Source organism: Oncorhynchus masou, chromosome 28 (assembly GCF_036934945.1).
Source record: "Oncorhynchus masou masou isolate Uvic2021 chromosome 28, UVic_Omas_1.1, whole genome shotgun sequence".
In the NCBI taxonomy this organism is placed as follows: domain Eukaryota; kingdom Metazoa; phylum Chordata; class Actinopteri; order Salmoniformes; family Salmonidae; genus Oncorhynchus; species Oncorhynchus masou.
Window position 1 is genome coordinate 41,406,870 of NC_088239.1, and position 117,054 is coordinate 41,523,923.

Below are 117,054 nucleotides of genomic sequence, written 5' to 3' on the forward strand. Positions count from 1 at the left end.
TCTTCAGCAGGGACAGGGAAGATGGTTAAAATTGATGGGAAGATGGATGGAGCCAAATACAGGACCATTCTGGAAGAAAACCTGATGGAGTCTGCAAAAGACCTGAGACTGGGACGGAGATTTGTCTTCCGACAAGACAATGATCCAAAACATAAAGCAACATCTACAATGGAATGGTTCAAAAATAAACATATCCAGGTGTTAGAATGGCCAAGTCAAAGTCCAGACCTGAATCCAATCGAGAATCTGTGGAAAGAACTGAAAACTGCTGTTCACAAATGCTCTCCATCCAACCTCACTGAGCTCGAGCTGTTTTGCATGGAGGAATGGGAAAAAAGTTCAGTCTCTCGATGTGCAAAACTGACAGAGACATACCCCAAGCGACTTACAGATGTAATCGCAGCAAAAGGTGGCGCTACAAAGTATTAACTTAAGGGGGCTGAATAATTTTGCACGCCCAATTTTTCAGTTTTTGATTTGTTAAAAAAGTTTGAAATATCCAATAAATGTCGTTCCACTTCATGATTGTGTCCCACTTGTTGTTGATTCTTCACAAAAAAATACAGTTTTATATCTTTATGTTTGAAGCCTGAAATGTGGCAAAAGGTCGCAAAGTTCAAGGGGGCCGAATACTTTCGCAAGGCACTGTATATGTGAATTGATCGCCCCCCATCTATCCTCAGAGTTTGTACTGTTAAGTGACCTAAACTGGGATATTCTTAACACCCCGACCATCCTACAATCTAAGCTAGATGCCCTCAATCTCACACAAATTATCAAGGAACCTACCAGGTACAACCCCAAATCCGTAAACATGGATATGTGGATATTTTAGATATGATCCTGACCAACTTTCCCTCTAAATACACCTCTGCTCTTTTCAACCAGGATCTCAGCAATCACTGCCTCATAGCCTGCGTCCGTTGTGGGACCGAGGTCAAATGACCACCTCTCATCACTGTCAAACGCTCCATAAAACACTTCTGCCAGCAGGCCTTTCTAATAGCACTGGCCCGGGTATCCTGGAAGGATATTGACTCCATCCCGTCAGTAGAGGATGCCTGGTTGTTCTTCAAAAGTGCCTTCCTCATCATCTTAAATAAGCATGCCCCTTTCAAAAGAATTGTAGAACTAAGAACAGATATAGCCCTTGGTTCACTCCAGACCTGACTGCCCTTGACCAGCACAAAAACATCCTGTGGCACACTGCACTAGCTTCGAATAGTCCCAGTGATATGCAACTTTTCAGGGAAGTCAGGAACCAATACACACAGTCAGTTAGGAAAGCAAAGACTAGCTTTTTAAAACAGAAATTTGCATCCTGCAGCACGAATTCCAAAAAGTTTTGGGACACTAAAGTCCATGGAGAATAAGAGCACCTCATCTCAGCTGCCCACTGTACTGAGGCTAGGAAACAGTGTCACCACCGATAAAGCCACGATAATCGAGAATTTCAATAAGCATATCTCTACGGCTGGTCGCGCTTTCCACCTGGCTACCCCAACCAACAGCTCTGCACCACCAGCAGCATCTGGCCAGAGCCCCCCCCTGCTTCTCCTTCACCCAAATCCAGACGGCTGATGTCCTGAAAGAGCAGCAGAATCTGGATCCCTACAAATAAGCTGTGCTAGACAATGTGGACCCTCTCTTCCTAATATTATCCGCCGCCATTGCCGCAAGCCCTATTACTAGTCTGTTCAACCTTTCTTTCGTATTGTCTGAGATTCCTAAAGATTGGAAAACGGCCGCGATCATCGCCCTCTTCAAAGGAGGTGACACTCTAGACCCAAACTGTTACAGATATATCCATCCTGCCCTGCCTTTCTAAAGTCTTCGAAAGCCAAGTGAACAAACAGATCACCGACCATCTCGAATCCCACCGTACCTTCTCTGCTATGCAATCCGGTTTCCGAGCTGGTCACGGGTGCACCTTAGCCACGTTCAAGGTTCTAAAAGATATCATAACCGCCATTGATAAAAAAACAGCATTGTGTCGCCGTCTTCATCGACTTGGCCAAGGCTCTCGACTCTGTCAATCATCGTATTCTTATCTGCAGACTCAACAGCCTTGGTTTCTCTAATGACTGCCTCGCCTGGTTCACTAACTACTTCTCAGATAGAGTTCAGTGTGTCAAATCGGAGAGCCTGTTGTCCGGACCTCTGGCAGTCTATGGGGGTGCCACAGGGTTCAAATCTCGTACCGACTCTTTCGTCTGTATATATCAATGATATCGCTCTTGCTCCCGGTGATTCTTTGAACCACCTCTATGCAGACGACACCATTCTGTATACATCTGGCCCTTCTTTGGACACTGTGTTAACAAACCTCCAAACGAGCTTCAATGCCATACAACACTCCTTCCGTGGCCTCCAACTTCTCATAAAACGCTAGTAACACTAAATGCATGCTCTTCAACCGAGAGCTGCCCGCACCCGCACCCGCCCTCGCGCCTAGCATCACTACTCTGGACGGTCCTGACTTAGAATATGTGGACAACTATAAATACCAAGGTGTCTGGCTAGACTGTAAACTCTCCTTCCAGACTCATATTAAGCATCTCCAATCCAAAATTAAATCTAGAATTGGCTACCTATTTCGCCACAAAGCCTCCTTCACTCATGCTGCCAAACATACCCTCGTGAAACTGACTATCCTGCCGATCCTTGACTTCGGAGATGTCATTTACAAAATAGCCTCCAACACTCTACTCAGCAAATTGGATGCAGTCTATCACAGTGCTATGCATTTTGTCACCAAAGCCCCATATACTACCCACCATTGCAACCTGTATGCTCTTGTTGGCTGGTCCTCGTTGCCGCCAAACCCACTGGCTCCAGGTCATCTATAAGTCTTTGCTAGGTAAAGCTCCGCCTTAGCTCACTGGTCACCATAGCAACACACACCCGTAGCACACGCTCCAGCAGGTATATTTCACTGGTCATCCCCAAAGCCAACACCTCCTTTGGCTGCTTTTCCTTCCAGTTCTCTGCTGCCAATGACTAGAACGAATTGCAAAAAAAATCACTGAAGTTGGAGACTTATATCTCCCTCACTAACTTCAAGCATCGGCTGTCAGAGCAGCTTACCGATCGGTGTAGCTGTACACAGCGCATCTGTAAATAGCCCATCCAACCTACTACCTACCTCATCCCCATATTTGTTTTTTTTCTGCTCTTTTGCACAGCACCATTTCTTCTTGCACATCCTCATCTGCACATCTATCACTCCAGTGTTAATTTCTAAATTGTAATTACTTTGCCACTATGGCCTATTTATTGCCTTACCTCCTTAATTTGCACACACTGTATACACATTTTCTATTGTGTTATTGACTGTACGTTTTGTTTATCCCATGTGTAACTTGTTGTTTTTGTCATTGTTTTTGTCGCACTGCTTTGCTTTATCTTGGCCAGGTCGCAGTTGTAAATGAGAACTTGTTCTCAACTGGCCTACCTGGTTAAATAAAGGTGAAAAAATACAAATACCTAACCACTGTGACCGACCCAAAATTAAGGAAATCTTTGACTAACCGAATGATCGGTTATGAAAAGCCAACTGACATTCACTCCGGAGGTGCTGACTTGTTGCACCTTCTACAACCACTGTGATTATTATTATTTGACCCTGCTGGTCATCTATGAACGTTTGAACATCTTGGCCATGTACTGTTATACTCTCCACCTGGCACAGCCAGAAAAGGACTGGCCACCCACCAGAGCCTAGTTCCTCTCTAGGATTCTTCCTCGCTTCCTGCCTTTCAAGGGAGTTTTTCCTAGCCACCATGCTTCTACATCTCCATTGCTTGGGGTTTTAGGCTGGGTTTCTGTATAGTCCTTTGTGACATCGGCTGATGTAAGAAGGGCTTTATAAATATATTTGATTGATAAGAGACTCAGTTAGCATAGCCTTGCTATTGAGAAAGGCCGCCGATGACAGACCTGGCTCTCAAGAGAAGACAGGTTATATGCACACTGCCCACAAAATGTGGTGGAAACTGAGCTGAAAACTGAGCTGCACATTCCAACATCCTGCCAAATATGTATGACCATATTAGAGAGACATAGATTACACAGACCCACAAAGAATTGGAAAACAAATCCAATTTTGATAAACTCTCATATCAATTGGGTGAAAAACCACAGTGCACAATCACACCAGCAAGATTTGTGACCTGTTGCCACAAGAAAAGGGCAACAAGTGAAGAACAGTTACCATTGTAAATACAACCTATATTTATGTTTATTTATTTCCTTTTTGGACTTTTAACTATTTGCACATCATTACAATAATGTATATTGACATTATATGAAACTTTTGTGAGTGTAATGTTAACTGTATATTTTTGATTGTTTATTTCACTTTAGTTAATTATCGATCTCACTTGCTTGGCAATGAGGGGGGGGGGGGGTGAAGAACCCCTTGGACATTGAGGGAGGGAGAAAGTCACTGCAAACAGTCACCCAGGAGAGGGGGCGGGGGGGAGAAGGGGATGGTGAAGGCTGTAGACTGGGAGGCAGGAAAGCAAGAGATGGAAAGAGGAGAACAGTGGTCTAGCCAGTCTCCTATCACCAGTAAAAGGCCAAAGGTAGATCCACTATCTCCGAGGCCTCCTATCCGAACACCATCTACTACTAACAAAGAGAGAGAAGGAGAGAAAGAGAGATGGTGTGTCCTAGAGAATTACAGTGACAGAGGACTGGGGAGAGTGATAAATGGGGTGGGAGAGAAAATAAGGGTGAGATGGAGTGAGAGAGCAGTGAATGAGGGGGGTGGTGGTGGCTGGAGTGGAACGAAGGACTAGGGGCGATTGTAGGGGAAGAAGTAAAGTCAACCCCCCCATCACCCTCGCTTTCGCCCCTTCTCACCCGGCACGCACGCTCTGGAGTCAACTTTAATTACTGCCACGTGCCACCTCATCCCTTTCATCCCCCCGCCTCTCTACATTTTCCTCCTCCCCTCTCCCACAGCTAGCTCCCTCCTCAGCCTTCCCTCTTAGCCTCTCCCTTACCCATTTCTACCCTCTCCCATGAGACCAAGGCCTGCTCACTCCTCACCCATCTCACCCCTTCACCCCCCCCCGTCAGCCTTTCTCTTCTCCCCCCTCTACCCTCTGTAAATCGTGTCTGAGCTTGTGGCTCTGCGTCACGGCAGATCAGTCACGAGGCCTGAAGGCAAAGTGGGGCCTGTCACTCTGCCTTTGTCCTGCCTAGTCTCCCCTCATGTCCCAACCTCCCCCCTGCAACGCAGCACACTACACCACAACACGACTCACACAGCCTGCCTGGCTCTACAGACAACAACACCGCTGTGTGCATATCAGCGTCACATTTTCATAGCTGCTTGTTGTATATATGCATAATGTGTATTTATTGCAGTACAAATAGTTGTTATTATTAGGAGCTTTGGTGAGTAATTTCCAATGTATTTGTTTCACAAGGAAAATCAACTTTAAAAAAAAAGTTTTTAAATGTGTGTGCCAAATATGAAGGTGTGTGTATTTGTGTGTTTGCATCCAACGTGTTATGATGTTTGTAGTGACTGATTGAGAAGCTGACTGATTGAGAAGTGCAAACAAATTAAGTAATTGTAGGTTGTTGACTGGATGTTATGATAACCACCTTTATGTTCAAACTGCAGGATTTCCTTCTACCTAGCGACTAAATAAAAACCTCTTAACAACATTACTTAGTAACAGAACAAAACTTTGAGGTCTAGACTGGACATGAGATACGAACACAGAACAAGATCCCTGAGACCTGGTTGGAATCTAGTCACAACTTCTTCCATTGAGACCAGGGTCATATTTATTAGACACCAAACATAAACAGGAGGCGGTACTACCTGAACTGGTCCAATAAGAAATGTCTTGTTTTTGTTTTCTGTTGCAAAACTTACTTTACTGTTTTGCTATGGTGTGCCCTAATGAAAATGACCCCGACCAGCTTATTGTTGGAGCTTGGAGGAGACATTCCATGATATAATTCACACAGACATATAGCAAACATGATATAATTGATAAAGACGTATTCAAAACACAATGTGACGAGGGAGGGTAATGTTTGGGTGAAGTGATATCATTGGCCAGAAGTTCATTCAGCATCAACGTCTCTAGACATAGCAATGGTATTATCAAGTATATGGGTGTGTATATGTGTGTGTGTTTTGGAAGGAAAAAGGGCTATTAAGGAGACATCCAAACAAAAGAGAGTGGGGGTGAAGGGTGCTTCCCTTCTGCCTGTGTGTGGGAGGAGCCTAATCACTGACACGCACACACCTCCAGCCACTTCTGGGTCTGTGCGTCTGGGTGTCTAGGTTTGCGTATGGCCTCTGTCTCTTACTGGGTTTGCATCTGCATTCATGTCACCTGTGTCTTTGTTCCTGTGTGTTTAGGGGGGGTTGTCAGGCATCAAGCCCCCCCCCAGCCCCAGGCCTGCTCCCTCCCTGCAGACAGAGGAGGCTGTGGTGTGTGTGGCTGATTGCAGTTGACGTGGCTGGAGGTCCAGGGGACCAGGGAAGTAGGGGAACTGTACTCACATAGTCTGCCCGCCGCAGGCCCCGTAGAGACTAGGTAGCCTGCTCCAAAATCTTGTTGTGCTTCTTGGACAGCAGTGCAAACAGGCTGAGGGGGTGAAGAGGGAGAGAGAGGGATGAGAGAGGGAGCGAGACAGGGGAGGAGGGGGTGAAGACAGAGAGGGGAGGAGGGGGTGTGAGAGAGAAGCAACAGCATGAATCAGACTAGCAACAACATCCTCCTCACATCTCACTCAAGAAAGACAGACAGAGACAGCGTTACAGAGGAGATCTAACACACAAACACTGTCACTAACACACATGATGCTGATTGAGGTACGCACTACACATGGGTATTTATAAACTAGGGTACCATTGAGGATTTCCTGCGGTGGACAACTTATTTGCTGTTGATAAATTGATAATAATCAGCCAATTTTTAAAATGTCATTACATTAAGATATAACAGGGGAACATAGCTACATTCAATACAATTCACGAGTTGATTTAAAAACAGTCTAAAACCCTTTCTCGTGGTTGGAGTCTTGACAGACATGTCCAACATCGCTTGACATAAAAAACTTTTCTTTCCTTTCATTTCATTTATGGCAGGTGTTGTTAGTTATAATATGTTTTAAATCAAATCAAATTGTATTTGTCACATGTGCCAAATACAACAGTGAAATGCTTACTAACAATCCATTAACCAACAATGCAGTTTTAAGAAAAATAATTGTTCAGTAAAAAATAAATTAAAGAGCAGCAGTAAAATAACAGTAGCGAGGCTATATACAGGGGGTACCGGTACAAGAGTCAATGTGAGGGGGCACAGGTTAGTCGAGGTAATTGTGGTAAAATGTACATGTAGGTAGAGTTAAAGTGACTATGCATAGAGTAGCAGGAGCTTAAAAGGGGGGGGGTCAATGCAAATAGTCTGGGTAACCAGCTGTTCAAGAGTCTTATGGCTTGGGGGTAGAAGCTGTTAACCTCTTACACTTATGGTGGCGCTATTTCATTTTTGGAAGAAAAACGTTCCCGTTTTAAACAAGATATTTTGTCACAAAAAGATGCTCGACTATGCATATAATTGCTACTGTTCGAAAGAAAACACTCTGACGTGTCCAGAAATACAAATATCTTCTCTGTGCGTGCCCTAGAACGTGAGCTTCAGGCAAAACCAAGATGACTTGGCATCCAGGAAATGACAAGGATTTTTGAGGCTCTGTCTTTCATGATCTCCTTATATGGCTGTGAACGCAAGAGGAATGAGTCTGCCCTTTCTGTCGTTTCCCCAAGGTGTCTGCAGCATTGTGACGTATTTGTAGGCAGATCGTTGGAAGATTGACCATAAGAGACCACATTTACCACGTGTCCGCCCGGTGTCCTGCGCCGAAATTGGTGCGCAAAAGTCACCTGCCAGTATTTTTCCATGGGAGAAAAGAGAGAGAAGCAAGCTTCCACGAACTGCATGTCAATGAAGAGATATGTGAAAAAACACCTTGAGGACTGATTCCAAACAACGTTTGCCATGTTTCGGTCGATATTATGTAGTTAATCCGGAAAAAGTTTCACGTTGTAGGTGACTGCATTTTCGGTTCGTTTCGGTAGCCAGGCGCAATGTAGAAAACGGAACGATTTCTCCTACACACAGACGCTTTCAGGAAACACTGCGCATTTGGTATGTGGCTGGGAGTCTCCTCATTGAAAACATCAGAAGCTCTTCAAAGGTAAATGATTTTATTTATTTGGTTATCTGGCTTTTGTGAAAATGTTGCGTGCTACATGCTACACAAAATGCTATGCTAGCTTTGCATACTCTTACACAAATTAGTCAATTTCTATGGTTCAAAAGCATATTTTGAAAATCTGAGATGACAGTGTTGTTAAGAAAAGGCTAAGCTTGAGAGCAAACGCATTATTTTAATTTTATTTGCGATTTTCAGAAATCGTTAACGTTGCGTTATGCTAATGAGCCTGAGGCTTAGTCACAATCCCGGATCCGGGATGGGGAGTTTCAAGAGGTTAAGAAGGCTTTTGGACCTAGACTTGGCACTCCGGTACCGCTTGCCGTGTGGTAGTAGAGAGAACAGTCTATGACTAGGGTGGCTGGAGTCTTTGACAATTTTTAGGGCCTTCCTCTGACACCGCCTGGTATAGAGATTGGAAAATGAAATGTTTCTAACCGGAAGAGTCACCTTAACTTGATACTTAAAATAAATTACATAGTCATGACAAATTCCATAGTAGCCTAATGGGCATATTCACAATGGGGCCGATTCAGACTTAGTAAATGTATGCCTTTTTTACGCATTTTGATTTAAGTACTTCTCAATATTTGGTATTCAGACTTGTGCACGTGCGACCCTATGCACGTGCGAAATGAGATTTGCGGGTGTGGCTCCCTTGTGAGCACTTTTTTTTTTATTCAAACCCAGAAAACACACCCACTGGGTGGACTACCAATTTGATCAGGGATAGTTTCTTCAATTCATATTTTCTGTTCAATTATCTAAAGAAATCACTTGAAATACTGTGCAAATGTATTTTGGTCAGCACAACATTAGAATGTAACAACAAGTAACTCAGAAAATCAAATAGGCCTACTGGAATATCTTGCAAATCAGACATTTCCTCAATTTGGTTCTTGAAAAGTCTTTGAATTTATTGTAGCTGAAATTATTATAAACTCTCCTGATCAAATGTAAATATCCAATATTTTCATTTCTAATCAGTTTTTGTGACAGATGTAGACTTCTGACACTTTTTGCATACTTTTTGGGGAGAGTTTTTGTTCTATAGGCTATAAAAACAATACAATATAAAATGTACATCCTTGAAAATGATGATTGTGCTTGAAAAAGTAATTAAAAAGTCCATGAATTTGACTTTCCAATGTCTGTACGAACCCTGCATTTTGGTTTATGGGCCAATTGGCATATATTAACCATTTTGAAATGTTGATCCATCCCAAAGTCACACTTTGGACCCATTATTTATAGAAAGACCCACATATATCTTAGAAAATATATTTTTAGAAAACACAAATTCCTAATGAGAGAAAATACAGCAATTTCTCAGTAACATTACTTAGAAACTATAGATCACAGATCACTATCTGTGATGGTTTTGTTTGTCTTGTTTATTTATTTTTTTAAATCATTGTACCTAAACTGTATGTGTAAACATGTACATGCAGGGCCCATCTGTAAATGAGACCTTGGTCTCAGTCTGTGTTCCTTGTTGAAATAAAGGTATAATAATAAGGTGAATCCCAAATGGCACCCCATAGTGCAGTACTTTTGACCAGAGCCCTAAGGTCTACTAAATACGGGATAGGGGGCCATTTGGGATGCAGACAGAAGCTCCAGCTACGTACATCTATGGATTCTTTAGAAAAGGCTGTATGACTCATTCAACTGCAGATTTGGTGGTTTGGCATATGCTTTTCATCCGTCTATCTACACATTAGCTGTCTTGACAAATCATTCCAAACAGAGGCATCATCATCACAAGGCATGATAACACTAACAACAACGCAACCAGGGGAATGAAAGCAAGGCAAACAAGCCTCAGAGATAAAAGTGCAGAAAAATATAATATAAAATAATAGAACAAAGAAAGAGTTTGTTGTGTGAAAGATGTAGAGGATCCTGATGGATTGACGTACATAAAAGACATATGCATCCCAAATGGCAACCTATTCCCTATACAGCATACTACTTTTGATGAGAGCCCATAGAGTTAGTTAGAGGACTCATGGATATAATTGAGGGCTTCCACCATTTTAAAGTAGTCAACTGGGTGGGGATTCCTATGGGTTGGGCCAATGATCAGAGCCTTCTCTTCTTCAACTTGTGTTAAATATGGTTTGTAAATGTCTAAGTTATATCACTACCATCTAATGGCCACAATAACAATGACATGACATTGCAGGTTGTGGTAAATCACAAATATTTGCTTTATGCTTTTTTCAATCTACAAAATAAGAAGAAAATTGACCACTTCAAAATGGATAAGGCTTCAATGGTGCTGACTATGCTGTCACAGACACCATAACGGGATAGATACAGATGTGAGTCCTCTAACTCTATGCGAGAGCTGTATAGGCCTTGGTCAAAAGAAGTGCACTATAAAGGGAATAGGGTGACAGTTGGGACACACTCGGAGACTGGTAGTACTAAGAAGTAAATGGCATGATAACAAGGCTGCGCAAGGGATGCTTGAATCTTTAGTATGCAGGCTGGCAAGGCAAGGTCGAAACAAACAAACAGGTGAAAATCTTATCTATTCTGAAACAAATCGTTCAATAATATTCTTTAGAGTTGCAGACCATGTTCGTTGTTGACGGAGACTGACTACACATGCAGCTTATACATGTTTGGTACCCAATATCATTCAGACATCAGACTAACGTTACTATTCACATCCGTTTTCTCCAAAATCATCAAATAGATTCTGTGTAACAGAATATGGACGTCAACCAATCCTTGTTCTATTGGTAAACTTATAACAGGGGTGAGTAAACTTTTGGGCTTGATGGCCACATTCAGAAATTCAACAGAGGCCCGCAAAGATTTTTTTTTTTACTGATTTGTTTGTTAAAATTTATTTGAGGGCTAGAAAAAGGGCAGTTTAAAAAAAAAATATATATATAGGTCCATTATAACTTCTACATACTTTCTGTGTAGTTTCAGAGTGACCTGGAGTGTTTATTTTTTGTCTTTACCAAGCACAGATTCAACTACAAAGACCAGGGAGATTTTCAAGTGCCTCAAAAGGGAAGTGATTGGTATATTGATGGGTAACAATAGCAAATCAGTCACTGAATCTCTCTTTAAGCATAGTCAAGTTAATAATTGTGCTGTGGATGATGTATTAAACCACCCAGACACAAAGATAGTCATCCTTCTGAACTGAGCTGCAGGACAGGAAGTAAACTGCTCTGGGATTTTACCATGAGGCAATTAGTGACATTAAAGCAGTTAGAGTTCAATGGCTGTGATGGCAGAAAACTAAAGATGGATCAACAACATTGTAGTGACTCCACAATAATGACTTAAATGACAAAGTGAAACAAATACACAAATATACAGAATACAAATATTCCAAAACATGCATCTTGTATGCAACAAGGCACTAAAGTAATACTGCAAAAAAAACATGGCAAAGGAATACACTTTTTGGCCTAAAAGCAAAGCCTTATGTTCGGGGCAAATCCAACACAACACTCCTTATTTTCAAGCATGGTGGTGCAGCATCATGGTATGGGTATACTTGACATCGGCAAACACTGGGGAGTTTTTCAAGATAAATAGAAACGGGATGGAGCTAGGCATAGGCAAAATCCTACAGAAAAACCTGCTTCAGTCTGCTTTACGCCAGACACTGGGAAAGGAATTCACCTTTCGGCAAGACAAGAACCTACAACACAAGGCCAAATCTATGCTGGAGTTGCTTACCAAGAAGACTTGAAAGTGGCTGTCTAGCCATGATCCCGAACATCTTGACAGAGCTTGGAGAACTTTGAAAATAATAATGGTCTAATATTGCACAATCCAGTGTCTAAAGCTCTTAAAGCTGCAATATGTAACTTTTTTGGGGCGACCCGACCAAATTCACATAGAAATGTGAGTTAAAGATCTCTCATTTTCATTGACAGCAAATCTTAGAAGCGGTAGATCGGTTCTATGTGCGCTATTTCTATATTTCCTGTTCTTAAGTTTTTGGGTCTTGTACTTTCGGTTTTGTACACCAGCTACAAACAGCTGAAAATACAATATATTTGCTTATTGGAAAGATATTACACAGCAGTTTAGATAGTAGAATGATTCTCAACACTATACATTGCTTGTTTTGCACAAACTTAAAATAGGCAAACCGTGAGAATGTATGCAACTAGGAATTCTGCATAGTGCACCTTTAAAGAATTACCCAAGAAGACTCAAAGCTGTAATCGCTGCCAAAAGTGTTTCTAACATGTATTGACTCCGGCAACGGAATATTTCTACAACGACTATATTTCATTTAATATACAGTGCCTTGCGAAAGTATTCAGCCCCCTTGAACTTTGCAACCTTTTGCCACATTTCAGGCTTCAAACATAAAGATATAAAACTGTATTTTTTTGTGAAGAATCAACAACAAGTGGGACACAATCATGAAGTGGAACGACATTTATTGCATATTTAAAACCTTTTTAACAAATCAAAAACTGAAAAATTGGGCGTGCAAAATTATTCAGCCCCCTTAGGTTAATACTTTGTAGCTGTGATTACAGCTGTAAGTCGCTTGGGGTATGTCTCTATCAGTTTTGCACATCGACAGACTGAAATTTTTTCCCACTCCTCCTTGCAAAACAGCTCGAGCTCAGTGAGGTTGGATGGAGAGCATTTGTGAACAGCAGTTTTCAGTTCTTTCCACAGATTCTCGATTGGATTCAGGTCTGGACTTTGACTTGGCCATTCTAACACCTGGATATGTTTATTTTTGAACCATTCCATTGTAGATTTTGCTTTATGTTTTGGATCATTGTCTTGTTGGAAGACAAATCTCCGTCCCAGTCTCAGGTCTTTTGCAGACTCCATCAGGTTTTCTTCCAGAATGGTCCTGTATTTGGCTCCATCCATCTTCCCATCAATTTTAACCATCTTCCCTGTCCCTGCTGAAGAAAAGCAGGCCCAAACCATGATGCTGCCACCACCATGTTTGACAGTGAGGATGGTGTGTTCAAGGTGATGAGCTGTGTTGCTTTTACGCCAAACATAACGTTTTGCATTGTTGCCAAAAAGTTCAATTTTGGTTTCATCTGACTAGAGCACCTTCTTCCACATGTTTGGTGTGTCTCCCAGGTGGCTTGTGGAAAACTTTAAACGACACTTTTTATGGATATCTTTAAGAAATGGCTTTCTTCTTGCCACTCTTCCATAAAGGCCAGATTTGTGCAATATATGACTGATTGTTGTCCTATGGACAGAGTCTCCCACCTCAGCTGTAGATCTCTGCAGTTCATCCAGAGTGATCATGGGCCTCTTTGGCCTCATCTCTGATCAGTCTTCTCCTTGTATGAGCTGAAAGTTTAGAGGGACGGCCAGGTCTTGGTAGATTTGCAGTGGTCTGATACTCCTTCCATTTCAATATTATCGCTTGCACAGTGCTCCTTGGGATGTTTAAAGCTTGGGAAATCTTTTTGTATCCAAATCCGGCTTTAAACTTCTTCACAACAGTATCTCGGACCTGCCTGGTGTGTTCCTTGTTCTTCATGTTGCTCTCTGCGCTTTTAACGGACCTCTGAGACTATCACAGTGCAGGTGCATTTATACGGAGACTTGATTACACACAGGTGGATTGTATTTATCATCATTAGTCATTTAGGTCAACATTGGATCATTCAGAGATCCTCACTGAACTTCTGGAGAGAGTTTGCTGCACTGAAAGTAAAGGGGCTGAATAATTTTGCACGCCAAATTTTTCAGTTTTTGATTTGTTAAAAAAGTTTGAAATATCCAATAAATGTCGTTCCACTTCATGATTGTGTCCCACTTGTTGTTGATATTCTTCACAAAAAAATACAGTTTTATATCTTTATGTTTGAAGCCTGAAATGTGGCAAAAGGTCGCAAAGTTCAAGGGGGCCGAATACTTTCGCAAGGCACTGTATATTGTTCAAAAACATAATAATCTTCCTCTGGCAGAGTATTTTGGGAAGATTGTTGACAAATGTTTTAAATGCCACTTTGTAACAAAACGTGAAGAAATCCAAGAGGTATGAATACTTTTGCAAGGCACTGTACATCATTAAGTCTCTCAGGGTCGGCCTCCATAGTGGCGCAGCAGTCTAAGGCACTGCATTGTAGTGCTTGAAGCATCACTACAGACCCGGGTGCGATCACGGCTGTGTGACCTGGGTCGCGACCGGGAGACCCATGAGGCGGCGCACAATTGGCCCAGCTTCATCCGGCTTAGGGGAGGGTTTGCCGTCCGGGATGTCCTTGTCTCCTCGCGCTCTAGAGACTCCTGTGGCGGGCTGGGCACATGCATGCTGACACGTCGCCAGATGTACAGTGTTTCCTCTGACACATTGGTGCGGCTGGCTTCCGGGTTAAGTGAGCAACGTGTCAAGAAGCAGTGAGGCTTGGCAGAATCGTGTTTCAGAGGACGCATGGCTCTCGACCATCCGTATGGGAGTTGAAGTGATGGGACAAAACTAACTACCAATTGGATATCACGAAATTGGGGAGAAAAAGAGGTAAAAAGTAGAAAAATTATAATAATACAAAAAGTATTTCATGGTCTGCTCCACTGACCTTGAGTACAGGCCACCATGGATCAACACACATCAATATACACAAACACTTGACAACATAGGCTACATGCCAACACACACAGACCGAGACACATCCTCTTTCTCTATCGTCTTTATAAACCAAGTGGGAACAATATGAGAGATTTTTTAAATGATCTGGCCAAAAATTTGTAGAAAATATTATATAGATACACCTCAGACTTGAGAAAAAATCTGTACAGCTACAGTCATTACTGCATGCAATTTCTAAGCAACCAGCTTCAACTGGAATACCATCGGCACCCAGTCCACCATTGAATCAAACAACCATTTTTTCTAGTAACATTCCTGTAATCTTTCTCTTCTATCTCAGAGTACTCAGCATGGACCACAGAACATAAATAATTAAATCAATTCAGCCTAGGCTCCTCATGCAGTACTGAGCTGTCCATCACCACATGCCCCTACCCATGAAAAATAGACAGTGTACCCCCCCCTCCCAAATGGCTCCCTATTCCCTATATAGTGCACTACATAAGGCATAGGGTGCCATTTGGGATGCAGAGACAGCCTAGCTCAGTCTCTCTCTCTATCCCCACTAGAAACAGCAGAGCAGATGGTGGCTGATGCTCAATAATAACAAATAGAGACGAGTAAACAGCCGTGTGGGAATACACAGGGGAGCTCACCGCCTAATAACACACAGGAGCAGGGAGCAGGGGAAGGAGCAGGGCAGGCACACACACAGACACACATGGAAAACACACATACAGTGCATTCGGAAACTATTTAGACACGTTCACTTTTTCCACGTGGTTACGTTACAGCCATATTTTAAAATGGATGAAATTACACACAATACCTCATATTGACAAAGTAAAACAGGTTTTTAGAAATATTTGCAAATGTATATACAGTACCAGTCACAAGTTTGGACACACCTACTCATTCAAGGGTTTTTCTTTATTTTTTACTATTTTCTACATTGTAGAATAATAGTGAAGACATACAAACTATGAAATAACACATATGGAATCATGTAGTAACCAGAAAAGTGTTAAATCAAAATATATTTGGATTTTAGATATTTCAAAGTAGTCACACTTTGCCTTGATGACAGCTTTGCACACTCTTGGCATTCTCTCAACAGCTTCATGAGGTAGTCACCTGGAACACATTTCAATTAACAGGTGTACCTTGTTAAAAGTGAATTTGTAGAATTTGTTTCCTTTTTAATGGATTTGAGTCAATCAGTTGTGTTGTGACAAGGTAGGGGTGGTATACAGAAGATTGCCTTATTTGGTAAAAGACCAAGTCCATAGTATGGCAAGAACAGCTCAAATAAGCAAAGAGACACGACAGTCCATCATTACTTTAAGACATGAAGGTCAGTCAGTGAAGAGTGCTTTCTGAAATGGCTGTCAGAAAAGGGGATAAACATCAATCTGGCAACTGTTTCAAAACAGGAGAAGGGTAATATTCTCCCGAGTTTTTATGCCACCGCAAGGACTGCTAAAGGAGACTGATATAGAATCAGCAGCATTGCTGGACTGCAGGCAGGCCTACACTGCCACTTAAATGAGCCTCCACTGAGCCGGCCTTAGTGCCTGATGAGAGAAACTGAGTTCCTGAAAGCAAACAATGTCTTTGCTGGTATCATAAAACAGCTGAGAAGGGAGGGCAGGGACAGAACCAGCCAACACCCAGCTATAACACAGCAGGACCTAAATCCGAATCCTTGAGCCCCACCACCCCTAGAGGATTACTGAATAAGGTGTGGTTTGATTTGCAGTTGCTTTTGGCCGAAGAGGCAACAAAGGAAATCGCAAACTGAAGCCAGACTCATTCGTAATAAAAGAGGACAAAAATGGATCGAGATAGGCAACACTGAGTTTCAATGAAGAAACCAAGAACCACAAAAATCCAATGGAAAGAGACCGAGAGAATAGTTATGGCTGCATGTATGAAAACCTAGGGAAAGAGCTTTGCTTGATCGCTAGAAAAATCACGAAATTACCTGAACATGCCCCAGCCTTTTATCTACATCCCAGGCAAAATCTCTCTGATGACGACAAAATGTGGTATACCATAGAGTCAATGGGACTCAACACTCTTTCATCAATGCTGCGCCGTCTGTGCAAGGTATAACATTTTGTTCAAATAGCTAGGCTGCTATACAGTATATGAATATAATAAACATGAATAGAATCATTGTCATATTGTCATTATTAATTGCTCGCTCTCTCTCTGAGGCTGGCACATCCCATAGGTATACCAAACACTGCATCAGGACAACTGCCATCCAGCAGCTCTCCGATGCAGGTCTGGAGGCCAGAGAATGTGTACGGGCGCAGGGCTGAAAGCTCTCTTAGGAGCTATTGGAAGCCGTCCACGGATAACAGAAGGAGATGGAGTAACATCCTAACAGCTACGTGCGACAACAAGGCAGTTGTTCCTGAGAAAAGGTGGCCAGCTGCGCTTGAGTCCCCGGCATTAGACAAGTACTGAATGGAAATATGCATTTCAATGTGTATCACGAATAAATAGCTGTCGATGCTGTGAACATCTGAAAAAAAGTGTCATTGTGGATTCTATTCTGATATGCTGTATCAATGTCTTTGCTACAATGTTTCAGCGCCGTTTTCAGCTCCATGGACAGCGCCCCTTTCCATCTGACATAACATTTTCCTATGCATAGACCAGATGTGCACTGTTTTCAGAACCATGGACAGCGTCCCTAGAAACCAATGTTTTGGAACTATCAACCAGCATTTGGGAAATTTTGCTTTACATGGCAGTCAATACGAAAATAACTAACAACTAGAGACCACCTAAAATGTCACTTGACAACCAGTGTTAGTGAATGTAGCATCATGTTTTTGTTTCAAAATTGATAGTTTGGGAAATAATCTTGATTTTTAATGCAGGTAACCCGTTGTATAAAAGCAATAGTACACTCGAGGCCATGTGTTATGACATTTTTATCATGGCTGTGGTGGACTACACCAATCGGCTTCGCCTCGCGGATATGACCACATCACAGCCATGATAAAAATGTCATAACACATAGCCTCGTGTACTATTGCTTAATTGTTGATTCTAAAACATACACACTTGGGTATGTCATGTAAAAAAATATAGTATTTAATTGGGGCTTTTACATGGCGTGTGTGTTTTTGTTGATTCCAAAACATAACAGACACACTTGGTAAAATGAATGAGATATGGGCATGCTCAGTTTTGTTTTCGTTGTTTCCAAATCATAGACACACTATGCTGGCTTTGACTGAGATCTGGGATTGTTTATTCAGTTAATTTAACGTCTGGGCATGCTCTGAAGCTTTGTCCTCTTTGAAAGCCTAAGGGGAAAAACTGAAGGGGAACAAACATCCTTTGTTATGAGGTCTCTGTGTTTTTTAAAATGGGAGTGGTTGCAGATACGGCTTCTCCCGGACCTGTTTTTTCCTGGACTAAATGCCTTGAAGTTTCTGCACATGTGCAGATCACGTTCTGGCCAAGTGTTTATTTACCAAATTCTTCAGGTTTTACCGGTGAAATGTCCATGCAGCATCTGCATACCAACCATTTAATCTCAATCAGTTTCATGAGTTGAATGATCTTGTAAAGTGAGCAAATTTTAGAGCAAATGGTGTTAAAACTATAGCATAGTCTACCTGTGTATCTTGCCTAGTGGCGCACATTGTTGAATTTGGCCACAAGAGAGAAATTATGTGGTGTTTTTGTCTTGAAGTACTATGCTACTATATTCGGTTTGTTATGTAGAATACTATCATTATGTGATCAGACATTGATTCAGCTTTGATCTAACTTCATTAAACGAGCCTGAGTAGCCTGTTCTCTACGAGTAGAGCAGAGATTGTGTAAAGTAGAGAATAAACAAATGCCGAGAACGTGATCAGCACACGAGCAGAAGCTTCGGGTCCTTAGGTCTGAGGGGAAAAAAAGATCAGGGAAAAGTCTGATCCACAGCCATGGCCTTTTTATAAAAGTGGTGAGATGGAGGGGGCACACTTTGTTACTAATTGATTGACAGGGCGCTAGCTGCCATACACTATTGTTTTGGCATCAGTGGCATGGCAACCTGTTCAATTGTTCATGTCTAGTCTAGACACAGTGCCTGGAAGCTGTGTCAGATTGACCTACTGAGAGAGAGCCAAATTGCCTGGCCACCGGTGAGCAGCTCTCTCTCTCTCTCTCTCTCTGTCTCTCTCTCTCTCACACACACACACACACACACACACATCAGCAGACTAGGCCCCCCAAAAAAACATATAGCTAGACCAAATGGGAGAGAATCTCCCAAATTGTTGCACAAAGAACCTAGCCAGATACATGCAGTACTGAGCTGAGATATACACATGTCAGCACCATTCATCTGATGCAGGTCACGGAGTCCATTTATCATTGGCTTTATGTGGGGTGATTGAGGTACTGAAAAGTGTATTGAGATATGATTACCAGTGCTGGCTAAGAGGCCTGGGTCTGAGTCTGTCTGTAGGGTAACTAAGGTTCTATGGCGTCTTTTGTAGCCATGGTATTAATAAGACTGAGAGGCACACCTGGTGATCCCCACCAGCACAAAGACTCTGCCACACTGACTGACTGCAAAACCCTAGTCTACAGCACAGGCAGCAGTGGAGGCTCATCAGAGGAGAAAGGGGAGGACCATCCTCAGTGAATTTCATTAAATTAAAAATAGTTGCATTTTTTTTTAACTGATCCTTTTTAGATAAAACTATACTAAATATTTTCACGTCACCAAATAATTGATTAAAACACACTGTTTTGCAATTAAGGTCTACAGTAGTCTCAGCAGCACTCTGTAGGGTAGCTACATGTTGTAGCCTGAGGACAGCTAGGTTCTGGGTACATTTACTTCCATACATAACCTATGAGGCTCATGGTTCTCACCACCTTCCATAGACTTAACACGGTAATTATAAAAACTTCCAGAGGACGTCCCCCAGCTTATTATAGCTCTTGAAGCATGAACTGATATTTTGTCCACCCAATCAAAGGATCAGAGAATTAATCTAGCACTGAAAACATAAGCTACAGCTAGCTAGCACTGCAGTGCATAAAATGTGGTGAGTAGTTGACTCAAAAGAGAGAGAAAGAAAATAGTTGAACAGTTTTGAACAAATACATTTCTTCCAAAATGGAGATGCAAGATAGACAGAGATGGTCATTTTTTCCCCTCACTTTTAGTTTCACTTACTTAGCTAGCAAATGCAGCTAGCTAGTTGAGCCACCTCAAACACCAAACAGAGGGATGCTATGTTAGCTAGCTGCCTAAGACTATCCAACACAACACTGGAACTCTTCCAAGTCAAGGTAAGGTTTTGAATTTTACAAATGTATTGCCACCGGGGCCCACCAGTTTAAGTGCTAAATTGTACACTAACGTTACTGCATGATTGTAGCGGGTTTACTAACACGTTAGTTCTATTAGCTATGTTGACTATGACATTAATTGATATAATATGGTGACAACGATGTAGGTTGTGTGTAGTGGTTATGATATGGATTGGCTTGGAAAGGTTTTTTCGCCTGGTTACACAGCTGATGTGTTGTGCATTGAAGTCCACAAGTGAAGGGAAAAAAGGTGAGAGGAGAAAATCGCATCGATGCGAGAAGGAATACAACGTGGTTGGTATGAAAGTGAACTGTGTTTATGTGTTATCAAGGGTGTATTCACACCACCGATTCTGTTGAAAAACGATTCTTAAATGGAAGCAAATGGAATTAAATGGCGATAAACATAGCAAAATTTGTCAAACAGAAACTCTTGTTTGCAACTGTTCGACTAATAGTTACACCCTAGATCAGCTAGATGCAGGCAAGAGTGTGCAAGGCGGGATAGAATGACACCAACATTTTCTCTCGACCTGTATGCACCTATGTTGTAAACTTTCATTCATAGGCATGGTTGTAGCAACCTCGTGATAAGCATAGGAAAATTTGAGCATCGTGTAGTAGCCTAAAAATATTGCTGTTACATTGAACTGGGTGAATGGAATATGAAATGACAGTCATCCAATATGCTGTAATACAGTATAATTTTTTTCCTCACTCATCTCAAATGGCACTGACCGCCACCGACTGACAGACACGGCTTTACAAAGAACATGCATGTGTAGAATGTATCTTTGTCAAAGGTAGGGCACTAGAGAATAGGGGGTCATTTTGGATCCATTCAGCGAGTCCACTATCCGTGAATCATTCCAGATGCAATACAAATGATGCTGTGCTCATGCAGCAATCAGTAGGACAGAAAGATAATAAAAAAATGTAAAAGAAGCAGGAAGAGAGGGCAGCAAAAGACTAGTAGTCTTAGAGTCTGGTTATAACCCGGAAGCATAGGACTTGAGAATGAGCGAGTAAGTAAAGTGCACAAGCTCCTGTCCTAGTGCGTCGCACGCGGTGAACCAGCCAGTGTTTGTGGCGACTTCAACTGGAGTGGGGGAAATACATATTGTCCAGAACATACAAGTATCTCCGCATGTGGCGGCAGGGTAGCCTAGTGGTTAGAGCATAGAACCTTGCGAGTTCAAACCCCCGAGCTGACAAGGTACAAATCTGTCGTTCTGCCCCTGAACAGGCAGTTAACCCAATGTTCCCAGGCCATCATTGAAAATAAGAATTTGTTCTTAACTGACTTGCCTGGTTAAATAAAGGTAAAATATAAAAAATAAAAAACATGTGGAGGCTGGTGCAGCTGAAAGAAAAGGGGAGGAGGAAAAAAAGGACAAAAAAATACATAAAATAATTTGTTTTCTCCAATTTCGTAAAAAAAAAAAATGTAAAATACCTATAGTATGCATAGTATGTTTGGGTTACGGTCAGAAAGGTGACAAAGGGGTTCAAAAAGAGGCAAAAGAGAAGCCATCACTGATTGTCAGTTTGTTTAATATTATAGCTCAACAGACATCCCGGAATAATAACTGATAACAGCCAAAAGTAATGAAGGATTGGAATTTGTGTTTGACTCCAGCAAACTATTCTCACTTGACAGTTAAAGAAAATCTAACATTGACTTAAGCCTTGAGCATGCAGTAAAATCATTGGAATAACTTTCCTTTACGACACTGACTGTTCATGTAGCAGTCCTGTGTAGCCAGGGTTGTGGGTTCGATTCCCATGGGGGGCCAGTAGGAAAAAGCATGAAAATACTTATACACTCAAGTCGCTCTGAATAAAAGTGTCTGCTAAATGACAAAAATGTAAAATTATAACCAATGCTTTGCCTGAGGCTTGGCGTTCTAGATATACTTCACATGCTCTTATACAACACAGTAGTATTTTCTACTTTGTTTGTGAAATTAGATACATGTAGGGCGGCAGGTAGCCCTGGGCCAGTAACCGAAATGTAGCAGGTTCAAATCCCCAAGCTGACTAGGTAACTAATCTATCAATGTGCCCTTGAGCAAGGCACTTAACCCTAATTGTTCCTATAAGTCGCACTGGATAAAAGCGTCTGCTAAATGACTCAATTGTAAACGTGTAGAGAGATGATGTAGAGGAGGAGAGGAGGCAAGATCTGGAGGCACCTGCAATGGGGCTGAGATGCACAAGGAAATCAGTGTAGGAACTACTATTACATATCCCTCCACCACCACATCACAAATCTTACTTTTATTTCTTATTCTTAGTCTTTTTTTTTTTTAACTGCATTGTTGGTTAGGGGCTCGTAAGTATGCATCTCACTGTAAGGTCTACACCTGTTGTATTGGGCGCATGTGACTACTACTCTTAGTAATAATAAAACACGAAGGAGTGTGTGTGTATGCATTTCTGTTTCCATTTCCCCGTGGTCACGAACAGCATTAAATGATCCTGAATGATGATGAGAGGAAGAGGAGAGGCCATGCACTTGTCTGGTCGTTCTGGGTGAACATTGAAAGGGAGTATGTGTGCGTGTATGTGTGTTAGAATGTATGACCAGCGGAGTGTGTGCTCCTAACCAGGGCTCATCTGGAACAATGATCTGGGTGAGTCACTGGGCAAGCCCTTCACATTCCCATTCATTCATATAGTTAACTTCTAACCACAGAGTCATGAGAAATCTCCTCCCTCTCAACAGCTTGGAGTCATAACCATTACCTTCCTTGACTGACTGACTGCTTCAAAGCCAGAATACACAACCAGAAGACGTGATGTCTTTATTGAGAGCCAACCACAGATCTATGACAGCTAGCCAAGTGGTCTAATATGTGATGAGCCACGAGATGAGCAATAGACCTAGGCTACAGTATTACAAAGGCTGCAGCTGACAAAGACGTTGGCATAAGTTTAATCTGTACATCCAGTGAAATATCTAATATCAATTGTTTTAAAAATAAAAAGAGAGTAAAAGAAAGTCAAAATAAACACAAAGCAGGTAATTCCAAGCACTTTCCCACTAACTATGTGTCTTATTATGACCAGCAACTTTATTCCATCATCAGGGTGGAGTAAGTGTTCGTGTGACTGAGTGAGTGTGTTTTCTTATACATGTGTTTGTCTAAGCTTGTTTGTGTGCTTAGTAAAGCTACCAAGGCAATCTGGAATCTGTTGCTATGTATCAAGTTGTCAAGGCATTCAGAGAAGCCAAAAGAAATCACTAACTCAATCACACATCAAATAATCACCATATAAAATACTACCACTCCACCCTACAGGATAATTTACAAAACAGAATAAATATGCACAACTATTACCCTTAAATGTTGCCCTTATACTTTATATGCGCTTGTCTTTAATTCCGTCATGCACCAAACCAACATGGTCACTGGCACCAAGGGAAATGTGTAACCCATCTGTACTTCCAATCCACCAATCTAAAAACATGGTTTCAAACTGAAATCAGTGCGTTGCAAATTGTAATTGTAATGCAATAATCTGCCAATATAATGATTGTTATTTTGTCGGCCTTAACTAGCTACACGTCCAAACCGCCGACCAAAAAAACACTGTTTTCAATCTGGAAGCACTGCGTCAATCTGCAAGAAATGGATTGGAATGTGATAATCGGCCAATATAACGATCGACTTATCTTAGCCATTTTACACAGTTGTTATGGAAATGAAATTATATGTTGTGAATCAATCCATGCTAATGCTTGCATACTGGTGTGGTGATTTGGCAAGGGTTGTCCTCTGTGGTAGACCTTATAAAAAGAAACACTTTTTTTTTTTTTTATGGTAATGTTTGTGACTGAATAGTGGCAGACTTTAGTACAGAAGGTACTGTAGGCCATGAGTCAAGGAAGACAACAAAAGCGTAATCAAATGACTCATTAAAAATCCTCTCTGATGAGGACGATCAATCCAACCTTTGTATTTTCTCCGCCTCTACTGCCTTGGTGAGGGAACGCTGCAACATCAGTAGCTAAGAAGATAGGTGGTCTTTCCCACTCAGCACAAAACACAACCCTGGAATATCTACACCAGAAGGTGCTGCACAGACCTGCTAAACCTCTACAATTTTCAATCTACCAGTAGGCTTTAGTTCGAGTTGAGATCATATCAATACCCATTAACAAGCATTGGCCATACCCGTGTCTGTGTTGACAGTCAGCAATAGTTCTACGGACGACGGAATTGTAGCCTCACCTGATGATGCGCTGGGCTGCATACTGGTGTAGGCAGCGGAACTGGGCAGACATATTGGCTAGGGCAGCCAGGCAGTTGGTGTGAAGGTACTTATCCTGGAAGAGAGGAAATGAGAGAGGTGTATTGACCTACCTGGAATTCCATTGAGACGATCTTGGGAGAAAACAAAGCTAGGAGAGTGTAAACAAAGTGTATGCTGAGATTTTTTTTTTGTGTGTGTATTTGTGTGTGTGTGTGTGTCTGTGTATGTGTGTGTGTGCGCATGTGTACTCACCCTGGTCCGTGTCATGTTGAACTGGATGGTGCGTATGACCACTAGGATGAGTAGACTACCCAGGGAGATCTGTTAATGAACGCTCTAAATACCAAGTTATGTTTTTTAATACCTGGGAGAGGGGGAGTTTGAGCGAGAGAGGGAGAAAGAGAAAGAGGGAGGGTGGGAGAGTGAGTAACTACTCAGCATTTAATTTTTTTTTTATAGCAGTGGTGGCAAAGGTCGTGGAGGGAGAGGTGGGTGGGGGGGTCCACAGCAGCATGCCCCAGGGGTATTTTTTTGTAGAAGGACTGTGAGAAGGTCATTTCGGGTGACTTTTTAAAGGTACATTATACTCCAAAATGAATGAAAATCTGATCTATCTATAATCCTCCCCAGCATATAACATATTGCCCCCAAAATATTTTAGGGCTGACTTTTTACCATAGCTTATATATGGGACCATACCATATTATCAGGCAGGTGTGCTATTAGCAATGAGCAAGGTTTTTTTCTGGATCAAAAAGGGACTACTTTCCTGCAATTTTTTAAATGTTTTCCATGGAGCGGAGAGAAAATGACACATTTTGCCATGGCTAATTTTGTGTTCTTATGATCAAACATTATAACAAAATCAATGGGGCCCCTGGGCATGTGCCCTGCGTGCCCGATCGGTAAGCCATCCATGGCAGAAGTACTCCTAAATTCATAGTTTTATTTTATTGGTTTCAATGTTTTAGCTTTTATTTAGTGAATTTCTAGTTCTCAAATATATAAAACATATAGGTCAATTAAATTCTATACAAACTTGGTCTGGTTTTAGTCATTTCAGCTTTCCACGGACAGTTTTTCTATCCCCCCAAAATAAATAATAATAATAATAATAATGTTTGGTGTGGCGGCAACAATTTAGCAGTGGCGCGCCACTTCTAAATGAATAAAGTAGAAACACCGGTACTGTACAAATTCAGAGGAAAAATTAGAGCACCACCAGCAGTAGCTATCACCATTTCGATCACAAATGACTTTTTTCTCTGTAAAACACAAATATCAAAATCCTCTCCCCCTCTCTCCTAAACAAGATATTTACTGTAAGTGTTTCATGCAACTTGATGGCTCGACTATTTTTCCATTACCACAGTAGGCCTATTACTTCTGGTTGTCAACCTTGTGTTTCCAGGGTGCTTAGCGACCACGGTAACAGCACTTCATGTCAGAAGTAACGTAAGTCTCGGTAACGGTTGGCAGGACAGGATGTCATAAGGTTTGGCCTTACTTTATGTTGGGGAAGGATATAGATTCTGAAAAAGCAATCTAGAAACACACACAATTACACATTAAATAATGCATTTGAGATTGCACCTTCTTTTTCACTAACATGCAGAAATAGAATAATGCACTAATTTAAAGACCTATTCTGTACTGTCAAACTATCACAGATTTAGACTTCAAAGAGATCATTTGTGAAATTGACTAGGCTGCGCCATGGTCACGTCTGCACTATCAAATGCAACAGAGGTTGTAGAAGCCTAGCTGTGATGTGTGTAGTAATACATGATCCGAGTCCATCCACCTGGCTCTGGAGACACTAAATGGAGTCACAGTCACACAGCACCTTAGGCACTGGGTGACAACCATCAGCAACTGATGGACAAAACATAGACCAACATGGCAGTCTAATCTCAGGCTCAACTCACAGCCCCAAAACACCACAACAGCATTAAAGTACTTCTGCATTGATTTTTCTATGATGAGAAACACCCATCTGAATATTGAGAGCTGGCCTGACTGTGGTTGGTTTACATTGAACCTAGAACTGCTGGAAATTACATGTCAACAGCAAAGAGACCAATGTGAAATGGATTTTCATCCAAAACATAGAGTCTCAGAGAGAAGTCTGCTGGCAGCTACAGCCTAGGCTTTAGGATTTCCTGCTGCAGTCAAACAGGGTTCCCAAATGACACATTATTATCTATATAGTGCACTACTTTTGACCAGAGCCCTATGGGCCCTGGTGAGAAGTAGTGCACTATATAGGGGATAGTGCCATTTGGGACTCAGACAGAGACAAATTCATATGCAGCCTAGCCAGTAGACTGAAACTTGATAGGCTCCGCACGTACAGAGAAAGAGAGGAATGACTTTAAAATGTCAAAAATGATTCACACAACTGAAATGTAATGGAAGAGCAGAATGGCGTCAAGCACCGTGTCCTAAGTGGTTTAAAGGCTCTCTGTTCAAACACACGGCAAATTCATTGACAAGCTGAGTAGGAAGAAAAAATGAAGACTGAAATACACAGAGGGAGATGGGGAGACAGTGCCTATCATAGAATGTACTGTTCTTATCTGAAATGGCACATGTCCTGATGTTTGAGAAATCATACCTCATACAGAGAAATGTCTCAGACGTCTATAACCAGAATGTGCTAAAAGGGAACACGTGTTGTTTGCAGGGCTGTGTCCCTTCTGTCATAGGAGTGCAATTACTGGTGTGCATCATTTGTGTGTGACACTGGAGTACATTTTCAGGGCTCAATCAATCAGGGATACTACTCACCCCTTCACATATGGATCTGTTGAAGGTATCGTCCTCAGTGAGGATGAGGAGGATGGTGAGGGTTAGAGTGAGGGGTCAGTACTCACCACCTCATGTATGGACCTATTGAAGGTATCTTCCTCAGTGAGGATGAGGAGGATGATGAGGGCCATGTAGACGTGATGAGAGTTCCTGTCTTCCACGTGATACAGGATCTTGAGGATGGGCATCACCTAAGGAGGAGGGGAAGGAGTAAAATAATTTGAGAATGGCTATTCGTATTTTAATGTATTTATTTGGCCAGGATAGTAAACTCAGTAACAAATTACACTGTTTACCAGGATGTCCTGGTCTACTGTGTGTGTGTCTGCATGGTGTTTCTCCAGGGTACGTGTCTGCATGGTGTTTCTCCAGGGTACGTGTCTGCATGGTGTTTCTCCAGGGTACGTGTCTGCATGGTGTTTCTCCAGGGTACGTGTCTGCATGGTGTTTCTCCAGGGTACGTGTCTGCATGGTGTTTCTCCAGGGAACATGTCTGCATGATGTTTCTCCAGGGTACGTGTCTGCATGGTGTTTCTCCAGGGTACAGCCATTCTATCAACTTCTGTTGTGAAATCCTGCATTCCTGCTGTGCAGACTGACACTATTGCAGAATAAGCAGGCAGAGTGCACTGAGCAAGCTCTGACACGAATCCAACATCCCAGACTACACTAAGAGAAAGTGTGTGTTTGTGTGTTTAGGCCTCCAGCATTGTTCCACAGTGGGGTGCTTCGGGAAGCGCTATGTGTGTCCACCCATGTGTGTGTGTGTGTGTGTTTGTTCAAGCATGGTTCCACTGTGTGGGAGTGATCCTCTGTCACAGGTGGGTCCTGCAGAGCAATGGTCTGTGGCGCTCCCCTCTCTGCGCTCCCTAATACACTTAAAACCTGCTAAGAGGTGACGTCACAGCACACCCCACAGGAACAGCTGTCTACTGTGCCCCACTGTGTCAGCAGGGAAAAAATAAGAACTAAGTCAAAGAGGATGACTCAGATTACACAGAGTACATTTCAGAGTTTCCGTTAGGAGAATGTGGTGCCGGAAAACGTGACCAACATGATTTGAAATTTGTACCTAATAAACTGAGCATATGTCCTCATGTTTGTGTTTTGATGCAGCAGTGTGTAGAGAGTAGTGTATGTGTGCGCAATTTGCGACTAACTCACCAGGTTCTCCATGTCTGTGCATGACAGCATGTATGTCCTCATGTTGGTGTTCTGATGTAGTAGTGTGTAGAGTATCAGTGTAGCCTGGTCGGATCTCTGCTGCTCACACAGAGCTGTGTAAAGGCTGTTGAAGTTAATCTGGAACATATGGTGCTGCTCTGTAGGGATGGATGACATGTCTGTGGAAAACACACAGGTTTAGTACCCATTCATTGAAAGGTCCCCCTGTCACCTTTTACTGGTACTAGCACATATTCTGTACCTTGTGTGTTTTTGAAGCATGTGACAGCCTGTCTGTAGGGGTTGGGACAGTTGTTGGGTCCATCTGTCAGATTGGCTAGCACCAGAAGCAATAACAGGCTCTGATTGGACAGTGGCAGAGGGTTCTGTTCCTGTTCCAATCCTGGCTTACTGCCGGCTCCACCCAGCGCGAACATACTCCACAACCCACCTGGAGGAAACATAAGAGTGAAGACCTCAAAACTATGAAATAACACATATGGAATGTGCAAAGCTGTCTCAAGGCAAAGGGTGGCTACTTTGAAGAATATAAAGTACGTTTTGATTTGTTGAAAACTTTTTGGGGTTACTACATGATTCCATATGTGTTATTTAATAGTTTTGATGTCTTCACTATTATCCTACAACGTAGAAAATAGTAAAAATAAAGAACAACTCTTGAATGAGTAGGTGTGTCCAAACTTTTGACTGGTACTGTACGTCACAGGGTTATACAGACTTTAGCACATCACCCAAAACCAACACAACACGCCTTTTACTATATTGTCAGAAGCATCATCAGACCTCGGTAGTAGCCTATTTCATGCTGTGCTCTAAAGATGGCATCGTAGCCACACAAATACATTAGAAGATCATCGTTGATCTGATCAGAAACACTGTGCTCACAATCCTTATCTCCTAATGATGTCGCTGGTGAATTTAGTTAGAATTTTTTAATATATTGCGCAATTGGCTAAGGTTTTTACTAGGTGCGAGCCCATCCAGGCTTGAGTAACGACGTAACGAGACGTAACGAGCTTGAGAAGAGTATACTGAAGCAAAGATTCACCCAAATTTTAGATAAGAAAATATCCGCCTACCTTTCTGTCATGTCAACCATCCATCCAAATGAAATAATTCCATGTCTGCCTTTTGTCTTTATAAACATTCACATAGCCTATTCCATGATCCGGGGTAATCCAATGAGCAATACTGCAGCTGTTGACTGCAGTGACCGCCATTTATCACGACAGTTTTCATACCCCTTGGAATAAGGTGTGTCTGTCCTACATCTAGGTGATTTTCAGGATGTCTCATGGTCTGACAAACACCGCAGTAGCTCAGTCCCCATCTACAGCAGATGCGGAAGGCAGACCTAGAGCATTTATATTTTCCGTATACTGTACCTTTTAATTTTTAATTTTACCTTTATTTAACTAGGCAAGTCAATGATGGCCTAGGAACAGTGGGTTAACTGCCTGTTCAGTGGCAGAACAACAGATTTGTACCTTGTCAGCTCGGGGGTTTGAACTTGCAACCTTTCGGTTACTAGTCCCAATGCTCTAACCACTAGGCTACCCTGCCGTACCTAACAAATTACATAGTCACTGAACTAATAAGGCCACCACCATTTTGGGATTTTCAGACAATCTTAAAGCAACATCTTAAAGCATAAAGAAATCTGAAAATGGTGGTGGAAAATTGTATTTCATTTAGACAGTACACACAATTGTCTCTTTCCCAGCGGCTCGCCATTCAAGCAATGGAGGAAAATGCCTTTGCAGCCTAAATGGAGGATGCTTTATGTACGAGCCGGTCCACGGGGGACACGAGTGTATTGCACACTATCGGCTGCCTAGGCTAAGATTTACTAGGTTACTGAATTCCCTATGGTTGTTTCGCATGCAAAATGACTTGTAGGTCAATGACTGTCAATTCAACAAGGTAGGAGAGGTTGCATCAGTTGTCACAAAATATTAGGTATTTTTGGAAGATGTATGTCATATGAGCAAAACATGTTAATGAATCGGCTATTTGTAACATTTTAATAGATTTTCTGACAGATGCATGCTTTTCTACATGACCAAAAGTATGTGGACACCAGCTCGTCAAACACATCATTACGAAATCATGGGCTTTAATATGGAGTTGGTCCCCTCTTCCACTAGAGGCTTTCCACTAGATGTTGGACATTGGTGCGGGGACATGCTTCCATTCAACCACAAGAGCATTTGTGAGGTCAGGCAGTGATGTTAGGCGACTGCGTTGTGATGGCACCGGAGGGGAAGGCTGCCATCTTATCAGCTCTTAACTAACCATGCTATTTTGTTTGTTTTTTCACGTTGTTCGTAAATTGTTTTGTACATAAGAGACAGTAGCAGCAACATTTTGAGCGAAAAGAGCTTCTGGACATCGGAACTGAGATTGGTGGAGCTCCTAGTGGCCGGTGCAGGGAATGCAGGGAAACAATTAATGCAGGGAAACAAATCAGTTTTACCTAATTTCTATCAGCATTTTAAATGTGCAACCAGAGGGAAAAATATTCTCGACCACCTTTCCTCCACACACAGAGACGTGTACAAAGCTCTCCCTCCATTTGGCAAATCTGACCATAATTATATCCTCCTGATTCCTGCTTACAAGCAAAAATTGAAGCAGGAAGCACCAGTGACACGGTCTATAAAAAAGTGGTCAGATGAAGCAGATGCTAAACTACAGGACTGTTTTGCTAGCACAGACGGGAATATGTTCCGGGATTCTTCCATTGAGGTGTACATCACATCAGTCACTGGCTTCATCAATAAGTGCATTGAGGACGTCGTCTTCACAGTGACTGTAAGTACATACCACAACCAGAAGCCAAGGATTACAGGCAACATTCGCACTGAGCTAAAGGGGAGAGCTGCCGCTTTCAATGAGTGGGACTCTAACCCGGAAGCTTATAAGAAATCCCGCTATACCCTCAGACGAACCATCAAACAGGCCAAGCATCAATACAGGACTAAGACTGAATTGTACTACACCGGCTCTGACACTTGTCGGATGTGGCAGGGCCTGCAAACTATTATAGACTGCAAAGGGGATCATAGCCGAGAGCTGCCCAGTGACACGAGCCTACCAGACGAGCTAAATCCCTTATATGCTCGCTTCGAGGCAAGTAACACTGAAACATGCATGAGAGTATCAGCTGTTACGGACGACTGTGTGATCAAGCAATCCCGCAGTATGTGAGTAAGACCTTTAACAGGTCAACATTCACAAAGCTGCAGGGCCAGACGGATTACCAGGACGTGTATTCCGAGCATGCGCTGACAAGTGTCTTGACTGACATTTTCAACCTCTTCCTGTCTGAGTCTGTAATACCAACATGTTCAAGCAGACCACCATAGTCCCTGCGCCCAAGAACACTAAGGTAACCTGCCTAAATGACTACCGATCCATAGCATTCACGTCTGTAGCCATGAAATGCTTCGAAAGGTTGGTCATGGCTCACATCATCACCATTATCCCAGAAACCCTAGACCCACTCCATTTTTGCATACTGCACCAACATATTCACAGATGATGCAATCTCTATTGCACTCCACACTGCCCTTTCACACCTGGACCAAAGGAACACCTATGTGAGGATGTTATTCATTGACTGCAGCTCAGCGTTCAACACCATAGTGCCTTCAAAGCTCATCATTAAGCTAAGGACCCAAGGACTAAACACCTCACTCTGCAACTGGATCCTGGACTTCCACCCCCAGGTGGTAAAGGTAGGTAGCAACACATCCGCCACGCTGATCCTTGACACAGGGGCCTCTCAGGGGTGCGTGCTCAGTCCCCTCCTCCTGTACTCCCTGTTCACTCATGACTGCACGACTCCAACACCACCATTAAGTTTGCTGACGACACAGTGGTAAGCCTGATCGACAACAATGAGACAGCCTATCGGCAGGAGGTCAGAGACCTGACCGTGTGGACAACAACCTCTCCCTCAACGTGATCAAGACAAAGGAGATGATTGTGGACTACAGGAAAAGGAGGACCTAGCATGCCCCCATTCTCATCAACAGAGCTGTAGTGGAGCAGGTTGAGAGCTTCAAGTTCCTTGGCGTCCACATCACTACCAAACTAACATGGTCCAAACACACAAAGACAGTCATGAAGAGGGCACAACAAAACCTATTCCCCCTCAGGAGACTGAAAATATTACCTCACAAATATACCTCACAAACGATTGGACTTCCTGCATTTATATTTTCCGTATACTGTACCTTTTAATTTTTAATTTTACCTTTATTTAACTAGGCAAGTCAGTTAAGAACAAATTCTTATTTTCAATGACGGCCTAGGAACAGTGGGTTAACTGCCTGTTAACTGCCTGTTCAGAGGCAGAACGACAGATTTGTACCTTGTCAGTTCGGGGGTTTGAACTTGAAACCTTCCGGTTACTAGTCCAACGCTCTAACCACTAGGCTACCCTGCTGCCCCGGGTCCGAAGATCCTCAAAAGGTTTTACAGCTGCACCGTCGAGAGCATCCTGATGGGTTGCATCACTGCCTGGTATGGCAACTACCTCCGACCGCAAGGCATTACAGAGCCCAGCCCAGTACATTTAAAAAAATATATATATGTTTTATTTTACCATGTAAGTTGACTGAGAACACATTCTCATTTACAGCAACGACCTGGGAAATAGTTACAGGGGAGAGGAGGGTGATGAATGAGCCAATTGTGAGCTGGGGATGATTCGGTGACGGAATGAGGGACAGCTTGGGAATTTAGCCCGGACACCAGGGTTAACACCCCTACTCTTACGATAAGTGCCATGGGATCTTTAGTGACCACAGAGAGTCAAGACACCCATTTAACGTGGAATCCGAAAGACGGAACCCTACACAGGGCACTGGGGAATTGGGATATTTATTTAGACCTGAGAAAAGAGTGCCTCCAACTGGCCCTCCAACACCACTTCCAGCAGCATCTGGTCTCCCATCTAGGGACCGACCAGGACCAACCCTGCTCAGCTTCAGAAGCAAGCCAACAGTGGGGTGGTATGCTGCTGGCATCACCGACATCACCAGGGCCAAGCTTCCTGCCATCTCGGACCTCTATACCAGATGGTGTCAGAGGAAGGCCCTAAGAATTGTCAAAGATTCCAGCCACCCTGGTCATAGACTGTTCTCTCTGCTACGTCACGGCAAGCGGTAACCGGAGCACCAAGTCTAGGTCCAAGAGGTTCCTAAATAGCTTCTATCCCCAAGCCATAAGACTCCTGAACAGCTAATCAATGGCTACCCTGACTGCTGCTACTCTCTGTTATAGTTATGTATAGTCACTTTAATAACTCTACCAACATGTACACATTACCTCGACACCGGTGCCCCCCCACATTGACTCTGTACCAGTACCCCCTGTATATAGCCCCGCTATTGTTATTTACTGCTGCTCTTTAATAATTTGTTATTCTTATCTCTTACTTTTGAAAATCTTTTTTTCTTATTTTTTCTTGAACTGCATTGTTGGTTAAGGGCTTGTAAGTAAGCATTTCACTGTAAGGTCTACCTGTTGTATTCGGCGCATGTGACAAATAGAATTTCATTTGGTCTGGCTTGCAGTTGGCGATCCAATTTATCCCAAACGTGTTCGATGGGGTTGTGGTCAGGGCTCTGTGCAGACCATCCACACTGATCTTGACAGACAATTTCTGTGTGGATCTCGTTTTGTGCACAGGGACATTGTCATGCTGAAACAGGAAAGGGCCTTTCCCAAACTGCTGTGGCATTAAGATTTCCCTTCACTGAAACTAAAGGGCATAGCTTGAACCATGAAAAACATCCCTGTGCTTTATAAGCATATTTATAACACCTTATAAGCAATGTGAAACACATGATTATAGGCACTAGTAACTGCTCATAAATATATATGAAAATATTTTGTAGAATTTATGCTAAAAAATAAATGTATAGAAAATGGGACAATGAAAAGAAGCAGCCTACAATGCCTGGTACAGAGAGGAATGTAAGGACCAACAATTGAGATGTTGCTATTAAAAATACATTCTGAACATGGTACTGTATTTTTAACACAGTGCATTGTGGCTCTACTAAGCCTTATACTATCAGAGGAAAGAACACAGACCGTGTGTTAGAAGACTAATCTTTATCAAAGTGAAATGGATCTGTCTCCATCTAGAGGTGATAGACATTACTACAGTCCTGTTTCCAAGCCTGACTGCTCTTCCTACACAATTATGGGCAGTAATAGCTCTGCTATCGTCAAAACCACGTTCCTTCTTTGATCTGCTGGGTTAATGCTTTGGTCCATATTCATCTGTGCGCTTGGAGAAAGAACTGAATCACAGCAAATGCATTTTGTCAATGTAAAATGTGACTGGGGAGCAATAGTCTGTGTGTGTGTGTGTGTGTGTGTGTGTGTGTGTGTGTGTGTGTGTGTGTGTGTGTGTGTGTGTGTGTGTGTGTGTGTGTGTGTATCCCTGACTCTGTCCAACTCAGTCTAATGCCCTGGAGCTGGACTGTATGGATCCGGTGGGTGGAAAATCTGCCTGGACATCTCAGTGCCTCGGCCAAAGGACATAAACAAACACCATCCACAGCAAAAAACAGACCATGGTCACATCCCTGCTCCCCCCCCCCCAGTCCCCCTCAGGATAGCGACGTCTTTGCCAGTCTCCCTCAGCCCCAAGTCTGTGGCCTGCCCAGGGGCCACAGTGCTGGTCAAGCACTCCAAGCTAATTCCTTGCATGGCGTCTAGCGGTGGCGGCTGGCGGCAGTAACCCAATGGAGCGGGGGAGTCGGGGGTGAGAGGGAGGAGAGGAGTGGGGTAGATAAGGAGCCCTTGTGACTGAGCCCTGCTCATCACTGGCACCAGACCGGCTACACCACACCCATCTCTGTGAGAGCAGTTCTCCGTCCAAAATGATACCCTATTCCCTACGTAGCACACTACCTAAAAAATTATATAATACTAGTAGTGCACTATATAGGGGTTTAGGGTGCCATTTTGGACACAGGCCAGAGCAAAGCAGAGCCAGGGTCTGGCTGTCTGGCAGCAACGCTTCCTGACTCACTCTACTGACTCTCTCTTTATCAACCTCTCTCTCAATCTCTTTCTTTCTCCCCCCCTCTACTCCCTTTACCTCACTGTTATGCATCTGGCTTGCTTACACTGCCTGCCCACTACACAAATACAATAATGCAATATCGCATGTGCCTTTCTGGCTCTGGCCCTGTCGCGCCATTACAGAAGGAGGAGGAGAGGCTTAATGTGGACACAGGGACTGGCGCCTGGGCTGGAAGAAGGCAGGGTGCATTGAGGGCACATCCTCGGCTCCAGGCTAGCCCTTGGTCTGCCACACCACCCACACAACAACAACACTGCCCTTCTCTTGCTATTCAACCAGGAATTAACACTGCAACCCGTTCATGACTGTTTGGCATTTCTCCCCAGCTATCAGGCTCCCTCTGAGAGAAAAGTCTCCGTGTTAGGATGAATAACAGTGGTCTACCAAACTCTCTCCGTCTGTCTGTCTGTCCGTCCGTCCATTTGTCTGTGTGTGTGTGTCATATTCAGTTGATCATGGCCCACGGTCTGTGAGAATAAATCCAGACTGACCCATACAATGATTGTCATAATGAACATAGAGATAGTGTCACTATTATTGCCATTAGACAGGACATCAAATCCTCATTATGAGAAATGGCTGATAGGTGATTGTAAAGTGAACCTTGAACAGTATCTACCGTATTCATGTTCATGCTGTCGGTCTCTCAGGGCTCCATCTGTGTGCTGTTAACAACGAGTCATACACTAACAGCTAGCACCATCATAGACAAGACACTGGCATGACATATATTTGAGAAATCTACAGTTGAAGTCTGAATTTTACATACACCTTTGACAAATACATTTAATCTCAGTTTTTCACAATTCTTGACATTTAATCCAAGTAAAAATTCCCTGTCTTAGGTCAGTTAGATCACCACTTTATTTTAAGAATGTGAAATGTCAGAATAATAGTAGAGAGAATTATATATTTCAGCTTTTATTTCTTTCATCACATACATATACTGATTGAGTGTTCGGTAGCATTGCCTTTAAATTGTTTAACTTGGGTCAATCGTTTCCGGTAGCCTTCCACAACCTTCCCACAATAAGTTGAGTGAATTTTGGCCCATTCCTCCTGACAGAGCTGGTGTAACTGAGTCAGGTTTTTAGGCCTCCATGCTCGCCACCTTGACTTTGTTGTCCTTAAGCCATTTTGACACCTTTGGAAGTATGCTTGGGATCATTGTCCATTTGGAAGACCCATTTGCGACCAAGCTTTAACTTCCTGACTGATGTCTTGAGATGTTGCTTCAATATATCCACATATTTTCCTACCTCATGATGCCATCTATTTTGTGAAGTGCACCAGTCCCTCCTGCAGCAAAGCACCCACAAAACATGCTGCTGCCACCCCTGTGCTTCACGGTTGGGATGGTGTCTTCGGCTTGCAAGCACTTTTTCCTACAAACATAACAATAGTCTTTATGGCCAAACAGTTCTATTTTTGTTTCGTCAGACCAGAGGACATTTAACCATGAAGTATGATCTTTGTCCCCATGTGCAGCTGCAAACCATAGTCTGGCTTTTTTATGGTGGTTTTGGAGCAGTGGCTTCTTCCTTGCTGAGTAGCCTTTCAGGTTATGTCAATATAGGACTCGTTTTACTGTGGATATAGATACTTTGTACCGGTTGCCTCCAGCATCTTCACAAGGTCCGTTGCTGTTGTTCTGGGATTGATTTGCACTTTTCGCACCAAAGTATGTTAATCTCTAGGAGACAGAACGCGTCTCCTTCCTGAGCGGTAGGACAGCTGCGCGGTCCCATGGAATCCTTGCGAACTATTGTTTGTACAGATGAATGCGGTACCTTCAGGTATTTGGAAATTGCTCCCAAGGATGAACTAGAATTGTGGATGTCTACAATTTTTTTTCTGAGGTCTTGGCTGATTTCTTTTGATTTTCCCATGATATCAAGCAAAGAGGCACTGAGTTTGAAGGTATGCCTTGAAATACATCCACAGGTACACCTCCAATTGACTCAAATGATGTCATTTAGCCTATCAGAAGCTTCTAAAGCCATGACATTTTCTGGAATTTTCCAAGCTGTTAAAGGCACAGTCAACTTAGTGTATGTAAACTTCTGACCCAATGGAATTGTGATACAGTGAATTATAAGTGAAATATTGTGTCTATAAACATTTGTTGGAAAAATTACTTGTCATACACAAAGGGGATGTCCTAATCGACTTGCCAAAACTAGTGTTTGATAACACTAAATTGGTGGTGTGGTTGAAAAACGAGTTTTAATAACTCCAACCTAAGTGTATGTAAACTTACGACTTCAACTGTACGTCTGCTCAATCGCATCTACACTGTTGTGAGTCTAACGGAAGACGACTTGTGAGGAGATGAGATGACGTTAAGAAGTGATGGCAGTCAGTAAAGCAGAACCAGCAAAGTAACACATCAGCCTACACTCTCACAACTCCCACACAAGATTTGATCCAACGTTTGACACCTTGGAAGTGTTTTGTTTACCTGTTGTTCAAGCTACCTACACTCTCTCTTCCAAACTTGCTCACTCAAACAGCTCCCTCCCACACAAGAGTTATCATGTGTCTTACACCCTAAATGGTTTGTTTAACAATTTGAGTTCCTAAACCTTTCACAAATGCTGAAATCCTGCAAAACATTTACACGCAAATTTGTTCTGCACACGATTGATAAAAGAGGCCCAAAAAAGAGGGTAGGGGGAATTTCTCAAATCCTAGCTTCCTGGAACAAGTCATTCTGACTGGAAACATGAAAGGGAGGGAGAGGGGAGCAGACAAGGACAGAATGTGTGTGTGTGTGTGTGTGTGTGGTGTTTGAGAGGAACAGAACAGCCAGATCGTGCTGGTTATTTATTTCCAGTCTTCGTTTTATTTTCAGTAGAGTAAATGAATTAGGACACGGTGGCGGAGTGCCAGCAGCTTAAAGACGTCGTGAGGTCTGTAGGCGTGCTGATTTACCAACAACAGGAAAAATATGCACACACACCAATACATTTACCAACGTTAGGAGAAACATACACACAGCAGAATATACAATGCTGTGACGACTGCCGACACACATACAGTGCATTCGAAAAGTATTCAGACCCCCTTCACTTTTTCCACGTTTTGTTACGTTACAGCCTTATTAGAAAATTGATTAATAAAATTAAAAATCTAAAATCGACACACAATATCCCACAATGACAAAGCGAAAAAGTATTTGTAATTTGAAAAAATTTATTTTTTAAAATAAAGAAAAAAATACCTTGTTTTACATAAGTATTCAGACCCTTTGCTATGACACACGGCTGAGGTGAATCCTGTTTCCATTGATCATCCTTGAGATGTTTCGACAACTTGATTAAAGTCCACCTGTGGTAAAATCAATTGATTGAACATGATTGGTAAAGACACACACCTGTCTATATAAGGTCCCACAGCTGACAGTGCATTTCAGAGCCAAAACCAAGCCATGAGGTCGAAGGAATTGTCCACAGAGCTCCAAGACAGGATTGTATAGAAGCACAGATCTGGGGAAAGGTACCAAAAAATGTCAGCAGCATTGAAGGTCTCCAAGAACACAGCGGGCTTGATCATTCTTAAATGGAAGTTTGGAACCACCAAGACTCTTCCTAGCAGTGCGGCTTGTCTGGGTTTCGGGGACGCACGGCTCTCGACCTACGGTGAAGCACGGCGAAGGCAGCATCATGCTGTGGGGTTGTTTTTAAGAGGCGGGGACTGGGAGACTAGAGGGAAAGAAGAACAGAGCAAAGTACAGAGAGATCCTTGATGAAAACCTGCTCCAGAGCACTCAGGACCTCAGACTGGAGTGAAGGTTCACCTTCCAACAGGATAACGACCCTAAGCACACAGTCAAGACAATGCAGGAGAGGCTTCGAGACAAGTCTCTGAATGTCCCTGAGGGGCCCAGCCAGAGCCTGTACTTGAACCGGATCGAACATCTATGGAAAGACCCGAAAATAGTGTGCAGCAACTCTCCACATCCAACCTGACAGAGCTTGAGAGGATCTGCAGAGAATAATTGGACAAACTCACCAAATACAGGTGTGCCAAGCTTGTAGCGTCATACCCAAGAAGATTCGAGGCTATAATCACCGCTAAAGGTGCTTCAACAAAGTACTAAGTAAAAGGGTCTGAATACTTATCTAAATGTGATTTAATTTATTTAAAAAAATCTATAAACCTGTTTTTGCTTTGTCATTATGGGCTATTGTGTAAAGATTGATGAAAATAAACATATTTTATCAATTTTAGAATAAGGCTGTACTGTAACAAAATGTGGCAAAAGTCATGGGGTCTGAATACTTTCTGAATGCAGTACCAGTCAAAAGTTTGGACACCTACTCATTAATGTTTATTTTTTATTTTTTACATAACATATATGGAATCATGTAGTAACCAAACATGTGTTAGAATCCAAATATATGTTATATTCTTCAGAGTAGCCACCCTTTGCCTTGAAGACAGATTTGCACACTCTTGGCATTCTCTCAACCAACTTCATGAGGTGGTCACATGGAATACAATTCAATTAACAAGTGTGCCTTGTAAAAAGTTCATTTGTGGAATTTCTTTTTTTTCTTAATGCGTTTGAGACAATCAGTTGTGTTGTGACAAGGTAGGGGTGGTATACAGTAGATAGCCCTATTTGGTAGAAGAATAAAAAAGTCCATATTATGGCAAGTACAGCTCAAATAAGCAAAGAGAAACAACAGTCCATCATTATTTTAAGACATGAAGGTCAATCCGGAAAATGTCAAGAAATTTTAAATTCTGTTATCAATTTTCACCTAAAATGAAATACCCAACTCTGCCTGTAGCTCAGGACCTGAAGCAAGGAAATGCGTATGCTTGATACCATTTCAAAAGTAAACACTTTGAAGTTTGTGGAAATGTGAAATTAATGTAGGAGAATATAACACATTAGATCTGGTAAAAGATAATACAAAGAAAAACACGTGTGTTTTTTTGTACTATCATCTTTGAAATGCAAGAGAAAGGCCATAACGTATTATTCCATCCCCGGAGCAATTTAGACTATGGCCACTAGATGGCAGCAGTGTACATGCAAAGTTTTAGACTGATCCAATGCCACATTGCATATCGGTTCAAAGTGTTGTATCAAGACTGCCCAAATGTGCCAAAATCGGTTTATTCATTCATTTTCAAGTTCACAATTGTGCACTCTCCTCAAACAATAGTATGGTATTCTTTCACTGTATAAGCTAATGTAAATTGGACAATGCAGTTTGATTAACAAGAATTTAAGCTTCTGCCCATATCAGACGAGTCTATGTCCTGGGAATGTTGTTTCTTTCTTACAACCTCATGCTAATCACATTAGCCTACGTTAGTCTGCAAGCGGGACACAGATCCTGTGGATGTTAAAGTGCAGTCGCAAAAAACATCAAGCTTTATGATGAAACTGGCTCTCATGAGGACCACCACAGGAAAGGAGTTACCAGCCTCATAAATTGCAACCCAAATAAATTCTTCACAGAGTCCAAGTAACAGACATCTCAACATCAACTGTTCAAAAGAGACTGCGTGAATCAGGCCTAGTCAAATTGCTGCAAAAAAAAACACTACTAAAGGACACCAATAAGAAGAGACTTGCTTGGGCCAAGAAACACGAGCAATGGACATTAGACCGGTGGAAATCTGTCCTTTGGTCTGAAGAGCCCAAATGTGAGATTTTTGGTTCCAACTACCGTGTCTTCGTGAAATGAGGAGTAGGTGAACGGATGATCTCTGCATGTGTGGTTCCCACGTGAAGCATGGAGGAGGTGTGATTGTGTGGGGGGTGCTTTGCTGGTGACACCGTCTGTGATTTATTTAGAATTCAAGGCATACTTAACACCAGCATGGCTACCACAGCATTCGGCAGCGATATGCCATCCAATCTGGTTTGTGCTTAGTGGGAGGATTATTTGTTTTTCAACAGGACAATGACCCCAAAACACACCTCCAGGCTCTGTAAGGGCTATTTGACCAAGGAGAGTGATGGAGCGCTGCATCAGATGACGTGGCCTCCACAGTCGCCCAACCTCAACCCGGGGAGGTGGTGAGGGCCCTGGGAGTGTGGTGCCAGGAAAATAACCTCTCACCCAACTTCAACAAAGGACCTGATTGTGGACTTCAGGAAACGGCAGAGGGAGCACCCCCCTATCCACATCGATGGGACCGCAGTGGAGAAGGTGAAAAGCTTCAAGTTCCTCGGCGTACACGTCACTGACAAACTGAAATGGTCCACCCACACAGACAGCGTGGTGAAGAAGATGCAGCAGGACCTCAGGAGGTTGAAGAAATTTGGCTTGACACAATTGAGAGCATCCTGTCGGGCTGTATCACCGCCTGGTACCGCAACTGCACGGCTCTCCAGAGGGTGGTGCGGTCTGCCCAATGCATCACCGGGGGCAAACTACCTACCCTCCAGGACACCTACAGCACCCTATGTCACAGGAAGGCGAAAAAGATAATCAAGGACAACAACCACCCGAGCTACTGCCTGTTCACCCCGCTATCATCCAGAAGTCGAGGTCAGTACAGGTGCATAAAGCTGGGACAGAGAGACTGAAAACAGCTTCTATCGCAAGGTCATCAGACTGTTAAATAGCCATTACTAGCACATTAGATGCTGCTGCCCTATATACATAGACTTGAAATCACTGGCCACTTTAATAATGGAATACTAGTCACTTTAATAATGTTTACATATTTTTTGCATTACTCATCTCATATGTATGTACTGTATTCTATCCATTCAACTGTATCTTAGTCTGTCACAGACATTGCTCACCAAAATATGTATATATTCTTACTTCCATTCCTTTAGATGTGTGTATTGTTGTGAAATTGTTAGATATTACTGCACTGTTACAGCTAGAAATGCAAGCATTTCTCTACACCCGCAATAACATCTGCTAAACACATGTATGTGACAAATAACATTTCATTTGACCAGTACACACCTCACAACGAGGGCCAGAAGTTTTTACCCTGACAATGGTTCTACATTACTCCTGGTCCTAATCCTGACATGCTATATTCTTCATGTTGATGTCTTAATAACTTCCACTCCCACCCCCCCACCCCCCCAGAGCATGCCTTCTCTGGTAGTAATGCGGGCACTAAAACTGACTAATCCAGGCCAAGTCATGGTGCCATGTCCAGGAGGCAGGAGTTGGGCGAGGAAGCGGGGGCCAGGGCGAAAGAAAGACGAGAGGCAGCTAGACAGAAGGCCCAAACAGGGGATAGGAAAGGGAGCAGGGGCTGGGTCAGGGCATACAGGCCCAGGCATACTGTAGACAGGGTACCCAGACATGGAAAGAGAGACCGGGCTGGGTCGAGGCAGACAGCAGACAGGCCCAGGCGCACTGTAGACAGGGTACCCAGACATGGAAAGAGAGACCGGGCTGGGTCGAGGCAGACAGCAGACAGGGTGCCTAGGCAGGGGCTAGGAAAGAGAGCGGGGACGGGTCGGGGAAGACAGGCCCAGGCCTACTGTAGACAGGGTGCAAATCCCCACAACAGACGCAAAAGCCAGCCAGAAAAACAATCTTGAAACATAAAATAGTGGTATACTCGAGCAACGCTTTATCGGAGCCATGGTCTGTTTTGGGAGAACCCAGACAGGCTGCCAGGACAGGGTGGGCTGAGGGGCGTGTGTGTGTGTGTGTGTGTTTGTGTGTGTGTGGGAGGCAGGGAGGGAGGATGTGGTAGCTTTTGGGATACTGGACAGGAGGCATGCTATGCTAAACAGATTACAAAGCTCTACTGACAACACTGGTAGTAACTCAAACATAAAAGAAGTGGAGCAACTGCTACCAATGGTATGAGAGGAGACAAAGTTTGAGTACAGACGAACTACAACAGACAGCATACAGGATGGCATGTTTAACAAATTACGAAGGCTACTCCCTGCCACTAGTGATGACGATGACTCAATGCATATAGTACAAAATAAATGGAGCGACTGCTATCAACGGCATTAATGCCATTGTATGTTACTGTGCATGGATATAGCCTAACCGTTTTCCAACTGGTGTTTGTAAGAGTTTGCAACAGTTTTCACTGGAAACTAAGCCATATGTCTGTCTGGAATCACCTTAAGATTGTAATTTTGCCCAGAGCGTTGGAACATAATGATAATGACAGTACAGTAAAAGGGAAATTACAATCCAGTTGGTTGGGTGGCTTCAAAGCTCTCTTTTCTCTCCATGGAGACAAATAAGAGGGCTGATATAAAACTGGTTTGATGAATAGATGAATATGTTGGCTACCGCCCTGCCTACAGACAGCCCGACTGACTGGCTGTGGCAGGCTAAGTGATTGACTGACTGACTGGTTGGATGGCTGACAGACTTCCTGGGAATACCCCACTAAAGATCACACAGGCGCAGGGCTAAAGATCACACACACATGCTCTCTGTCCTGTGGTGCCATGTGAAACAGGATCATATTGTCATGCTGGGACTGGGAGCGAATAAGTAGTGGGGAAATTGGCCCTACCTTGAAGAGGGGAAACAAACCAGTGAGTCTGCCTGTCCATCCATCCAGGCCCCATCCCATCTAGAGAGCAGAGATGAAGGGCACATTGTGACAGTCAGGATTCCACAGCTCTTACACATTCATTCAGATTCACCACATCGCCGAGTCACACGTGATCAAAACAATTCGATAGAGAGCCTTGACCAAACCCGTCTGTCTGCCTGCGCAGGCCTCCAAGGCATGTTGGCCGTTTCTGCCACATTTCACACTTTGTTCCAGTGTGGACACCCCAGGCAGTCTCTAATCTGTACTCATCCAGTTGAGGGGACGATCTGTCCCAGTTGTGGACATGACTAGTCAGCCAACATCCGATATGGCGTCTATCTATCACTGTGTGTGTGTGTGGGGAGGGAGGAGATGAGGCAGTAGCAGACACTGAGGCTCTTGGGGATTACAGAGAGGTCAGGGTATAACTCAGATCACACAGTCAGGCAGTAGATCGCTACACACAGACACACACAAGTCAGAGACACAGACAGGCCGGCTGCTGATGGCCCGCTGATAGGTGTCTGCCACCAACAAAGAGCACTTATCTGTGGGAAACCGATGACCGCCATTCCATTCAGACACACAGACTCTCCCTCTGGTCAAGGGCCCTCTTTCTCTTGTTTTGTTTGACAATGGTTTTCTTTCCCCCCCCCCCATTTAGACAGCCTCTCACTCCCTCAGTCTCACTTTGGCCATGGCATGGCCGCTCGCCCTCTTTCTCTTCTATGAGAAATGATTGACCATGGTTGTATCTCATCTCTTTCTTTAATATATTTCCCTCAAGTTCGTTTCATCCCCCTCTTCTCCTATCGCTCTTGCTCTCTGTCATGCTCTCCAACAGGGCCCTGTGTCCTGGTATATCTATAGAGATATATAAGATCCTTGTTACACCCTTATGATCACAACAATGTTATTTATTTAATTTCCCTTTGCTTCTTGATTTTGCCTCTCACTGTTTGTCGTGTCTTCCTTTCATTATGAAATGGGATCTTTCATAGCCACAAAGTGCATTGGGAGTAGAAAGAATTCTCCAGTCCTCCACAGAGAGAGTGCTCAGTAGCGGTCCCATCTCGTCTGATGAGGAGTGATTCCAACTGGCCTCTTCCTGTTCCCTGAAAGTATTTCCTTCCTGCTCCTCCACTACAATCACACAGGCCTAGCTTTCCCATGGCGCAGCAGCACTGTGTGTGTGTGTGTGTGTGTGTGTGTGTGTGTGTGTGTGTGTGTGTGTGTGTGTGTGTGTGTGTGTGTGTGTGTGTGTGTGTGTGAGTGAGTGAGTGAGTGAGTGACCATCGGGTTCTTGGTCAACTCCCTGACCAAGGCCCTTCTCCCCCAATTGCTCAGTTTGGCTGGGTGGCCAGCGCTAGGAAGAGTCTTGGTGGTTCCAAACTTCCATTTAAGAATGATGGAGGCCACTGTGTTCTTGAGGACCTTCAATGCTGCAGACATTGCTGCAGACACAATCCTGTCTCGGAGCTCTACGGACAATTCCTTTGACCCCATGGCTTGGTTTTTGCTCTGACATGCACTGTCACCTGTGGGATCTTATATGCCTTTCCAAATCCAATGTCCAATCAATAGAATTTACCAAAGGTGGACTCCAATCAAGTTGTAGAAACATCAAGGATGATGAATGCAAACAGGATTGTTGAAACTTGTTGAAAGTTCTTTTTGAAAAAGGAGAAGCTAACAAATTAGCAACAACACCCTCTTTGGCAACACCTGCTGCAGCCACTGAAAACTAGCCGACCAAAAAAGCTGGTCGGCTAGCTAGACCGTGGGAAAACTACTGCTCGCAAGAAGGCAGAAGTTTCCATATGTTTTTTGTAAAAATGATCCCACTCATTAAGTTAAAATATGATTGGTTTTCCACTGATTCCACCAAAATGTTGCCCTAATGCAGTTGAATGGCAGATGTCTTTAGCTTGCTTCTGATGGCCTAGCCAATGGCTGACTTAGCTAGCTAGATTTATCTCCCCAGGGACCAGCAAAGAAAAAAGATTGGATATTATTTTCTCTTCTTTCCAACAAAAGCTGAAAACAAATCAGAACATCATTGAAAATGATATAATTATCATTATATATTTTAATCACTATTTTACAAGTTCTTAGTCCTTCTCTGAAGGCTCTTTGTTCCCCACTGTGTTTTAGTTAGTAACCATTTGTCGAGTGGCTCTATTTTTCCTCAGCATGCATTTTTTTCACTATTCTGAATGTCTAAAGAATCCATATGTTGTTCTGAAATATGAACACAGAAATACTGGACATTTTAAACTCTTGTTATAGTGGTTATTTGACAAAATGACACTCATGATCTTGAATTGGCCTCACATTTTCTCGGTCTTGACTCGATTTGCTCAGGCCTTGAATCGGTCTTGCTTTCGGTGGTGCGCCTGGCACCTACTACCATATCCCGTTCAAAGTCACTTAAATATTTTGTCTTGCCCATTCACCCTCTAAATGGCACACACGCCATCCATGTCTCAAAGCTTAAAAATTCTTATTTTAACCTGTATCCTCTCCTTCATTTACACTGATTGAAGTGGATTTATCAAGTGACATCAATAAGGGATCACCTGGTCAGTTTGTCATGATTAAGTAGATGTTATTAATGTTTTGTATACTCAGTGTGCAGCATATCACAACTTTGGATTTCATCCCCAACATATTTGGATCGGTTTGGGGTCCGCGGACCGATGCACTCGTATTTTAGACATTTGAGCCAGCCCAGTCCCCTGTTAGTGTTAACACCTCCACATCCTCTTTTACTGTCCAGGGGACTACATGCTGCACACTGCTGTACAAATACCATTCATTCTCGGCTTGGCTGTCAGACAGAACAGGCTTGTTGTCCTATATAAAGACATCAGTGTGAGTAGGGTACTAAAGTTTGATTTACAATCAGGATGCATTGTAGACTGTAGTTAGCTGTAGCCTTGGCATGCAGACAAGCAGTAAACTGATTTAGCTAGCTGCCATTGTAGAATGATGCCATTGTACAGTAGAATGGGAGAGGAGGATGTGTATGAAGATGCACAAAAAAAGCAGACAGAGAAACTAAGTAACGAAGAAACTAACATCATGAAGTACAAACACCTGTCTAGTCTGGTCGGAACAGGACTCTTTCTCGGTCTCTAAATCTGTTACTGAGCACACAGCCTTCCTTATGTGTCATGTCTGATCTGTTCCGGGTAGACTACAGTGTGGACTGTCTGATAGGACAGGGCAACTCCCCTCGATCTATCTATGAGCACACAGCACTCTGTCGTACCGTCTGTGAATGGGAGACATTATGAAACAATATCAAGGCATGGCCCTCATTCTGGCGCACAGATGGATACACACATTTTTTACATTTAATTAATTCAGCAGATGCTGTTATCCAGAGACATACAATTAGTGCATTTATCTTCAGAAAGCTAGGTGAGACAACCACATCACAGTCGTAGTAAAACAGACATCTAACCTCCCGCTGAACCCTACCCAGCAGCCTTTAGTGGCCTGTGAAGGGCCTTGTGTACTAAGTGGAGTGAAGAGGGAAATACAGAAGTGGAGAATCAGAGAAATGAGAAGCTGAGCGATAAAGAAAAGCATCCACCTTGCTAACACACTCCACACTTTGGAGGGATATGGTTGATCAAAGCTCCCTATCACAAAACAGTACAGAAAAGTTAAACCCCTTTCTTCCATTCAGCAATGCTCTCATGTCTATCTTCATGTGATCTCTTTATTTATTTTTACTATCAGTAAATTATAGATAAATCTCATATCTGTCCAAGTAGCATTGAGCTCTAGGCCGTGACCCACAGCCCCCATCCCACAGAGACAGTGAGACAGCTGGCCCTGGACATCCAGGCTGTGGTTTGGCCATGACAGGCTTTCTGGATTCCCCTGGCTGTTCCTGGCCAGCAAAACATTTATGATGACTGATTATCTTTTTATCACAGGCTACATCTAGCATCAGAGGAAGAGAAGGTCCTGTAGCTGTGTGTGTGTGTGTGTCTCAGAGACCTAACCAGCCACATCCCTGGCACTGAGAGATTCCCACAGTTAAAACACAACAGGCAGTCATCTGACTCTAAGGGACCATTGTTTACTCTGCTACAGTACTTCACTACTTCCCCATTAAAACGGTATGTGTCCTAAAATGGCACCCTATTCCCTATTTAGTGCACTACTTTTGACCAGGGCCCATAGGTCGATAGTAATTTTTAAAAGTACACTATGTAGGGAATAGGGTGCCATTTGGGACACAGTACTGGTATCACAGAGAGCGAGGACTCCACAAAATCTAACTATAAACAGGAAAACCCCAATTCAAAACAAAGGCAGCTATACCACAGTCATTAACTTAATTGATCAAATATATAATGAATCTCCATCCGCCAAAGAGGTCTCCAAAACAGATATTGTTTTATCACAGTGGGGGAAGGCTTCTTGAGAATAAAATACGAGAGGGTTGTCGAGTGTCTTGGTTTCCCTAGCAACCCCAACTCCTGTGTGTGTGGGCAGTGTTTAGAATGGCAGACTATAGCAATGACAATGACTTTGGGGAACAGTCAGACAATACCTTACACATATGGAGGCAGTCCCTGTAGGGGATTTATGGCGTGTAGTTATTCAATGCACAAAATACCCCTTATTCATTAGTGACTACTGGCTATGATTGGACATTGATACAAAATACCATTGTAGTGTCATTTTTGGAACATCAATAATTTCAACACGAAGTGCCCACTCAGATTCCGACCAAAGATGATAAATAGATCCAGAGAGAAACGAGAGGTCTGACATCACTGTCTTGGTCTGTTCCTGGAAAATCAGGAAGTAAAACAGGCAACAGAGTCTGACAGAGTCTCGGGGCTGTTCATTAAAATGAAATGCATCCTTGCACTCTCTGGATGATGGAGACACAGATTCAGTACAGTCATGCCGGCGCTGTCTGTCCTCTACTAATATGTCTAAGAGAGTCTTGGCTTACATCAGTACAATTACATTTTAAATGTTGAAATGATGGGATGTAAAACTAATCCTGTGATTTACGCGACTTCTGTTCAGACGAGACGAGGCAAAGTATAAAAATCTAAGGCCGTAACTGGGCTTTTTTAGATAATGTCATTTCCTGGCGCTCTCAGATCTACTTATAATTGCTTGTACAGACCCAGGTAATACAACATCACATCAAATATCAGTGTGTGGTGTGTGTGTGTGTGTGTGTGTGTATACACACAGTACCAGTCAAAAGTGTGGACACCTACTCAAGAGTTTTTAGTTATTTTTACTATTTTCTACATCATATAATAATAGTGAAGACATCAAAACAACGAAATAACACATATGGAATCATGTAGTAACCAAAAAAGTGTAAAACAAATCAAAATATTTTATATTTTAGGTTCTTCAATGTTGACAGCTTTGCACACTCTTGGCATTCTCTCAACCAGCGTCATGAGGTAGTGACCTGGAATGCAATTAAATTAACAAGGATGCATTGTAAAAAGTTAATTTGTGGAATTTCTTTCCTTCTTAATGTGTTTGAGCCAATCAGTTGTGTTGTGACAAGGTAGACAGAAGATGGCCCTATTTGGTAAAATACCAAGTCCATATTATGGCAAGAACAGCTCAAATAAGCAAAAGAGAAACGATAGTACATAATTACTTTAAGACATGAAGGTCAGTCAAGGGCAGCCCAAATAAGTGCTTTAGAGTTCAAGTAACAGACACATCTCACGCATGAATCAGGCCTTCGTGGTCGAATTGCTGCAATAAACCACTACCAAATTACACCAATAAGAAGAAGAGACTTGCTTGGGCCAAGAAACACAAGCAATGGACATTAGACCAGTGGAAATCTGTCCATTGGTCTGATGAGTCGAAATGTTAGATTTTTGGTTCCAACCGGAGGAGGAGGCATGGTGCAGGACGTGTGATGGTGTGGGGGTGCTTTGCTGGTGCCACTGTATGTGATTTATTTAGAATTCAAGACATACTTAACTAGCATGGCTACCACAGCATTCTGCAGTGATACGCCATCGTATCTGGTTTGCGCTTAGTGGGACTATCATTTGTTTTTCAACAGGACAATGATCCAACACACCTCCAACTTGTTTAAGGGATATTTGACCAAGAAGGAGAGTGATGGAATGCTACATCAGATGACCTGGACTCCACAATCACTGGACCTCAAACCCAATTGAGATGGTTTGGGATGAGTTGGACCGCAGAGTGAAGGAAAAGCAGTCAACAGGTGCTCAGCATATGACCCGTTTCAGGAAACTAGGCATATGTCGCGGGTCACTACTTCACAGGCAAGCCGTTTGAAAGTAAACTATTTTTTTTATATAAAATGTGCGCTTCTGTCTATTTGAGTTGGTCAGTATATCTTTGTAATCCAGTCTAACGCTGCTTTGTTTTTTTTAGGCATTGTGTAGAAAAACTGCATAAGTGTTGCTCTCCACTTTCTGGAGGACCGAGTTTTGTAATCAGTGGAATTCGAGTATGATAGCTAAGGGAGATGGAAAAAAACATCTGTCTCCGGATTACATCTTAAAACTAAGAGCAACCATGGCATCCGACAGGAGACGTGTCCATCCATGAATGATGTATACTGGTAAGATAGTTACATTTTCAGAGATTACACATATCTAATTTTGACAGAAAGTGGTTTCATTTCAAGTAAAAGTTACTTTTAACTAGCTAGCTACCGCACCTGAAATGGTAACTTGGATAGTGGAGTCTTTTGCCTCTTGGTGTTAGGGGGCAGTATTTTAATTTTTGGATAGAAAACTTTTGACAGAAAACACTTTAACGTTTCCAAAACTGTAAAGATACTGTCTGTGAGTATAACAGAACTGATGTTGCAAGCGAAAGCCTGAGAAAAATCCAATCCGAAAGTGCCCCAGGTTTTGAAAGCGCTGCGTTCCAATGACTCCCTATATGGCTGTGAATGTACCATCAACGAGTTTATGCTTTCTACGTATTCCCCAAGGTGTCTAGAGCATTGTGACATAGTTTTACGCATTTCTGTTGAAGAATAGCCATATGGGGGCACATTGAGTAAGTGGTCACATGGTGGCTCCGAGAGAGATTCTCACGTAAAGTACAGAGGTAGCCATTACTCCAATCGGTCTTCGAGAAAAAGGAATTGTCCCGACGGATAAATTATCAAATAGATATTAGAAAAACACCTTGAGGATGGATTCTAAACAACGTTTGCCATGTTTCTGTTGATATTATGGACCTAATTTGGAGAGAAAAATTCGGCGTTGTGGTGACCGCAATTTCCGGGCGATTTCTCAGCAGAACGTGAAGAACAAACGGAGCTGTTTCGCCTACAAAAATAATATTTTGGGAAAAAAATGATCTTTGGCTATCTACCTGGGAGTCTCGTGAGTGAAAACATCTGAAATTCATCAAAGGTAAACGATTTAATTTGAATGCTTTTCTGATTTCCGTGACAAGGTTGCTTGCTGCTAGCAAGGCATAATGCTATGCTAGGCTATGATAAACTTACACAAATGCTTGTCTAGCGTTGGCTGTAAAGCATATTTTGAAAATCTGGAAAATCTGGATGACCAAAGGCTAAGCTGTGCTCCAATATATTTCACTTGTGACTTTCATGAATAGGAATATTTTCTAGGAAGAGTTATGTTCGTTGCGTTATGCTAATTAGTGTCAGATGATGACAACGATCCCGTTCACGGGATGGGGTGTCACTACAGGTTAAGACATGTACAGTTGAAGTCAGAAGTTTACATACACTTAGGTTGGAATCATTAAAACTAGTTTTGACAAGACAGTTAGGACATCTACTTTGTGCATGACGCAAGTAATTTTTTCCCGCCAATTGTTTAGACAGATTATTTCACTTATAATTCACTGTATCACAATTCCAGTGGGTCAGAAGTTTACATACACTAAGTTGACTGTGCCTTTAAATAGCTTGGAAAATTCCAGAAAATTATGTCATGGCTTCTGATAGGCTAATTGACATCATTTGAGTCAATTGGAGGTGTACCTGTGGATGTATTTCAAGGCCTACCTTCAAACTCAATGCCTCTTTGCTTGACATCAAGGGAAAATCAAAAGACATCAGCCAAGACCTCAGAAAAAAAATGTAGACCTCCACAAGTCTGGTTCATTCTTTGGAGCAATTTCCAAACGCCTGAAGGTACCACGTTCATCTGTACAAACAATAATATGGAAGTATAAATAACATGGGACCACACAGCCGTCATACCGCTCAGGAAGGAGACGCGTTCTGTCTCCTAGAGATGAATGTACTTTGGTGCGAAAAATGCAAATCAATCCCAGAACAACAGCAAAGGACCTTGTGAAGATGCTGCAGGAAACCGGTACAAAAATATCTATATCCACAGTAAAACAAGTCCTATACCGACATAACCTGAATGGCCACTCAGCAAAGAAGAAGCCACTGCTCCAAAACTGCCATAAAAAAGCCAGACTACGGTTTGCAACTGCACATGGGGACAAAGATTGTACTTTTCGGAGAAATGTCCTCTGGTCTGATGAAACAAAGATATAACTTTTTGGCCATAATGACCATTGTTATGTTTGGAAGAAAAAAGGGGAGGCTTGCAAGCCGAAGAACACCATCCCAACCGTGAAGCACGTGGGTGGCAGCATCATGTTGTTGGGGTGCTTTGCTGCAGGACGGACTGATGCACTTCACAAAATAAATGGCATAATGAGGATGGAAAATTATGTGGATATATTGAAGCAACATCTCAAGACATCAGTCAGGAAGTTAAAGCTTGGTCGCAAATGGGTCTTCCAAATGGACAATGACCCCAAGCATACTTCCAAAGTTGTGGCAAAATGGCTTAAGGACAACAAAGTCAAGGTATTGGAGTGGCCATCACAAAGCCCTGACCTCAATCCCATATAGAATTTGTGGGCAGAAGTGAACAAGCATGTGCGAGCAAGGAGGCCTACAAACCTGATTCAGTTACACCAGCTCTGTCAGGAGGAATGGGCCAAAATTCACCCAACTTATGGGTGCCTTGTGGGAAGCTTGTGGAAGGCTACCCGAAACATTTGACCCAAGTTAAACAATTTCAAGGCAATGCTACCAAATACTAATGGAGTGACCCACTGGGGGTGTGACGAAATAAATATAAGCTGAAATAAATCACTGACATTTCACATTCTTAAAATAAAGTGGTTATCTTAACTGATCTAAGACAGGGGATTTTTACTATTAAATGTCAGGAATTGTGAAAAACTGAGTTTCATAGTATTTGGCTAAGGTGTATGTAAACTTCCAACTTCAACCGTAGCTAGCTAGCTAGCTAGCCAGCCTGGTAAACAATGAACCATAATCCCAACTCATGACGTTACTACCCTGCATTAATCTGCAGGTAACTAACCAACCAGGTACAATATTAGCCAGCTAGCTATCTAACATATGATCTTATTATTCGTATCTCAGAGCTATTTTCTTGGCTAGCTATAGCCTAATGTTAGCTAGCTAACATTGAACCTGGTTGGTTAGCTACCTGCAGATTCATGCAGGGTAGTAACGTTATGAGTTGGGATTATGGTTCATTGTTTACCTAAGTAGCTAGCTACATGTTTTAACAAAAGACTCCACTATGCAAGTAACCATTTCGGGTGTGGTCGTAAGTTCAGTCTGGCCACCTACTCCGATTTCAGGGCACTCTCATCTGAGTGTGCCAGAGCACAGAATAAACTGATTCATTTCCGAGCGCTCAACAACTGTTGAATATGGCCGGTGTCAGTAAACATCGGCAAAATAGCGTAATTAAATTGTTGCCAGCAGCGCAGTTAAAGTCACCAACACTCTGGATAACATGAAAACAGCCTAACCAGCTCCGCGAGGTCGAGTAAAATAGTCAGAGTGGGGTGATCGCTCATTTGTGCCAGGAAGTAGCTTGCTAGCTAGCCAATGTTAGCCAGTTAGCTTGGGTGCTTGATTGCCGATGTAAGGTCAGAACATTCAGATCAACACTACTCATCCGCCAGAGCATCCAGTGTGCGCTCTGAACACGAAACACTCTGAATTTACGAACGGACAATCTGTCACCAACGCTCTGGATAACATAACAGCCTAACCAGCTCTGCTAGGCGGAGTAATGTTCAGTGAGTTGTTACTTTCCCAATGTTCCCATAATGTAGTGGGGGAAAGGGAGCACAGAGGTTTTAGCAGCTCACTAATCACCGTGGCAGCGCAGCGGCTCAAAGCACTTTTCCGGTCACAGCTTGCAGACTTGTTTACGTGTTGCTGTGCGTTTTGTTGCCAACCTTACTTTGCTGCCTGACAACTTTACGGTTTTTACTTTTTAATTACCGTTTATATTTTAGATTTTTCCCTCACTCAACTTGTTTTCCCATTCAACTTTTTCACTCCGGACGCTTTATCTGGACGTGGTTCGTCAGGACCTCCAACAGCCGAAGCGAAGTAGTAACATTAACATGATGCCTTCTAATTGCAGTCGCTGTACTCATAATATACAGGAGAACGATCGCCTTACGGCGAGGATAGCTGTGCTGCAAGCCCAGCTTTAGACGCAATCGTAAGGCAAGGGTAATTTCAGTGTAGGAAAGGATGAAACAGCGTCTGTGCCACCAGTAAGTACAGATAGTAACGTTAAGTATAAATCCCCTCACACGGTCCCCGCAGCCGGACAACTTTCTCATGGTTTCTGGAAGGAAATGCTGTAGGAATGCTCAACCGGTGTCACTCATTCAGCCGACAGAAACTTTTAACCGGTTTTCCCCATTAAGCAGCGAGTCGGAGTCTGAGGCCGAGCCTTCTCTACTCCTCCCGTTACGGGGTCTGAGACGCCAGAGCTTCCCACCATTAGCTCTGACAAATTGAAAACCCTAGTCAATGGCAACTCCATTACCCGCAGTATTAGACTTAAAACAAATCACCCAGCGATCATACACTGTTTACCAGGGGGCAGGGCTACCGACGTTAAGGCTAATCTGAAGATGGTGCTGGCTAAAGCTAAAACTGGCGGCTAAAGCTAAAACTGGCGAGTGTAGAGAGTATAGAGATATTGTTATCCACTTTAGCACCAACGATGTTAGGATGAAACAGTCAGAGGTCACCAAGCGCAACATAGCTTCAGCGTGTAAATCAGCTAGAAAGATGTGTCGGCATCGAATAATTGTCTCTGGCCCCCTCCCAGTTAGGTGGAGTGATGAGCTCTACAGCAGAGTCTCACAACTCACAACAACTCAAAAAGCCAAACCTTGACCCAGAAAATATAAAAAACTAAATCGGCCTATATCAAATCTTCCATTCCTCTCAAAAATTTGGGAAAAGGCTGTTGCGCAGCAATTCACTGCCTTCCTGAAGACAAACAATGTATACGAAATGCTTCAGTCTGGTTTTAGACCCCATCATAGCACTGCGACTGCACGTGTGAAGGTGGTAAATGACCTTTTAATGGCATCAGACCGAGGCTCTGCATCTGTCCTCGTGCTCCTAGAACTTAGTGCTGCTTTTGATACCATCAATCACCACATTCTTTTGGAGAGATTGGAAACCCAAATTGGTCTACACGGACAAGTTCTGGCCTGGTTTAGATCTTATCTGTCGGAAAGATATCAGTTTGTCTCTGTGAATGGTTTGTCCTCTGACAAATCAGCTGTAAATTTCGGTGTTCCTCAAGGTTCCGTTTTAGGACCACTATTGTTTTCACTATACATTTTACCACTTGGGGATGTCATTTGAAAACATAATGTTAACTTTCACTGCTACGCGGATGACACACAGCTGTACATTTCCATGAAACATGGTGAAGCCCCAAAATTGCCCTCGCTAGAAGCCTGTGTTTCAGACATAAGGAAGTGGATGGCTGCAAACTTTCTACTTTTAAACTCGGACAAAACAGAGACACTTGTTCTAGGTCCCGAGAAACAAAGAGATCTTCTGTTGTATCTGACAATTAATCTTAATGGTTGTACAGTCGTCTCAAATAAAACTGTGAAGGATCTCGGCGTTACTTTGGACCCTGATCTCTCTTTTGACGAACATATCAAGACTGCTTCAAGGACAGCTTTTTTTCCATCTACGTAACATTGCAAAAATCAGAAACTTTCTGTCCAAAAATGCAGAAAAATGTATCCATGCTTTTGTTACTTCTAGGTTAGACTACTGCAATGCTCTACTTTCCGGCCTACCCGGATAAAGCACTAAATAAACTTCAGTTAGTGCTAAATACGGCTGCTAGAATCCTGACTAGAACCCCAAAATTTGATCATATTACTCCAGTGCTAGCCTCCCTATACTGGCTTCCTGTCAAGGCAAGGGCTGATTTCAAGGTTTTACTGCTAACCTACCCGTACACTACGGTCACAAGACGCAGGCCTCTTAATTGTCCCTAGAATTTCTAAGCAAACAGCTGGTCAGGGCTTTCTCCTATAGAGCTCAATTTTTATGGAATGGTCTGCCTACCCATGTGAGAGACGCAAACTCGGTCTCAACCTTTAAGTCTTTACTGAAGACTCATCTCTTCAGTAGGTCCTATGATTGAGTGTAGTCTGGCCCAGGAGTGTGAAGGTGAACGAAAAGGCTCTGGAGCAACAAACCGCCCTTGCTGTCTCTGCCTGGCCTGTTCCCCTCTTTCCACTGGGATTCTCTGCCTCTAACCCTATTACGGGGGCTAAGTCACTGGCTTACTGGTGCTCTTTCATGCCGTCCCTAGGAGGGGTGCGTCACTTGAGTGGGTTGAGTCACTGATGTGATCTTCCTGTCTCGGTTGTGCCGTGGCAGAGATCTTTGTGGGCTATACTCGGCTTTGTCTCAGGATGGTAAGTTGGTGGTTGAAGATATCCCTCTCGTGGTGTGGGGGCTGTGCTTTGGCAAAGTGGGTGGGGTTATATTATATCCTTCCTGTTTGGCCCTGTCCGAGGATATCATCGGATGGGGCCACAGTGTCTCCTGACCCCTCCTGTCTCAGCCTCCAGTATTTATACTGCATTAGTTTATGTGTCGAGGTGCTAGGGTCAGTTTGTTATATCTGGAGTACTTCTCCTTTCTTATCCGGTGTCCTGTGTGAATTTAAGTATGCTCTCTCTAATTCTCTCTTTCTTTCTCTCTCTCGGAGGACCTGAGCCCTAGGACCATGCCTCAGGACTACCTGGCATGATGACTCCTTGCTGTCCCCAGTCCACCTGGCCGTGCTGCTGCTCCAGTTTCAACTGTTCTGCCTGAGATTATTATTATTTGACCATGCTGGTCATTTATGAACATTTGAACTACGTGGCCATGTTCTGTTATAATCTCCACCTGGCAAAGCCAGAAGAGGACTGGCCACCCCTCATAGCCTGGTTCCTCTCTAGGTTTCTTCCTAGGTTTTGGCTTTTCTAGGGAGTTTTTCCTAGCCACCGTGCTTCTACACCTGCATTGCTTGCTGTTTGGGATTTTAGGCTGGGTTTCTGTACAGCACTTTGAGATATCAGCTGATGTATGGGGCTACATAAATACATTTGATTTGATTTAGTGTATGATATACCATTTTGTAGCTCTGAGTATCTACTTTTAGCCAATGTAAAAAAAAAAAACATTTCAAATGTTGCTACATAAGACCGATTTGAGCTGGTCGGTCACATACTGTATGTGGGAACTCCTTCAAGACTGTTGGAAAAGCATTCCAGGTGAAGCTGGTTGAGAGAATGCCAAGAGTGTGCAAAGTTGTCATCAAGGAAAAGGGTGGCTACTTTGAAGAATCTCATATATAAAATATAATTGGATTGTTTAACCCCATTTTGGTTACTACATGATTCCATATGTGTTATTACACAGTTTTGATGCCTTCACTATTATTCTACAATGTAGAAAATAGTAAAAATAAAGAAAAACCCTTGAATGAGTAGGTGTGTCCAAACTTTTGACTGGTACAGTATGTGTGTGTATAAGTAATTTGCCTGTCTGTCTGTGCACCTGTTGTTACTTACTTGCTACTCCCGAGGCAAGTCCGTAGAGCAGGCCTCCTCTGTCAGACTGCTGTTCAAAAAGGTGTGTGGCAGGAGGCGGACACTTCTCCTGTCTGATGTAGTTATACAGCAGAGTCTTCACCAACTGACTGGTCAGGGACAAACTGGGGAGGATGAGACATAGTGTCACTAATTGTCTCGTTGTCTAAGTCAACACACAAGCCAGCACCTTGTATTCATGGATGCCAAGGAAAACCAGGCTTCCCCAAAAAATGTACCCAAGAAAAAATATAAAAACATAAAATAATGTATCTTTAGTATCTCTTGTGTTTAATAATTTTCATTCAATTCGCAAGAGGTTGAATGTGTCTCACCGGAGAAAGCATCCGAACGAGCACAACAGTGCCCCTCTGTCTCTGTATGTGTAAGCCATCTATCTGATGCTGTCTGGTCTAAAAGAGTATGACATTGTTTCCACCTGTAGCATTGAATGCAAGGAAAGCCAGCGAGCCCTTGACAAAAAAGTATGAAATAAGAGCCAATCACCGTTGAGCTAAACTGAGTGAGCTCAACTGTGAATGGTCCTGATGCACCAAAATAAAGTATAACTGGGAAGCCAGTTTGGATTTGGCATCATTCCTATCAAAATCGCATCGACAGCATGCGTCATTGAGAGAAACAACTTGAATTGTTGCATCTCGTTGTGTTCTTCCGGTGGCTAGCTAAAATAGGTTCATTCCTAAATTAGCCATGTATGGTGATAGTTATTTGGGCTTGTGGTTTTACTTAATTTTCCGTACTGGTCAATGAATATATTGGTGATTCTGATCCAACCATTCATTTATTAATTGTACCCCTGCCCTGAGAAGAAGGAAGTTCAACACACAGAAATCAGAACCATAGACAGCTACATATTTAGCTTAAGTTGAATGGACTAAATCGGTTTTGGCATCTTTTAGTTGCCACTGTATTATACTACGCATAGGTGATTTTATGATGTTGAAATGGTGCTGGAAAAGTGGAAGCAGCGCCTGTTAACTTTGCGACTTGCGGTAACTCTCCGTGGTTCTATATCAATAGTTGTTTAGTGGTCCGAAAATGTTGGAAACATTCAAACTTGCTTGACCATGCTGTAGGTCATGTAAGTGTTACATGCAATATACTTTGTGGACTTCAATGGACAGATGTTGCTCTCCAGTTTTGTGATGAAACAAAAGGTGTGGTTGAATTTATTCTGCAACTGTCTTCTTATGGTCTCGGCCTTTAGACCTATAGATCACGGTCGCAAGGCATATAAACTAACAGATTACAGAGCAAACAATGCAATTATCAGAACACTTAGGTGGTAATATGGCATTTTCTTTCTGGCTTCCCAGTGATTTTAGCCACGCACCACTACTGACACAGAGAAACCCAGTAGACCTGCTAGCAATAGATGGTCATGAAAGGTTATCATATGTTATTACATGTTATCTATCACATTATCACCATCATTTAAGTGATAATGCCCCTGAGGCCAGTGTTTGGAGGATATATTGGCACGGGTGTTGTTAGGCCTGAGACAAAAGTCAAGTTACCAACATATTCAAATAATGATCTAAATACTTGAATTAAAAAGTTAATTTGATGAATTTATTCATCCTTCCACAAGATATAGTCCCGACAAATCTAAAGTTGCTACCCAAGCCGGCTGGTTGCTGGCTATATTGGTTCAATTGCTAGAGACACAAACAAGTTGTTCAGTCTTTTTGTTCTGTATCAATGGACGCAACCCAGTTGTTCATTCTAAATGTTCCATTGCCATAGTAGCTGGCAAGGTTCTTATCCCTTGCTTGCTTGCTAGCCAACTACGGCTAACTTAGTGACATCAAAAAGTTCAGCCAGAATTACAAAGTAACTTCATTTGCATTTGTTTAAGCTGTTTTCTAGAGAGATTTATTTGGATACATCCATAACAATGAGCTAATGAGGCGTGATTTCGCCTGGAATAGAAAATGTGCTCTCTCGTCACTGTTATTCAGAGAAGCTAGACAACAACACAGCTAACAATCATTAAAAACTGAAGCTGGAAAGACCGCAAACTAGCTGCAATTCGTTTCTTGTACCTTATTTTCAATTAACATTTCTTTGTATATATCCATAAAAACTATGCCAGCTGATTCATGACTCTGAATGGCTGGGAAACGCTGCCTGCCTGTCTCGTCTCGACTCACAACACGTTCAGTACTATGGGACAGCTGGAGATCGAATTTGAATATTGATACAATGCTGTAAATGTCGAAGAGACAGACAGCAATATTTATACAAATCTCTGCTGTTGAAAACTAAATGTTAGTCTAAAAGGAATTGTGAGATAATGTCTAGATGCTTTTTATAGTGGAGATCAAGTTTATAAATTGCTTGTCTGGGCTAATGAGAGGGTGGATTGCGAAGAGTAAATTGACATTTTAACGTCATATATTTAGCCGGTGGTAACTTGCGGCAAAGACACCGGCTGGAACTCAGTTTTAACCAATCAGCATTCAGGATTAAACCCACCCGTTGAATAAAAAAATGAAATATTCCTGACCTATGCCATCTATTTTCAGAAACAATGAAATTACTAATAATTGAACATTTCACCTGTAACAGTTGTGTAACGATATTCGTCGTCGGAAGATGAGGAATCATCGGACCAAAGCGCAGCGTGGTAAGTGTTCATGCTTTCTTTATTAAAACTGAACACTATAACAAAAATAACAAAGAGAATAATCGAAACAGTCCTGTAAGGTGCAAACACTAAACAGAAATTAACTACCCACAAAAACCCTGTGGGAAAAAGCTACCTCAGTATGGTTCCCAATCAGAGACAACGATAGACAGCTGTCCCTGATTGAGAACCATACCCGGCCAAAACAAAGAAACACAAAAACATAGAAAAAGGAACATAGAATGCCCACCCAAATCACACCCTGACCAAACCAAAATAGAGACATATAAAGCTCTAAGGTCAGGGCGTGACAAGTTGTTTACCTACACATTTATTGTGAGTAAAACAGAGTGGAAATTTCTCCCCCAAAAAATCTATTATTAAAATATGTCAGGACTCAGGTGAGAGGATGACTGTCCTTTCTGTGATTAATAAGTGTATACTGTTTTTGGATGTTTTTGTGGGAAACCAACCTATTTTCTTGTTTTAACGTTGGACAGATATGGGAAAACGTCCCAAGAAGAGCAGCGGTGGGCTTCCGTTTCTGTTTGAATGTGAGGAGAAAAACACAAACTCTATTGTGTGTGACTGTGTGTGTGTGTGACTGTGTGTGAGAGAGAGGGAGACCGTGTGCTGCGTGTGTGCTGCATGTGTGTTGCATGTGCGCGAGACCGAGGGAAGTGGAGCGCTTAGAAAAACAACTGGTGTTTGTTTTTGTGGGCCTTGTTTTTGGCTGAGGCAGAAACTCAGCTTTCTTGTGTGCCCTGGCCAGCCTCCCACTGAACCTCAGACAGAGTAGGGTCTGTCCCTATTGGCCCTGGCCAAAAGTAGTACACTATATTGGGTATAGGGTAGCATTTGGGATGCACTCATCCAGACCCACCAGGGAGATGACTGGCTCCTTAGTGGCAGAGACCGACATCTTGGCTGGACCACTTTCCGTGGAACGTGAGAACATTACTCGGACCTTGATAATGTTACTCGGAACCCTGTCTGGAACAATCTGTAACATGTAGCTAGCTGTTTCCAAGGACTCATGGAGACTCCTGCTAAAGTTTCTTAGTTAGGATCATGTGATTGTGTCATTGTAGAGACTCCCTTGCCAAGGTTACTTTTAGGTCGTGATTATGCCGAATAAGAGTGAACGGGGAAGGCGTCACAACAGTCGCAGACCCATATGTGTTTAAGTATATACAGTAGCAGACCTGGATTGAAATAGTATTTAATTTAATTCAAATGTCTTCACTCACAGTCGGGTGTGTATGTGCGTCACCATCTCGCCACTCACCATCGCCCCTTCATCAGGTACTGGTAGATGAGTCCGTCTCTCAGGATCTCCTTGTGAAAGAGTTGGTAGGACAGCAGCACCAGCATGGTGGTCACAGCCTCAAACAGGATACTGTACGTGATGTCCCTGTAAAACACACACAGACACACAGACAGAGACAGACAGACAGACAGACAGACAGACAGACAGACAGACAGACAGACAGACAGACAGACAGAGAGACAGACAGAGAGACAGACAGACAGACAGACAGACAGACAGACAGACAGACAGAGACAGACAGACAGACAGAGAGACAGACAGACAGAGACAGACAGACAGAGAGACAGACAGAGAGACAGACAGAGAGACAGACAGAGACAAACACACACTGTGTTAAATAGACATATAATTTGGTGATCGTGCTGCACAACGCCTATAAGCACCAAGACATTGAAAATATTTTTTTGGGGGGGGTTGAAAATACGTATTCAACATCTTGTGCTCAAGCCTGTACAGTTGACAGGAAACACACATGGAACATAGTATTCTGAATGAAACTGGTGTGTACTGAGGAGAACATAAGCTGCTCTCTCTCATGTCATGAATTGGCCCACATGCAGTGACTAACATGTTGAGAATCCTTGTGTGATACGATTAATATGTCTAGTGACACTGGTCATGACAGAGAGAGAGACCCATGGTCTTTGAGCATCAGTGTCACCACCAGTCTTTCCTCACTCGCTCTTTTTCTGTCCCTCCTACTCTCGCTTTCTTGATCCCTGTCTCTCACACTCTGAACCCCCCATTGTGCCTCTCCTTCCTGTCCCCCCGCTCTTCCAGTTCCGCAGCCTGTGATGTCACGCCACAGATGCCTTTCACTTTCATGGTTCTATTTTTACCACTGTACTCAGAGTGGGGGGCTATTCAACTGACACAACCAACACCCTTGTGCCCCCCCCACCACACACACACAGGTAGTGGGAGGAACTGATCTAGTGTTCCTCTTGGCATTAATCAGACCAACTGGCACACACAGATTATACAGTCTGTACTGTATATAAAACATATGTGCCCTTTAGATGTTTATTTTCTTTTTCAGTGTAACACAAGCTACCATGGAAAACATCTCCAAATGGTGCGTGCCTGTCCTAGGTGACTGTTCTAGTCAGGCCTACATCGTTTTATTGGATAAATGGTGATAACAAGTGATGGATCCTAAACAAAAGGAGTTCAATCAATCAATCATATATTGATTGCTGCAGTACATCACTGGTCAACTCTCAAAATATTTTTCTAAAGATTCTTAAATGTTTTTAAAAATGGGATACATTCTTCTACCAAAAGTCAGGCTTTCTGTCCCTCTCCTCTCTACTCGGAGCACGTAGATAGGAAACGGGCCAACGGCAACAACGCGATAAGAAAAAAAGGACGTTGTGGAGCTTCAAAACAATGAAGAACGGAATGAAATGCTGAACAGAGACAGAGAGACGGGTTTGTTTCAAACCCCTGTCAATCATTTCTTTCAAACCTCAAACAACCTTTGCCTTGGAATGGCTCATGTAAACAAGAGTAATAACATCCGTCAGTCCTCCTTTTGCCTTTGATCGAGTTACTACAAGGAAAGTTGAATAAGACACTTATATAGCAAAGTGTGTTCAACTCAAGAGTAAGGTTACTGTCATGCACTCCTCACTATCCTCATCATCATCACGGTTCATAGGTTCTAGGTATGACGGTCACATGGAGGAGGAACGGAAGACAAGGAAGTCCTGAGAACATTCCATGGGACATGGAGATCGCCATGCCGATGCTTTTATATTGAGTGTGAGGGAGAGAGGCAGTCTTGGCCTGGAGCATGGCCATACTCACGACACACACAAAGGAGGAGACTCATGTTTTCAGCACAGGCACATTGACAGACCTTCAGAAGTGAATGGCATGGCTAAATAATAGGTGTAGCCAGGCCTAAATAAAAAGTCATAGAAATGTCGACCATGAAAACTAAAGGCAAAAGAAATAGACATAGAAATGAGTGTACTGCTGACTGTTTGATGAACTTACACACAAAGACACATCCAGGCGCAGGCATAAGCATGTGTGCGCGCACACACACACCGCTGCGTGTTGGAAAGGCACAAAGGCGAAGACAGAGGAGTAGCGGAGAAATGCCTTTGAAATGTACACCAGTTCCACCAGCAATGCCGGGCCAGATCTGGGCCGACTCACCACGACCAGCCCGGCGCCACAGAACCCAACAAAGCCCCTGAGCCGGAGCGAAATGCCCAATCAGCACAGCAAAGACGTAAGGCTCAGGTCAAAAGTAGTGAACTATATAAGGAATAGGGTGCTATTTGGAATGCCGCTGAAGATGCACACTGACCATCCGCTCTCCCTGCTCCCTCCCCAGGGCATTGGCTGCATGTCCCACCCCCAAACAGGGGACTGTAATCCAGCTATCCAAGGGGCTCCTCTCCCTACCGCCTTCCTCTCCCTTTGACCCTCCCTAACTAACCCTCAGTGTCTCTCAACCGCCTCACTGTGTGTGGGTGTGTGTGGGAGTGAGAGAAGGAGTGTGTCCACCCCACCAGATGGACCATGAGACCGCACTGCAATGGGAACACAGAGATCCAGTGACCCTCTGCCTCTGAACCTCTGCCAGAGACCTCTATTCTATCAGAGACAGAGACAGCGAGAGAGAAAGAGAGAGAGAGAAAGAGAGAGATAGAGAGAGAGGCTGGCAAACAGTCAGATGCAAGATGAGTAGGTGAATAGAAAGACAAAAACAAAAGACGGTGTCCTTGGTGTGACACCAGAAGACCTTGTGCATTCACAGTGGAGCTCAATGAGATGGGGCAGGACACAGGATCATATTACCTCGGTCTACCACCATCTGCCCCTGTCTGGGGTCCAAAGCCACCACTGATACTTCAACAGACAGTGCCATTAGGACCAGATTATGGTGTCAGGTTTTATATGAAAAAGGGAGAGGTATAAATTGCTACGAGTCTAACTAATGATATAGTAGGCGCAGAGAAGCTGTAGTGTGTAGAGCTGGCCTTTCACTTGTCACTGTCCGTGTACTCATTAAAGCACATGGAGGTCGTCACAGAGGGTCCAGACTCACCACACCTCAATCTGCTCCCCTCCCTCTATGCCTTTCCCTCTAACCACCTTACCCCATTCCCCCAGGAGAGGTATACTCACAGCAGGGGAACCTCCACCACCAGGTGTACGAGGTTACACATCAGCTCTTCCAGCAGTACCTCGCTCCCTGTGTCTGGAGAGAGCGAGAGAGAGACTAGGGTTAAGCCAATTACCTAGCCTGTTTCTGCTTTCACCTCAGTTTCAATTAGATCAGCCAGTAGCTAAAATCACTCCCTTACCACAGTAAAAAGACCACTGTGCCCATTTGGGTTCAATGGGAAGCTGTGGTGAGTGCAACCCAAGCTGACAGGCAGAAACACATAAGAAAAACACAAGGCACAGTGGGAAGGCTCCATAGGACGAATGGCCTTGATACTGATTAAATATACAAGTGGCCAGGTTATCTAGTACTGTGTCTAGTACTGTGTCGGACTCCCCTTTGCCTTCAGAGCAGCCTGAATTCTACAGCACATGGATTCTACAAGTCAGAAACGTTCCACAAGGGTGTTGGTCACACCACCAGGTGGGATTGGTCCATGGACTCAAACTGCGAATACCATATCCTGACTCTGTCATCAGCATGACTCAACAGGAAGCAGTATTCGCAGGACAAGGCAATGTTTTTCCACTTCTCAATAGTCCACTGTTTGTGATTGCGAGCCCACTGGAGCCACTTCTTGTTTTTAACTGATATGAGTGGAACCCGGTCTGGTCGACTGCTGCTATAGCCCACTCATAACAAGGATCAACGAGTCTGAGATTCCGTTCAGCACGTCACTGTTGTACTGCGCTGTTATTTGTCCGTTTGTGGCCTGCACGCTTCTTTCCATTCTCCTTCGACCTCTCTCATCAATGAGCTATTTTTGCCCACAGGAATGCCATTGACTGGATGTTTTTTGTTTGTCGCACCATTCTCGGTAAACCCTAGACATTGTCATGCGTGAAAAGCCTAAAGCTCAAAGTTACTTAGGTCACTCCTTTTGACTATTCTAACTTTCAATCTAACTTTCAAACAGTAAATGAATGTCTCGATGCCGGTCTGCCTGCTTTTTTCAGCAAGCCACGGCCACGTGACTGTCTTTGGGAGCGATTAATTTTTGTGAACTGTGTGGTGTACCTACTAGTAAGTGAGTGTATAGACACTAGACTAGTCTATGTTCATTGGCAAAGCCAACAGGGATGAAACATCTCTTGTACATCATTTTATCATGGCAAATGTTCATACAGTGTTTACCTAATAGGGTTGAATACAGAGGTTGCTGAATATCACACAGTCTATGCTGTATATCTATGCTATATATTATATGTTTTGATATCTTTACACTTCAAATGAGTCTTGTAATGAACACAAGAAGCAAACACTATTATAATGCATTATACATGTTCGACGTTACTCTCTCCATGTTTAATCTCCTGTGACTAAAAGACTATTCCCTGTCTACACATTTACAGTATCAACCTGTGAACACCAACAGAGAAACAACATAAATCACAAAAATAAAAACAACTGCTCTGTCTCAGTTTTGGTTTCTGCAACTCCTAGCAATACGCCATTGAAATCCCTCTCTCTCCTCTATCTCTCACTTCCTTCTTCCATCCCTCTCCTTCGCTCTCCCCCTCCAGGGAGAGAGAAGGATTGAAAGAGAGACAGTGGAGGGTGAAGACAGCCTGTTGGCACCATCTCCTCCTCCGTCTCCAACAACTTCCAATTAAGCATTTCCAGCCCTCCACTCTATCTTTGTCCTACTAACATCCCCATCTTTTCTCACTAACGTCCCTCCCTTCCTCCCTCTTCCCTGTCTTTTCTTCCCACTAATATCCCCCTCTCTTCCCTTCCCCAGCTTTTCCCACCAACGTCAGTCCAACCCTTGGGAGCCAAGGGCTTAAATGGGAACCCAATCTAGACTACAGAGCCGATATTAACTCTGATGATGGGATGTGATGCCGTTTTTCCACGTCTCCCTCTCTCTCCCCCTCTCTCTGGAAGGGTGACCTCCCCAGCAGCCAATGAAGACAATACCAGATGAGGAAATGGAGTGACTGAACTGGCAAAGGGATGAATGAAGGAACCACAGTCCACATAGGCTTAAGTGTGTAGCAGCTTCAGAGTGTGTGTGATTAAGACATCAGTCTCTACATTAGGGTTTCCATTAGCTGGCTATTGGACGATAAGAAAAATGAAAAGCCGATAACTAAAACTGCTGCCGACCAAAATGACCGGAAGGAAAAAAATGTAATTGCAAATTAATGCTTTTTATTAATTGATGGAAAAATACTAGTGGAGGCAAAACATTTTTTTTTAATTGACCTTTATTTAACCAGGCAAGTCAGTTAAGAACAAATTCTTATTTTCATGACGGCCTAGGAACAGTGGGTTAACTGCCTGTTCAGGGGCAGAACGACAGATTTGTACCTTGTCGGCTCGGGGGTTTGAACTTGCAACCTTCCGGTTACTAGTCCAACGCTCTAACCACTAGGCTACCCTGCCACCGTCTACAGGTTAAATTGGCGTTGGTGTATCTTTGTTAGTCATCATGTAGCCCATATCATTTATCAACACACCTATCACACGTGTACAGCATAAAGAGTCTATTTTGACCGGGATTTCTCCTGCAGCTCCTCAGCAGGATGCTGCTGAAGTAAAACATGCTTTTATAAGCCCATTCATGTACAAGCATTCTAAATGCAATCGTGTTAATCTGTTTTCATGGCCACGATTAAAAATAGCTAGGCCTACTATTTTTATTTGTCAACTGTTAACCTAACTGAAGCATGCCTCCATTCATAATTTAAGTGCAGGCACCAGGCTATCAGCGTGTCACCAGCACTTCACAATGTGAGCTAGAGGCAGTACGCATTTTGAAAACATAGGCCTACTTAATTGTTTGAAACCTGAATCCTTTACTTCATATTGGCTCTTGCTATATATGAAGGCTCTAGCCCTTGCTATCTCCTTGCTTGCTAATTCGGCCTGCTAACTGCCAGCTTGTTTAGCCCCGTTCCACTAACTGCTACCTTGTTTAGCCCCGGCCTACTAACTGTTAGCTTGTTAGCACAGGCCTGCTAACCGTCTGAATCGCCACGTCCCAAACACTCACTGGACCCATATTTACTCTCTATCTCTTTTCGATTTTTAATTTGTTTATACCTTCCGGTAACCTGCCTCACCCAATGTGATACGGAATCGCTATTATTTTTAATTTTTAGAACACACTCAAGAACCTCCAGAAGCTAACCAGCTAACTAGCTACAAGCTATTTAGTCATTGTTAGTTTTTTTTAACCTGGATAACACTCGCCAATCCAGCTTCCCTGCCCCCTGGACACTGATCACTTGGCTACATAGCTGATGCACGCTGGACTGTCCATTAATCACGGTACTCCATTCTGCTTGTTTATGTTTTATCTGTCGGCCCCGTTGCCTAGTCAACACCATTTTACCTGCTGTTGTTGTGCTAGCTGATTAGCTGTTGTTGTCTCACCTACTGTTTTAGCTAGCTTTCCCAATTCAACACCTGTGATTACTATATGCCTCGATGTATGTCTCTCTCAAATGTCAATATGCCTTGTATACTGTTGTTCAGGTTAGTTATCATTATTTTGGTTCACAATGGAGCCCCTAGTTCCACTCTTCATACCCCTGATACCTCCTTTGTCCCACCTCCCACACATGCGGTGACCTCACCCATTACAACCAGCATGTCCAGAGATACAACCTCTCTCATCATCACCCAGTGCCTGGGCTTACCTCCGCTGTACCCGCACCCCACCATACCCTTGTCTGCGCATTATGCCCTGAATATATTCTACCATGCCCAGAAACCTGCTCCTCTTATTCTCTGTCCCAAATGCTCTAGGCGACCAGTTTTGATAGCCTTTAGCCGCACCCTCATACTACTCCTTCTCTGTTCCGCGGGTGATGTGGAGGTAAACCCAGGCCCTGCATGTCCCCAGGCACCCTCATTTGTTGACTTCTGTGATCGAAAAAGCCTTGGTTTCATGCATGTCAACATCAGAAGCCTCCTCCCTCTGCTAACCCTGATGTCCTTGCCGTGTCTGAGTCCTGGCACAGGAAGGCCACCAACAATTCCGAGATTTCCATACCCAACTATAACACCTTCCGTCAAGATAGAACAGCCAAAGGGTAGGAGTTGCAGTCTACTGCAGAGATAGCCTGCAAAGTAATGTCATACTTAACAGGACCATACCCAAACAGTTTGAACTATAATTTTGAAAATGACTCTCTCCAGAAATAAGTCTCTCACTGTTGCCGCCTGCTACCGACCCCCCTCAGCTCCCAGCTGTGCCCTGGACACCATTTGTGAATTGATCGCCCCCCATCTAGCTTCAGAGTTTGTTCTTTTAGGTGACCTAAACTGGGATATGCTTAACACCCCGGCAGTCCTACAATCTAAGCTAGATGCCCTCAATCTCACACAAATCATCAAGGAACCCACCAGGTACAACCCTAACTCTATAAACAAGGGCACCCTCATAGACGTCATCCTGGCCCTCCAAATACACCTCCGCTGTCTTCAACCAGGATCTCAGCGATCACTGCCTCATTGCCTGTATCCGCTACGGAGCCGCAGTCAAACGACCACCCATCATCACTGTCAAACGCTCCCTAAAACACTTCTGTGAGCAGGCCTTGGTTGAAAAGCATGCATTTGGTTTTACTAGCGTTTAATAGCAGTTGGAGGCCACGGAAGGAGTGTTGTATGGCATTGAAGCTTGTTTGGAGGTTAGATAGCACAGTGTCCAATGACGGGCTGGAAGTATATAGAATGGTGTCGTCTGCGTGGAGGTGGATCAGGGAATCGCCCGCAGCAAGAGCAACATCATTGATATATACAGAGAAAAGAGTCGGCCCGAGAATTGAACCTTGTGGCACCCCCATAGAGACTGCCAGAGGACCGGACAGCATGCCCTCCGATTTGACACACTGAACTCTGTCTGCAAAGTAATTGGTGAACCAGGCAAGGCAGTCATCCGAAAAACCGAGGCTACTGAGTCTGCCGATAAGAATATGGTGATTGACAGAGTCGAAAGCCTTGGCAAGGTCGATGAAGACGGCTGCACAGTACTGCCTTTTATTGATGGCGGTTATGATGTCGTTTAGTACCTTGAGTGTGGCTGAGGTGCACCCGTGACCGGCTCGGAAACCAGATTGCATAGCGGAGAAGGTACGGTGGGATTCGAGATGGTCAGTGACCTGTTTGTTGACTTGGCTTTCGAAGACCTTAGATAGGCAAGGCAGAATGGATATAGGTCTGTAACAGTTTGGGTCCAGGGTGTCTCCCCCTTTGAAGAGGGGGATGACTGCGGCAGCTTTCCAATCCTTGGGGATCTCAGACGATATGAAAGAGAGGTTGAACAGGCTGGTTATAGGGGTTGCGACAATGGCGGCGGATAGTTTCAGAAATAGAGGGTCCAGATTGTCAAGCCCAGCTGATTTATACGGGTCCAGGTTTTGCAGCTCTTTCAGAACATCTGCTATCTGGATTTGGGTAAAGGAGAACCTGGAGAGGCTTGGGCGAGGAGCTGCGGGGGGGCCGGAGCTGTTGGCCGAGGTAGGAGTAGCCAGGCGGAAGGCATGGCCAGCCGTTGAGAAATGCTTGTTGAAGTTTTCAATAATCATGGATTTGTCGGTGGTGACCGTGTTCCCTAGCCTCAGTGCAGTGGGCAGCTGGGAGGAGGTGCTCTTGTTCTCCATGGACTTCACAGTGTCCCAGAAGATTTTGGAGTTGGAGCTACAGGATGCAAACTTCTGCCTGAAGAAGCTGGCCTTAGCTTTCCTGACTGACTGCATGTATTGGTTGCTGACTTCCCTGAACAGTTGCATATCGCGGGGACTATTCGATGCTATTGCAGTCTGCCACAGGATGTTTTTGTGCTGGTCGAGGGCAGTCAGGTCTGGAGTGAACCAAGGGCTGTATCTGTTCTTAGTTCTGCATTTTTTGAACGGAGCATGCTTATCTAAAATGGTGAGGAAGTTACTCTTAAAGAATGACCAGGCATCCTCAACTGACGGGATGAGGTCAATGTCCTTCCAGGATACCCGGGCCAGGTCGATAAGAAAGGCCTGCTCACAGAAGTGTTTTAGGGAGCGTTTGACAGTGATGAGGGGTGGTCGTTTGACTGCGGCACCGTAGCGGATACAGGCAATGAGGCAGTGGTCGCTGAGATCCTGATTGAAGACAGCGGAGGTGTATTTGGAGGGCCAGTTGGTCAGGATGACGTCTATGAGGGTGCCCTTGCTTACAGAGTTAGGGTTGTACCTGGTGGGTTCCTTGATGATTTGTGTGAGATTGAGGGCATCTAGCTTAGATTGTAGGACTGCCTGGGTGTTAAGCATATCCCAGTTTAGGTCACCTAACAGAACAAACTCTGAAGCTAGATGGGGGGCAATCATTTCACAAATGGTGTCCAGGGCACAGCTGGGAGCTGAGGGGGGTCGGTAGCAGGCGGCAACAGTGAGAGACTTATTTCTGGAGAGAGTAATTTTCAGAATTAGTAGTTTGAACTGTTTGGGTATGGACCTGGAATGTATGACATTACTTTGCAGGCTATCTCTGCAGTAGACTGCAACTCCTACCCTTTGGCAGTTCTATCTTGACGGAAGATGTTATAGTTGGGTATGGAAATCTCTGAATTTTTGGTGGCCTTCCTGAGCCAGGATTCAGACACGGCAAGGACATCAGGGTTAGCAGAGTGTGCTAAAGCAGTGAGTAAAACAAACTTAGGGAGGAGGCTTCTGATGTTGACATGCATGAAACCAAGGCTTTTTCGATCACAGAAGTCAACAAATGAGGGTGCCTGGGGACATGCAGGGCCTGCATTCAACCGATTGCTGCCTGCACCCACATGCCCGACTAGCATCACCACCCTGGATGGTTCCGACCTTGAATATGTGGACATCTATAAGTACCTAGGTGTCTGGCTAGACTGTAAACTCTCCTTCCAGACTCATATCAATCATCTCCAATCGAAAATCAAATCAAGAGTCGGCTTTCTATTCCGCAACAAAGCCTCCTTCACTCACGCCGCCAAACTTACCCTAGTAAAACTGACTATCCTACCGATCCTCGACTTCGGCGATGTCATCTACAAAATTGCTTCCAACACTCTACTCAGCAAACTGGATGCAGTTTATCACAGTGCCATCCGTTTTGTCACTAAAGCACCTTATACCACCCACCACTGTGACTTGTATGCTCTAGTCGGCTGGCCCTCGCCACATATTCGTCGCCAGACCCACTGGCTCCAGGTCATCTACAAGTCCATGCTAGGTAAAGCTCTGCCTTATCTCAGTTCACTGGTCACAATGGCAACACCCATCCGTGGCACGCGCTCCAGCAGGTGTATCTCACTGATCATCCCTAAAGCCAACACCTCATTTGGCCGCCTTTCGTTCCAGTACTCTGCTGCCTGTGACTGGAACGAATTGCAAAAATCCCTGAAGTTGGAGACTTTTATCTCCCTCACCAACTTCAAACATCTGCTATCTGAGCAGCTAACCGATCGCTGCAGCTGTACATAGTCTATTGGTAAATAGCCCACCCATTTTCACCTACCTCATCCCCATACTGTTTTTATTTATTTACTTTTCTGCTCTTTTGCACACCAATATCTCTACCTGTACATGACCATCTGATCATTTATCACTCCAGTGTTAATCTGCAAAATTGTAATTATTCACCTACCTCCTCATGCCTTTTGCACACAATGTATATAGACTCCCCTTTTTTTCTACTGTGTTATTGACTTGTTAATTGTTTACTCCATGTGTAACTCTGTGTTGCTATCTGTTCACACTGCTATGCTTTATCTTGGCCAGGTCGCAGTTGCAAATGAGAACTTGTTCTCAACTAGCCTACCTGGTTAAATAAAAGGTGAAATAAATAAATAAATAAAATAAAAATATCATGAGGCATGTCATACCTTGCTTCAAAGTAGCCTATAGGCAAATCCGACCATGGAAAAGTGGATGCAATTATTTTATAAAGACTTCATAGGCGGCGTGTTAATTTCAAGTTTGGAGAAGCGAATAATTTATCCTACCATATCTACAATCTCTAACGCCAGTTATGATTTTCATATGCGCATTTGTGGAACAGTTTAATTTCAATAATAACATTTTTGTTTGTCAAAATCATTGTCACATGGTAAATCATAAAAATCTGAATTCAAATGCTAAAAATCTAAAAGTTTCAATTAAACTAATGTGAGAGCACCAGCCTCTGCCATAAGGACACATTGATACACCGCGATCCATTGGCGGTTATAGAAATGAGCACTTTGAACTCAGTCTATAGGCCAATGCAGCAGTAGGCCTAGAACTTCCATTGTCAACTAAAACAAAATACATGAAGTCGACAAATAAAAACTGCAGAAAATATGATTAAATTCAGGTTCTTTCAATTGCATTCATCTCTCCACTCAGCGCGTCTACCTCCCTTTCTATACGTCTTGCACTACTATTTTTATCAATTCCGTATTACATTACATTTACTACTGGTGACATGTAACAGGGAATTTAAAAAAATAAACAATCAAAGGGCAAACAATTCACACAATTAAACAATGAATGTGCAAGAATTGGCGGGAGACAGCTGAGACTCGTCTATATCTTCGTCACACACCCCTACCCTTCTTCTTGTCTCAACATTTTAAATTATACTCAAGACATTATCTTCCCACATATTTTAGATGCTTTTCACTGACAGCCACAACTCAGTATTCAGCTAGGTCTATTGCCACTTGCTCTGCCCAAATTGCGGGCCTCCCAAATAGGCATAGGCCTACAAGCTTGTAGCTTGAAACAATCAGCAACAACAACAAAAAACAATAGAAAATTAAATATAGATCCTTGATTCCGCTGTCGCTAAATTACGCTTTCTGGTGAAGTATTTGAATGATTTGATTTATTTCTGTACAGACAGGAGTAATTATATAACTTTGGCAAATTTATGAAAGACTTTTCATATTAACTTTCTTTCCTTGTCCAGAAGCCAAAGCCACAATCCTAGTCATATTAGAAACCCATCCTTGTTGATGCATCTTTAGATTCCCCCTCTTTCTAAGTTTTGAATGGAGATTTCGATACATATGGAACCGCTCTCATCAGGTGCGCTGTTTAGAATAGAGTTTTGGCAAATGTTTGAAAATTATGTTTTGTTGGCTGCTTCATTACATGTTCTGTTAAAATGATTCACCATAATCGAAATGTGACTTCTGTCATTCTGAGCACTGTGGTCGGACGCCCAAATGGGTTACACACCCAATGCATATGGGTCTGGTAAATTTCTCAAATGACCGGTAAATTAAAATATTCCATGTCATGTTGCACAGCACCACATTTTCCTAACGGAAATCCTGGTGTGTGTGCACTCTGTGCAAATGTCGTTTTCTTTTTCATAGGTCAAAGTAAAACACACAATGTCATTTCCCAATAATTCACTATACAAACTAGGATGTTTACCCCTTTCTCTTCTTGGTTTTACAGAAAAGCAAAAAATTTCCCACTATACAAGATGATTTCCTCACCATCACATCAGACTAAATTCACTCAGATGGTTAGCTAGGCTATGTGATCAGCGTAAATTATTTCTTGCTCATAGGCATTGAGTAAAACAAATACCCTGTCTCCCCCCATAATTTACTCTTACTGGCAAAGGGATAAATGAAAGAAAAAGCCAGCCATAACAACCGAAGGTCACTGTGTGGCACCTTCAGGCCAAAGGGGACTGGTGGCAACTTAAATTGTGGAGGACCAGCTGGAACGGAATAAATGGAATGGTATCGAACACAAACATATGGTTTCCATGTGTTTGATACCATTCCATTCACTCCATTCCAGCTATTATTATGAGCCGTCCTCCCTTCAGCAGCCTCCTGTGCTTCAGACTGTATGTTTAAGACTTCGTCAGTCTCTGTATGTGTTCTGTGAAATTCACCATTTACCTCAGAGTAACTCACATAATTTCCTAATCTTTAACTTGATCAAGATGTTTACTCTTTTCCTCACTGGTTATACTATAAAAAGAGACACATTTCCCAATTCCCACACTAACTGCTCTCTTCCACTCTCCCGTCTGCAATGACACACTGTCCTGGCTGTGCTTCAGTATTGAAAAGGGGGATGGATGCGGAGGTGGAGGGACGCATGTGTGTGCGTGTGCATGCGTGGAGGGATGGATAAAGGAATACAGGTCTGAAGCGAGGGATGAAGGGATTTCTCTCACTAACCACAGGAGCCTGGCACCCTCTCCTGGTAGGAGAACTGTAAGTGCAGCTCCTCCTCTGTCATCTCCCTGATGAAGACTTTGAGAAGGCAGCGAATCATGAACAAAGTATTGTGGGCCTGCCAGATGAACAGCTGACTGGAAAGGGAGGAAAAAGAAGATGAAGATTATTCACTGGTTGAGATTTGCATTTTTCCTTTATCAAGACAAGAGAAATCTAGGCATTGTAATTAACACAAATACTAAACATGAAAATCAGGCACTTTCATTCCATTGTGTCAAATATGCTCATTGTTAACGTAAACTGATTTGGTTGGATATTGCATTAAGTCCGTAGTACCACTATCTATAGACTGGGGGGAGACATAGTGGACATAGTAAACTATGGACATAGTAAACAACCCTGTAATAAAAACTGGTGGCTAGGTGGCTTTGTCAAGGCTACAGACAGCAGACATCCTGTGACATAGAGATGACCTGTGGCCCCTTGGCTTGTCCTCAGACTGATTGGCCCCTTCAGGGAGACAGCAGTTATGACTCGTGACACATCCGCTATAGAGACACGCAGTGGCCTTGACTAATTGTCTATTCTCACAGTCAGACAGTTACCACAGCCAGGAAGAATGGATGAGCCTCTGCTCTGATCTCTGGTGTTCACCAGGTCATATAAGAACACCAACAAAGCAGACACTCACAAAAACAAGTCACAGTAGGTGACAACAGTTGTGACACCAGTCGTGACTTGCGACACATCCGCTATAGAGACGTAGCAGCAGCCACAGTGACAGTCACAACAGCCATGACAGTTAAGAAGGATGGATGAGCCTCTGATTTCTGGTCACACACATGTACCACCAGTTAATTTAAGCCCACCAATCAACACTAACATAAAAACACACATACAGTGCCTTGCGGAAGTATTCAGCCCCCTTGAACTTTGCGACCTTTTGCCACATTTCAGGCTTCAAACAAAGATATAAAACTGTATTTTTTTTAGAAGAATCAACAACAAGTGGGACACAATCATGAAGTGGAACGACATTTATTGGATATTTCAAACTGTTTTAACAAATCAAAAACTGAAAAATTGGGCATGCAAAATTATTCAGCCCCTTTAAGTTAATACTTTGTAGCGCCACCTTTTGCTGCGATTACAGCTGTAAGTCGCTTGGGGTATGTCTCTATCAGTTTTGCACATCGAGAGACTGAACATTTTTCCCATTCCTCCTTGCAAAACAGCTCGAGCTCAGTGAGGTTGGATGGAGAGCATTTGTGAACAGCAGTTTTCAGTTCTTTCCACAGATTCTCGATTGGATTCAGGTCTGGACTTTGACTTGGCCATTCTAACACCTGGATATGTTTATTTTTGAACCATTCCATTGTAGATTTTGCTTTATGTTTTGGATCATTGTCTTGTTGGAAGACAAATCTACGTCCCAGTCTCAGGTCTTTTGCAGACTCCATCAGGTTTTCTTCCAGAATGGTCCTGTATTTGGCTCCATCCATCTTCCCATCAATTTTAACCATCTTCCCTGTCCCTGCTGAAGAAAAGCAGGCCCAAACCATGATGCTGCCACCACCATGTTTGACATTGGGTATGGTGTGTTCAGGGTGATGAGTTGTGTTGCTTTTACGCCAAACATAACGTTTTGCATTGTTGCCAAAAAAGTTCAATTTTGGTTTCATCTGAGCAGAGCACCTTCTTCCACCTGTTTGGTGTGTCTCCCAGGTGGCTTGTGGCAAACTTTAAACTACACTTTTTATGGATATCTTTAAGAAATGGCTTTCTTCTTGCCACTCTTCTATAAAGGCCAGATTTGTGCAATATAGGACTGATTGTTGTCCTATGGACAGAGTCTCCCACCTCAGCTGTAGATCTCTGCAGTTCATCCAGAGTGATCATGGGCCTCTTGGCTGCATCTCTGATCAGTCTTCTCCTTGTATGAGCTGAAAGTTTAGAGGGACGGCCAGGTCTTGGTAGATTTGCAGTGGTCTGATACTCCTTCCATTTCAATATTATCGCTTGCACAGTGCTCCTTGGGATGTTTAAAGCTTGGGAAATCTTTTTGTATCCAAATCCGGACCTGCCTGGTATCAGTATCTCGGTACAGTATCTCGGACCTGCCTGGTGTGTTCCTTGTTCTTCATGATGCTCTCTGCGCTTTTAACGGACCTCTGAGACTATCACAGTGCAGGTGCATTTATACGGAGACTTGATTACACACAGGTGGATTGTATTTATCATCATTAGTCATTTAGGTCAACATTGGATCATTCAGAGATCCTCACTGAACTTCTGGAGAGAGTTTGCTGCACTGAAAGTAAAGGGGCTGAATAATTTTGCACGCCCAATTTTTCAGTTTTTGATTTGTTTAAAAAAGTTTGAAATATCCAATAAATATCGTTCCACTTCATGATTGTGTCCCACTTGTTGTTGATTCTTCACAAAAAAATACAGTTTTATATCTTTATGTTTGAAGCCTGAAATGTGGCAAAAGGTCGTAAAGTTCAAGGGGGCCGAATACTTTCGCAAGGCACTGTACAAGCCAATATTATGACCAAAGGCATGTCCCAACAGTTCATGTAAGCACACTAACCAAAACTTATAATCAAGCCAATACATGACCAAAGCAACTGCATTACTTTTAAATAAGCACACCAACACTCGGATAAATACACATTCAAGTCAATATTATGACCGAAGTAATACAGGTAACTGCCAAAATAAATTAAGAAAACAAGTATATTGAAAGCAGATGCTTCCACAGAGTTTGGATTCCGGAGTTAATTAAGCAATTAACATCCCATCATGGTCATGTATAAAAATGCCCAGTTGCCCATTATTTTGTCTACCATGGCTAGAAGAGATCTTAGTGACTTTGGAAGAGGGGTCTCAAAGGAGCATATGTGGATACAAGTGTGTGTGTGCAGGGTTCAACACTAACTTGTACTACCAGTGCTACCAACTTTTTCAGTTGGTGAAACCAGCACATGATTTGGTAGACCCATTTAAAAAAAATATATATATATATATTAATGACCTGGCCCGAGTCCTATAATGCATCTGCATTCCATACAGAAGTAGGCTAATTATGACTAGCCATCTTTAAATTAGCATGCCATTGTCTTCTAACATTGATTTGGATATATTTACTGTAACAGCAAAGAAAATAGACTTAAAATATAGTGCAAAATGCATTTACTGCAGATTTCACAGTGACATGTGTTATTTTCTCCTAAGTCTTCTAGAGGGCATAATCCACCATTTTGTCAGGTTTTCATTCTCAAAAATCACAATTTCTAAATCCACAACAATGCTTCAACCACATCTGGGGACCATTTTTTAAGTCTGGGGGAGAAAAAAAACTTTGTAGTTACCCTTTAATTCAGATGCACACCAGCCAGACAGTTGTGTTTGGCTAGCGGTGTTTCTGTAGCACACATGGAGTTTTCAAAACTAATTGCCATTGGATTGATGCAAATTATTATTATTCTGCCAGGTAGAAATACACTACTTTGAAGTTACTCTGCTCACCCATTCTTGCCTTAGCATTTACTGGTAGATATCATAACTTGGAACATCTTTCCTACAACCTTTCTACCCCTACCGCTGTCAGTCTTCATTAAGCTGCTCCAAGCAGCTGTTTGAGAGCTGCGCGCTCTCTCTGCTGGGTAGATTACCTATAGGCTATATGTGTACAGCACACGTGACAAATAATCTACTAACATATTTATTAATCAATTAAATAGCCTAGATTAAAAATAGCATTATTACAATATTTTTTTATCACTGGCTACTGACAAGGGATGATTGACTGGGGTTTCTAAAACCTCTTCGAGCCAGCGTGCAACCCTGTAGGCTATGTGGAGTCCTGACACACACAGACGGGCATTTCCATGCGGTTGTTGGCTCATCAGAAAGTTGGTTGATTTTGGGGCAATTTCACAATACTGAATAAATGAATATAATACAAAAATAACCAAATTGTGAACCAAAAACTAACGTGACCAGGTACATTTTTCCACTGGCACCCTTGCGACCAATTTTAAAAAGTGTGTCGCACTGCCAAGTCAAATTACATCAAATGAGACTGTTTTGGTCACAGTATCGAACCCATGTGTGTGTGTGTGTCTCAGTCACCAGATCTCAACCCAGTTGAACACTTACTTATGGTAAATTCTGGAGCAGTGACTTAAACAGCATTTTCCACCACCAAAACAACAAATGATGGAAATTCTCGTGGAAGAATGGTGTCGCCTCCCTCCAATAGAGTTCCAGAGTTCCAGTAGAATCTATGCCAGGAAGTACTGAAGTTGTTCTGACAGTTCGTGGTGGCCCAACGCCCTATTAAGACACGTTATGATGGTGTTTCCTATATTTTGTGAGTTACTACTAGCTTCTATTGTAACTGTGGCAAGGTTGTATGTGAAGCCTTGTGAGGACACCCACCATTTTACGAGTGGCATGACCTACACAGTTCTATGAGAACCAGCGTAGCCTTGCAGTTCACACAAACATCAATAGCTTCACATTTTGTCATTTTTTATGGTTTTCTCCCAGAGTTTTCCCATGCAGACACCTTTCCACCAACGCACACATCTGGTCCACCAGATCTAGTTGGTAAACTTAGAGCCGCCCCTATTCCACTAATTACTATGAAGTTTCAGTTGATGTCTCTTACTTACTGGAAGTCTGACAGCTGGTGTCTGAGAACCGCTGGTGTCTCTCTTGCCTTAATAGAGGTTTGACAGCTGCTCCTCTTCTCTTACAAGTGACCATAAGCAGGATCTCTCATGGGTATCATTAGACCGCAAGGCCACTTCCAATCCAACTACGGTGACAAAATCCCATGGTGTTCATGACCAGAGCGAATCACAGCACAATGCAAATGACCCATGCACAATGCAAATACGCCTCCAATTATCTGGGTAAAACCAGATTGAAGAGAGGAATAGGGAGGGATAACTGACTAACTCAGTCCACCCTCAAGTTTATGAATGAAACACTTATCAGATCATCTGGATTTCAACTTGGATGAGTTGGATCTCCCATCCAGAGTGCAGTTGGGTTTGTCACCAACACAGCCCAAACTATACCTTTTGGTGGATTCCCATGGGAAATGTAAAAAGTCAATGGTACTGCTAGAGCATTACCACTAAATCATGAGTACAGAACACAACATATTAATTATTGTACTATCCATGTCATAGTCCCAAACTCTAAGCCTACATGACCATTTCATCCCAGTCACTGATTTAAACATAAGCATACAACACAGGGCGTAGGTCCATTTATTATTGAACTACTCAATTTAGATCACCGATTCCCATCCCATCACTTGTTCTTGGAACAGCACGTACTTGGTTTTACACATAGTACTCACTCTTGGCATTCTGTGGATATTTTCAACTCTTTGGTTCTTCCCAGGAATATTCTCACTAGGGCTCCAAAATTCCCTGTTCTGGGATTGTTCTCAACTGTAGGAGGGGCAGACCGGAGAGGAGAGAGGAAGACACAGTACACTGTATTTAAAAGAACTGCTTGGTGAGTCTGACACACATTACATCAATAAATCTATACTGAACAGAAATATAAACACAACATGTAAAGTGTTGGTACTGTTTCATGAGCTGAAATTAAAGATCCCAGAAATGTTCCATATGCACAAAAAGCTTAATTCTCTCAAATAGGTTTTTCTCCTTTTCCATGACAATCCATCCACCTGACAGTCGTAGCTTATCAAAAAGCGAATTAAACAGCATGATCATTACTCAGGTGCACTTTGGACTGGGGGGACAATAAAAGGCCACTCAAATATGCTGTTTTGTCACACAACACAATACCACAGATATCTTAGGTTTTGAGGGAGTGTGCAATTGGCATGCTGACTGCAGGAATGTCCACCAGAGCAGATGCCATAGAATTTAATGTTAATTTCTCTACCATAAGCCACCTCCAACGCCATTTTTGAGAATATGGCCATACATCCAACCGGCCTCAAAACTGCAAAGGCGTCGTGTGAGCAAGTGGTTTGCTAATGTCAACGTTGTGAACAGTGTGCCCCATGGTGGCAGTTGGGTTATCGTATGGGCAGGCATAAGCTACAGACAATGAACACAATTGCATTGCAATTGCATTTTATCGATGGCAATTTGAATGCACAGAGATACCGTGACAAGATCCTGAGGCCCATTGTTGTGCAGTTGCGCCGCCATAAACTGTAAGCTGAAAATGCTGAAAAGCTGAAAATGTCACCCCTTGAATAAGTGTTCATTCAGTATTGTTGTAATTGTCATTATTACAAATATATACAGTGGGGGAAAAAAGTATTTAGTCAGCCACCAATTGTGCAAGTTCTCCCACTTAAAAAGACGAGAGAGGCCTGTAATTTTCATCATAGGTACACTTCAACTATGGCAGACAAAATGAGAGAAAACAAAATCCAGAAAATCACATTGTAGGATTTTTAATGAATTTATTTGCAAATTATGGTGGAAAATAAGTATTTGGTCACCTACAAACAAGCAAGATTTCTGGCTCTCACAGACCTGTAACTTCTTCTTTAAGAGGCTCCTCTGTCCTCCACTCGCTACCTGTATTAATGGCACCTGTTTGAACTTGTTATCAGTATAAAAGATACCTGTCCACAATCTCAAACAGTCACACTCCAAACTCCACTATAGCCAAGATCAAAGAGCTGTCAAAGGACACCAGAAACAAAATTGTAGACCTGCACCAGGCTGGGAAGACTGAATCTGCCATAGGTAAGCAGCTTGGTTTAAAGAAATCAACTGTGGGAGCAATTATTAGGAAATGGAAGACATACAAGACCACTGATAATCTCCCTCGATTCTTTTTTTATTTCACCTTTATTTAACCAGGTAGGCAAGTTGAGAACAAGTTCTCATTTACAATTGCGACCTGGCCAAGATAAAGCAAAGCAGTTCGACACATACAACGACACAGAGTTACACATGGAGCAAAACAAACATACAGTCAATAATACAGTATAAACAAGTCTCTATACGATGTGAGCAAATGAGGTGAGATAAGGGAGGTAAAGGCAAAAAAAGGCCATGGTGGCAAAGTAAATACAATATAGCAAGTAAAACACTGGAATGGTAGATTTGCAATGGAAGATTGTGCAAAGTAGAAATAAAAATAATGGGGTGCAAAGGAGCAAAATAAATAAATTAAATATAGTAGGGAAAGAGGTAGTTGTTTGGGCTAAAATATAGGTGGGCCATGTACAGGTGCAGTAATCTGTGAGCTGCTCTGACAGTTGGTGCTTAAAGCTAGTGAGGGAGATAAGTGTTTCCAGTTTCAGTGCTTTTTGTAGTTCGTTCCAGTCATTGGCAGCAGAGAACTGGAAGGAGAGGCGGCCAAAGAAAGAATTGGTTTTGGGGGTGACTAGAGAGATATACCTGCTGGAGCGTGTGCTACAGGTGGGAGATGCTATGGTGACCAGCGAGCTGAGATAAGGGGGGACTTTACCTAGCAGGGTCTTGTAGATGACATGGAGCCAGTGGGTTTGGCGACGAGTATGAAGCGAGGGCCAGCCAACGAGAGCGTACAGGTTGCAATGGTGGGTAGTATATGGGGCTTTGGTGACAAAACGGATTACACTGTGATAGACTGCATCCAATTTGTTGAGTAGGGTATTGGAGGCTATTTTGTAAATGACATCGCCAAAGTCGAGGATTGGTAGGATGGTCAGTTTTATAAGGGTATGTTTGGCAGCATGAGTGAAGGATGCTTTGTTGCGAAATAGGAAGCCAATTCTAGATTTAAATTTGGATTTGAGATATTTGATATGGGTCTGGAAGGAGAGTTTACAGTCTAACCAGACACCTAAGTATTTGTAGTTGTCCACGTATTCTAAATCAGAACCGTCCAGAGTAGTGATGTTGGACAGGTGGGTAGGTGCGGGTAGCGATCGGTTGAAGAGCATGCATTTAGTTTTACTTGTATTTAAGAGCAATTGGAGGCCACGGAAGGAGAGTTGTAAGGTTGTACGATCTGGGGCTCCACGCAATGTCATATGGTCAGATGAAACCAAAATATAACTTTTTGGGAAAAGTTGTTGTGTTTGGAGGACAAAGAATGCTGAGTTGCATCCAAAGAACACCATACCTACTGTGAAGCATGGGGGTGGAAACATCATGCTTTGGGGCTGTTTTTCTGCAAAGGGACCAGGACGACTGATCCGTGTAAAGGAAAGAATGAATGGGGCCGTGTATCGTGAGATTTTGAGTGAAAACCTCCTTCCATCAGCAAGGGCATTGAAGATGAAACGTGGCTGGGTCTTTCAGCATGACAATGATCCCAAACACACCGCCCGGGCCACGAAGGAGTGGCTTCGTAAGAAGCATTTCAAGGTCCTGGAGTGGCCTAGCCAGTCTCCAGATCTCAACCCCATAGAAAATCTTTGGAGGGAGTTGAAAGTCCTTGTTGCCCGCAACAGCCCCAAAACATCACTGCTCAAGAGGAGATCTGCATGGAGGAATGGGCCAAAATACCAGCAACAGTGTGTGAAAACCTTGTGAAGACTTACAGAAAATGTTTGACCTCTGTCATTGCCAACAAAGTGTATATAACAAAGTATTGAGATAAACTTTTGTTATTGATAAAATACTTATTTTCCACCATAATTTGCAAATAAATTCATTAAAAATCCTACAATGTGATTTTCTGGATTTTTTTTCTTCTCATTTTGTCTGTCATAGTTGAAGTGTACCTATGATGAAAATTACAGACCTCTCATCTTTTTAAGTGGGAGAACTTGCACAATTGGTGGCTGACTAAATACTTTTTTGCCCCACTGTATATATAAAAATTGTCCGATTCATCGGTATCAGCTTTTTTTGGTACTCCAATAATTGGTATCGGCGCTGAAAAATCATACTCGGTCGACCTCTCGTCTGAATACTTTCCCAATGTAGTGTGTGTGTGTGTGTATATCTATCAGGCAGGCATAACACTCAAACCAACAAACATAAGACGTACTCAGGATCTTGGCCAGGGGAATAACAGCCTCTTCCAACAGCTTGGAGTTACAACTGTAGAGGGAGAATGAGCAAGAGAGAGAGCGCGAAAGAGCGAGAAAATGTTGGTCAATTCAATACCACAACACTGTGGTACTCTGGACAGTTCTCTGAAATGAGAAGTTGTCATCATCAGTCTACTGTCTACCCTCTACTGTCAAGTTAGCATAGTCACAACATACTCATTCTTAGAAACAGAACTAGAGTACAATTTTATACGTCTCAAAACTCTCATTGGCTAACTCCGGTTTCCCATCACTACCACTTGAAAACACCCACTCCTCTTACGTGCCTCACTAATGTAAATAAGCTTGTACTGTACAATCAGAAAACACCTACTATTTCAGCAAGCTGTCACTGTAACTTAAGGTCAACTACATATACGGTCACATCTGATCATAACGTCTGTTAGAACATTACTCCAAGTTAGCTGATGTGTAAAACCGGAACCTAAAAGCTGTTTGGCCTGGAAGACAAACTTCAAGTTCTTAGCTAATGTTGACAGCCTGGTGTAACGTGGGCCTTCGCTGCATCCTGCACCTTAGCTAATGTTTGCATCCCGGGATAAGTCCCAAATGGCACCTTATCCCCAATATTCTGCACTACTTTTGACCAGGGCCCATAGGGTTCAATTTCATTTTTTAAATTTAGCTCGACATTAAATTACTTCAGAAATCATTGCGGCTAGAGCAGCTTGCTATGGAGCGGGAAAGCTATTTACATACATTGGACAGACAAGTGTAGTGTGTGAGATGCGACTGAAATTTTGCGAGAAAGGAGGAGACGACTTTGCTTAAAGCGCTGGGCAGGGCTTGACATTAACTTTCTTAACCACTTGTCCTTTGGACAAGCAGGACAGATTTTTTACATGTCCGAAAGCTGAAATCACTTCTCTCCCCCCTCCCAAAAAAGGACCAACACCATCGAACAGAAAGGTGACTGAAATGAGTGAAGAACAAATAATTTTCTTTGCCTGCCCATAGACAATGTTATCAGCCCCTAGCGGCCATCACCCCCAACAAATATGTTTATGTTTAACACAAAGACTGCTAGCGCAAGCTCGCATGCTACGGGAGGGACAAGACGAAACATGACATTGACAAAATATATTTAGTGGAACCAAGTCTTTTCTAACAGCCTATTCCACTCTGGTGGAGCCTTGGCAAGAAAGACATGTGTTGTAGCCTAGGTATATCTGGATATCTGCGCATCTGTGTGTGCTGAAGCGCACAGATGGAGCAAGTGACACAGTCAGAGCCTTGCTGGTTTTGTGTTATGTGATCGGTTGTAAATCATGGGCCGCAGACCTGTGCCGTCCTCAGAACTGGATAAACGGAGTCGCATTTCTGCCTTTATTCATTGTAGGTAGGTTGCACACAGCTAGTAAAATATGGAGATGGGGCTTGGCCAACTACGCATTCTTTCTTTCATAAGCTTTCCTTATCTATAGCCTAAGATATTTTGACTTCTCATTCAATTTTTCCATACTTGTAATGTTTGCTCAATTTCACTTATTGTGACCTAAAACATTTGTCATTCTCAATAGATCTGTGATTGAGAATAGCATAGACTCCAATTTCCTTAATTTTTCCCATTTAAAAGCTGCAACTTTAAGGACATTTAACACTACTAGAATACTTCATAACTTTAAATTTGTATTAATGCTTTTACGATATTTCAATTAGTAGGATTTGGCTTTTGGGCTTTTGGACTTTAATTTATTTCATCACATTCCCAGTGGGTCAGAAGTTTACATACACTCAATTAGTATTTCATGCATTGCCTTTGAATTGTTAAACTTGGGTTAAACGTTTCGGGTTGCATTTCACAAGCTTCCCACAATAAGTTGGGTGAATTTTGGCCCATTCCTCCTGAAAGAGCTCTTGTAACTGAGTCAGGTTTGTAGGCCTCCATGCTTGCACACGCCTATTCAGTTCTGCCCATAAATGTTCTATTGGATTGAAGTCAAGGCTTTGTGATGTCCACTCCAAAACCTGGACTTTGTTGTCCTTAAGCCATTTTGTCACAGCTTTGGAAGTATGCTTCAAATCAAATTCAAATCAAATTTTATTTGTCACATACACATGGTTAGCAGATGTTAATGCGAGTGTAGCGAAATGCTTGTGCTTCTAGTTCCGACAATGCAGTAATAACCAACAAGTAATCTAACTAACAATTCCTAAACTACTGTCTTATACACAGTGAAAGGGGATAAAGAATATGTACATAAGGATATATGAATGAGTGATGGTACAGAGCAGCATAGGCAAGATACAGTAGATGGTATCGAGTACAGTATATACATATGAGATGAGTATGTAAACAAAGTGGCATAGTTAAAGTGGCTAGTGATACATGTATTACATAAGGATGCAGTCGATGGTATAGAGTACAGTATATACGTATGCATATGAGATGAATAATGCAGGGTAAGTAACATTATATAAGGTAGCATTGTTTAAAGTGGCCAGTGATATATTTACATCATTTCCCATCAATTCCCATTATTAAAGTGGCTGGAGTAGAGTCAGTGTCAGTGTGTTGGCAGCAGCCACTCAATGTTAGTGGTGGCTGTTTAACAGTCTGATGGCCTTGAGATAGAAGCTGTTTTTCAGTCTCTCGGTCACAGCTTTGATGCACCTGTACTGACCTCGCCTTCTGGATGATAGCGGGGTGAACAGGCAGTGGCTCGGGTGGTTGATGTCCTTGATGATCTTTATGGCCTTCCTGTAACATCGGGTGATGTAGGTGTCCTGGAGGGCAGGTAGTTTGCCCCCGGTGATGCGTTGTGCAGACCTCACTACCCTCTGGAGAGCCTTACGGTTGAGGGCGGAGCAGTTGCCGTACCAGGCGGTGATACAGCCCGCCAGGATGCTCTCGATTGTGCATCTGTAGAAGTTTGTGAGTGCTTTTGGTGACAAGCCGAATTTCTTCAGCCTCCTGAGGTTGAAGAGGCCCTGCTGCGCCTTCTTCACGATGATGTCTGTGTGAGTGGACCAATTCAGTTTGTCTGTGATGTGTATGCCGAGGAACTTAAAACTTGCTACTCTCTCCACTACTGTTCCGTCAATGTGGATAGGGGGGTGTTCCCTCTGCTGTTTCCTGAAGTCCACAATCATCTCCTTAGTTTTGTTGACGTTGAGTGTGAGGTTATTTTCCTGACACCACACTCCGAGAGCCCTCACTTCCTCCCTGTAGGCCGTCTCGTCGTTGTTGGTAATCAAGCCTACCACTGTTGTGTCGTCCGCAAACTTGATGATTGAGTTGGAGGCGTGCGTGGCCACGCAGTCGTGGGTGAACAGGGAGTACAGGAGAGGGCTCAGAACGCACCCTTGTGGGGCCCCAGTGTTGAGGATCAGCGGGGAGGAGATGTTGTTACCTACCCTCACCACCTGGGGGCGGCCCGTCAGGAAGTCCAGTACCCAGTTGCACAGGGCGGGGTCGAGACCCAGGGTCTCGAGCTTGATGACGAGCTTGGAGGGTACTATGGTGTTAAATGCCGAGCTGTAGTCGATGAACAGCATTCTCACATAGGTATTCCTCTTGTCCCAATGCTTGGGGTCATTGTTCATTTGGAAGACTCATTTGCGCCCAAGTTTTTAACTTCCTGATGTCTTGAGATGTTGCTTCAATATATCTACATAATTTTCCTACCTCAGATGCCATCCATTTTGTGAAGTGCACCAGTCCGTTCTGCAGCAAAGCACCCCCACAACATGATGCTGCCACCCCCATGCTTCATGGCTGGGATGGTGTTCTTTGACTTGCAAGCCTTCCGCTTTTTCCTCCAAACATAATGATGGTCATTACGACCAAACAGTTTTATTTTAGTTTCATCAGACTGGAGGACATTTCTCCAAAAAGTACAATCTTTGTCCCCATGTGCAGATGAAAACCATATGCGGGCTTTTATATGGCGGTTTTGGAGCAGTGGCTTCTTCCTTGCTGAGCGGCCATTCAGGTTATGTCGATATGGGACTCATTTTACTGTGGATATTGATACTTTTGTACCGGTTTCGTCCAGCATCTTCACAAGGTCCTTTGCTGTTGTTCTGGGATTGATTTTCACTTTTCGCAACAAAGTATGTTCATCTCTAGGAGACAGAATGTGTCTCCTTCCTGAGCAGTGTGATGGCTGCGTGGTCCCATGGTGTTTATACTTGCGTACTATTGTTTCTATAGATGAATGTGGTACCTTCAGGTGTTTGGAAATTGCTCCCAAGGATGAATCAGACTTGTGGAGGTCTACAATTTTTTTCTGAGGTCTTGGCTGATTTCTTTTGATTTTCCCATGATGTTAAGCAAAGAGGCACTGATTTTGAAGGTAGGCCTTGAAATACATCCACAGATACACCTCCAATTGACTCAAATGATATCAATTAGCCTATCAGAAGCTTCTAAAGCCATGACATCATTTTCTGGAATGTTCCAAGTTGTTTAAATGCACAGCCAACTTAGTGTATGTAAACTTCTCACCCAATGGAATTGTGATCCAGTGATTTGTAAGTGAAATAATCTCTGTGAACAATTGTTGGAAAACTTACTTGTGTCATGCACAAAGTAGATATTCTAACCAACTTGCCAAAACTATAGTTTGTTAACAAGAAATGTGTGGAGTGGTTAAAAAATGAGTTTTAATGACTCCAACCTAAGTGTATGTAAATTTCCGACTTCAACTGTATGTCTCGTCTTAATATCGAGCCTTGCTGGGCATCTTGTTGTTATGGCATGCATTATCTGAATTAGGCCCACAGAATTATACCGATGGAAGAGCAGCTTCTATAAAGGTATTTTTGATGTATTAACTACAAAAAGGTAATACGTGTTTCATTTTAATTCAGTTGCCGCTAGCTAGCTCTGGTCCAACATGAACCCATCTCTCATAAATTCAGACATTCAACGCGAAATGTGATAAGCATAAACTAGTATTGAAAAAGTTTAATACATTTTTCTCTAATTAAAAATCTCTCCTTAAATACTGAATCAGGCTTGTAACATCAGTAAACTACAGTAGACTATGCTTTGGAGGGGGAGACAGGCAAAAAAGTTCTCAGCTGGCAGGCAGGCATACTGGTATACGTTTCTGAGTGACAGAGTACGGGCTTTGAATAGGCGCTTGTTGCATTTTGTGGGACTGGAAAACAATACCCGGAATCTAAAAGAACACAATTAACCGGTTCCCACTGTATTAAAAAAAAGGTTCTGTTCCGGAACAGTATAGATCACTTTCGTTCCCAGTTCTGATCCTGTTCCTCGAGAAATACTGTGATTTTCCGGTTTCCGGTTCTCTGGAGTATAAAATAACAGGGTGTGTGTGCGTGCATGTGTATGTTATTGACAGGAAATTACGTAATTGGTGAGAGCAAAGTGAAGCCACAGTAAACATTACAAAACTGGTGTTTGATCTACTTCTGCAGGGGCAGTATTGAGTAGCTTGGATGAAAGGTGCACAGAGTTGTCCAGAGTCAACGGCCGGTTGTTCTCCCAGTTGCTAATATATGCATATTATTATTAGTATTGGATAGAAAACACTGAATTTTCTAAAACTGTTTGAATGATGTCTGCGAGTATAACAGAACTCATATGGCAGGCAAAAACCTGAGAAGAAATCAAAACAGGAAGTAAGAAATCTGAGGTTGGTTGATATTCAACCCAGACCCTATTGAATTCACAGTGGGATATGGATGAAGTTGCACTTCCTAGGGCTTCCACTAGATGTCAACCGCCTTTAGAAACTTGAATGAGGCTTCTACTTTGTTGTGGGGCTGAATGGGAGCTGAATGAGCCAGGTGTCTGGCAGAGAGCCAAGGGCTGGTCATGCGCAATTCACATGATATAGCAACCTGTGTTCCATGGCTTCTCTACACACAAAAGAATTCTCCGGTTGGAAGTTTATTGAAGATTTATGATAACAACACCCTAAAGATTGATTATATACTTAGTTTGACAAGTTTCTTCGACCTGTAATATAACTTTTTGAAGTTTTGTCCGACATTCGGATGGACCTGCACGAGCGTTTGGATTTGTGTACTAAACGCGCTAACAAAATTAGCTACTTGGACATAAATAATGGATAAATAATGGACATTATCGAACAAATCAAGTATTTATTGTGGAACTAGGATTCCTGGGAGTGCATTCTGATGAAAATCATCAAAGGTAAAGGAATATTTACAATGTTATTTCTGATTTCTGTTGACGTTTCTGATTTCTGTGAACGAAACGCGCCAATGTAAACTCAGATTTTTTAAAATATAAATATGAACTCTATCAAACAAAACATACATGTATTGTGTAACATGAAGTCCTATGAGTGTCATCTGATAAAGATCATCAAAATTTAGTGATTCATTTTATCTCCATTTCTGCTTTTTGTGACTCCTCTCTTTGGCTGGAAAAATGGCTGGGTTTTTCTGTGAATTGGTGGTCACCTAACAATATCGTTTGTGGTGCTTTCACCGTAAAGCCTATTTGAAATCAGACACTATGGTGGGATTAACAACAAGATTACCTTTAAAATGGTATAAGATACATGTATGTTTGAGGAATTTTAATTGTGAGATTTCTGTTGTTTTGAATTTGGCGCCCTGCACTTTCACTGGCTGTTGTCATATCATCCCGTTAACGGGATTGCAGCCCTAAGAAGTCAAAAGAAGCACTACATGGAAATCGCTCTGACATTTCCTGGTTGCTAAAATTGGAATGGTTTGCCAAATTTCAGTTTTTAATTATTATTTTTGATTTTACCTTTATTTAACTAGGCAAGTCAGTGAAGAACAAATTCTTATTTACAATGACGGGCTAGCCCGGCCAAACCCGGATGATGCTGTGCCAATTGTGTGCCTACTTTATTAGCCTGGTCACAGATTTTTTTGTGCCGTCTTCCCAACTGCTATGGTTGTTGTGTACTACTTTATCATGGGCTGCGTCCCAAATGGCACCCTATTCCCTACCTAGTGCACCATGTTCTCAGTTCTCACGTTACGGGAAAAGTGGTCGAGCCAAGACGTCTGGCACTGAGGAGAGCCAGCATAGTTTTCCTGATGGGTATGCTGGTCTGGCCCTAACTCGTCAGGTGGCGGGGTCAAGAAAAGCACATCATGATTCTGTCTGTGGTGTAAGGATACGGGGCATGTTCTTACCTGCTAGTGGGGCTGATGAATGTGAAGGAGATTAGCTGGTTCCAGAAGGGGTCATTATCTGAGATGGACTCTGTGCCGATCAGGGTCCGGAGGCTCTGGTTCTCTGACAAGTCACTGACCTGGCTTGTGTTGGCTCCCATCTCATGGGATGTGGATCTAGGGAGAGGCTCACTCTCACTGTCTCATCTCCCACTACCACATCAGGTACTGTACTGGTAAAAAGAAGGAAACATACTCTTGTTAAATTAAAATCAATAGAACCACTGTCCTCAGGTTATCAAGATTATAAGCTTAACAAAAATGTTTGTTATGGTTCGTGAAATAGGAAGTAAAACTGAGTCCTCATTCAAAATGAATGGGGCCCGAGTTCAGCTGTTAATAGATCATCTTATTTAACTGAGACCTATAGGCCTACTTCTGATCGAAACTCAGCAAAAAAAACTGCTTTTATTTTCAGCAAATTTAACATGTAAATACAGTGGGGGAAAAAGTATTTAGTCAGGCACCAATTGTGCAAGTTCTCCCACTTAAAAGAGAGGCCTGTAATTTTCATCATAGGTACACTTCAACTATGACAGACAAAATTAGAAAAAAAATCCAGAATATCACATTGTAGGATTTTTAATGAATTTATTTGCAAATTATGGTGGAAAATAAGTATTTTGTCAATAACAAAAGTTTCTCAATACTTTGTTATATACCCTTTGTTGGCAATGACAGAGGTCAAAGTTTTCTGTAAGTCTTCACAAGGTTTTCACACACTGTTGCTGGTATTTTGGCCCATTCCTCCATGCAGATTTCCTCTAGAGCAGTGATGTTTTGGGGCTGTTGCTGGGCAACACGGACTTTCAACTCCCTCCAAAGATTTTCTATGGGGTTGAGATCTGGAGACTGGCTAGGCCACTCCTGGACCTTGAAATGCTTCTTACAAAGCCACTCCTTCGTTGCCCGGGCGGTGTGTTTGGGATCATTGTCATGCTGAAAGACCCAGCCACGTTTCATCTTCAATGCCCTTGCGGATGGTAGGCTTTGTTACTTTGGTCCCAGCTCTCTGCAGGTCATGCACTAGATCACCCCGTGTGGTTCTGGGATTTTTGCTCACCGTTCTTGTAATCATTTTGACCCCACGGGGTGAGATCTTGCGTGGAGCCCCAGATCGAGGGAGATTATCAGTGGTCTTGTATGTCTTCCATTTCATAATAATTGCTCCCACAGTTGATTTCTTCAAACCAAACTGCTTGCCTATTGCAGATTCAGTCTTCCCAGCCTGGTGCAGGTCTACAATTTTGTTTCTGGTGTCCTTTGACAGCTCTTTGGTCTTGGCCATAGTAGAGTTTGGAGTGTGACTGTTTGAGTTTGTGGACAGGTGTCTTTTATACTGATAACAAGTTCAAACAGGTGCCATTAATACAGGTAACGAGTGGAGGACAGAGGAGCCCCTTAAAAGAAGAAGTTACAGGTCTGTGAGAGCCAGAAATCTTGCAGGTGACCAAATACTTATTTTCCACCATAATATGCAAATAAATTCATTAAAAATCCTACAATGTGATTTTCTGGATTTTTCTCCCTCATTTTGTCTGTATCTCATCTTTTTAAGTGGGAGAACTTGCACAATTGGTGGCTGACTAAATACTTTTTTGCCCCACTGTATTTGTATGAACATGAGATTCAACAACTGAAATGTAAACTGAACAAGTTCCACAGACATGTGCCTAACAGAAATGGAAAAATGTGTCCCTGAATAAAGGGGGGGTTCAAAATCAAAAGTAACAGTCAATATCTGGTGTGGCCACCAGCTGCATTAAGTACTGCAGTGCATCTCTTCCTCATGGACTGCACAAGATTTGCCAGCTCTTGCTGTGAGATGTTACCCCACTCTTCCACCAAGGCACCTGCAAGTTCGCAGCCATTTCTGGGGGGAATGGCCCCCACCCTCCAATCCAACAGGTCCCAGACGTGCTCAATGGGATTGAGATCCGGGCTCTTCGCTGGCCATGGCAGAACACTAACATTCCTGTCTTGTAGGAAATCACAGACAGAAAGAGCAGTATGGCTGGTGCCCATGTCATGCTGGAGGGTCATGTCAGGATGAGCCTGCAGGAAGGGTATCACATGAGGGAGGAGGATGTCTTCCCTGTAACACAGAGCGTTGAGATTGCCTGCAATGACAACAAGCTCAGTCCGATGATACACACCGCCCCCAGACCATGACGGACCCTCCACCTCGATCCCACTCCAGGATACAGGCCTCAGTGTCACACTCATTCCTTCGACAATAAATGCGAATCCAACCATCACCCCTGGTGAGACAAAACCGAAACTCGTCAGTGAAGAGCACTTTTTGACAGTCCTGTGAGGTCCAGCGACGGTGGATTTGTGCCCATAGGTGACGTTGTTGCCGGTGATGTCTGGTGAGGACGTGCCTTACAACAGACCTACAAGCCCTCAGTCCAGCCTCTCTCAGCCTATTGCGGACTGTTGGAGGGATTGTGGGTTCCTGCTGTAACTCGGGCTGTTGTTGTTGTTGCCGCCATCCAGTACCTGTCCCACAGGTGTGATGTTCGGGTGTACCGATCCTGTGCAGGTGTTGTTACACGTGGTCTGCCACTGCGAGGATGATCAGCTGTCTGTCCTGTCTCCATATAGCACTGTCTTAGGCGTCTCACAGTACGGACATTGCAATTTATTGCCCTGGTCACATCTGCAGCATGCCTGCAGATGAGCAGGGATCCTGGGACCTTTCTTTTGGTGTTTTTCAGAGTCAGTAGAAAGAGTCAGTAGAAAGGCCTCTTTAGTGTGCTAAGTTTTCATAACTGTGTCCTTAATTGCCTTCAGCAGTCTGTCAGCGGTTGGTGTCTTAAAATGACCGTTCCACAGGTGCATGTTGATAATTGTTTCTGGTTCATTGAACAAGCATGGGAAACAGTGTTTAAACCCTTTACAATGAGGATCTGAACTTTATTGGATTTTTACAAATGATCTTTGAAAGACAGGGTCCTGAAAAAGGGATGTTTCTTTTTTTGCTGCGTTTATAAATCAAATCAAAATCAAATGTTATTTGTCACATACACATGGTTAGCAGATGTTAACACAAGTGTAGCGAAATGCTTGTGCTTCTAGTTCTGGCAATGCAGCAATAACCAACAAGTAATCTAACCTAACAAGTCCACAACTACTACCTTATACACACAAGTGTAAAGGGATAAAGAATATGTACATGAAGATAAATGAATGAGTGATGGTACAGAACGGCATAGGCAAGATGCAGTAATGTTATCGAGTACAGTATATACATATGAGATGAGTAATGTAAGGTATGTAAACAAAAGTGGCATAGTTTAAAGTGGCTAGTGATAAATGTATTACATAAAGATGCAGTAGATGATAGAGTACAGTATATACATATGAGATGTGTAATGTAGGGTATGTAAACATTATATTAAGTGGCATTGTTTAAAGTGGCTAGTGATATTTTTTTTTTTACATCAATTGCCATTATTAAAGTGGCTGGAGTTGAGTCAGTATGTTGGCAGCAGCCACTCGATGTTAGTGGTGGCTGTTTAACAGTCAGTGGCCTTGAGATAGAAGCTGTTTTTCCAGTCTCTCGGTCCCTGCTGTGATGCACCTGTACTGACCTAGCCTTCTGGATGATAGCGGGGTGAACAGGCAGTGGCTCGGGTGGTTGTTGTCCTTGATGATCTTTATGGCCTTCCTGTGACATCGGGTGGTGTAGATGTCCTGGACGGCAGGTAGTTTGCCCCCGGTGATGCGTTGTGCAGACCTCACAACGCTGTCTGTGCGGGTGGACCAGTTCAGTTCGTCCGTGATGTGTATGCCGAGGAATTTAAAACTTACTACCCTCTCCACTACTGTCCCGTCGATGTAGATAGGGGCGTGCTCCCTCTGCTGTTTCCTGAAGTCCACAATCATCTCCTTAGTTTTGTTGACGTTGAGTGTGAGGTTATTTTTCTGACACCACACTCCGAGGGCCCTCACCTCCTCCCTGTAGGCCATCTCGTCGTTGTTGGTAATCAAGCTTACCACTGAGGTGTCGTCCGCAAACTTGATGATTGAGTTGGAGGCGTGCATGGCCACGCAGTCGTGGGTGAACAGAGAGTAAAGGAGAGGGCTCAGAACGCACCCTTGTGGGGCCCCAGTGTTGAGGATCAGCGGGGTGGAGATGTTTTTACCTACCCTCACCACCTGGGGGGGGCGGCCCGTCAGGAAGTCCAGTACCCAGTTGCACAGGACGGGGTCGAGACCCAGGGTCTCAAGCTTGATGATGAGTTTGGAGGGTACTATGGTGTTAAATGCCGAGCTGTAGTCGATGAACAGCACTCACATAGGTATCCCTCTTGTCCAGATGGGTTAGGGCAGTGTGCAGTGTGGTTGTGATTACGTTGTCTGTGGACCTATTGTGGCGGTAAGCAAATTGGAGTGGGTCTAGGGTGTCAGGTAGGGTGGACGTGATATGGTCCTTGACTAGTCTCTCAAAGCACTTCATGATGACGGAAGTGAGTGCTACGGGCGGTAGTCGTTTAGCTCAGTTACCTTAGCTTTCTTGGGAACAGGAACAATGGTGGCCCTCTTGAAGCATGTGGGAACAGCAGACTGGGTTAAGGATTGATTGAATATGTCCGTAAACACACCAACCAGCTGGTTTGCGCATGCTCTGAGGACGCGGCTGGGGATGCCGTCTGGGCCTGCACCCTTGCGAGGGTTAACACATTTAAATGTTTTACTCACGGCGGCTGCAGTGAAGGAGAGTTCGCAGGTTTTGGTTGTGGGCCGTGTCAGTGGCACTGTATTGTCCTCAAAGCGAGCAAAAAAGTTATTTATTCTGTCTGAGAGCAAGACATCCTGGTCCATGACGGGTTTTCTTTTTGTAATCCGTGATTGACTGTAGACCCTGCCACATACCTCTTCTTTCTGAGCCGTTGAATTGCGACTCGACTTTGTCTCTATACTGACGCTTAGCTTCTTAGTTTCCTGTCACCGTGCCTGGTTAAAAGCAGTGGTTCTGGTGAGAGTTGTATTTCTGGTGAGAGCTGCATTAGGCTACATTCTGTGATGTAAATTATTGAAGCCTGGGTCTAACTACTCACACAGACAGTCAGTAGCAAAATGTATGGCAACTCAGAAATGTTCTTTATCTTATTTAAGGAACTACTTTAATGAGCTACCTAATTATACAGTGGCAAGAAAAAGTATGTGAACCCTTTGGAATTACCTAGATTTCTGTATGAATTGGTCATCAAATTTGATCTGATCTTCATCTAAGTCATAACAATAGACAAACATTGTGTGCTTAAAATAATAACACACAAATTATTGTATTTTTCATGTCTATATTGAATACATTATTTCAACATTCACAGTGTATGTTGGAAAAATTTTGTGAATCCCGAGGCTAATCAGCTAGCCTGGAGTCAGCTAGCCTGGAGTCCAATCAATGAGACGAGATTGGAGATGTTGGTTAGAGCTGCCTTTCCCTACAAAAAACACTCACCAAATTTGAGCTTGCTATTCACAAGAAGCATTGCCTGATGTGAACCGTGCCTCAACCAAAATAGATTTTAAATAAAGCTGGAAAGGGTTACAAAAGTATCTCTTAAAGCCTTGATTTTCATCAGTCCACGGTAAAACAAATTGTCTATAAATGGAAAGTTCAGCACTGTTGTTACTCTCCCTAGGAGTGGCCGTCCTGCAAAGATGACTAAGACTAACACAGCGCAGAGTGCTCAATGAGGTTAAGAAGAATCCTAGTGTCAGCTAAAGACTTCTCTGGAACATGCTAACATCTCTGTTGATGAGTCTATGATACGTAAGACGCCAAACAAGAATGGTGTCCATGGGAGGACACCAAGGAAAGAAACCACTGCTGTAAAAAAAAAAAAAAAAAAAACATTGTTACATGTCTGAAGTTTGCAAAAGTGCATCTGGAGGTTCCACAGCACTACTGACAAAATATTCTGTGGACAGATGAAACTACAGTTGAGTTGTTTGGAATGAACACTCAACACTATTTGTGGAGAAAAAAAGGCACAGCACGCCATCATCAAAAACTCATCCCAACTGTAAAGTACGGTGGAGGGAGCATCATGGTTTGGGGCTGCTTTGCTGCCTCAGGGCCTGGACAGCTTGCTATCGTCGACAGAAAAATGAATTCCCAAGTTTATCAAGACATTTTACAGGTGAATGTTAGGCTATCTGTCCGCCAATTGAAGCGCATCAGAAGTTGGGTGATGCAACAGGACAATGATCCAAAACACAGAAGTAAATCAACAACAGAATGGCTTCAACAGAAAAAAATACACCTTCTGGAGTGGCTCAGTCAGTCCTGACCTCAACCCGATAGAGATGATATGGCATGACCTCCAGAGCAGTTCACACCAGAGATCCCAAGAAAATTGCCGAACTGAAGCAGTTTTGTAAAGAGGAATGTTCCAAAACACTTCCTGACCGTTGTGCAGGTCTGATCCGCAACTACAGAAAACATTTGGTTGAGTTTATTGCTGCCAAAGGAGGGTCAACCAGTTATTAAATCCAAGGGTTCACATACTTTTTCCACCCTGCACTGTGAATGTTTACATGGTATGTTCAATTTTGACAAACGTATAATTGTTTGTGTGTTATTAGTTTAAGAAGACTGTGTATGTCTATTGTTGTGACCTAGATCAGATACAAATTTATGCAGAAATTTATGCAGAAATCCAGGTATTTCCAAATTTCCACTTACTTTTTCTTGCCACTGTACATCTGCCCAAATCTGGCTTATGATGCACATGTGTCTGGCAGCATCCTCAAATTAATCAGAGAAAATTTTAAAAAATTAAGCGTTTGAGCTTACCTTCATTAGGAAATATGACCCACTTTGCAGAATAATGAACCTAATCAAATAATATATTTTATTGGTCACATGAGCCAAATACAACAGGTGTAGACTTTACAGTGAAACGCTTACTTACGAGTCCATTCCCAACAGTGCAGCGTTAAAGAAGTAAGACAAATATTTACTACACTATTGGAGTGAATGATCAATACACTTCTCCCAAACATGTAGGCTTGGAGCAATGTGTCATGACATCAAATCAGTACTCCAGGGTTCTCTCCAAAAGTGACAGACTTAGCAAACTCTGATTTAGCCACAAAATGGAAGCAAGGGTAATAGAAAAAGATGACTACCTGGCCTGGGCATAGTAATGAATGAGGCGACATGGCATGTTCATTACACAGTAGAGTGGTATAGCGTGGTATGAGTTTGCGTTCTAGTCTATGGTTTCCTTTAGTACACATTCGTTTGATCACACCAGTCATGTGGGAAATTCCACGGTAACAGAATTGCGCAGAGACTGATTTTTCACTTGAAAATGTATGGCAAAAAATAAAATTGATGTCAAAATTTAACAGACCATACTCTACGCACAAGGAAGAATTTACATTCAACATTTAACAAAACCATTTAATGGAAGAACTGTGCAGATGCAAAGTTTGGTAAAAGAATCTCTGTAGAATTTTTTAGCCAGTGGTTCTGAATGTTGCACTCACGAGCCAAAAGGGGTCCCCGAAAACTGCATACTACGTCACGTGCAGATATGTGCATCACGTCATTGCGCTCACTCTCCCTCTGCTGTGTCCACTGAGCCCACCCTGCAACCTCATTGGATAACGCTGGGCAGGCCTCTTGCTAGCTGTCACCCAAATGTGAGGGGCTGAATCTCATTGGCTGGAACTCAAATTGCTAGGGGGCCACCCCACGTGGGTGGAAATACAGAGAAAATATCACAGCACAGTGTCAAGAAAACAATCGCTTTCAAACTAGGAATTTCATGGCAAATTGAGGTAAGATCGTAATTCTGCTGATAGATCATACATACATACATACATAATCTACACATTGACACATCCAGTCAAAACTAAAATAGAACAGCTCTACAGCTTCTTAGACTTGTTTTCAATGAGAATTAAGATCTATAATTCACATTTCTATGTTAACTTGCCAGGTCACCCAGTCACATATTGCAGCTATAAGATTCAAAGATGTCTGCAGAAAGAATGGGGTGTCTGCTATGACATAACACCTTGAGTTTGAAAACATGAATTTGGGTTATTGAACTACAGTAAGTGAAGTGGATATACACAGGGCAACAGAATTGCAGTAACGGAATTCCATCATGTGTCCCTGATCTGTAATACACAGAAATGTATGTTGATATAGAAAAATAGAAAAAGGTATAAAAGGTATGCATACCCTCCTTTGCATATTTGGGTATTGTTCTGGCTATTATTTTAAGGAGCTTCTTGGTTGGTCCGGAGTTTGGTCTGTACCAAATCTGAACCAAATCATAGACATCTACAGTTGAAGTCGGAAGTTTAGCCAAATACATTTAAACTCACAAATTCACAATTCCTGACATTTAATCCTAGTAAAAATGACCTGTCTTAGGTTAGTTAGGATCACCACTTTATTTTAAGACTGTGAAATGACTGTAGAGAATTATTTATTTCAGCTTTAATTTCTTTCATCACATTTCCAGTGGGTCAGAAGTTTAAATACACTCACTTAGTATTTGGTAGCATTGCCATTGAATTGTCTAACTTGGGTCAAACATGTATGCATTTTTTTAAACCTTTATTTTACTAGGCAAGTCAGTTAAGAACAAATTCTTATTTTCTATGACGGTCTCAGAACAGTGGGTTAACTGCCTTTTTCAGGGTCAGAACGACAGATTTGTACCTTGTCAGCTCGGTGATTCGATCTTGCAACCTTTCAGTTACTAGTCCAACGCACTAACCACGAGGCTACGCTGCTGCCCCTGAGCTGTGCTAAACATTTCGGGTTGCCTTCCACAAGTTTCCCATAATAAAGTTGGGTGAATTTTGGCCCATTCCTCCTGACAGAGCTTGTGTAACTGAGTAAGGTTTCGGCCTCCTTGCTTGCACACACTTTTTCAGTTCTGCCCACAACTTTTCTAAAGGGTTGAGGTCAGGGCTTTGTGATGGCCACTCCAATACCTTGACTTTGTTGTCTTTAAGCCATTTTGCCACAACTTTGGAAGTATGCTTGGGGTCATTGTCCATTTGGAAGATCCATTTGCGACCAAGCTTTAACTTCCTGACTGATGTCTTGAGATGTTACTTCAATATATTCACCTAATTTTCCTACCTTATGATGCCATCTATTTTGTGAAGTGCACCCATCCCTCCTGCAGCAAAGCACCCCCACAACATGATGCTGCCACCCCTGTGCTTCATGGCTGGGATGGTGTTCTTAGGCTTGTAAGCCTCACAATTCTTTCCTCAACATAACGATGGTCATTATGGCCAAACAGCTCTATTTTTGTTTCATCAGACCAGAGGATATTTCTCAAAAAAAAGTATAATCTTTGTCCCCATGTGCAGATGAAAACCATAGTCTGTTTTTTTTATGGCTGTTTTGGAGCAGTGGCTTCTTCCTTGCTCAGCGGACATTCAGGTTATGTCGATATAGGACTCGTTTTACTGTGGATATAGATACTTTTGTACCCGTTTCCTCCAGCATCTTCACAAGGTCCTTAGTTGTTGTTCTGGGATTGAGTTACACTTTTCGCACCAAAGTACGTTCATCTCTAGGAGACAGAACGCGTCTCCTTCCTGAGCGGTATGATGGCTGTGTGGTTCCACGGTGTTTATACTTGCATTCTATTGTTTGTACAGATGGACGTGGTACCTTCAGGGGTTTGGATATTGCTCCCAAGTATGAACCAGAATTGTGGAGGTCTACAAAACATTTTTCTGAGGTCTTGGCAGATTTCTTTTGATTTTCCCATGATGTCAAGCAAAGAGGCACTGAGTTTGAAGGTAGGCCTTGAAATACATCCACAGGTACACCTCCAATTGACTCAAATGATGTCAATTAGACTAACAGAAGCTTGTAAAGCCATGACACCATTTTCTGGCATTTTCCAAGATGTTTAAAGGCACAGTCAACTTAGTGTATGTAAACTTCTGATCTGACCCACTGGAATTGTGATAGAGTGAATTAGAAGTGAAATAATCTGCATGTAAACAATTTTTGGAAAAATGACTTGTATCATACACAAAGTAGATGTCCTAACCAACTTGCCAAAACTATAGTTTGTTAATTAACAAGAAATTTGTGGAGTGGTTGAAAAATTACTTTTAATGACTCCAACCTAATTGTATGTAAATTTCCGACTTCAACTGTATGTTTAAAATGTTTGGACATCAAAGTACAGCACAGTAGAGCTCAGTATTGTTTTTCTTAAACCTTAATTTGAACAAATTCTTATTTTACAATGACGGCCTACCCCTCCCCTAACCCGGACAATGCTGGGCCAATTGTGCATCCTATAGGACTCCTGATCACCGTCGGTTGTGATACAACCCGGGACCGAACCAGGGTCTGTAGTGACGTCTCTAGCACTGAGATGCAGTGCTTTAGACCGCTGCGCCACTCAGGAGCCTAATGGGAGTACAGCACAGAACAGAATAGTAGAGTATAGGCTAGTTCAGTACAGTACAGCTCAATACAGTACATTGGAGTACAACTTGTGTGCTACTGTACTATACTCAACTTTTGACTTTACTCTGTGCTCTTTTGCACTGTATTCCCCACACTTCTGAAACATTAACGGCTATGATTGGTTACGGTTTGGATCAAAGTAAGGCCGCTCCGGACTGTACCAAAAGCGACATATTGAAATCAAGGCCAGGTTCAGATTGACAAAATTTCTACTACTTTTCAACGTCCATGGACGTCCAGTGCTGGTCGGTGATCAGTTGTTAAGGTTGCTGGTTACAGTAAATGGAAAGAAAGGGGGCTCATGGGTAGGTGTCAGCCAGGAGAGGTGACATTAACTGGAGAGGGGGGGGTTGTCCAGACTGTTTTCACACTTGCTTTGACGATCAGACGACCATTGTCTTGCGTCAGATCAGATAGGGCATCGATTCCGCCTGCACTGATCAGTCTCGTACCTCACAAAGGGCAATGGGATAGCAAGAAAATAGTTCTAGTTCAGCTACAATGTGCTGTCTAACGTTAGAAAATATTACCTAGGTGAGATGATCGCCAAATAAACGTCAAAAACAGGCTGAATTAATCAAAGCTATAACAAAACATTTGTAAATAATGTTCATGTAATTTGGTTAGGGAAGTCGTACCATTTGACATCTAAGGAGTTTCAATATCTAGATTTCCATCAAATTGCCGACAGAGTTTCATGCAAACATTCTAAAAATCTGTATGAAGTGGTGTGTTTCCACAAAACTGACTTGTTGCGAATGAAAATTATTGCATGAAGACAGTGCACACAAAATGTACTTTGTCACTTAAAACTTCTTAGGACTAGTCCCCTTTTTTCTCAATTTCCACCTGACTGACGTGCCCAAAGTAAACTGCCTGTTGCTCAAGCCTGGAAGCCAGGATATGCATATAATTGGTACCATTGGAAAGATAACACTTTGAAGTTTGTAGAAATTAAAATAATCTAGGAGACTATAACACAAATAAAAAGAATCCTGGAGTGTTACCCACTAAACACCAGTCTCAATGTCAACAGTGAAGAGGCAACTGGGATGCTGACCTTCTAGGCAGAGTTGCAAAGAAAAAGCCATATCTCAGACTGGCCAATAAAAATAAAAGATTAAGATGGGCAAAAGAACACAGACACTGGATAGAGGAACTGACACTGAGACTGGTGTTTTGCGGATACCTTTTATTGAAGATGCCAGTTGAGGACTTGTGAGGTGTCTGTTTCTCAAACTAGACACTCCGTTAGAGCGCCCTGTCGCTCGGTCAGAACATCATCACTTGTGGTACGGTTTTGGAAACATCAGAGATGTTACAAAAATTACAAAAATTGATACACACCTTTATAGGGTTAGTGTTCCCACAAGGCCATATCTTCATGTTACAGCGTGTTCAAGGGAAACAGATAGAAGACTGAGCCTTCTGCCTGCGCTTATTAGTTATCTGCATCTCCTATTAACACCTGTGTCTGAATTGAAGACGGTCACCACAAACATGTTGTCATTGAAAAATACTGTTGGCTGCAAGTGTTAAAAAAAATCTAATTCAAATCATTAGGCTCCTTTAGTCCATTATTGGGCTCGACTACTCCAACTGATTCATTCCAGTTTTGATTTGATAGAAATATATCAAATCTATAAAAATGCATTTTAAGTCAGTATAAATCGATAACTAATTCACTGTTTGTCACAGAAACATCAAACTAAGTATGATTTATTCTGTAAATGTCTAGCATACTTTTTTTTATTCTTTGAAGCACAACCTTTAGAACTATGGGCTCCAGAAAGCATCTTTAACTGTGTCAACAATGCATAACAATGTGGTCCTCTTTTTTTCCAGTCTTCAATGCAAAGCATGACTGCTCAATGTGTGTTTTGCATCATCCAGAGAAAACTGATGACCATCTGACCAACTGGGTTTGTCTTTGTGTAATATAACAGTAGGCTATGAAAACTCATATAGTTTCATCCTTCAAGACATTTAGAAGTATGAAACTTTGTCTTGAAACTTTTAATCAGGGTTATCCTTGCTCTAATGTTCTATTATCATTACTTTAATATTCTACTATGAGATATACTAGATACATACTATGACAGCAATCCACAGTAATAGGTACACACGTATCTGGCACAAGTGACAATTAAACTGATTTGGATTTCAAAGACTGCCATTATTGTAATGTTTGATATTACAACATTGATGTGTGATACCTTTTTTACTATATGATTTATATTGCCTGAATACTCAACAATGATTAACACCTCAGTTGTGTGTGCGTCTGTCAAGTTTGAGGTCAAATGCATGTAATTTAAAGTCAATTTAGCAAATGAACAAACATCCAATTCAATTTGAAAATGTTCCTAATTGCAAAAGCGTGTAACAGAATGGGTATTCCAGAACTGTAGTTTACATGTAAATAAACATAACCCTGTTTTATGTTTTTAATACTGCAGATAGAATGTGTGCCAGAGATGGTACCATTCAGCTTGTCTGGGGATGACAAAGAAGGACTTCAACAAAGCCTAAATAGAAAATGATTGGAAGGGGCCTCTTTGCTGTTAAATTACAGACACATAACTGACTGTTGTGCATTGTAACTACTTTAAAATGTGGAACTGTTGCACTAAAAATGCAAACATTGATTTGGCATACAATTTAAGATTCATATAGAACAATGCACTTGAAATAAATATTTCTTTAAAGTTACTGCAAATAAATGCATACTTTCACTGAATTAGTTGTTGATTTCTTCATCTTTAAATGCAATATTTGAGATTGTATGTATTTTCATTCAAACAAAACTGGAACTTCTACTCAAAGCAAAAGTTGTAAAAGTATGCTAGACATTTATAGAATAAATCATACCTAGCTTGATAATTGAAAACAAACGTTTGAAAAGTATGCTACACATTTAGAAAATAAACCATATCGATTGTTGTTTCTGTGACAAACAATATAATAGTTCTTGTTTTTTACCATTTAAAATGGCTTTTGGCGAATGTGTATTGAGGTCCGAATATAAAACCAACTTTACCTCGGTGTGACACCATGTCAATTTAGTAGCTAGCTTGGTTAGCCATAGCAACCTCACTAGCTACAGCAGTCGCAAACCTGCATTTCACGTCTGTGGCTGACAGTTTGCTATAACGTTACCGTTTCAGTAAAACAAATATACATAAATACCGACCACACAAGTAACAACACAAAAAGAGGTATTCATGGACTTGTCCGGTAGCAAGTCAACTAACGTTAGTTAGCACACAACCTAGCTGCAGCTAGTTTACTAGCAAACCGCAAAACAAACGCCCTAAACGCAGCTGACAGGCTTCCTTAAAGACTGTGAAACTTGTCAGGTGAAACAGATGTGTAACTGACATGAGATTAAAATAACACACTAGCTAATTAATCGAGTAGCTAGCCAGTTATGTGTGGCTAGCAACTATGCTAGCCACTAGCATTAGCTGACAGCTCACCTGTCAAATTCACTGCTCTCGTGGCACCTAGCTAGCTTACGTCTCCCAGGTTCTTCTGAAGTCTTCTGCTTACTGAACAGTAGCTAATGATGTAGATGTCAATGATAAACAACCGTTTGCTAATTTGAGAAAACTCTTGATTTGACTCGTCCTATTCCATCACATTTTCACTTCGCCACAGACTTGCGCGCACATGACGTCTGAGAGTTAGGCAGAACGTGCATAAAATTGAAGATTGAAATACACAGCACGGACTCGACACTTACACGTTATCAAAGCCAAGTCGATTCTAGAAATTGTATTTATATCTGAAACGTTCACTCGAATGTTTTGCCCTAAACTTCATTGGGCAGTTTCTTAGCATGTCATGTATCTTCTTCAAACCATTTTTTTTAAATATAATTTGAACATTACTGTGGCTAGGAATAACATTCCTTATATTTTAACCTTAGTCATTGTAGCTTGAGCAGATATTTCACCTTTGCTGGCCCTAGTAGTAGCTAGAAGAGGTCAAGCCACTTAGAAGACAAGGCTGCAAAAACCCTGGGAGCTGTTTTCCCAGACACAGATGAAGCCTCGTGCTGAACTAAAAAGCAATTTCAATGGAAGTTCTTTATCGAGCATGCTTTTAGTCCAAGCCGAAGCTAAATCCGTGTCTGGGAATCTGGCCCTCAGGTGTGGGTTTGAAAAAAAATCAAGGTCTTTTATCCTATTATGGTTATGATATAAACATCTATGACATCACTGTCTGCTCATATATGCATGATAAATACTTCAGGTATAGCTGAAACTTATTCTGAATAATAGATGGGAAAATCATTATATGCTGCAATGAGATCAAGCCTGTTTGCTAGTCTGTTTCTGCTCTCTTAAAAATGACAGCAATGGAGTTGGCAAGAGCACAAACAGATCTGAGACCAGGCTAAATTAGATCCAGTAGGAGGGAACAATCAAAGTAATCCATATAGCTTTATTTCTACATTGCACAAAGTAAAAGAAAAATAAAGTTTTAAAACAGGAAAGATGACAATTTTTTTAATTGTTGCTAATTTATTTCAGAATTATAAAATGTATACTTAAATACTATACAGAACTAGGTATTGTATGTTATAAACACATCAGGGATTCAAGCTCGATAAACCAAAGGCAGAAATACTATTCATCTATTAAAAGGTGCTACACATAGGATTGAAAAAAATAATTTCCATTGTAATTTCAGAAAATGTCAATAATATATTTGACAATAATAGTGGAATGATAGTGTTCCCTCCCATCTTGTGTTATTTGCCTATTGATTTCTCCTGCCAGACAGTCATCTGCTGTCAAAATATTCTGAGGTTTCGGTCCACTAGCACCAAAGTTACTTTTAGTTATGGTCCACCAGCTTCAAACAGCGATAACGACAATATTTCTTGTTATCGAAAATATCATTCACAGTGATTTAGATCGTACAATGATTCCCTACACCATTCAGTGCTCGTTTTCTGACATAAATTGAAATTGAGTGAACAGTGTAGAATTTTAGCAACTAGGAAACCACTAGATAACACAGCCACAAAGACAGAACAGCTTTCACATTTTGACAACAGATGCTGCTCCAGTGGGAGGAATGAATAGGTGAATATCACAGCCAATCTCACAGTGAAACACAAAAATGTCACTATTCCTGCAAATATATTATGGACAATTCCTGAAATGATAATGCAATCTCTCAAAGCAATTGTAATGAGCATTATGGAAAATGTCAATTGTGTTGCTATGTTAAATCAAGCATTAAACGATTCTACATTACTCAACTAAATAAAATAATGATTAACTTAGTGTTTTTCTCCATATTGTATTAAAACACTTTCACAGTGATAAATATAACTTAAGGTGTGAAATGTCAGTCAGTCTTCTTGTCAAAGGCTGCAGTCGCTGAACCATTTGCACCTGCCCCATTAGCAACCAGGCCATTGACTTCGGTCTGAAAAGAGAGATGGCTTCATTAGATGACAAATGACAACAGATATAAAGCAACAGTCCAGCAGCTTTGTAAACAACAGTTAACTCTGACTTGACTCTGGTCCTATTCCATCATATTTCCATGTCGCCAGAAGTGCGTGAACGTGACATCTGACAGTGTAAACATTGTATTTATATCTGAAACATTCTCTTTAATGTTCCGCCCTGAACTTGTTAGCATGTTATGCATCTTCGTCTAATCATATTTTTTTGTATATATAATTTGAACATTGCTGTGGCTAGGAATAATATTCCTATACTGTCAACTGTGTTTATTTTCAGCAAACTTAACAAGTGTAAAAATGTGTATGAACATAACAAGATTCAACAACTGAGAAATAAACTGAAATGTGCCTAACAGAAATGGTAAAACGTGTCCCTGAACAAAGGGGGGTCAAAATTAAAAGTAACAGTCAGTATCTGGACCAGCTGCATTAAAGTATTGCAGTGCATCTCCTCCTCGTGGACTGCACCAGATTTGCCAGTTCTTGCTGAAAAATGTTACCCCACTCTTCCACCAAGGCACCTGCAAGTTTCCAGACATTTCCGGGGAAAATGGCCCTAGCCCTCGCCCTCCAATCCAACAGGTCCCAGACGTGCTCAATGGGATTGAGGTGCTGACCCGTTGCACCCTCTACAACCACTGTAATTCTTATTATTTGACCCTGCTGGTCATCTATGAAGATTTGAACATCTTGGCCATTTTCTGTTATGATCTCCACCCGGCACAGCCAGAAGAGGACTGGCCACCCCTGATAGCCTGGTTCATCCTAGGTTCCGGCCTTTCTAGGGAGTTTTTCCTAGGCACCGTGCTTCTACACCTGCCTTGCTTGCTGTTTGGGGTTTTAGGCTGGGTTTTTGTACAGCACTTTGAGATATCAGCTGATATAAGAAGGGATTAATAAATAAGATTGATTGACTGAAATCCGGGCTCTTCGCTGGCCATGGCAGAACACTGACATCCCTGTCTTGCAGAAAAATCACGCACAGAACAAGCAGTACGGCTGTTGGCATTGTCATGCTGGAGGGTCATGTTTTTTATTTTTTACCTTTATTTAACTAGGCAAGTCAGTTAATAAAAAAAATCTTATTTTCAAGGGCAGCCAAGGAACAGTGGGTTAACTGCCTGTTCAGGGGCAGAACGACAGATTTTGTACCTTGTCAGCTCGGGGGTTTGAACTTGCAACCTTCCGGTTACTAGTCCAGCGCTTTAACCGCCAGGCTACCCTGCCAGGCTACCCTGCTACCACAGCATCATCAGACTGAGCTTGTTGTCATTACTGGCAATCTCAATGCTGTGCGTTAGAGGGAAGACATCTTTCTCTCTCATGTGGTACCCTTCCTGTAGGATCATCCTGACATGATCATTCATGTCAGGATGCGGCAGGGAAGCCTGCGGCAGGGAAGCCTGCGGCAGGGTAGCCTGCCGCAGGCACATGAGAGAGAAAGATGTCTTCCCTCTAACGCACAGCATTGAGATTGCCAGTAATGACAACAAGCTCAGTCTGATGATGCTGTGACACACTAGACCATGACAGACCCTCCACCTCGGTCCCGCTCCAGAGTACAGGCCTCAGTGTAATGCTCATTCCTTCAACGATAAACACAAATCCAACAAGAGACAAAAAAAAAACACGACTCGTCAGTGAAGATCACTTTTTGCCAGTCGTCTGGTCCAGCGACGGTGGGTTTGTGCGGTGATGTCTGGTGAGGACCTGCCTTACAACAGACCTACAAGCCCTCAGTCCAGCCTCTCTCAGCCTATTGTGGACAGTCTGAGCACTGAGGGAGGTATTGTGCTGTCCTGGTATAACTCGGACAGTTGTTGTTGCCATCCTGTACTTGTCCCGCAAGTGTGATGTTCGGATGTACCGATCCTGTGCAGGTTTTGTTACACGTGGTCTGCCACTGCAAAGACGGTCAGCTGTCCGTCCTGTCTCCCTGTAGCGCTGTCTTAGGTGTCTCACAGTACAGACATTACAATTTATTGCCCTGGCCACATCTGCAGTCCTCATGCCTCCTTGCAGCATGCATAAGGCACGTTCACACAGATGAGCAGGGACCCTGGGCATCTGTCTTTTGGTGTTTTTCAGAATCAGTAGAAAAGCTTCTTTAGTGTCCTAAGTTTTCATAACTGTGACCTTAATTGCCTACAGTCTGTAAGCTGTTAGTATCTGTGAAGTGACTTGTATTTTTACAAGTTTCTTTTTGTTGTTGCGTTTATTAGTCTCGGAAATCCCAGACCTAAGCTGGAACATTGTTAACATTGTGGGAGGCAACCTGTCTGCCTAGGGAGACTGCATGTATACTGAACAACAACACAACATGCAACAATTTCAAAGATTTTACTGAGTTACAGTTCATATAAGTAAATAAGTTAATTTAAATTAATTCATTATGCCCTAATCTATGGATTTCACGACTGGGAATACAGATATGCATAGGTTGGTCACAGATAAAAGTACGGGTAGGGATCAGAAAACCAGTCAGTATCTGGTGTGACCACCATTTGCCTCATGCAGCGCCATACATCTCCTCCGCATAAAGTTGATCAGGCTGTTGATTGTGGCCTGTGGAATGTTGCCCCCCTCACCTTCAATGGCTGAGCGAAGTTGCTGGATATTGGCGGGAACTGGAACAAGCTGTCATACAAGTCGATCCAGAGCATCCCAAACATGCTCAATGGGTGACATGTCTGGTGCTTATGCAGGTCATGGAAGAATTGGGACATTTTCATCTTCCAGGAATTAGGTACAGATCTTTGCGACATGGGGTCATGCATTATCATGCTGAAACATGAGGTGTTGGCAATGGATGAATGGCCTCAAGAGATCGTCACCATCTCTGTGCATTCAAAATGCAATTGTGTTTGTTGTCTGTAGCTTATGCCTGCCCATACCATAACCGCACCATTGGGCACTCCGCTCGCCCACACGGCACCATAAACTTTGGTCTGCGGTTGAGGCCGGTTGGACGTACTGCCAAATTCTCTAAAACGACATTTGAGGCTTATGGTGTAGAAATGAACACTCAACTATCTGGCAACAGTTCTGGTGGACATTCCTGCAGTCCGCTTGCCAAATGCACGCTCCCTCAACACCCAAGACATCTGTGGCATTGTGTTATGTTACAAAAATACACATTTTACAGTGGCCTTTTATTGTTCCCAGCACAAGGTTCACCTGTGTTATGGACATGCTGTTTAATCAGCTTATTGATATGCCACACCTGTGATGTGGATGGATTATCTTGGCAAAGGAGAAATTGTCACTAACAGGGATGTAAACAAATTTGTAAACTAAATTTGAGAGAAATAAGCTTTTTGTGCATATGGAACATTTCTGGGATCTTTTATTTCAGATCATGAAACATGGCACCAACACTCTACATGTTGCTTTTATATTTTTGTTCAGTATACAATGTGTGCGATGCCTTCTTCTGCATTCATAGCCAGTCTGAGCCTTGGTCACCGGAGGTTGCTACAGGTGCAGTCTACTAGTGGTGGAACACTGTCTGAGTCCATAATCCACTAACAGGTTTTGGGTAATGTATTACCTTGCATGCTCCATTGCTCATCACTGGGCATCCATTGCTCTTTTCACTGGCTTTCATATCACCCGTTCCTGTGACACTCTCCTGGACAGCTTTTTTTGTTGGCCAAAATCGGCTTATAATTGGACCCATGAAGGGGTAGATGATGGGTTCAAGGAACCTCTTATACACCCACAAGAGAATGGGAATGACGATGCAGGGAATGCAGACCATAGCTGTATCTCAACGATCAATGGACAACCTGCAACCGAGGGGACAGGGAAAACAAGGTTAATAATTTCTCAAATGTGTCATTAGGAAAATGGCTGCTCTTATCTACAGTAATACAGCGGTGCCTAAAATGTCTCCCCACTGTCCTGCACTGGAAGCAATACTGCACTTATATATGGTGAGAGCATATGAGAACATGTGATATGTTGCAAGTAAACAAGACTCGAAAAATAGCTAAATGTTCCATTATGCACCGACGGTATAGATGGTGGGCCGTAGCAAGCTATCAGCTTTAGTTTGAGAATATCGATCTGTCGAGCAAAGAGTTTAAAATGTGTTTTTTTTATACATATATGCTATATTTATTTCTTCCGAACACATTTCCGTCTGTTGGCAATGTCAGTTCTTGTACAATTTGATCACGTCTGCCAATTACATCTTCTGTATCTAAGGTAGTAGACAGCTCGAGAGAGATCTCCATTAAAAAAAATGCTATCAGGTCAAATATTTAGTATTTATTTGTAATCTAAAAACTGAGCAGCACATGTTGCACTTGGATGTACATGGAGGATGAATGTCAATGACATGCATGTCAACTTCTCCTGGCTCAAAGTTGATGAGAGATTGACTGCATCCCTATTGATGTTGTAATGTAAAATGTAAAGCTATGTATATTATTTGTGGTGTCGTTTCCTGTTTTGGCCCCTAGAAGAGAAGCCGCTACCTCAGCAGCAGCTAATTGGGGATCCTAATAAATACTAAACTATACTGAACAAGAGCTGAAATAAAAGATCCCAGAAATTTTCCACACACACACAAAAAGCTTCTTTCTCTCAAATGTTGTGCACAAATAGTTTCACATCCCAGTTAGCAATTGGTATGCTGATTGCAAGAATGTTCACCAGAGCTGTTGCCAGAGAATTGCATGTTAATTTCTCAACCATAAGCTGCATCCAAAGTAATTTTAGAGAATTTGGTAGTACATCAAACGGAACCACGCCAGCCCACAACCTCCACATCCAGCTTCTTCCCCTGCGGGACCGCCACCTGCACAGCTGATGAAAGTGAGGAGTATTTCTGTCTGTAATAAAGCCCTTTTGTGGGGAAAAACTTATTCTGATTGGCTGGGTCCGGCCCCCCAGTGGGTGGGCCTGGCTTCCAAGTGGGTGGGGTGGGCCCATCCTTGCCCAGTCATGTGAAATCCAGATTAGTCTAATTTACTTCAATTGACTGATTTCCTTATATGACATGTAACGCAGTAAAACCGTTGGAATTGTGACATGTTGAGTTTATATTTTTTGTTCAATATATTTAGTTACTGTATATAAATATGATACCATCAATGCAAGCTGTAAAATGACTCCCAACTTAAAATGCAGCAACCTTAGTAGTTTAGCAATCAGAAGCAGACAGCTTCATCACTAGCTGGCATGCCATTCTGGGACAAGGAGCATTTATCAGTTTATTCCAAGTAATAATTTAAGACTACAACAACTCTATAGGACAAGTAGTGTAAAGCTAATAGTCATTAAGGCAGGAAACACGGATTTAATTCATACAGACAAATAAGAAATGCCACATTATCCCTGTCAATTGTTGGAGTAGGATGATTGCAGAGCAACATACCTCAGTCTGTCAGGATGTTCATTTTCTAGCTGAAACTACATTTATTCTCTTCTCTCACTTTTGTCTCACATTATCTATTCAGTGCTCCGGTGTCCTGCTCCCAGACATCAGCCAAATGCTATTCACCAAGCATGGGCTGTTTCACCCACCTGTGAGGAGAACTATCCTACTGCAGTTTGAACTAGCTCTGCCGTCACTATTTAGACAGACATTCTTTGTGGATGTCTTACACCATCTAGTGCATTTTACAGTTGAAGAACACCCACTACTGGTGCTTGTTTGGGCATCTTTATTCATTATTGTTCCATTATATTACTCATAAGTGTCATTGGACAAAGGAGTCTTCTGTACTGAGGAGCTTTGTTAAGAGGCCCGACTCTCGGTCTGAACATTAACACACATCGCTTGCAGTACGGTTTTGGAAGGACCTTGTCTTTCATACCAGTGGGAAAAAATACGAAAAAAATGTTATGTTCATACACACCTTTATAAGGTTAGAGTACCCACACGGCCATATGGCAATGTTACAGCGCTTGTTTACGGAAAACAAATGAAAGATGACCCCCTGTGCTAATACACCATCAGCGTGCTCCGAACACCTGTGTGTGTAAACCTAACTCAGGAAGTGTATTCTTGTTGGATGGAGGCACACATAGCTGTATATGGATCTGTGCAAAACTGCAACAGTTGGTGTATTTCTTTATTTGAAGGATTGTTTCTCGCTGATGAAAGACAAGGACCATGTTTCGAAAGTCGCATTGCAAATGTCGGGATTGTAGTTCACATGAGCCAGTTGTGGGTGAAGCTAACCGCTGAAAACTGTAGGGAGAATGCAGAATGCTCCTAGAAGGCTAGCTTCAGCCCACCACCATAGTAGAGAGGTCAAACGTTCAGGCTGCAGCAAAGACACCATGGAGGCTCTAGTCTAGAGTACCCTGATTAAATTGTTTAAGAGCCTTTTTAAACTCTCTACCATCAGGGAAGTGGTAACTGCCGGCCCAGACTCCTTTTTGCAGGCCATCGGATCAATCTCCCCACCAAAGGAAAAGCAAAAAATAAAATAAATAAAAAATGTTTTCAAGAGTTGGGGTCTCAATTTACTGTTGCGAGTTAGAATAGTAGAGTACACAAGGTGCAATTTCGAAATGTGGTTATGCTTCAGCAATTTGTCTCTTGTTGTCAGTCAATTAGCCCATGTCAGATAACATTTTTTTGATTTCTAACATACATTTTGTGGTGAGTTTTTTCAACTTGTTATCATGGTTGAATTACCGGCCAGGGAGCCCGCCATTTATTTTGTTAGTCAGTCTCACTCAGATATCATTAAAAACTGCAAACATTCTCTCCAGCCAATGGCAAAATCTGTAGAATTGCAGAAAACTGCAACATTTTCTCTACTCCCCGTGGATTTTTTTTTTAGAAAATTAACTTTAAAACAATTCTCTCAGTTCTCAATAGGGGGGCCACTAAAATGTTTTACTGGTCATGTGGGGTGAGTGGGGGTATGGATGTGGGTAAACAGAACTTGAGCAACTGCCACGCCTCATGATGAGTTTAGATTTTTTTTTTGTGGCCCCCACCCCATCAAAGTTAACCATCCCTGCTCTAAATGTATTTTAGAGCATTTTTAAACTCTCTAAGTGGTTAAATGAGTGAGAAATATGTCATTGTTGCAATAGTGTGTGAGTGGGCAACATACTGTTATCTTAAAATGAACATGTTTAATTATTTTGCCATACAAAATTGTATATTGCGCTAATTTCCCTAATATGGACAGTTTGTGTTACTACCTTACAAAACGTGCATTTTCACCCCATACAATTGGGTGGAATAACACATAATTTTTACCTGAGATTGGTGATGTATAGCCATCACGACGCCATAAGACTACACCCCAAACGTTTACACCCTGTTCTATTGTCTTCAGCGTGACATCGATGGAAATGACTAACACAAACAAATGTGTTGCGATACACTTACCCAGATTGCAACCCACTTGAATCAAAATGTAGCTAGTGGTATTCTACAAATTGTCCTCTAACCAGTGATATACACCTTATTCCCAATTTTTTTTTTCGGTGCTCGTTTAAGCAGGACCCGGAACCTTAATTTCCCTCTCTCGCGCAATTTATTTCAACGTGATGTCGCGTTATTGACAAATAAGTGTTGCTCTTTCCGATTTGGCGACTCCAAAATCGAAACGCAGCACTAAAAATGTAGCTCTCCGTCTTCTGTAGGTTGTTCTCGATCCAGTGATGTAAAAATCTCGTTTCCATTTTTTTTGTGGTAGTTTCAACAGCGTTTACAGCCTGAATTCTCACCTAATCTCCCCTTGCCACTTGTAAAAACAACAGGGTTTTTCGTGCGTGTGTATGGTTTATATGTTGCTCGTTTAAAAAAAAAGTTTATTGAATTTACTGTTGATGCATATGTATGTGTTGATACTACATTTTCGGTTTAGGTTTGAAATATTACGAACTGTTTCTGCATGCTTATTGTTTTGGACGGGTTAAAACTGCTTTGATATTGGGCTATTTATCTAAATGTGTTGTCGACAGGAAGCAGCGAAACCATAATTTGTAACTTAAATTTTAGCAATATAAATTGCATTTTCAACATACATTTCCAATTGTATTGTACTTAAAATCAGGTAAAAAAAATAACTGAATGAGTCCAGAAACATGCTGCCATTGATTTATTTTGATGACCTAGGCCTTTTTTTTCACCTTTATTTAACCAGGTAGGCAAGTTGAGAACAAGTTCTCATTTACAACTGCGACCTGGCCAAGATAAAGCATAGCAGTGTGAACAGATAGCAACACAGAGTTACACATGGAGTAAACAATAAACAAGTCAATAACACAAAATAAAAAAATAGTCTATATACATTGTGTGCAAAAGGCATGAGGAGGTAGGTGAATAATTACAATTTAGCAGATTAACACTAGAGTGATAAATAATCAGATGGTCATGTGCAGGTAGAGATACTGGTGTGCAAAAGAGCAGAAAAGTAAATAAATAAAAACAGTATGGGGATGAGGTAGGTAAATTGGGTGGGCTATTTACCGATGGACTATGTACAGCTGCAGCGATCGGTTAGCTGCCCAGATAGCAGATGTTTAAAGTTGGTGAGGGAGATAAAAGTCTCCAACTTCAACGATTTTTGCAATTAGTTCCAGTCACAGGCAGCAGAGAACTGGAAGGAAAGGTGGCAAAATGAGGTGTTGGCTATAGGGATGATCAGTGAGATACATCTGCTGGAGCGCGTGCTACGGGTGGGTGTTGCCATCGTGAACTGAGATAAGGCGGAGCTTTACCTGGCATGGACTTGAAGATGACCTGGAGCCAGTGGGTCTGGCGACGAATATGTGGCGAGGGCCAGCCGACTAAGGCATACAAGTCACAGTGGTGGGTGGTATAAGGTGCTTTAGTAACAAAGCGGATGGCACTGTGATAAACTGCATCCAGTTTGCTGAGTAGAGTATTGGAAATGTATGCAGCAACACAATGTTTAAAAAATATATAAAAGACATATAACAGTGCAGCTTATTTAACATGACTGTGCATAAAAAGCCAAACCTGATAATATATCACAGAAGATTAGCCTATACTGTAGGTATCCGAATGCCTCACGTTATGCTTTAGGCACAAATGTTAATTGTGTATATATTATTGGCCTACCAGAAATCACCAAAACGTTTTGCCCTGCCAAACCGTAGTATGGCAGACTGTTTAGCTGCACATAAATGAAAGCTGCAATTTTTGTAGCAAAGTCCTGTAAATTAGCTGCGTTTAAAAAAATATCCTCCTAATATGGTTAATGAAATTGGCAATAAGTACATTAATGTAACGTTATCTGTTTGATATCTTTTGAAACATTCTGACAAGCTAGCTGCCGTTATTCAACCAGCTTTTGACGCTTACCTAAATCAGAAAATATGATTATTTTCTACTCTTGGATAAAAGCGAATGTACATCTTACTATCGTGCACTGATGTTACGTTTGTGCATTGATGTTACCAGACTAAATGTACGAAATTTCTGAAAGGACGTCATTTCCGGATTCGCCAAATAATGATCGTTACTAGTTTCTATTTCTGGAATTTATCTTCCTAAAATGTGATTTTAAACCTATCCACACT

General features: G+C 42.5%; 2 protein-coding genes across 5 annotated transcripts; both read right to left on the reverse strand.

Moving 5' to 3' along the window:
- Nucleotides 1-6,536: 6,536 nt before the first annotated feature.
- LOC135517587 (dymeclin-like) lies at nt 6,537-105,718 on the reverse strand. Of its 4 annotated transcripts, none has more exons than XM_064942026.1 (10): nt 105,521-105,718; nt 91,517-91,728; nt 61,958-62,083; nt 58,002-58,144; nt 28,665-28,853; nt 28,403-28,581; nt 27,304-27,429; nt 24,680-24,791; nt 24,406-24,500; nt 6,537-6,620 (listed from the first exon to the last, which is right to left on the reverse strand). In XM_064942026.1, exons 2-8 carry the CDS (start codon nt 91,654-91,656, stop codon nt 24,735-24,737), a joined length of 960 nt encoding a protein of 319 aa, XP_064798098.1. In that variant the 5' UTR covers nt 91,657-91,728; nt 105,521-105,718; the 3' UTR covers nt 6,537-6,620; nt 24,406-24,500; nt 24,680-24,734. The 4 variants fall into 4 exon arrangements, with proteins under 4 accessions (XP_064798098.1, XP_064798100.1, XP_064798099.1 ...); XM_064942028.1 differs by lacking the exon at nt 105,521-105,718 and adding an exon at nt 65,144-65,216 and having other exon boundaries at nt 91,517-91,589; XM_064942027.1 differs by lacking the exons at nt 91,517-91,728; nt 105,521-105,718 and adding exons at nt 75,334-75,467; nt 80,714-80,801 and having other exon boundaries at nt 28,403-28,560.
- Nucleotides 105,719-106,495: 777 nt separating this feature from the next.
- Nucleotides 106,496-115,573, reverse strand: LOC135518584 (UPF0729 protein C18orf32 homolog). The gene is made up of 3 exons (XM_064943745.1): nt 114,893-115,573; nt 111,080-111,317; nt 106,496-107,486 (listed from the first exon to the last, which is right to left on the reverse strand). Exons 2-3 carry the CDS (start codon nt 111,287-111,289, stop codon nt 107,406-107,408), a joined length of 291 nt encoding a protein of 96 aa, XP_064799817.1. The 5' UTR covers nt 111,290-111,317; nt 114,893-115,573; the 3' UTR covers nt 106,496-107,405.
- Between the last annotated feature and the right edge of the window lie 1,481 nt (nt 115,574-117,054).

Bases quoted from the DNA above. Each gene is read 5' to 3' on its own strand.
- LOC135517587 (XM_064942025.1), bottom strand. The intron at 58,145-61,957 runs GTGAGTGGCGAG...CATCCTCCCCAG, and splicing joins TACCTGATGAAGGGGCGATG to TTTGTCCCTGACCAGTCAGT. The intron at 27,430-28,402 runs GTGAGTTAGTCG...CCTCCTCCTTAG, and splicing joins GCACAGACATGGAGAACCTG to GTGATGCCCATCCTCAAGAT.
- LOC135518584 (XM_064943745.1), bottom strand. From the start codon at position 111,289: ATGGTCTGCATTCCCTGCATCGTCATTCCCATTCTCTTGTGGGTGTAT. The intron at 107,487-111,079 runs GTAATACATTAC...CTCTCTTTTCAG, and splicing joins TGAGCAATGGAGCATGCAAG to ACCGAAGTCAATGGCCTGGT.